Genomic DNA, 144179 nt, shown 5'->3' with positions numbered 1-144179 from the left:
TGCCAGTGCGAGAAAGGAGAAAGATCGACCCCCTTTCCTAGCAGTACGCACTCTCAAGGGAATAAGCAGTGCATCACGGCTGGATCTAAGAGTTCTGGGCGGCTGATACCAGCATAGTTTGCTATGTGCTACCCTGCACTACTGTGGATATCCTAAGCCACTCAGACCCACACAATGTGGCTTTGCATGTCTTAGTAAATATCACTCGCCTTGGGAGGGCTGAGTAAATATGGCCCCTTATCACTAACCCAGCTTCCACTCCTAAAAACTCCCTGCCCAAGAATGCCTTCCGGTTCTCCTAAACCCTCAATTTTATGTCATAAAAAATTAATGTGTTCTTTTGCGGGTCCATTCACCTGCTTCTGTCACCTGCCACCTTGGGACCAGGACTAAATCACTCCTCTGTCCTCCTCACTCGTCCCCTACTTCCTCAGTCCTCCCTTAATCCCTCGTCACAATCTCTCTGACTTTGCCCCCTCAAACGCCACATGAAGAACCCTTTCCTGAGGTGTCATATCTGTCCCCCTGCACCCATTCCTCTTTTTCACTGTGAGTGTTTCCAAATATAATTTCCTTCCTAGCCTGGAAAGGTGGACCCCATTCTACCGGTACAATGCTAATAACTCCTAGGCTCTCACCCTATATCCCATCACTCCATCAAATGCTGTTGGTTTTCTGGCTCTCTCCACACCGTTCTAGGCAGCAAGTGCGTCCAGCAGAACAAAGTCCCACCTCACCTATCCTTCAAATGCCCCAGGTCCTTCTGCATCATCCTAATCAACTGTAAACCTGTGGACTGAACCAGGTCCTCCTACCCGACGTGTAACCTCCTACCCGACGTGTAAGAGCACTGCTCCAGCCTGTGCCGCTCCTCAATGAGTTCCCATAGCGTGGACAGCTGCTAACCCCATCTCATTCCACCTAGGCCATACCACTGCAGTTTCACCCGTCAATCAACCAAACCGAGCTGTTTGCCCCAGACTTATTTCCCATCCTTTTGTTCCGGCCCACTTCACAGTCGAATGCCCACATACCCACCCTGCCTACCTTCTACCTGTAACCTCCGTCTTCACAGAGTCTACGCTAGCGCCATGAGACCCCCTTGGTGAAATGTGCGCTTAATAAGTTCCTCTGACTTGACTTGACCTGTGGCATGAAGGCACACCTATTATGCTTGCTGTACCCCCATCATATCTCCTCACACGCAGTCCCTCCAGCATCTCCCCAGACCTTTTATCCTGGTGGCTCTCCTCGCCAACTGGAAGTATTCCGGAGCTGTCCCAATCCAGAACAGATGGGTTCCAAGGTCCACCTCTTTGTACTCCACCTGCCTTAGGCACTTCCGTTGATCCTCAACATCTGGTTGGTCAATTCACGCATCTTCATGCCAAAACAACAGCTCATCCTCCCAGCTCTGCGCTCTCTGAAATTGGCCAAGCCAGTCAACAGGGCAAATACCTTTCTCTCCAGACCTTCTCCTTCACACCATGCTCCATTTCCCTCTTGGTCAGTCTTGCTCCTACTTTACTGAAGGTCCAGCGATAGGCATTCCGTGTTAAATATTCCACCCGTCCCCGCGCACCCATCTCCTCCAGTCCCTGCTACCTCAGAGGCTGAAAATGCCCTAAAAACATCATTCTGAACAGTGCCCGAACAGCACACCATCCCAGAGAGATGCAAACAAAACTCCCACCGGCACATCAGGTGTGCCAACACTTGTATATAGCACAGTTGCATTTTTGTCCAGATTGTCCCCTTTCCTCGGCACATCCTTCCAGAATCCACTTACCCAGTTCACCCCAGAAAGGACCCTACCCCACCACTTCCTGCCAAAGAATGAGATCGCAGCCATTTGTCCCCAATAATCACATTATATGATTTATCTATCACAATATGTAAATATTGTAGGAAAATGCCCCCAGGACCTGGCTCACCTGGGGGCCTAAAGTAAATGAAGCGTTGTAGCCCTTTTTGACATGGTCACCCCGGACATTTTGCCCTAGTACTGATGCTTTTTTGACTCAAAAATGCACCGCGTCCCTGCTCACCAGGCCCCCAGTGCCAGTGCTCTTCCCCTTAAAACAAGGAGAATGTCTAATTGTGACCCAGTTGGCAAGGATGTTAGCACCCTTGTAACTCCCTAGTAAATGGTACCCCTGGCACCCAGGGTTTGGGTACTAAAGAGGATCCAAAAGGGCTGCAGCATGTATTATGAAACCCTAAGGGACCCACACCCAAACAGCACACAGACTGTCATTGCAGGCTGCGTGGAATGGTGCAAACCATTCTGAAAACACAGCATGGCAAACTCCCTGTGTGCCATGCCAAGGTGCACTGCATATATTATATGTAAGTCACCCCGACAGCAGGCCTTAGAACCCTGAGGCAGGATGCATTTTATTATATGTGAGGGCACATTTGCATGGGAAGATAGCCCCCTGTGATGTCAAATTCCATTGCTAGATATTACAAGTGATTATGCGGCCATATTAGGGACATGTACTGGCCACTGGTCCTTAAGAGTAACCCAGCAACATAATGGCTTCACTGAAACCAGTGGCATTTGGTATCAAATACCTTGTCTTAATAAATCTGCTCTGATGCCAGTACCAGACTTATTATGACATCCACCCAAAGGGCACCTTAGAGGAGCCCCCTGGAAACTCCTCCAGTGTGCTAATTGACTTGTATCATCCAGCCTGCCACCACAGAAGAGTTTCCGACCCCCTGTAGATGAGAGCCAACACTCTCAAAGGTCAGAAACAAAGCCTGCTCTGGCAGAAAGTGATCACACCTCCTCCAGCAGGGCGGCTAGTGAAATAGCATGTGAAGGCAGGAGGCTTTAAAGTATCTTCTGCCTTTGATGTGCGACAACGGCTTACCCCCATACCTGAGGAAAGCTGCCCCCTGCCCGGAGGCTTGTTTTGCACAAGAGCAGGTGGGAAATTAGACAGTAAGTAGGAATGTTGCACTTTCAGGCTAGCCACACCCCTAAGGTGGGCTTCTTGAAGTGGACAGCCAAGTAAGAATTTCGCCATTTTGAATTTGGTGAAACTAGGTACTGTGAGTCAGGAATATGCCCAGGATGTGATCACATGGGGGTGTAGGAATCCCAGGGGTAAGAAGCCCATTGACGACTACCATACTCTCGTTTAAATGCCCCTAAATTCAGTATTTAGGGGTCCCCCTGACACTAGAACTTCCGATTCACTACTTGGGAACATTAGAAAGACAAAGACGAGCTGAAGACATGAGAACAGAAGTCCTGCACCGAAATTGGCACCAAACCCCGCCTGGCTGCGTGCACAACAACAATCACGGAGACTGACTCATCCAGAAGCTGAAAACTCTTCCCAAACCCTTGGAGGACTGTCCAGCGCTTCAACAACCAAGCAGCATCTGTTTAGGGGTGAAGGGGCCACTCCCCTGCATCTGCAGGCACTGATCGCACATGTCCGGTACTCCATTTTGCTAACCACCAGGACCACTGAGTGAGCATCTTGCCAGGATGGGGCATCAGGAGGTGTGCTGCAAAAAGTTGGGGCACAGTCAGTGCCCCCTAGTGAGGAGATCCCTAGACATCTCCCTGCCGGTGTGTGCAATGACTCCATTTTTGATGTATTCGTGACATCAGATAAAATCCATCAACAAAGCCAAATAAAACAACGACATATTTAAAATTATTCTATTCACTTATTAAAGGTATTCAAAAGAAAGGTCAGTACAACATAAATAATTATTCATTATAATACATCAACTATGAATGGATACGATTGATATATGAATTTGATGCCTTGCATACTTCTGCCTCAACTAATAATTCTCTGTAATTTACATCTCATATGTCAAGCCGATTCTAAACATTTCGAGACGGAAAATACGACCGGAAGGCTTGTGCCAGACGTACACATCCTAACCACTGCTTTGTGGCGTCTGATTTCCAACAAAAGACAGAGACGAATAATCCATCGTGATCTCTGAGTCACGGCACCCGCACACCCGCAGGGGATCTCTGCTCCCCTTCTGGAAGCAGGCTGGTACCACCTGCGCGGTGAAAGCGGGAGGTCTGCGTTCCTGTTTCACTAATGCCCTGCTCCGATGGCAACACATCTGGGGCTGCATTGTACAGTGCGGTGAATGTTCTTTGTTTGTGCGAGTGCACCCTTCAAAAGGTGCACCGGGCGCTAACAAGAGTGCGCCGTATTAGAATGCGCTGCCTCCAGGGCCGCTGCGAAGTGGCGCTGTCCTGGGGGCAGCGCATCCAAGTGAAATAAGGAGCTGCTTTGAAGGAGTCGCTCCGTGTTTCCCTGTGCAGGCAGCAACCTGCCTGCACTTGTAAGGGGAGTTAGGGATCCCCTTGTAGGTGGGTGCAGTGAGTGACGCCACCCATCTGCAAAGGGGTGCTTGGGGGGTTCGTGGGGCCCCCTTTTCCCGTCCAGAGAGATGGTATCAGGGGGCGCACTGACAGTGCACCCCTTGGCAGCTTCTTTCCTTCTGCGCCTGTGTCTATAGTCTATAATACAGCACGAGCAATCAATCAATCAATCACAGACATTTATATAGCGCACTACTTACCCGGGGGGTCTCAAGGCGCTTGGGGGGGGCGGGGGGGGGGGAGTGCTGCTACTGCTCGAATAGCCAGGTCTTGAGCTTCTTCCTGAAGGAGAGGTGGTCTTGGGTCAGGCGCAGGTCGGTCGGGAGGGAGTTCCAGGTCTTGCGCAGCGCAGAGGCAAAGGGATTCCTTCACACCCAATGCAAATGATGGAACACCCTCTGGTGATAGCACGGGCGCTGTATGTGAACCAGTGATATCTGTATTAAAGATAGGGCTGTACAAGCGTTTGTGACCCCTTCTGAAATACCAAAGTGCCCCGGGGCGCATGCCCATCGCGCCCCTCCCCGGGCATTTTCCATAATACAGTCACTCACTGCACCCTCCTGCAAGGTGATCTCTAATCCGTCTTAAAAGAGCAGACAGGTTGTTGTGTGCACTGTGAAAATACGGAGCGCCTGTTTCAAAGCCGCTATGTATTTCCGCTGAATGCGCTGCCCTCAGGTCAGCATGACTTTGTCGCTTCTCTGAGGGCATTGGTTTCTTCTTGTTTGGGCTCACTTTCTCTGTTTGCACCCTGCACACCTGTTTTAAAGCGCGCCATTGCGCAAGCAGAGAAAGTACGTCTTAGCTATAACTGGCCACTGGTGGCCTGAATATCTGAGGGTGAGGGACAAAGATGAACGAAACACAAGAACTTTATGGATTTAATTGTGGATCTGTCTGCAAAATTTTAGGCAGAACCCCTTAGTAGGTGCAGATTGAAAGACCCACAATTTAATACCTATCCCTGCCGGACTGGTTGATGTCTGCACATGATCCTACGTCATACATTGAGGCTAGCACGAGAGATCCCATCTGCTATTTATGTTTTCTGTCTCCTAAATCTGTCTTGAGCATGAACAATTGACAACACAATGAAAGAATCACTGTTAACGTGCCAACCGTCCTCCAATAATGAGGATATGCTGGGGAAAGCTGTCCTAAATGGCTATTCACTTATTGCAGTAAGTCAATCCTCTTTCAGAAGGACACATCAGTATTGCGATTACTCCCGTTTATGAGCCAAGCTTGGAGATGTGTCGTGCTGCAGAGGGCTGAACTACAAACTTATCCTTCCCGGTTCCAACAAATCAGCGGCCTCATTTATGAAAAGTGACGCATCGCTGCGTGAAAACAGCGATGCGTCACTTTTCATTGCGACCTCCTTGCGACACCAATGATGCGTCATATTTACAGCATGACGCATCATGTCGCAAGGAGTTACAGATACGTCAGTATTTCTGACGTATCTGTATGGCGCAAAAGTGACGCATTGCTGGAGTGTGTCACAAAAGTGACGCAACTCAAGCAATGTGTCCTTTCACATGGGGCAAGCCCCATGTGAAAGGGCCTGCGTCAAGCTTACGCTTGCTGTGAGGCAGGCGTAAGAAATTGACGCATTTGCGTCCTAGAAGTGGCGCAGTGAAATCTTATAGATTTCACTGCGTCACTTCTATGACCCTTTCTTGCGTCAGAACGCCACCCTGCATACATTATACCTGGCGCAGGTATAATGTAGCGCAGGGGTTTACAAAGTGACGCATCTACCTAGATGCGTCACTTTGTAAATATGGTGCAACAAGGTACATTTTTTATGCTGCTGGTGCGTCACAAAAAGTGACCCGCCGGCGGCGTAAAAGTGACGCACGGCCTCATAAATGAGGCCCCAGGTGCATAAAAAGAAGCTTTATTTCATAGCATAGCGTGGATAGGACTTCCCTGATAAACAATTTAGAGATTATTTTGACCCAAAAAAGTATATATTGGATGAGTTTGTCTTTAAAATGTGTTTCCGAGCATTTAGTTCCCATTTGAGCCAATGTCACCCCTTTCCTCTCAGCCCCTTGGAAGCCAAGCAGTATTCCGAGCTGCAGGCTTCCATTTAGTAAACATGGGTATTGAGTTCATATTGAGTCTAGGATTAGGCCGCCTGGTCTCCAACGCCTAGGGATGCTATTGGTACCAGGTCACCTGACAACCGGAGCGTTCCCTGCAACTTGAACAGTTTGTTGTTTAGGGCATCCAACATCCAGCTAAAGGATGACTGGTTGAGGTGCTGCTTGTTGGGCCTCTTAGAGCCTGGACGTGGGCCAGGGATTCTGCCTCTCTACCTCCAGAACGCCAGGTAATAATCCACTCAGCACCACATGAGATGTTTACTATTGAGCTCTAGGAGACTAGCACACCTGGGTGGCACCACTCAAAAACAACCCCAGGGTGAGGATTGCTGGTACTGAGCTCCAGGGAGCCATCACCCCTGGGCACGGCCCATCTACTGGGATTTAGGTGGTCCAAGCTACAGTCAACCTACTGTCTCTAGGCGCTTACCACCCTGGGTACAGTCCACCAGGGATGTATGACATTACAAAGTATGCTTTTACCACGCATGCCTTTACAACGCGGTATTTACAACGAAAACCTTTACAACGCATAGCGCTTTGGGGTGCTGGATAGTGAATAGTTTAATTTACTGTTCCAACTCCAGTCCCCGTGGACACTAGGGAAGGTGTTGGATAGTAAATTAAACTTATTCCCTATCCTAGAGCACCCCCCTAGCGCAATGCGTTGTGATGGTTTGCGTTGAAAAAATTGTGTCGTAAAGGCACTGCGTGGTAAAAGTTGCGTTGTAAAGGATGTTTCCCATCCACCAGTGGGTCAACCAGACAGGTAACTGCCCCAAATACAACTCACCTCCTATTCCGCAGGAAGAAGTAGTTAACCCTGGGACAGCAACCCTACCCTCAGGCAGCCGCACCAGGGTCTGCCCACAAGATGGAGGTCACTTACTCTAGCCCCTCCCCATCACAGTCTGTGTCTACATATGACATCACATGCCAGGTCACTGCCTGATCCTTCTTCCTCAAAAGGACACATATACAAAGAGGCAGATTTACAAGCCCCTTGCGTCATCTTTACGACACCAGTGCGTCACTTCTGTGACAAGCGGCATTGTAAACCACGCACCACTATGCAACAGATTTACAATGTGACGCATCTAGTAAGATGCATCAAGTTGTAAAACCCTGCGCTACATTATACCTGGGTCAGGTATATTGTATGCAGGGTGGCCGTTCAGTTGCAAGGACTCCCCGTAAAAGTGATGTAGTGAAATCTGAGTCACTTTAACTTCCATGCTGCGTCAAAACCTTACGCCTGCAGCAGGTGGAAGGAGTGATGCAGCATTACAAGTATAGGATGCCCCTGAGCAGTGCTGGAGCTGCGTCTTGCTTGCGACACGACTCCAGCACTGCGTCACCTATACGCTGACAAATGCATCATACATCTGCCTCTCCTTGTGCCAAGGTGTGCCGCATTGTAAATGCAACACATCCATGGTGGAGCAAGGGGTTCCTAACGTCACGCAAAATAACTGCCACATCCCTGCTGATCTACAGGGATGCACCAACTATTGTGAATCTGCCCCAATGTTTGAAAGGTCCTGTGGAACATTACTGACAACTGGAGGCTTATACACTGCCTACAGCAGCCCTCCTGCCCAACCACTCAATACCAACCAGAAAGCTTTGCAGAGACTGGTGAAGATTCATCCAGTGCTGGCAACCTTAGGACTCGGACATAGCTCCTCTGCAGACCCCAAACAGTCACATACCCTAAACATCAAGAAGGAGGTTTAGAACACGGTGCACCCTACAGACCCCAGTCACATACCCTGAACCCCAAGAAGTATGTTTACAACACAGCAGGCCCTGCAGACCCCAAACATTCACATACCCTGAACACCAAGAAGGATGTTTATAGCACAGTGCATCCCTCAGACCCCAAACAGTAACATACCCTGAACCCCAAAAAGGATGTTTACAGCACAGTGCAGCCTACAGACCCCAAAATATGACACAGCACACCCTGCAGAACCCAAACAGTCACATACCCTGAACTCCAAGAAGGCTGTTTATAGCACAGTGCACCCCTCAGACCCCAAAGAGTGCTATACCCTGAACCCCAAGAATGAAGTTTACAATACAGTGCAGCCTGCATACCACAAACAATAACACAGTGCACCCTGCAGACCCCAAACAGTCACATACCCTAAACACTAAGAAGGATTTTTACAACACAGTGCACCCTGCAGACCCCAAACAATAACACTGTGTACCCTGCAGACCCCAAACAATAACACAGCGCACCCTGCAGACCCCAAACAGTCACATACCCTGAACACCAAGAAGGATGTTTCTAACACAGTGCACCCTGCTGACCCCAAACAATAACACAGTGCACCCTGCAGACCCCCAAACAGTCACATACCCTGAACACCAAGAAGGATGTTTACAAAACAGTGCACCCTGCAGTCCCTGAACAGTCAGATACCCTGACCACTAAGAAGGATGTTTACAACACAGTTCGCCCTGCAGAACCCAAACAATAACACAGTGCACCCTGCAGAACCCCAAACAGTCCCATACCATGAACACCAAGAAGGAAGTTTACAACACAGAGCACCCAGCAGTCCCTGAACAGTCAGATACCCTGAACACCAAGAAGGATGTTTACAACACAGTTCACCCTGCAGACCCCAAACAATAACACAGTGCACCCTGCAGACCCCCAAACAGTCCCATACCATGAAGACCAAGAAGGATGTTTACAACACAGTTCACCATGCAGACCCCAAACAATAACACAGTGCACCCTGCAGACCCCCAAACAGTCACATACCCTGAACACCAAGAAGGATTTTTATAACACAGTGCACCGTGCAGTCCCTGAACAGTCACATACCCTGAAAACCAAGAAGGATGTGCATAACACAGTGCACCCTGTAGAACCCCAAACAGTCCCGTACCATGAACACCAAGAAGGATGTTTACAACACAGTTCACCCTGCAGACGCCAAACAATAACACAGTGCACCCTGCAGTCCCTGAACAGTCGCATACCCTGAAAACCAAGAAGGATGTTTATAACACAGTGCACCCTGCAGTCCCTGAACAGTCACATACCCTGAAAACCAAGAAGGATGTTTATAAACCAGTGCACCCTGCAGACCCCAAACAATAACACAGTGCACCCTACAGTCCCTGAACAGTCACATACCCTGAAAACCAAGAAGGGTGTTTATAACACAGTGCACCCTGCAGTCCCTGAACAGTCACATACCCTGAAAACCAAAAAGGATGTTTATAACACAGTGCACCCTGCAGTTCCTGAACAGTCACATACCCTGAAAACCAAGAAGGATGTTTATAACACAGTGCACCCTGCAGTCCCTGAACAGTCACATACCCTGAACACCAAGAAGGATGTTTACAACACAGTGCACCCTGCAGACCCCAAACAATAACACAGTGCACCCTGCAGAACCCCAAACAGTCCCATACCATGAACACCAAGAAGGATGTTTACAACACAGTTCACGTTGCAGACCCCAAACAATAACACAGTGCACCCTGCAGACCCCCAAACAGTCCCATACCCTGAACACCAAGAAGGATGTTTACAACACAGTTCACCCTGCAGACCCCAAACAACCCTGAAAACCAAGAAGGATGTTTATAAACCAGTGCACCCTGTAGACCCCAAACAATAACACAGTGCACCCTACAGTCCCTGAACAGTCACATACCCTGAAAACCAAGAAGGGTGTTTATAACACAGTGCACCCTGCAGTCCCTGAACAGTCACATACCCTGAAAACCAAAAAGGATGTTTATAACACAGTGCACCGTGCAGTCCCTGAACAGTCACATACCCTGAAAACCAAGAAGGATATTTATAACACAGTGCACCCAACAGACCCAAAAACAATAACACAGTGCACCCTGCAGTCCCTGAACAGTCACATTCCCTGAAAACCAAGAAGGATGTTTACAACACAGTTCACCCTGCAGACCCCAAACAATAACACAGTGCACCCTGCAGACCCCCAAACAGTCCCATACCCTGAACTCCAAGAAGGATGTTTATAACACAGTGCACCATGCAGTCCCTGAAAAGTCACATACCCTCAAAACCAAGAAGGATGTTTATAACACAGTGCTCCGGGTGTCCCTGAACAGTCACATACCCTGAAAACCAAGAAGGATGTTTACAACATAGTTCACCCTGCAGACCCCAAACAATAACACAGTGCAACCTGCAGACGCCCAAACAGTCTCATTCCCTGAACACCAAGAAGGATGTTTATAACACAGTGCACAGTGCAGTCCCTGAACAGTCAAATACCCTGAAAACCAAGAAGGATGTTTATAACACAGTGCACCCTGCAGAACCCCAAACATTCCCATACCATGAACACCAAGAAGGATGTGAAGGACCGGGTTTTTAGAACCCAGCGGCGTCTGGGAGAATGCCTGAAACCTTCGAGTTCCCCTGTCTTGGCAAACAGAGACACGGGATACTTCTTGATGACGTCAAAGACCAAAGTTTATTGGCTGCAACCAGGAACAGAGATCTACGAAGCACACACGGGTGGTTCGTCAGAGACTGCACAAATTCAATAAGCGGAGCATGGTCTTTTATGCCAAAAATCAAGCCCCAGGCAACATTTCAAATTAGCATTCGGTGCATAAAAACTGACCAATGACAGTGTAACATTTTGAAAGTAGCGAATGACGACAATCTCGGACAATCCCATTTTCTGTTGTCCAGCCCACCAGAAGTAACCACGCACATTCCCAAGTTTCCTGTTCGATCAGGCCGGACAAACCCATCACAAAGCCTTCAACCCAAATCAATGATTATGTCGTAAAGGAAAGGCAGAAACAGATTGGAAAGGAGATAGAAAGGTGGGAGCAGTGTACCATAAACTCGGGCACGTCCTGCTCTTTGATCTTTATAAGACCAGCTGCTGAACAAGGAACTGGCTCAACGAGGTCGGCCTCGGGCAAGGAGTCAGTTCGGCCAGGTCACCCAGAAGTCAGCTAAGGCATACGTGTCTCAAGGACTCGTTAGGCCACAGTCATCGGACCTATGTTAGGGCAACCACACAAAATGGCTGCCGTATACAAAATGGAACCCGGAGGTTCAAACTAAATCCTCAAATACAGAGTGTTCTCCTATATCGATTCATACGAAAACACTCAGACACGCTACACTCGCCATTTGCGGTCTGCTGACACAAAAATCGTCCATTTCCGACAATCTTTAGTGTACGGGTTCGGAACCATTGAACCCAATTCGCGAACCACGGAACCACATATGTTTAATACATAGTTCACCCTGCAGACCCCAAACAATAACACAGTGCACCCTGCAGACCCCCAAACAGTCCCATACCATGAACACCAAGAATGAGGTTTACAACACAGTGCACCCTGCAGACCCCCAAACAGTCCCATACCCTGAACACCAAGTAGGATGTTTATAACACAGTGCAGCGTGCAGTCCCTGAACAGTCACATACCCTGAAAACCAAGAAGGATATTTATAACACAGTGCACCCTGCAGTCCCTGAACAGTCACATACCCTGAAAACCAAAAAGGATGTTTATAAAACAGTGCACCGTGCAGACCCCAAACAATAACACAGTGCACCCTACAGTCCCTGAACAGTCACATACCCTGAAAACCAAGAAGGGTGTTTATAACACAGTGCACCCTGCAGTCCCTGAACAGTCACATACCCTGAAAACCAAAAAGGATGTTTATAACACAGTGCCCCCTGCAGTCCCTGAACAGTCACATACCCTGAAAACCAAGAAGGATGTTTATAACACAGTGCACCCTGCAGTCCCTGAACAGTCACAAACCCTGAACACCAAGAAGGATGTTTACAACACAGCTCACCCTGCAGACCCCAAACAATAACACAGCGCACACTGCAGACCCCCAAACAGTCCCATACCCTGAACACCAAGAAGGATGTTTACAACACAGTGCACCCTGCAGACCCCAAACAATAACACAGTTCACCCCGCAGAACCCCAAACAGTCCCCTACCATGAACACCAAGAAGGATATTTACAACACAGTTCAACCTGAATACCCCAAACAATAACACCGTGCACCCTGCAGACCCCCAAACAGTCCCATACCCTGAACACCAAGAAGGATGTTTATAACACAGTGCACCGTGCAGTCCCTGAACAGTCACATACCCTGAAAACCAAGAAGGATGTGTATAACACAGTGCACCCTGCAGTCCCTGAACAGTCACATACCCTGAAAACAAGGAAGGATGTTTATAACACAGTGCACCCTGCAGACCCCACACAATAACACAATGCACCCTGCAGTCCCTGAACAGTCACATACCCTGAAATCCAAGAAGGATGTTTACAACACAGTTCACCCTGCAGACCCCAAACAATAACACAGTGCACCCTGCAGACCCCCAAACAGTCCCATACCCTGAACTCCAAGAAGAATGTTTATAACACAGTGCACCGTGCAGTCCCTGAAAAGTCACATACCCTGAAAACCAAGAAGGATGTTTATAACACAGTGCAACCTGCAGACCCCAAACAATAACACAGTGCACCCTGCACTCCCTGAACAGTCACATACCCTGAAAACAAGGAAGGATGTTTATAACACAGTGCACCCAACAGACCCCCAAAAAAAACACAATGCACCCTGCAGTCCCTGAACAGTCACATACCCTGAAATCCAAGAAGGAAGTTTACAACACAGTTCACCCTGCAGACCCCAAACAATAACACAGCGCACCCTGCAGACCCCCAAACAGTCCCATACCCTGAAAACCAAGAAGAATGATTATAACACAGTGCATCCTGCCGTCCCTGAACAGTCACATACCCTGAAAACCAAGAAGGATGTTTATAACACAGTGCAACCTGCAGACCCCAAACAATAACACAGTGAATCCCTGCAGTCCCTGAACAGTCACATACCCTGAAAACCAAGAAGGATGTTTATAACACAGTGCACCCTGCAGTCCCTGAACAGTCACAAACCCTGAACACCAAGAAGGATGTTTACAACACAGCTCACCCTGCAGACCCCAAACAATAATACAGCGCACACTGCAGACCCCCAAACAGTCCCATACCCTGAACACCAAGAAGGATGTTTACAACACAGTGCACCCTGCAGACCCCAAACAATAACACAGTTCACCCCGCAGAACCCCAAACAGTCCCCTACCATGAACACCAAGAAGGATATTTACAACACAGTTCAACCTGAAGACCCCAAACAATAACACAGTGCACCCTGCAGACCCCCAAACAGTCCCATACCCTGAACACCAAGAAGGATGTTTATAACACAGTGCACCGTGCAGTCCCTGAACAGTCACATACCCTGAAAACCAAGAAGGATGTGTATAACACAGTGCACCCTGCAGTCCCTGAACAGTCACATACCCTGAAAACAAGGAAGGATGTTTATAACACAGTGCACCCTGCAGACCCCAAACAATAACACAATGCACCCTGCAGTCCCTGAACAGTCACATACCCTGAAATCCAAGAAGGATGTTTACAACACAGTTCACCCTGCAGACCCCAAACAATAACACAGTGCACCCTGCAGACCCCCAAACAGTCCCATACCCTGAACTCCAAGAAGAATGTTTATAACACAGTGCACCGTGCAGTCCCTGAAAAGTCACATACCCTGAAAACCAAGAAGGATGTTTATAACACAGTGCAACCTGCAGACCCCAAACAATAACACAGTGCACCCTGCACTCCCTGAACAGTCACATACCCTGAAAACAAGGAAGGATGTTTATAACACAGTGCACCCAACAGACCCCAAAAAAATAACACAATGCACCCTGCAGTCCCTGAACAGTCACATACCCTGAAATCCAAGAAGGATGTTTACAACACAGTTCACCCTGCAGACCCCAAACAATAACACAGTGCACCCTGCAGACCCCCAAACAGTCCCATACCCTGAAAACCAAGAAGGATGATTATAACACAGTGCATCCTGCCGTCCCTGAACAGTCACATACCCTGAAAACCAAGAAGGATGTTTATAACACAGTGCAACCTGCAGACCCCAAACAATAACACAGTGAATCCCTGCAGTCCCTGAACAGTCACATACCCTGAAAACCAAGAAGGATGTTTATAACATAGTACACCCTGCAGTCCCTGAACAGACATATACCCTGAAAACCAAAAAGGATGTTTATAACACAGTTCACTCTGCAGACCCCAAACAATACCACAATGCACCCTGCAGACCCCCAAACAGTCCCATACCCTGAACTCCAAGAAGGATGTTTATAACACAATGCACAGTGCAGTCCCTGAAAAGTCACATACCCTCAAAACCAAGAAGGATGTTTATAACACAGTGCACCGGGTGTCCCTGAACAGTCACATACCATGAACACCAAGAAGGATGTTTACAGCAAGTTCACCCTGCAGACCCCAAACAATAACACAGTTCACCCTGCAGACCCCAAACAATAACACAATGCACCCTGCAGACCCCCAAACAGTCCCATACCCTGAACTCCAAGAAGGATGTTTATAACACAGTGCACCGTGCAGTCCCTGAAAAGTCACATACCCTTAAAACCAAGAAGGATGTTTATAACACAGTGCACCCTGCAGTCCCTGAACAGTCACATACCATGAACACCAAGAAGGATGTTTACAACAAGTTCACCCTGCAGACCCCAAACAATAACACAGTGCACCCTGCAGAACCCCAAATAGTCCCATACCATGAACACCAAGAAGGATGTTTACAACGCAGTTCACCCTGCAGACCCCAAACAAGAACACAGTGCACCCTGCAGACCCCCAAACAGTCCCATACCCTGAACTCCAAGAAGGATGTTTATAACACAGTGCACCGTGCAGTCCCTGAAACGTCATATACCCTTAAAACCAAGAAGGATGTTTATAACACAGTGCACCCTGCAGTCCCTGAACAGTCACATACCATGAACACCAAGAAGGATTTACAACAAGTTCACCCTGCAGACCCCAAACAATAACACAGTGCACCCTGCAGAACCCCAAATAGTCCCATACCATGAACACCAAGAAGGATGTTTACAACACAGTGCACCCTGCAGTCCCTGAACGGTCAGATACCCTGAACACCAAGAAGGATGTTTACAACACAGTTTACCCTGCAGACCCCCAAACAGTCCCATACCATGAACACCAAGAAGGATGTTTACAACACAGTTCACCGTGCAGACCCCAAACAATAACACTGTGCACCCTGCAGACCCCCAAACAGTCCTATACCCTGAACACTAAGAAGGATGTTTATAACACAGTGCACCGTGCAGTCCCTGAACAGTCACATACCCTGAAAACCAAGAAGGATGATTATCACACAGTGCACCCTGCCGTCCCTGAACAGTCACATACCCTGAAAACCAAAAAGTATGTTTACAACACAGTACACCCTGCAGTCCCTGAACAGACACATACCCTGAAAACCAAAAAGGATGTTTATAACACAGTGCACCCTGCAGTCCCTGAACAGTCACATACCCTGAAAACCAAGAAGGATGTTTATAACCCGGTGCACCCTGCAGTCCATGAACAGTCACATACCCTGAACACCAAGAAGGATGTTTACAACACAGTTCACCCTGCAGACCCCAAACAATAACACAGTGCACCCTGCAGACCCCCAAACAGTCCCATACCCTGAACACTAAGAAGGATGTTTACAACACAGTGCACCCTGCAGACCCCAAACAATAACACAGTGCACTCTGTAGAACCCCAAACAGTCCCATACCATGAACTCCAAGAAGGATGTTTAAAACACAGTTCACCCTGCAGAACCCAAACAATAACACAGTGCACCCTGCAGCCCCCCAAACAATCCCATACAATGAACACCAAGAAGGATGTTTATAACACAGTGCACCCTGCAGTCCCTGAACAGTCACATACACTGAAAACCTAGAAAGATGTTTATAACACAGTGCACCCTGCAGACCCCAAACAATAACACAGTGCACCCTGCAGTCCCTGAACATTCAGATACCCTGAACACCAAGAAGAATGTTTACAACACAGTTCACCCTGCAGACCCCAAACAATAACACAGTGCAACTTGCAAACCCCCAAACAGTCCCATACCATAAACACCAAGAATGATGTTTACAACACAGTTCATCCTGCAGACCCCAAACAATAACACAGTGCACCCTGCAGACCCACAAATAGTCTCATACCCTGAACACCAAGAATTATGTTTATAACACAGTGCACCGTGCATTCCCTGAACAGTCACATACCCTGAAAACCAAGAAGTATGTTTATAACACAGTGCACCCTGCAGAACCCCAAACAGTCCCATACCATGAACACCAAGAAGGATGTTTACAACATAGTTCACCCTTCAGACCCCAAACAATAACACAGTACACCCTGCAGACCCCCAAACAGTCCCATACAATGAACACCAAGAAGGATGTTTACAACACAGTTCACCCTGCAGACCCCAAACAATAACACAGTGCACCATGCAGACCCCCAAACAGTCCCATACCCTGAACACCAAGAAGGATGTTTATAACACAGTGCACCGTGCAGTCCCTGAACAGTTACATACCCCGAAAACCAAGAAGGATGTTTATAACACAGTGCAACCTGCAGACCCCAAACAATAACACAGTGAATCCCTGCAGTCCCTGAACAGTCACATACCCTGAAAACCAAGAAGGATGTTTATAACACAGTGCACCCTGCAGTCCCTGAACAGTCACAAACCCTGAACACCAAGAAGGATGTTTACAACACAGCTCACCCTGCAGACCCCAAACAATAATACAGCGCACACTGCAGACCCCCAAACAGTCCCATACCCTGAACACCAAGAAGGATGTTTACAACACAGTGCACCCTGCAGACCCCAAACAATAACACAGTTCACCCCGCAGAACCCCAAACAGTCCCCTACCATGAACACCAAGAAGGATATTTACAACACAGTTCAACCTGAAGACCCCAAACAATAACACAGTGCACCCTGCAGACCCCCAAACAGTCCCATACCCTGAACACCAAGAAGGATGTTTATAACACAGTGCACCGTGCAGTCCCTGAACAGTCACATACCCTGAAAACCAAGAAGGATGTGTATAACACAGTGCACCCTGCAGTCCCTGAACAGTCACATACCCTGAAAACAAGGAAGGATGTTTATAACACAGTGCACCCTGCAGACCCCAAACAATAACACAATGCACCCTGCAGTCCCTTAACAGTCACATACCCTGAAATCCAAGAAGGATGTTTACAACACAGTTCACCCTGCAGACCCCAAACAATAACACAGTGCACCCTGCAGACCCCCAAACAGTCCCATACCCTGAACTCCAAGAAGAATGTTTATAACACAGTGCACCGTGCAGTCCCTGAAAAGTCACATACCCTGAAAACCAAGAAGGATGTTTATAACACAGTGCAACCTGCAGACCCCAAACAATAACACAGTGCACCCTGCACTCCCTGAACAGTCACATACCCTGAAAACAAGGAAGGATGTTTATAACACAGTGCACCCAACAGACCCCAAAAAAATAACACAATGCACCCTGCAGTCCCTGAACAGTCACATACCCTGAAATCCAAGAAGGATGTTTACAACACAGTTCACCCTGCAGACCCCAAACAATAACACAGTGCACCCTGCAGACCCCCAAACAGTCCCATACCCTGAAAACCAAGAAGGATGATTATAACACAGTGCATCCTGCCGTCCCTGAACAGTCACATACCCTGAAAACCAAGAAGGATGTTTATAACACAGTGCAACCTGCAGACCCCAAACAATAACACAGTGAATCCCTGCAGTCCCTGAACAGTCACATACCCTGAAAACCAAGAAGGATGTTTATAACACAGTACACCCTGCAGTCCCTGAACAGACATATACCCTGAAAACCAAAAAGGATGTTTATAACACAGTTCACTCTGCAGACCCCAAACAATACCACAATGCACCCTGCAGACCCCCAAACAGTCCCATACCCTGAACTCCAAGAAGGATGTTTATAACACAATGCACAGTGCAGTCCCTGAAAAGTCACATACCCTCAAAACCAAGAAGGATGTTTATAACACAGTGCACCGGGTGTCCCTGAACAGTCACATACCATGAACACCAAGAAGGATGTTTACAGCAAGTTCACCCTGCAGACCCCAAACAATAACACAGTTCACCCTGCAGACCCCAAACAATAACACAATGCACCCTGCAGACCCCCAAACAGTCCCATACCCTGAACTCCAAGAAGGATGTTTATAACACAGTGCACCGTGCAGTCCCTGAAAAGTCACATACCCTTAAAACCAAGAAGGATGTTTATAACACAGTGCACCCTGCAGTCCCTGAACAGTCACATACCATGAACACCAAGAAGGATGTTTACAACAAGTTCACCCTGCAGACCCCAAACAATAACACAGTGCACCCTGCAGAACCCCAAATAGTCCCATACCATGAACACCAAGAAGGATGTTTACAACGCAGTTCACCCTGCAGACCCCAAACAAGAACACAGTGCACCCTGCAGACCCCCAAACAGTCCCATACCCTGAACTCCAAGAAGGATGTTTATAACACAGTGCACCGTGCAGTCCCTGAAACGTCATATACCCTTAAAACCAAGAAGGATGTTTATAACACAGTGCACCCTGCAGTCCCTGAACAGTCACATACCATGAACACCAAGAAGGATTTACAACAAGTTCACCCTGCAGACCCCAAACAATAACACAGTGCACCCTGCAGAACCCCAAATAGTCCCATACCATGAACACCAAGAAGGATGTTTACAACACAGTGCACCCTGCAGTCCCTGAACGGTCAGATACCCTGAACACCAAGAAGGATGTTTACAACACAGTTTACCCTGCAGACCCCCAAACAGTCCCATACCATGAACACCAAGAAGGATGTTTACAACACAGTTCACCGTGCAGACCCCAAACAATAACACTGTGCACCCTGCAGACCCCCAAACAGTCCTATACCCTGAACACTAAGAAGGATGTTTATAACACAGTGCACCGTGCAGTCCCTGAACAGTCACATACCCTGAAAACCAAGAAGGATGATTATCACACAGTGCACCCTGCCGTCCCTGAACAGTCACATACCCTGAAAACCAAAAAGTATGTTTACAACACAGTACACCCTGCAGTCCCTGAACAGACACATACCCTGAAAACCAAAAAGGATGTTTATAACACAGTGCACCCTGCAGTCCCTGAACAGTCACATACCCTGAAAACCAAGAAGGATGTTTATAACCCGGTGCACCCTGCAGTCCATGAACAGTCACATACCCTGAACACCAAGAAGGATGTTTACAACACAGTTCACCCTGCAGACCCCAAACAATAACACAGTGCACCCTGCAGACCCCCAAACAGTCCCATACCCTGAACACTAAGAAGGATGTTTACAACACAGTGCACCCTGCAGACCCCAAACAATAACACAGTGCACCCTGTAGAACCCCAAACAGTCCCATACCATGAACTCCAAGAAGGATGTTTAAAACACAGTTCACCCTGCAGAACCCAAACAATAACACAGTGCACCCTGCAGCCCCCCAAACAATCCCATACAATGAACACCAAGAAGGATGTTTATAACACAGTGCACCCTGCAGTCCCTGAACAGTCACATACACTGAAAACCTAGAAAGATGTTTATAACACAGTGCACCCTGCAGACCCCAAACAATAACACAGTGCACCCTGCAGTCCCTGAACATTCAGATACCCTGAACACCAAGAAGAATGTTTACAACACAGTTCACCCTGCAGACCCCAAACAATAACACAGTGCAACTTGCAAACCCCCAAACAGTCCCATACCATAAACACCAAGAATGATGTTTACAACACAGTTCATCCTGCAGACCCCAAACAATAACACAGTGCACCCTGCAGACCCACAAATAGTCTCATACCCTGAACACCAAGAATTATGTTTATAACACAGTGCACCGTGCATTCCCTGAACAGTCACATACCCTGAAAACCAAGAAGTATGTTTATAACACAGTGCACCCTGCAGAACCCCAAACAGTCCCATACCATGAACACCAAGAAGGATGTTTACAACATAGTTCACCCTTCAGACCCCAAACAATAACACAGTACACCCTGCAGACCCCCAAACAGTCCCATACAATGAACACCAAGAAGGATGTTTACAACACAGTTCACCCTGCAGACCCCAAACAATAACACAGTGCACCATGCAGACCCCCAAACAGTCCCATACCCTGAACACCAAGAAGGATGTTTATAACACAGTGCACCGTGCAGTCCCTGAACAGTTACATACCCCGAAAACCAAGAAGGATGTTTATAACACAGTGCACCCTGCAGTCCCTGAACAGTCACATGCCCTGAAAACCAAGAAGGTTGTTTATAACACAGTGCACCCTGCAGTCCCTGAAGAGTCACATACCCTGAACACCAAGAAGGATGTTTACAACACAGATCAGAGAAGAGGCTCCCCCGCCTAGGAGGAGAACACCCCTGAGCGCAACATGAAGTTGACCGGATGGTCTGATTCAATAGACGTGAAGTAGTCAATAGTTGATAATCAAATTGGAAATGTTCATCTTTCCATTTTTATTCTGAACAAATATCTCTTTAGAAGCAAGTAACGAGGCATGTAATCCACATCAGGTTCAATGGATTAAAGTATATTCATTTTTACACATCCCAATGCATTTCGGGCGGAGCCCGTCGTCAGGGGATTACTCTACAAAAAAGCAAAAACCAAACTGTAATGGCATTGAAATACAATCATGCGCCAATTAATATCAAGATCGTGTTCACAAAGCATCTACGAAGAACATAGAGGAAAAATGAAAATAAGGTTGAAACCCCAAAGCGGGGGTGACGGAGGGTACCACGTGTGTAATGGTAGGTTCGGGAAAGCAAAGTAAAAAGGCGGACACACGCCAGGTGCGTGCTTGGAAAATCAAATCAAAATATGCGTGGGCGGATAATCAGAAGGGTGACAGAGTGTAAACCGCGGTGCATACCCAGATCAGAACGCAGAATGAACATGCAGGTAAAGGCAGTGATGGTGTCCCGAGTAGGGTACTTACGCGTGCAAAAGCTGCGTAGGGACTCCGCGGAGTTCCGTGATGATCAATAACGGGGTGGAAGAAAGACTGGACTGAAGTAGCCGCAAGTGGGTGCTAAACAACAAGGAAGGACTAAACGTCCCGGAGAGAGGTCTCTAGACCCAAAGAAAAGTGTAAGCGCCATATTGGAGAGTGCAAAGGCTAAACGGGGATATGACAAACGTGAAGAAAAAGGAACAAAAATGAAATAAAAACATGCTGAGTGAAGTGTCAAAAAATACAGTTACAAATAACAAAGAAACTCAATGCGATCATTAAGTCCGAAAGGGGCCATCGTGGAGAGGTAACGGATCCAAAAGTTCTCGCGTTTAAGCAAGTAGTTCTTGTTGTTCGTGGTAATCGGAACTTGTTCCAATATTTGGTATTTCAGTTGGGCCACTGAATGTCTATTTTCCATAAAGTGCGTGGCAACGGTAGACTTAAGGTTTTGAGTGCGGATATTGCTCTTATGTTCTAAGATCCTCACGCGGATCTTTCTTTCGGTATGGCCAACATAACATTTGCCACAAGGGCATTTTAAGACGTACACAACATTTCTGCTGTTGCAAGTGGCGTTTACTTTGAGTTTTATAGCATTACCCTTCATAGGATGGTTGATGATATTGCCAAGGATACAATTGTTGCAGTTGCTGCAATTGTGACAGGGTTTAAGACCCGTGTAGGTGACGTTGATTTTGGGTCCACTGGTGTGACTCAGGATTTCCTTGAGGTTCTTGCCCCTGGTGAATGCAAATATAGGAAGCTCATTAAACAAACCCTTGAAGTCCGGTTCCAGAGTTAAGATGGGCCAATGTTTACGAATGATTTTTTGGAATTGATTGGAAGTTTTAGAGTATTTGGAGACAACCACCAAACGTTCAGAAGGTGTCTTCAATTTGGGTTGTAATAAAGCAGCTCTAGTACATTTCTGGCTCCTCTGGGTTGCTAAGTCTAATATCGGGTTAGGATATCCCTGAACACGATCTTGATATTAATTGGCGCATGATTGTATTTCAATGCCATTGCAGTTTGGTTTTTTGCTTTTTTGTAGAGTAATCCCCTGACGACGTGCTCCGCCCGAAATGCATTGGGATGTGTAAAAATGAATATGCTTTAATCCATTGAACCTGATGTGGATTACATGCCTCGTTACTTGCTTCTAAAGAGATATTTGTACAGAATAAAAATGGAAAGATGAACATTTCCAATTTGATTATCAACTATTGACTACTTCACGTCTATTGAATCAGACCATCCGGTCAACTTCATGTTGTGCTCAGGGGTGTTCTCCTCCTAGGCGGGGGAGCCTCTTCTCTGTTATTCACTTCACACTGCCTGGCCAGACAGTGTTTTCCCCGTGCAGCACACAACAATCCATTACAATCCTTTCACTTTGAACATAACTGCTGTGCGAGATCCTCCTTCCTTACAACACAGATCACCCTGCAGACCCCAAACTATAACACAGTGCACCCTGAAGACCCCCAAAGAGTCCCATACCCTGAACACCAAGAAGGATGTTTACAACACAGTGCACCCTGCAGACCCCAAACAATAACACAGTTCACCTTGCAGAACCCCAAGCAGTCCCATACCATGAACACCAAGAAGGATGTTTACAACACAGTTCACCCTGCAGACCCCAAACAATAACACAGTGCACCCTGCAGATCCCCAAACAGTCCCATACCCTGAACACCAAGAAGGATGTTTATAACACAGTGCACCGTGCAGTCCCTGAACAGTCACATGCCCTGAAAACCAAGAAGGATGTTTATAACACAGTGCACCCTGCCGTCCCTGAACAGTCACATACCCTGAAAACCAAGAAGGATGTTTATAACACAGTGCAACATGCTGACCCCAAACAATAACACAGTGAATCCCTGCAGTCCCTGAACAGTCACATACCCTGAAAACCAAGAAGGATGTTTATAACACAGTACACCCTGCAGTCCCTGAACAGACATATACCCTGAAAACCAAAAAGGATGTTTATAACACAGTTCACCCTGCAGACCGCAAACAATACCACAATGCACCCTGCAGACCCCCAAACAGTCCCATACCCTGAACTCCAAGAAGGATGTTTATAACACAGTGCACCGTGCAGTCCCTGAAAAGTCACATACCCTCAAAACCAAGAAGGATGTTTATAACACAGTGCACCGGGTGTCCCTGAACAGTCACATACCATGAACACCAAGAAGGATGTTTACAACACAGTTCACCCTGCAGACCCCAAACAATAACACAATGCACCCTGCAGACCCCCAAACAGTCCCATACCCTGAACTCCAAGAAGGATGTTTATAACACAGTGCACCGTGCAGTCCCTGAAAAGTCACATACCCTTAAAACCAAGAAGGATTTTTATAAAACAGTGCACCCTGCAGTCCCTGAACAGTCACATACCATGAACACCAAGAAGGATGTTTACAACAAGTTCACCCTGCAGAACCCAATCAATAACACAGTGCACCCTGCAGAACCCCAAATAGTCCCATACCATGAACACCAAGAAGGATGTTTACAACACAGTTCACCCTGCAGACCCCAAACAAGAACACAGTGCACCCTGCAGAACCCCAAACAGTCCCATACCATGAACACCAAGAATGATGTTTACAACACAGTGCACCCTGCAGTCCCTGAACAGTCAGATACCCTGAACACCAAGAAGGATGTTTACAACACAGTTTACCCTGCAGACCCCCAAACAGTCCCATACCATGAACACCAAGAAGGATGTTTACAACACAGTTCACCCTGCAGACCCCAAACAATAACACTGTGCACCCTGCAGACCCCCAAACAGTCCTATACCCTGAACACTAACAAGGATGTTTATAACACAGTACACCGTGCAGTCCCTGAACAGTCACATACCCTGAAAACCAAGAAGGACGATTATAACACAGTGCACCCTGCCGTCCCTGAACAGTCACATACCCTGAAAACCAAGAAGGATGTTTATTACACAGTACACCCTGCAGTCCCTGAACAGACACATACCCTGAAAACCAAAAAGGATGTTTATAACACAGTGCACCCTGCAGTCCCTGAACAGTCACATACCCTGAAAACCAAGAAGGATGTTTATAACACAGTGCACCCTGCAGTCCATGAACAGTCACATACCCTGAACACCAAGAAGGATGTCTACAACACAGTTCACCCTGCAGACCCCAAACAATAACACAGTGCACCCTGCAGACCCCCAAACAGTCCCATACCCTGAACACTAAGAAGGATGTTTACAACACAGTGCACCCTGCAGACCCCAAACATTTACACAGTGCACCCTGTAGAACCCCAAACAGTCCCATACCATGAACTCCAAGAAGGATGTTTAAAACACAGTTCACCCTGCAGACCCCAAACAATAACACAGTGCACCCTGCAGACCCCCAAACAGTCCCATACCCTGAACACCAAGAAGGATGTTTATAACACAGTGCACCCTGCAGTCCCTGAACAGTCACATACCCTGAAAACCAAGAAGGATGTTTATAACACAGTGCACCCTGCAGACCCCAAACAATAACACAGTGCACCCTGCAGTCCCTGAACATTCAGATACCCTGAACACCAAGAAGAATGTTTACAACACAGTTCCCCCTGCATACCCCAAACAATAACACAGTGCAACCTGCAAACCCCCAAACAGTCCCATACCATAAACACCAAGAATGATGTTTACAACACAGTTCACCCTGCAGACCCCAAACAATAACACAGTGCACCCTGCAGACCCACAAATAGTCTCATACCCTGAACACCAAGAAGGATGTTTATAGCACAGTGCACCGTGCATTCCCTGAACAGTCACATACCCTGAAAACCAAGAAGGATGTTTATAACACAGTGCACCCTGCAGAACCCCAAACAGTCCCATACCATGAACACCAAGAAGGATGTTTACAACATAGTTCACCCTTCAGACCCCAAACAATAACACAGTACACCCTGCAGACCCCCACACAGTGCCATACAATGAACACCAAGAAGGATGTTTACAACACAGTTCACCCTGCAGACCCCAAACAATAACACAGTGCACCATGCAGACCCCCAAACAGTCCCATACCCTGAACACCAAGAAGGATGTTTATAACACAGTGCACCGTGCAGTCCCTGAACAGTTACATACCCCGAAAACCAAGAAGGATGTTTATAACACAGTGCACCCTGCAGTCCCTGAACAGTCACATGCCCTGAAAACCAAGAAGGTTGTTTATAACACAGTGCACCCTGCAGTCCCTGAAGAGTCACATACCCTGAACACGAAGAAGGATGTTTACAACACAGATCACCCTGCAGACCCCAAACAATAACACAGTGCACCCTGCAGAACCCCAAGCAGTCCCATACCATGAACACCAAGAAGGATGTTTACAACACAGTTCACCCTGCAGACCCCAAACAATAACACAGTGCACCCTGCAGACCCCCAAACAGTCCCATACCCTGAACACCAAAAAGGATGTTTATAACACAGTGCACCGTGCAGTCCCTGAACAGTCACATGCCCTGAAAACCAAGAAGGATGTTTATAACACAGTGCACCCTGCAGTCCTTGGAGAGTCACATACCCTGAACATAAAGAAGGATGTTTATAACACAGTGCATCCTGCAGACCCCAAACAATAACAAAGTGCACCCTGCAGTCCCTGAACTGTCACACACCCTGAAAACCAAGAAGGATGTTTATAACACAGTGCACCCTGCAGTCCCTGAACAGTCACATACCCTGAAAACCAAGAAGGATGTTTATAACACAGTGCACCCTGCAGTCCATGAACAGTCACATACCCTGAACACCAAGAAGGATGTTTACAACACAGTTCACCCTGCAGACCCCAAACAATAACACAGTGCACCCTGCAGACCCCCAAACAGTCCCATACCCTGAACACTAAGAAGGATGTTTACAACACAGTGCACCCTGCAGACCCCAAACATTTACACAGTGCACCCTGTAGAACCCCAAACAGTCCCATACCATGAACTCCAAGAAGGATGTTTAAAACACAGTTCACCCTGCAGACCCAAAACAATAACACAGTGCACCCTGCAGACCCCCAAACAGTCCCATACCCTGAACACCAAGAAGGATGTTTATAACACAGTGCACCCTGCAGTCCCTGAACAGTCACATACACTGAAAACCAAGAAGGATGTTTATAACACAGTGCACCCTAGAGTCCCTGAACAGTCACATACCCTGAAAACCAAGAAGGATGTTTATAACACATTGCACCCTGCAGACCCCAAACAATAACACAGTGCACCCTGCAGTCCCTGAACATTCAGATACCCTGAACACCAAGAAGAATGTTTACAACACAGTTCCCCCTGCAGACCCCAAACAATAACACAGTGCAACCTGCAAACCCCCAAACAGTCCCATACCATAAACACCAAGAATGATGTTTACAACACAGTTCACCCTGCAGACCCCAAACAATAACACAGTGCACCCTGCAGACCCACAAATAGTCTCATACCCTGAACACCAAGAAGGATGTTTATAGCACAGTGCACCGTGCATTCCCTGAACAGTCACATACCCTGAAAACCAAGAAGGATGTTTATAACACAGTGCACCCTGCAGAACCCCAAACAGTCCCATACCATGAACACCAAGAAGGATGTTTACAACATAGTTCACCCTTCAGACCCCAAACAATAACACAGTACACCCTGCAGACCCCCACACAGTCCCATACAATGAACACCAAGAAGGATGTTTACAACACAGTTCACCCTGCAGACCCCAAACAATAACACAGTGCACCATGCAGACCCCCAAACAGTCCCATACCCTGAACACCAAGAAGGATGTTTATAACACAGTGCACCGTGCAGTCCCTGAACAGTTACATACCCCAACAACCAAGAAGGATGTTTATAACACAGTGCACCCTGCAGTCCCTGAACAGTCACATGCCCTGAAAACCAAGAAGGTTGTTTATAACACAGTGCACCCTGCAGTCCCTGAAGAGTCACATACCCTGAACACGAAGAAGGATGTTTACAACACAGATCACCCTGCAGACCCCAAACAATAACACAGTGCACCCTGAAGACCCCCAAACAGTCCCATACCCTGAACACCAAGAAGGATGTTTACAACACAGTGCACCCTGCAGACCCCAAACAATAACACAGTTCACCCTGCAGAACCCCAAGCAGTCCCATACCATGAACACCAAGAAGGATGTTTACAACACAGTTCACTCTGCAGACCCCAAACAATAACACAGTGCACCCTGCAGACCCCCAAACAGTCCCATACCCTGAACACCAAGAAGGATGTTTATAACACAGTGCACCGTGCAGTCCCTGAACAGTCACATGCCCTGAAAACCAAGAAGGATGTTTATAACACAGTGCACCCTGCAGTCCTTGGAGAGTCACATACCCTGAACATCAAGAAGGATGTTTATAACACAGTGCATCCTGCAGACCCCAAACAATAACAAAGTGCACCCTGCAGTCCCTGAACTGTCACACACCCTGAAAACCAAGAAGGATGTTTATAACACAGTGCACCCTGCAGTCCCTGAACAGTCACATACCCTGAAAACCAAGAAGGATGTTTATAACACAGTGCACCCTGCAGTACCTGAACAGTCACATACCCTGAAAACCAAGAAGGATGTTTACAGCACAGTTCACCCTGCAGACCCCAAACAATAACACAGTGCACCCTGCAATCCCCCAAACAGTCCCATACCCTGAACTCCAAGAAGGATGTTTACAACACAGTGCACCATGCAGAACCCCAAACAGTCACATACCATGAACACCAAGAATGATGTTTACAACACAGTGCACCCTGCAGAACCCCAAACAGTCCCATACCATGAACACCAAGAAGGATGTTTACAACACAGTGCACCATGCAGAACCCCAAACAGTCCTATACCATGAACACCAAGAATGATGTTTACAACACAGTGCACCCTGCAGAACCCCAAACAGTCCCATGCCATGAACACCAAGAAGGATGTTTACAACACAGTGAATATTAGAACAGTTTGTTAACTGATCTTTTGCAATGGCAATCATATGAAGGAAAACTGTAACTGCCAATCCAGGTGCTTTGCAGTTTTTACACACTCCTTCTCCACACCTGTTACCTCCCCAGAGCCATATGTTCACAGACAGGACAACCTCCCGACACAACCAGCATAAGCAATAGGATTCACAACATTCAGAAACATTACCAGCACAAGCAAGGGACCCGCAGAGGTAATAACTGCTTTCGGCATGCCACAAACTACAAAAAGTTCACACTTCCTCATCTATCACAGTGCCAAGTGCCACGCCCCCTAGCAAGATACCACAAACTCTAAAAATGTCACACTTCCTCATCTATCACACGACCAAGCGCCAAGCCCCCTAACAAGATACCACAAACTCTAAAAATGTCACACTTCCTCATCTATCACACTACCAAGAGCACACGCCCCCTAACAAGATAACCACACGCCACAAACTCTAAATATTCACACTTCCACATCCATTGCATGGCCAAGTGCCACACCCCTAACAAGATAACCGCAACTCAGTGCTCATCGGTGGAGGTAAGGAGGGGAGTAATCAGGGAAACGATTGTGGAAAAATGGGGGAAATAAATAGGGCGAGAAAAAAAACTGGATTGAGCTGCAAATTCTGTTTACAATCAATGATACCCCTACGCTCACATTGCAGTTTCAAGAAACGTTGCTGTTTATCCGAGACTGGATAAACAGCAATCATCTGAAGATAAACTCTGATAAAACAGAGATAGTAATCACTAAAAACAGGCCCAAACTCTGGAACCCTTCTATCCGGCCTTGTGAGATGGTCTTCCTCCTGCCCCTTCCCACCTAAAAAGTGGATAAAGAGCCTTGTCTTTATCACTGATGAGGAGCTATCTCTTTCACAGCAGATTGGCGCTGTGACCTCCTCTAGCTTTATTCAACTTCATTGCATTAAGAAGGTAAAGACATTTCTCACCACAGACATCTTGGATCAAGTCATCATGGCTATAATCGTAACAAGAATTGACTACGCCAACTCCCTCAATCTCTGCATCCCTACATACCCCGCTGATTCAAAACCAGGCCGTCCGGCTGATGTAACGCCTGCCCAAACACTGCCACATTTCTCTGGCGACCAAGAGCGCCTCTGACTCCCAGTTGCACAGAGATTCACGTTCAAAATATGCCATCTTCAAGGCCTTGTACATGGACAGTCCAGCCTTCATCAAATCTCGTATTATTAAATATTACCCCACCAGAGGTAAAGTCATCTACACTATTTAGCTGTCCCTCACGTTAGGAGGAAGGGGACAGGCGGCACTAGGTTCTCAGTCACTTGCCCCGGTGCATGGAACTTGCTGACTGTGGTACTTCGGACCACCATTAACCATGCTGAATTCCGACAGCTGCTGTAGACCTGGCTCTTTAAGAAAGCCTACCAATAAAATTCTCGAGCCGTGCTGACTCAGTTATCTAGCACCAACAGACCGTTTGGTTAAAACTGTTGGCTAGAAATTGCGGTAACATAACCATGTGGAGGAAACTTAGAGCAAAGTAAGAAAGATGCAGAAAGGAAGGCATGGAAAGTGGAAATAGATGGAGAGAGTGAAAAGGGAGTAAGAAAATTAGAAGAAACTGAGTGTAGAGACAGAAAGGTAGTGAAGGTCCAAAGAGGATGTGAAGGAGCTCCACTGGCTCCCCATTCACAAACGAGCACAATTCAAACTCCTCACCCACACTTTCAAGGCACACAGAACACTGGCCCAGCACACCTCAACGACCGCATCTGCTTTCACAAACCTCCCAGGCACCTATGCTTACTGGGACGCCTACTTGCATGAATACCACACATATGGATGGCCAGATGTGGCCTTCTGGCCTTCTGTGACATCACTCCTAAAGAGTGGAATGACCTGCTGCTACACATAAGAGCCTCCTCCTCACTTCTTGAATTCTGCAAGATGCTGAAGACCCGGCTTTTTGAGTGGCCCTAGGTGTGGCTAGACCCACCTGTTCAGGTTCAGGATCTGGCCTGTCAGTTCAGGCTTGACTGGTCCCATTAAGAACTTGGTCAAGATTGCTTTGCATATGACGGAGTGCAAACTGAGGGGGCGTGGTGAGCAAAAGAAAAATGGGTTGGAGTGCTACCCAGAGCGATTGCTAGTGAGTTGACATATTGCAAACAGCCTATTATCACCTTTTGTATGTTTCATGGCTAGACTCACACCTGCTCAGTGCCAGGATACCCTCACCAGTGATAGTATGCCCTGCCCAGACTCACACCTGCTCAGCGCCAGGATACCCTCACCGGTGATAGTACACCCTGCCTAGACTCACACCTGCTCAGCGCCAGGATACCCTCACCGGTGATAGTACACCCTGCCTAGACTCACACCTGCTCAGCGCCAGGATACCCTCACCGGTGATAGTACACCCTGCCTAGACTCACACCTGCTCAGCGCCAGGATACCCTCACCGGTGATAGTACACCCTGCCTAGACTCACACCTGCTCAGCGCCAGGATACCCTCACCGGTGATAGTACACCCTGCCTAGACTCACACCTGCTCAGCGCCAGGATACCCTCACCGGTGATAGTACACCCTGCCTAGACTCACACCTGCTCAGCGCCAGGATACCCTCACCGGTGATAGTACACCCTGCCTAGACTCACACCTGCTCAGCGCCAGGATACCCTCACCTGTGATAGTACACCCTGCCTAGACTCACACCTGCTCAGTGCCAGGATACCCTCACCAGTGATAGTATGCCCTGCCCAGACTCACACCTGCTCAGCGCCAGGATACCCTCACCGGTGATAGTACACCCTGCCTAGACTCACACCTGCTCAGCGCCAGGATACCCTCACCGGTGATAGTACACCCTGCCCAGACTCTCACCTGCTCAGCGCCAGGATACCCTCACCGGTGATAGTACGCCCTGCCTAGACTCACACCTGCTCAGTGCCAGGATACCCTCACCGGTGATAGTACACCCTGCCTAGACTCACACCTGCTCAGCGCCAGGATACCCTCACCTGTGATAGTACACCCTGCCTAGACTCACACCTGCTCAGCGCCAGGATACCCTCACCGGTGATAGTACACCCTGCCTAGACTCACACCTGCTCAGTGCCAGGATACCCTCACCAGTGATAGTACACCCTGCCTAGACTCACACCTGCTCAGCGCCAGGATACCCTCACCGGTGATAGTACACCCTGCCTAGACTCACACCTGCTCAGCGCCAGGATACCCTCACCGGTGATAGTACACCCTGCCTAGACTCACACCTGCTCAGCGCCAGGATACTCTCACCGGTGATAGTACACCCTGCCTAGACTCACACCTGCTCAGCGCCAGGATACCCTCACCGGTGATAGTACACCCTGCCTAGACTCACACCTGGTCAGCGCCAGGATACCCTCAGCGGTGATAGTACGCCCTGCCTAGACTCACACCTGCTCAGTGCCAGGATACCCTCACCGGTGATAGCATGCCCTGCCTAGACTCACACCTGCTCAGCGCCAGGATACCCTCACCGGTGATAGTACACCCTGCCTAGACTCACACCTGCTCAGCGCCAGGATACCCTCACCGGTGATAGTACACCCTGCCTAGACTCACACCTGCTCAGCGCCAGGATACCCTCACCGGTGATAGCATGCCCTGCCTAGACTCACACCTGCTCAGTGCCAGGATACCCTCACCGGTGATAGTACACCCTGCCTAGACTCACACCTGCTCAGCGCCAGGATACCCTCACCGGTGATAGTATGCCCTGCCTAGACTCACACCTGCTCAGTGCCAGGATACCCTCACCGGTGATAGTATGCCCTGCCTAGACTCACACCTGCTCAGCGCCAGGATACCCTCACCGGTGATAGTACACCCTGCCTAGACTCACACCTGCTCAGCGCCAGGATACCCTCACCGGTGATAGTACACCCTGCCTAGACTCTCACCTGCTCAGCGCCAGGATACCCTCACCGGTGATAGTACGCCCTGCCTAGACTCACACCTGCTCAGCGCCAGGATACCCTCACCGGTGATAGCACGCCCTGCCTAGACTCACACCTGCTCACTGCCAGGATACCCTCACCGGTGATAGTACACCCTGCCTAGACTCACACCTGCTCAGCGCCAGGATACCCTCACCGGTGATAGTACACCCTGCCTAGACTCACACCTGCTCAGCGCCAGGATACCCTCACCGGTGATAGTACACCCTGCCTAGACTCACACCTGCTCAGCGCCAGGATACCCTCACCGGTGATAGTACACCCTGCCTAGACTCACACCTGCTCAGCTCCAGGATACCCTCACCGGTGATAGTACACCCTGCCTAGACTCACACCTGCTCAGCGCCAGGATACCCTCACCGGTGATAGTACACCCTGCCTAGACTCACACCTGCTCAGCGCCAGGATACCCTCACCGGTGATAGTACACCCTGCCTAGACTCACACCTGCTCAGCGCCAGGATACCCTCACCGGTGATAGTACACCCTGCCTAGACTCTCACCTGCTCAGCGCCAGGATACCCTCACCGGTGATAGTATGCCCTGCCTAGACTCACACCTGCTCAGCGCCAGGATACCCTCACCGGTGATAGTACACCCTGCCTAGACTCACACCTGCTCAGCGCCAGGATACCCTCACCGGTGATAGTACACCCTGCCTAGACTCACACCTGCTCAGTGCCAGGATACCCTCACCAGTGATAGTACACCCTGCCTAGACTCACACCTGCTCAGCGCCAGGATACCCTCACCGGTGATAGTACACCCTGCCTAGACTCACACCTGCTCAGCACCAGGATACCCTCACCGGTGATAGTACACCCTGCCTAGACTCACACCTGCTCAGCGCCAGGATACCCTCACCGGTGATAGTACACCCTGCCTAGACTCACACCTGCTCAGCGCCAGGATACCCTCACCGGTAATAGTACACCCTGCCTAGACTCACACCTGGTCAGCGCCAGGATACCCTCACCGGTGATAGTACGCCCTGCCTAGACTCACACCTGCTCAGTGCCAGGATACCCTCACCGGTGATAGCATGCCCTGCCTAGACTCACACCTGCTCAGTGCCAGGATACCCTCACCGGTGATAGTACGCCCTGCCTAGACTCACACCTGCTCAGCGCCAGGATACCCTCACCGGTGATAGTACACCCTGCCTAGACTCACACCTGCTCAGCGCCAGGATACCCTCACCGGTGATAGCATGCCCTGCCTAGACTCACACCTGCTCAGTGCCAGGATACCCTCACCGGTGATAGTACACCCTGCCTAGACTCACACCTGCTCAGCGCCAGGATACCCTCACCGGTGATAGTATGCCCTGCCTAGACTCACACCTGCTCAGTGCCAGGATACCCTCACCGGTGATAGTATGCCCTGCCTAGACTCACACCTGCTCAGCGCCAGGATACCCTCACCGGTGATAGTACACCCTGCCTAGACTCACACCTGCTCAGCGCCAGGATACCCTCACCGGTGATAGTACACCCTGCCTAGACTCTCACCTGCTCAGCGCCAGGATACCCTCACCGGTGATAGTACGCCCTGCCTAGACTCACACCTGCTCAGCGCCAGGATACCCTCACCGGTGATAGCATGCCCTGCCTAGACTCACACCTGCTCACTGCCAGGATACCCTCACCGGTGATAGTACACCCTGCCTAGACTCACACCTGCTCAGCGCCAGGATACCCTCACCGGTGATAGTACACCCTGCCTAGACTCACACCTGCTCAGCGCCAGGATACCCTCACCGGTGATAGTACACCCTGCCTAGACTCACACCTGCTCAGCGCCAGGATACCCTCACCGGTGATAGTACACCCTGCCTAGACTCACACCTGCTCAGCGCCAGGATACCCTCACCGGTGATAGTACACCCTGCCTAGACTCACACCTGCTCAGCGCCAGGATACCCTCACCGGTGTTAGTACACCCTGCCTAGACTCACACCTGCTCAGCGCCAGGATATCCTCACCGGTGATAGTACACCCTGCCTAGACTCACACATGCTCAGCGCCAGGATACCCTCACCGGTGATAGTACACCCTGCCTAGACTCACACCTGCTCAGCGCCAGGATACCCTCACCGGTGATAGTACACCCTGCCTAGACTCACACCTGCTCAGCGCCAGGATACCCCCACCGGTGATAGTACACCCTGCCTAGACTCACACCTGCTCAGTGCCAGGATACCCTCACCGGTGATAGTACGCCCTGCCTAGACTCACACCTGCTCAGCGCCAGGATACCCTCACCGGTGATAGTATGCCCTGCCTAGACTCACACCGGCTCAGTGCCAGGATACCCTCACCGGTGATAGTACGCCCTGCCTAGACTCACACCTGCTCAGCGCCAGGATACCCTCACCGGTGATAGTACACCCTGCCTAGACTCACACCTGCTCAGCGCCAGGATACCCTCACCTGTGATAGTACACCCTGCCTAGACTCACACCTGCTCAGCGCCAGGATACCCTCACCGGTGATAGTACGCCCTGCCTAGACTCACACCTGCTCAGCGCCAGGATACCCTCACCGGTGATAGCATGCCCTGCCTAGACTCACACCTGCTCACTGCCAGGATACCCTCACCGGTGATAGTACACCCTGCCTAGACTCACACCTGCTCAGCGCCAGGATACCCTCACCGGTGATAGTACACCCTGCCTAGACTCACACCTGCTCAGCGCCAGGATACCCTCACCGGTGATAGTACACCCTGCCTAGACTCACACCTGCTCAGCGCCAGGATACCCTCACCGGTGATAGTACACCCTGCCTAGACTCACACCTGCTCAGCTCCAGGATACCCTCACCGGTGATAGTACACCCTGCCTAGACTCACACCTGCTCAGCGCCAGGATACCCTCACCGGTGATAGTACACCCTGCCTAGACTCACACCTGCTCAGCGCCAGGATACCCTCACCGGTGATAGTACACCCTGCCTAGACTCACACCTGCTCAGCGCCAGGATACCCTCACCGGTGATAGTACACCCTGCCTAGACTCTCACCTGCTCAGCGCCAGGATACCCTCACCGGTGATAGTATGCCCTGCCTAGACTCACACCTGCTCAGTGCCAGGATACCCTCACCGGTGATAGTACACCCTGCCTAGACTCACACCTGCTCAGCGCCAGGATACCCTCACCTGTGATAGTACACCCTGCCTAGACTCACACCTGCTCAGCGCCAGGATACCCTCACCGGTGATAGTACACCCTGCCTAGACTCACACCTGCTCAGCGCCAGGATACCCTCACCGGTGATAGTACACCCTGCCTAGACTCACACCTGCTCAGCGCCAGGATACCCTCACCGGTGATAGTACACCCTGCCTAGACTCACACCTGCTCAGTGCCAGGATACCCTCACCAGTGATAGTACACCCTGCCTAGACTCACACCTGCTCAGCGCCAGGATACCCTCACCGGTGATAGTACACCCTGCCTAGACTCACACCTGCTCAGCGCCAGGATACCCTCACCGGTGATAGTACACCCTGCCTAGACTCACACCTGCTCAGCGCCAGGATACCCTCACCGGTGATAGTACACCCTGCCTAGACTCACACCTGCTCAGCGCCAGGATACCCTCACCGGTAATAGTACACCCTGCCTAGACTCACACCTGGTCAGCGCCAGGATACCCTCACCGGTGATAGTACGCCCTGCCTAGACTCACACCTGCTCAGTGCCAGGATACCCTCACCGGTGATAGCACGCCCTGCCTAGACTCACACCTGCTCAGTGCCAGGATACCCTCACCGGTGATAGTACACCCTGCCTAGACTCACACCTGCTCAGCGCCAGGATACCCTCACCGGTGATAGTACACCCTGCCTAGACTCACACCTGCTCAGTGCCAGGATACCCTCACCGGTGATAGTACGCCCTGCCTAGACTCACACCTGCTCAGCGCCAGGATACCCTCACCGGTGATAGTACACCCTGCCTAGACTCACACCTGCTCAGCGCCAGGATACCCTCACCGGTGATAGCATGCCCTGCCTAGACTCACACCTGCTCAGTGCCAGGATACCCTCACCGGTGATAGTACACCCTGCCTAGACTCACACCTGCTCAGCGCCAGGATACCCTCACCGGTGATAGTATGCCCTGCCTAGACTCACACCTGCTCAGTGCCAGGATACCCTCACCGGTGATAGTATGCCCTGCCTAGACTCACACCTGCTCAGCGCCAGGATACCCTCACCGGTGATAGTACACCCTGCCTAGACTCACACCTGCTCAGCGCCAGGATACCCTCACCGGTGATAGTACACCCTGCCTAGACTCTCACCTGCTCAGCGCCAGGATACCCTCACCGGTGATAGTACGCCCTGCCTAGACTCACACCTGCTCAGCGCCAGGATACCCTCACCGGTGATAGCATGCCCTGCCTAGACTCACACCTGCTCACTGCCAGGATACCCTCACCGGTGATAGTACACCCTGCCTAGACTCACACCTGCTCAGCGCCAGGATACCCTCACCGGTGATAGTACACCCTGCCTAGACTCACACCTGCTCAGCGCCAGGATACCCTCACCGGTGATAGTACACCCTGCCTAGACTCACACCTGCTCAGCGCCAGGATACCCTCACCGGTGATAGTACACCCTGCCTAGACTCACACCTGCTCAGCTCCAGGATACCCTCACCGGTGATAGTACACCCTGCCTAGACTCACACCTGCTCAGCGCCAGGATACCCTCACCGGTGATAGTACACCCTGCCTAGACTCACACCTGCTCAGCGCCAGTATACCCTCACCGGTGATAGTACACCCTGCCTAGACTCACACCTGCTCAGCGCCAGGATACCCTCACCGGTGTTAGTACACCCTGCCTAGACTCACACCTGCTCAGCGCCTGGATATCCTCACCGGTGATAGTACACCCTGCCTAGACTCACACATGCTCAGCGCCAGGATACCCTCACCGGTGATAGTACACCCTGCCTAGACTCACACCTGCTCAGCGCCAGGATACCCTCACCGGTGATAGTACACCCTGCCTAGACTCACACCTGCTCAGCGCCAGGATACCCCCACCGGTGATAGTACACCCTGCCTAGACTCACACCTGCTCAGCGCCAGGATACCCTCACCGGTGATAGTACACCCTGCCTAGACTCACACCTGCTCAGCGCCAGGATACCCTCACAGGTGATAGTACACCCTGCCTAGACTCACACCTGCTCAGCGCCAGGATACCCTCACCGGTGATAGTACACCCTGCCTAGACTCACACCTGCTCAGCGCCAGGATACCCTCACCGGTGATAGCATGCCCTGCCTAGACTCACACCTGCTCAGTGCCAGGATACCCTCACCTGTGATAGTACACCCTGCCTAGACTCACACCTGCTCAGCGCCAGGATACCCTCACCGGTGATAGTACGCCCTGCCTAGACTCACACCTGCTCAGCGCCAGGATACCCTCACCGGTGATAGCATGCCCTGCCTAGACTCACACCTGCTCAGTGCCAGGATACCCTCACCGGTGATAGTACACCCTGCCTAGACTCACACCTGCTCAGCGCCAGGATACCCTCACCGGTGATAGTACACCCTGCCTAGACTCACACCTGCTCAGCGCCAGGATACCCTCACCGGTGATAGTACGCCCTGCCTAGACTCACCCCTGCTCAGCGCCAGGATACCCTCACCGGTGATAGTACGCCCTGCCTAGACTCACACCTGCTCAGCGCCAGGATACCCTCACCGGTGATAGTACGCCCTGCCTAGACTCACACCTGCTCAGCGCCAGGATACCCTCACCGGTGATAGTATGCCCTGCCTAGACTCACACCTGCTCAGCGCCAGGGTACTCTCACTGGTGATAGTATGCCCTGCCTAGACTCACACCTGCTCAGTGCCAGGATACCCTCACCGGTGATAGTATGCCCTGCCTAGACTCACACCTGCTCAGTGCCAGGATACCCTCACCGGTGATAGTATGCCCTGCCTAGACTCACACCTGCTCAGCGCCAGGATACCCTCACCGGTGATAGTACACCCTGCCTAGACTCACACCTGCTCAGCGCCAGGATACCCTCACCGGTGATAGTACGCCCTGCCTAGACTCTCACCTGCTCAGCGCCAGGATACCCTCACCGGTGATAGTACGCCCTGCCTAGACTCACACCTGCTCAGCGCCAAGATACCCTCACCGGTGATAGTACGCCCTGCCTAGACTCACACCTGCTCAGCGCCAGGATACCCTCACCGGTGATAGCATGCCCTGCCTAGACTCACACCTGCTCACTGCCAGGATACCCTCACCGGTGATAGTACACCCTGCCTAGACTCACACCTGCTCAGCGCCAGGATACCCTCACCGGTGATAGTACACCCTGCCTAGACTCACACCGGCTCAGCGCCAGTATACCCTCACCGGTGATAGTACACCCTGCCTAGACTCACACCTGCTCAGCGCCAGGATACCCTCACCGGTGATAGTACACCCTGCCTAGACTCACACCTGCTCAGCGCCAGGATACCCTCACCGGTGATAGTACACCCTGCCTAGATTCACACCTGCTCAGCGCCAGGATACCCTCACCGGTGATAGTACACCCTGCCTAGACTCACACCTGCTCAGCGCCAGGATATCCTCACCGGTGATAGTACACCCTGCCTAGACTCACACCTGCTCAGCGCCAGGATACCCTCACCGGTGATAGTACACCCTGCCTAGACTCACACCTGCTCAGCGCCAGGATACCCTCACCGGTGATAGTACACCCTGCCTAGACTCACTCCTGCTCAGCGCCAGGATACCCTCACCGGTGATAGTACACCCTGCCTAGACTCACACCTGCTCAGCGCCAGGATACCCTCACCGGTGATAGTACACCCTGCCTAGACTCACACCTGCTCAGTGCCAGGATACCCTCACCGGTGATAGTACACCCTGCCTAGACTCACACCTGCTCAGCGCCAGGATACCCTCACCGGTGATAGTACACCCTGCCTAGACTCACACCTGCTCAGTGCCAGGATACCCTCACCGGTGATAGTGCGCCCAACAAATTTGCATAACATAAAGTAGAAAGACAGAGGGCAGTAAGAGAGGAGAGAAGAAAAGGGTGGGAGTAGATAAAGAAAGAAAGATAATGAATGGACTGAGAAGATGGCAAGAGAAGAGGAGACAGAAGGTGGAGACGAAGGATAGCTTGCAGCAAATTACAAAGTTTTCTTTCAAATCATTAACATTTTATTCAGATTATTTTGGAAAATGTGGCACAAAATGCATTGTTTCGGCCCATAAATTTCAAAACGTTCCCAGCCAGAGGGATTCTCCCTTGCCCAAAACATTCTTGAGGATGAAGGGGTTGCTACTGTCACTGCAATCCACCTTTGGGCATTACCTATGCAGCAGCTGGTAGGACCACTGAGGGTCAGGGATGGAGCCAATGACAAAGGTGGGCATCTCCTTTAGTGCCAATGTGTGGCACCAGTACCTGACATACAAGGCAGCCTATAAAAAGGTTTGGCCACCTTAAAATATGTTATTTCACATTAAGCTCTGCCCCTGACTACCTGTTTGCTACTGCTCCCCACTTATAATATGGCATGCGCACAGGAGTAATGGTGTTTCTGCGTTTAATAGGGACAGCACACACATGTAAATGAGGGACCATCCCTCTGGAATTGCGCAGGTTAAAAAATCATGCTCCCATCATTCATATTGGGAGAGCAAGGGGATGCACAACTGACTGAGTTCCCTTGTGTTCCTTAACACAGGAATACCCCAGGGATTCAAAAAGGTGATCAAAGGTCAGATGCACCCCAGGGGCACTTTCTGTAATATGGCCCATTGTAGGCAGCATGGTCGCCAAAGAAAATTAAAAGGATTTATGGCATACAGAGACATGTTTGTGACTGATTCAATAGCTACTCACTTCCATTCTCACAGAATAAGCTAGTCAGATGTGCTGGAAGGGCATAGATGGGCATGTGTTGAGGAGTGCCCAGATGTCAGAGCTGACCCAAAGAGTCCTGGGCCCAGATTATAGAACCCGAACAGGGTCCTGGTGCACGAGGTGCAGAGTGGAGCTGTTTGCCCTATTGTCGTAAATGTGCCGCACCCATGGCAGCTACAAACTTGTGCCTGCAATGGGGTCAACAAATTCAATGAAAGAGGGGGTGGCTGCTTCAGGACATTGCATGTATACCAGTGCAGGCGGCAGCCACCAGCGGTTTAAAGAGGGCCAGGGATCCCTTTGCAGGTGACTGCACCTGCCAATTAGGGGCTATCTGGGTCTATGGAACCCCCTTTTGTCCCCTCCGGAGCTCTGCCCTCATGCGTCACACTAACAAAGTGCCACCTTTTTTTGTGTTGTACTGTCACTGTGCCTCCTGAAGCCCAATTTGCCACTGCACCTGAGTGGGTGGCGACGCCATGCAAATAAGGGAACAAGCTCTCCAGATAGTTTTGGCTCAACATGTGCACCAGCACTATCAGTATTACTGAAGCACCTGCAGCCCCTCCTGTGATACCTTAGTGCCCTGGCCATAGTGAAGTGCACAAGATGGATGCACATATGCACTTTGTGCCCCTGGGGCACTCATTAATACAGTCCCTGGAATCCAAACACCCTATCAATGCCCAGCTGTGAGCAGCTATCATGTGACTGCAATGGCGTTCTGGTCCCTGGTGCTCCTCCACATGAGTGAGGAGTTTCTCAAGCCATCCTTTCTTGAGGAGGAGGTGTGTGCGCTGAATCATCTGTTAGTTAAGTTTGTGTTCCCCTGACACTGCTCATTTCTAGCTGTGTCTGTTGCAGGAGGGGGCAGTGAGAAAGAGCTGCTGAGAGTTTCACTTCCTCTTTCACATCTTTCTCCTCCACCATCTGTTCTCTTGAAGCTCTCTCCCATCTCCAGCTTTCAGTAAATGAAATGGCTGAGGATATCACCTATGCAGACATCAGACTCCCGGGGGGACCGGGGCTACCCGCGGGAAAAGGTGGCTCCAACCAGCGCAGCTCGCAAACCCCAGGTGAGTGTTACTTACTAGCAGCACATATATTCATCAGTGTCTCTCTCCTCTTTCCTTCTTCTCTGCATCACCCAGTGTTCACTTCCAGACCACATTGGTTATCTCTCCCTCACATCTTTCCATCACCCAGTGTTCACTTCTGGACTGTGCTTGCGTTCTCTCCCTCATCTTCTCTGCATCACCCTGTGTTCACTTCTAGACCGCGCTTGTTGTCTCTTTCTCATCTTCTCTGCATCACCCAGTGTTCACTTCTAGACCGCGCTCATTGTCTGTCCCTCAAAACTCACAAGATGATGGATGTAATGTTGCACAATGGCAAAGCATTCACCTCCAGTCATAGATCTGGGTTAGATCCGTTGTTATTTTGCTCACCAAGCCACCCCAGTTCAGACATGGCCATATTCAAATCAGTCTTGACCCTGTGCCACATGAGAACAGTCCAGCCTGAACTGCCAAGCCATGTCTTCCCTGGACCGGAACCAAGCATCCTATAACCGGTATCTGGCTATCAGCCATCTTCAGCCAGGTTAGCTTGATTCCAGTGGCTTAGTGAGCAAGGGACCAACGTCTGGGCATACCCTTCCCACTTAGGGTGAACAGCAAAACACACAATATGATGGACGGAATGTTGCACAATGGCGAAACATTCACCCTCAGTCACAGATCTGGGTTGAATCCATTGTTATTTTGCTCACCAAACCACCTCAGTTCAGACATGGCCATATGCAAATCAGTCTTGACCCTGTGCCTGTCCCTCATCTTCTCTGCATCACCTAGTGATCACTTCTAGACCGTGCTTGTTGTCTCTCCCTCATCTTCTCTCCATCACCCAGTCTTCACTTCTGGACCACGCTTTTTGTCTCTCCCTCATCTTCTCTCCATCATCCAGTGTTCACTTCTAGACAGCGCTCATTGTCTCCCCCTCATCTTCTCTGTATCACCCAGTGTTCACTTCTGGACCGCACTTGTTGTCTCTCCCTCATTTTCTCTGCATCTCCCAGTGTTCACTTCTAAACTGCGCTCATTATCTGTCCCTCATCTGCTCTGCATTACCTAGTGTTCACTTCTAGACCTCGCTTGTTGTCTCTCCCTTATCTTCTCTGCATCAAGTAGTGTTCACTTCGAGACCATGCTTGTTGTCTCTCCCTCATCTTCTCTGTATCAGCCAGTGTTCACGTCTAGACCACACTCGTTGTCTCTGCTTCATCTTCTCTGCATCACCCAGTGTTCACTTCTAGATCGCCCTGATTGTCTCTCCCTCATCTTCTCCCCATCACCCAGTGTTCACTTCTAGAGAGCGCTCATTGTCTTACCCTCATCTTCTCTGTATCACCCAGTGTCCACTTCTGGACCACTCATTTTGTCTCTTTCTAATCTACTCTGCATCACCCAGTGTTCACTTCTAGACCGCGCTTGTTGTCTCTCCCTCTTCTCTGCATCACCCAGTGTTCACTTCTAGACCACGCTTGTTGTATCTCCTTCATCTTCTCTGTATCACTCAGTGTTCACTTCTAGACCACGCTTGTTATCTCTCCCTCATCTTCTTTGCATCACCCAGCATTCATTTCTAGACCACGCTTGTTGTCTCTCCCTCAATGTCTCTGCATCACCCAGTGTTCACTTCCAGACCACGCTCATACTCTCTCCCTCATCTTCTCTGCATCACCCAGTTTTCCCTTCTGGGCCACCCTTGTTTTCAATCAATCAATCAAACATTTATAAAGTGCACTACTCACCCATGAGGGTCTCAAGGCGCTAGCAGGGGAAAAAGAAGCAGCTACTGGTCGAACAGCCAGGTCTTGGGAAATTTCCTGAAGGTCAGCAGGTCCTGGGTTTGTCGCAGTTGGGTGGGGAGGGTGTTCCATGTCTTGGCGGCGAGGTGGCATAATGATCTGCCGCTGGTGGTCGTTAGGCAAATGCGTGGGGCGGTGGGAAGGGCAAGGTCCACGGATCGAAACTGGCAGTTTGGAGTGTAGAAGGTAAATCATTCTTAGAGGTATGCTGCTCCGGCGTTGTAGAGTGCTTTTTGAGCGTGGGTGAGGAGCTTTTAGGTGGTCTTTTCATATTGACCGGGAGCCAGTGGAGGTCTCTCAGGTGGGTGGTGATGTGGCTGTGACGAGGGATCCCAAGGATGAGGCATGCAGAGGCGTTTTGTATGCGTTGAAGTCTTTTCTGGAGTTCAGCTGTGGTTCTCACATAGAAGGTGTTGCCATAGTCCAGCCTGCTGCTGATGAGGGCTTGGGTGACTGTCCTTCTGGTTTTGGTGGGGATCCATCTGTAGATCTTGCGGAGCATGCGGAGGGTGATGAAGCAGGCGGAGGAGACCACGTTGACTTGCTCGGTCATAGAGAGCGTTGAGTCCAGGATGAACCCTAGGTTGCGAGCTTGGTCGATGGATGTTGGGGTCGTTCCCAGCATGGCCTGCCACCAAAAGTCATCCCATGCAGACGGGGTGGAGTCGAGGATGACGACCTACGTCTTGTCCGAGTTCAGTTTCAGGCGGCTGGTCTTCATCCACTCTGCGATGGCCTTCATTCCCCCGTGGAGGTTGGATTTGGTGGTGGCCGGTTCCTTGGTGAGGGAGAGGATCAGCTGTGTGTCGATGGCGTACGAGATGATGTTGAGATGGTCCGCTCGGACGATGTTTGCAAGAGGTGCCATGTAGATGTTGAAAAGGGTTGGGCTGAGGGATGATCCTTGTGGTATACCGCAGGTAATTGTGGAGGCTTAGGATCGGAATTGGGGAGGCAGACTCTCTGGGTTCTGCCGGTGAGGAAGGAGGTGATCCAGTTCAGAGTTTTGTCGGCGATCCCTGCGTCATGGAGGCGTGTGTGCATGGTGTGGTGGCAGACAGTGTCGAAGGCGGCCGAGAGGTCCAGGAGGATGAGGCCTGCGTTTTTGCCATTGTCCAGCAGGGCCCTTATGTCGTCGGTGGCGGCGATGAGGGCGGTTTCAGTGCTGTGATTGCTTCGGAAGCCGGATTGGGAGGAGTTGAGGATGTTGTTCTCAAGGAAGTGGGTCAGTTGTCTGTTGGCGGTCTTCTCAATTACTTTTGCGGGGAATGGGAGAAGGGAGATAGGTCAAAAGTTCTTTAGGTCCTTTGGCTCCTCCTTGGGTTTCTTGAGTAGGGCGTTGATCTAAGCATTTTTCCAGCTCTCCGGGAAGGTAGCGGTCTCGAAGGAGCTGCTGATGATTTTCTGGAGTTGAGGTACGATGATGGAGCTTGCTTTGTTGAAGATGTGGTGAGGGCATGGGTCTGAAGGTGAGCCGGAGTGGATGGTGTTCATGATTTTGATGGTGTCTTCATCGTTGATTTTGTTCCAGGAGAGAAGGAGGTGTGTTTGTTTGGTGGGCGTTGAGTCAGGGGTGTCGGCCTCTGTCGTTGGTGTCTGGGTGTCAAAGTTGTTGTGGATGTCTGCCATCTTGCGGTGGAAGAAGGTGGCCAGAGAGTCACAGAGTTCTTGCGATGGCGGGATGTCATTGGAGCTGGAGCTGAGGGTGGCGAGTTCCTTCACGATGTTCATGAGCTCGTTGCTGTTGTGTGCTTTGTTGTCAATGCGCTCCTTCAAGGAGATCCTTTTGGCGGATCGGATGAGTTGGTGGTGCTTGTGTCTGGCAGTCTTGAGGACTGCGTGGTTGTCCGGTGTCTGGTCATGGCGCCACTGCTTCTTGAGTCTTTGGCAGGCTTGCTTGTAAGCCTGGAGGTCGACGTTGAACCTGATGGCGTGCTCGTGTTGGTGCGCCTGTTTGAGGGTTTCCTTATTGGGTCAGGGTGTTGGCGCAGTCGTCGATCCATTGTCTGAAGTTGTGGGCCGCTGCGTTGGTGTCTGAGGGCTCAGATGGAGGGACTCGGGTGATGGTGGAGATAAGCTGGTCTTCGGTGACTTTGTTCCAGCTGCGGTGTGGGATTCATTGCAGTTCGTTTTGCGCGTTGTGTTTCTCGAAGGAGAGGTGGATGCAGTGGAGGTCGGTCCAGTGGAGTTCGCTGGTGTGGCGGAAGGTGACGTGGTTGCTGGCATTAAAGATGGGGTTGAGGGTGTGTCTGGCGGAGTGGGTGGGTGTCATGACGAGCTGTTTGAGTCCGAGGTTGTCATGGTTGTCGATCAAGGTTGTGGAGTTGCTGTCATTTGCGTTCTCGTGGTGGAAGTTCAGGTCTCCAAGGAGAATGTAGTCTGTGGAGGCAAAGGCATGTGTGCCGATGAGGTCAGTGATGGAGTCGCTGAACTGCCGTCGGGGTCCCGGGGGTATGTAGATGAGGGTTCCTCTGAGGGTGGTGTTGTGATTGACGATTGACGATTGTGATTGTGTCTCACCCTCATCTTCTCTGCATCACCCAGTGTTCACATCTAGCCCGCGATGGTTGTCTCTTACTCATCTTCTCTCTAACACTCAGTGTTCACTTCTGGTTTGAACCAGGTTTGCTGTCCCACTCATTCTACCAGAGTGAAACTACCTCGGGAGACATTTCTCAACAATGACAGCTGTTTGAATTTCCAACCCTTGTATAAAGTAACCTCCCCTTTGCTGCCTTTACCCGGTTAGTTTTCAGGGGCAGCAACAACTAAAGTCATTGGGGGCTTTTAGGGGCAGATTTGAAGAATTAAATAGCAGTATCGGAGTAGGACTATTTTGTACAATTAATATTAGTTCAACTATTCAGACAATTGATACTACAACAACTTTGGAAACAGTGCTACACCGTATCAGCCATACAAGCGCTCTGTCGCAGCACCGAGGGTAAAACAACTCCCAATTAATTAAGAGTTAGTAGATATTATCCAGAGGGCGCCCAATATTACGGGGATCATATTTCCCACACATTGTGTTTGTCTTATTATGAAAGTGCAAAGTGCTTAGACCCTTTAGATTTCATAAGCCATACATATGACTTTCCTGTACTATACAAAGAGAGTTCATAACAGGGCACTAAAAACAATTTCTACAGGGCTTTAAGTGGGATGGAAACATTGGGGGTGGGGGGTCTCTTAAAGGGACGTGGCCAATGTAATTAATGGCGTGGTTGAAAACAACAGGTAAGCTAAACATCTGTGCTTAGCATAGGGTGCCGCCCGACTTGTATTTTACTGTTTCTGTCATTGCATCCAGATATGTGAGACAAGTAACATCTTACCTACAAGAAGTCAGGGCTATTGGCTTTGTCAATGGTTGTTAGTTGCATAAGATAAATAAGCAGCAACAATGGCTTGTACATAATATTGAAAAAACTTCTACTTAAAGCCCTGGTGACACCACGACAATGTTTCTGCTCCTGAGTTTCAAAGCGAAGGGAAATGCAGAGAGAAAATGACTCTCTTTAAAGGATTTTCCTTCCTCTCCAACGCTCACCTGGAATGACGTCATGCCGTAACTTCTCCACTAATTAGAAGTGAGCAGCGCACATCCATGTGCGGTCACTACAGCCCGCCTCTGCCAGGGCACAAAACAGAGCCTGATAGAGACCTGTGCCAGTGCTCAGACCCGGTGAGACCCGGCCCACTTAAAGGTCTGCCTTCTACAAAACAACTGAATACAACTTGGAGCCGCTGTTCGTGGTCCCCGTGGGCGCAGACTGCTTCCGAGTCCTTATCGCATTTACAATGATGCCGGTTACAACAAAACACATTTTTCTGAGACGAGCTGTTACATAACCAATAACGCCGGTGTCCTACAGATAGTCCTAAATCCCGCCGTAGAGGAAAGAGATGCAGTTTTTTGGGCAGAGCATAAAATGTCCTAAACCCGGCGGCGTCAGTGTGCTGTGAACATTGCAGTTGTCAGCATGAGCATGCACTCTGAGAGCCTCTAAACATGTCAACGAGTGGGCCACCTGGGTCCTTCTTGGGCCATTTCTTGTGAATAGAGGCCAAAAAAGACAGCGGTCCCGATTCAGAAAGGTTTTGCTGTGAGCAGCTGTGAGATACTGTACTCCAAGCTTACTCCAGGTTGTCAGGAGTACTCCTGGATTACTTCTAGAACCCAATTCACAAAAGTAAACCATTCAATTAGATTAAAATATATATATACTAATGATAGTCTTGAATTGCTTTTCCACCCTACCTTGTGGCGAACAAGGGAATCCTAGGGGTGACTTATTACCATTTGAAAGCAGTGTTTCTTGAAGAGATCTCTGCGCACAAGGGTTTATGCACACGACGAGGCAAATATCTGTGCCTAGAAGCAATTCACTAAGGGGAATGTTATCAAGGAACGGCGGTAAAATTATCGCCGGTTTAGCGGCAGGAAACTGCAGCTAAAGCGGCGATAATGGGCTTGATAATACGCCGTAGAGAATTCCCATAGAAGCCCAGGTTCCCACCAGAACCTGGGCTCCTATTGGAATTCTCAAGGGCGTATTATCAAGCCCATTATCGCCGCTTTAGCAGCAGTTTCCTGCCGCTAAAGCTGCGATAATTTTAATGCCGTTCCTTGATAACACGCCCCTCTCTTCAGGGGGAGATTTACACTGGTTGTCGAAGATTTCCACACATCTCCTCACGTTTCTCCACATCCCTTGAGCGAAGTGGACAACTCAAAATACTCAAAAACGTTATCATTGTTTTTTTGGGGAACATCACCAACAAGTGCATAGAGACACACCCCCGGCTCTCACCTTTCCAAATGTGCTGGGAGATGCAGTTACATTAATTAATATCCTTTTTGTAATTTTCTCTGTATGCATATATCCTATGTTTATGTTTTTGAATTATAATTTTTGTAGGTGTCAGCAGTGGTTACAGTTATATGGCTATTTTTATTGGTATTTTTTTATTGTTTTCTAATGTGTGGAAGTTGATGTTTCTGTGATGTCTAATTCATTAACCTTATTATTTTTTTTATTGTATACACTGTGGTGTACTTGGGTATCTGCAATGTCTTAAGTAATAACACCGTTTTTCATTTTGTTTTTTGTTGTTGGGCTTTGTGTTAATAGTGTGATTCCTTACTTCCAGAGATTTGTATATTATTCCTTTCCCAAACCTGCATTACGTGTGAGTGGCTGTGTGTGATCTGACCTTGTGGCTTGGCTGGAGTAGATCTGAGCCTCTCTGGGCTGCAGTACTAAGGGTGCATATGTGGCTTGTAGCAACTGATGAAGGTAATCCTGAGAATGTGAAGAAGAACCAATTAGTAACACTTCACCTACTCCTGCCTTACTCGCAGGAATGATTAGCTCTTTTACTGTAAGTCTTTGTGAATCATGTGAATTGGGCCCATGCGAGAGGACAGGTGTTAGCAAAAACCCTGCCTGCACCTTAGTTAATTGCATTTAGTAGGACATGAAGTGCACTACTTGAGTAAATGTAAATGTAAATGTACCGGAATTTATATAGCGCAAATTACCAAGCGGTTTCTAAGCACTTGCTTAGGGAACCCGTCCTGGTATTCCCCTGTGAGATAACCCCAGCAGGGTATCCGCAAGGTGAAAGCCAGGCATCCCGCCGCGAGGGGCAGTTGTGGAGATTAAGCAAGCTATTGCCCAGAGTCGCAGAGTGTGAACCCATGAATCGCGTAGGCACCAGAGCAAGAATTGTCGAGTCCATGGACATTTTTTTTTAGGACTCAAGACCCCGCTGAGCCGGGAATTGAACCCTGGTCCCGGGCTGACCTCTGCTTCCAGGTCTGCCTCCTCAAACCAGTGAGCCACACTTCTCCAGTAATAATTCTCATGATCAAAAGTACCTTTGTCAATTGGGCCCAGAGCTTCACTCCGCAGGAGTTTACTTTAGCTGAGGTTTCGCTGTGCTACAACGGATTGAACCCTCATGTGAAGGAGACATCTGGTGAAAGATGTCATAACATCTCAAACCCCAGCTGACATCACCAAACAAGAGACTTCCCATGATGCTTATTGTTGGTGATTGTTAGAGATTCAGGTCTGGAAATGAGAGCGGGTTTCCTTTACACTGGATCACTCCTGTAGAGATGAAGAAGAAACCCATCCTGGAGGTTCCACTACCTGACTGACTGATTTTTCCCAAGATTCCCAAGATGGAGGATAACTAATGAGATCATTGGTCTGGGCCTGCTCACTCTCTCTTGCAGGATGGCTGGTTCAGCCGTCAGAGCAGGGTCCTTCAAAATATATGGGGTGAAATCCTGGCTTTCTACATTGATCGATCAGCTGTAGAGCACCAATAAGTTACATGTATGGACTATACATTTTAATATTTTAAATATTTGTCGCACTTGTCCTGGCGACGCATACAAATTCAACTTTATGTTGTGCTTTTACCAATGATCACACAACTGAATGTAAAAAACAAACTCCCTCAATTTAAGATCAACTATTGAAAGATTACTTAAGAATACCATTACCTTCCGTAAACATTTGAAAACCTTCCTATTTCACCCAGTCTAACTAACTTCCACTCTCTCCCCTGAGTTCCTCATGGTCGGATTCACGGTATTCCTAGCGCTTGGACGCCCTCGGGCAGCAATTCGCGCTCTACAAATTCACATCCTATCCTATACTATCCTATTCAAGTGTGCACTTGTATTGTGTTTTATGTATATATATATCTATGGCAAATGTACACATATACTACATAAGAAGAGACAGAGCTTGTCGGTTTTGCGAGTCGTTGAGTGGGAGTGGCATACAACCCTCATGCACTGGTAAATGGAGTTTAGCTTTCTCACCGACTAATGCAATATTTGTTGTTTCCAAAGATGAGCCGCAGGTGCTTCTAGCTACAAAGCATTTTTAAAACAGAGACTACTTTTGTGGTTTCTTACTCTAATTGGGCTCTGATTGGTCAGATTGTTTAGTCTCTCCTTTTCAACTTCCTTCTTCTCCACCAGTCCCTTCAGGCAGGTCCGGCTCTTGGGCGGTGCGACCTGTGTCACCGCACTGGCAATATAGAATGTCACAACGCATGCGATTGTATCGCATGCCGTTACAATGCGTCATTACAATGACTGTGTTATTAGTACGCAATGCCTTTACATCGGATGTCATTACAACAACTTGCTGTAGGGGGCGTGCTAGACTTAGGAATAGTATTATTTACTATTCCTACTCCAGTTTGCACTACAGTAGGGAAGGTGTTGGAATTAATTTCCAATACCTTTGTGCCCCCTACAGCAAGTTGTTGTAATGAATTGTGATGTAAAGTTATTGCATACTAACAACACGGTGGTTGTAATGACCACATTGTAATAGCTTTGCATTTGTTTCCCCCACACCAGGCGCCGACTTCACGTGGGGGTGCTGATTTTGCAAGTGTATTATGGTTTTAGAAGCACCTGCTGGCGTGTTCCTGGCCTCCAGCAATTTTCAGGCAGCAATAAAGAGGCCAAGATAACTCTGGTGATTAATTCTCTTCCAAGAGAAACGTTGGAGTTTCGTCTAATAGAAGTTTTAAATCATCATAAAGTAACACAGAGGGTTAATATGCCTACTGCAAATCACGTGTGCCACACCGATCAGAGAAGAGCATATAATGTAAATAGGTCAGTGGGTTACTGCTTTTGTCACAGAGATCTTTTTGTTACTTGCAGTTTATAAGTTAAAGTCCTGCTCTCAGCAGAAGCGGCCGCTCCACACGCTGCTCCCAGCCTCCTCAACCGGTATCGTTACCTATTGAGAGCCTATCTCGCACTCTGCCTTAGCCTGCATAGTCAAAGATTCATCTAGCTAGTTCGTAGCGCTAGATTGCCCCACCCGCTGCGCATTACTGTTTAAATCTGCCGAGGCCATTTAGGTCGTTACGCTCGACTGCCAAGGTGCGCTTGTGCCACAGCAGTTCTTGTGCTGTGCTGCCTGAAATTTTATTTGTGCCTGTAATTGTAAATTGTATTTGCGCCTCCGCCATTCACATTGCGCTAGCTTACATTGTGCCCCAGTGTTGTTTGGATATTGCCTGCTTGCTACCATTTGGTTTGTTGTTGTCCTGCCTCCTTCCCCTGATCTCCACCCCGCCTCCCAGCTGACCCTCCCTCGCCCCTCCCCTTCCACTATCGGCATATGACAGATGCATTTTCGCGCAGCATTCACGCGCAGCGGTCGCGCCCCGTGCACGCCAAAGGTGCGCCAAAGGTAAGCCCGTCTGCGCCCGTCCGCGCCTGGACAGCGCCCAGCGCCAGACCCCCTGTCCCCCGCAAACCGCACTCCTCCCACATAACGTTTGACGCCGCCACCCTCCTAGCCCTTAACCCCGGACTCACACCACAATGCTACTAAGCTGCCCCAGGACGTACCCACGGTCCCTTCACCTTCCACTCCTGCAAGTTCACCTGCATCAAGACCCACACCAAATCCATGACCTCCAAACACAGCTCCGACTCTAACCACCTGAAATGCATCCTGCTAAACACCCGCTCGATCCACAAACACGCCACAGAACTCTGGGACCTACTCGATACTGCGTCACCAGACATCGCCTTCCTTACAGAAACCTGGATGAACGCATCATCAGCACCAGACATCGCCATAGCCACCCCGGACGCTTACAAGATCATCTGAAAAGACCGTACCAACCAAACAGGAGGCGGCATCGCCATCGCCCTTAAGAACACCATCAGATTCACCACCAGCTTCGACGACTACCTCCACTTCCAGATCCACACCGACCCCAGCACCACACTTAGAGGCATACTTATCTACAGACCACCAGGAACCCGTAAACAATTCAGCGAAGACATCACTGACTTCATCAGCCCACATGCCCTCCCCTTCGAGAACTACATTCTACTGGGAGACTTCTACTTCCACCTAGAAAAGAAAAACGACTGCAACACCACCACCCTTCTGGACAACCTGGCCAATCTCGGACTCAAACAACTTGTTGACACCCCCGCCCACTTAGCGGGACACACGCTCAACCCTATCTTCACCTCCAGCAAACACATCTCCTTCAATCATACCACAGCTCTCCATTGAACGGACCACAGCTGTGTCCACTTCAGCTACAAAACTACCACGACTCACAACCCCCCACAACCTGCTCCTCGAAGAAACTGGAACAAAATCACCACCGACCAACTCCTCACATCGCTCAACCAAAACCCTCCAGCCCTCTCATCTGACCCAAACAAACCTGCCACCAAACTCAAACAATGGATCACTCGCAGCGCTGATGAATTAGCCCCCCTAAAAAACCACCAGATCAAACAAGGTAGCAAAAAAGCCCCCTGGTTCAACGATGACCTTAAGAATTCCAAGAAACTATGCCGCACTTTTGAAAAAACATGGAGAAAAAACCCAACCACTGACAACCTGACCACCTTCAAGGCAGCCACCCGCAAACACCACCAATTGATCCGATCCACCAAGAAATCAGCATTCAAGGATCGAATCGACAACAACGCCGACAACAGCAAGGAACTATTCAACATCGTCAAAGAATTTACCAACCCCACCGCAGCCTCATACGACATTACTCCCTCCCAAGACCTCTGCGACTCATTATCCTCTTTCTTCTACAACAAAATCGCCGACATACATAACACCTTTGTGAACATTCCGAAAGAACACCCTACCCCACCCACTCCCAAACCCGAACCACTCTCTAACAACCTTAGCGCCTGGAACCCAATCACCACTGAAGACACCATCCGCCTAATGAACTCCATCCATTCAGGTTCGCCAACCGACCCCTGTCCCCACCACATCTTCAACAAAGCAGACTCCACCATCGCACCCCATCTCCGTGATGTCATCAACTGCTCCTTCAACTCCGCCACCTTCCCAGAAAGCTGGAAACACGCCGAACTCAGTGCCCTCCTGAAGAAACCCACAGCTGACTCCTCTGAACTTAAGAACTACCGCCCCATTTCCCTCCTCCCTTTCCCTGCCAAAGTCATTGAGAAAGCCGTTAATAGCCAGCTCGCCGCCTTCCTTGAATCCAACAACTCCCTCGACCCCTCACAGTCCGGCTTTAGAGCCAAACACAGCACCGAAACTGCCCTCATTGCAGCAACAGATGACATCCGAACGCTTCTGGACAACAGAGAAAAAGTTGCCCAAATCCTACTCCACCTCTCCGCCGCCTTTGACACAGTCTGTCACAGCACCCTCATACAACGCCTCAGCAACGTCGGAATACAAGGAAAAGCCTTGGACTGGATCATCTCGTTCCTCGCCGGGAGAACCCAGAGAGTCCGACTCCCCCCATTCAAATCAGAGGCCACCGAAGTCATCTGCGGAGTCCCACAAGGATCATCACTCAGTCCCACCCTCTTCAACGTTTACATGAGTCCCCTCGCATCCATCGCGCGACAACACAACCTCAACATCATCTCCTACGCTGACGACACCCAACTGATCCTTTCCCTCACCAAAGACCCTAACACCGCCAAAACCAATCTTCATGAAGGCATGAAAGAAGTAGCCGAATGGATGTAAGACAGCCACCTAAAACTTAACTCAGACAAAACGGAAGTTCTCATCCTAGGATCCTCACCCTCTGCCTGGGACGACTCTTGGTGGCCATCGGCCCTGTGCACAGCACCCATGCCTACAGACCACGCACGCAACCTGGGCTTCATCCTAGACTCCTCCCTCTTGATGACCAGACAAGTTAACGCCGTCTCATCCTCTTGCTTCAACGTACTCCGCATGCTCAAAAAAATCTTCCGTTGGATCCCCAACAAAACAAGAAAGACAGTCAACCACGCACTGGTCACTAGCCGACTGGACTATGGAAACACCCTCTACACCGGAACCACAACCAAATTACAGAAAAAACTCCAACGCATCCAAAATGCATCTGCCAGACTTATATTGGACATCCCTCGCCAAGCTCACATTACCGGCCACCTGAAAGACCTCCACTGGCTTTCCGTCAACAAGAGAATAACATTCCGTCTCCTCACCCACGCTCACAAGGCCCTCTACAAACTAGGACCCGAATGCCTCAACACACAACTGTCCTTCTACACACCCACTCGCCAACTAAGATCCTCCAACCAAGCGCTTGCCGCAGTTCCGCGCATCCACAGATCCAACATGGGAGGAAGATCCTTCTCCTACCTGGAGGCCAAGACCTGGAACTCTCTCCCCACTCACCTCCGCCTCACACAGAACCACATTTCCTTCAGAAAGGAACTTAAAACCTGGCTATTCGATAAATAATACACCCCCTCACACAAGCGCCTTGAGACCCTATGGGTGAGTAGTGCGCTATACACATTTCTGAACTTGAACTTGAACTTGTCATCAAAAAGCTGCATGCAAACTTTAAAGTTTAGGTTAGAGCGTTTTGATTTTCCCCTAGTCTTTAATTAGTCCAAAATCGGGTTATTTTTTTATTTTACAGAGTTTTATATAGGGCGAACTTGACCTGAATCGGGCATCAGAGAGCCAGCTGCATTACATGAGAGCACATTCATTTTTGTTAGGCACAGGGAGATAAAGTGATTTGCCCAGAATCACAGGATGTTCAGCGTCATTGCAGAGACTCAAACCCAGTTCCCCAGATTCGAGGTTGACCGCCATAGCCAATAGGCCAACTCCTCTCTTATTAGTAAAGTCATACCCCTACCATAGTGCTATGTTTTAAATTATGAGTTTGTGCTTCCCCAAACCAATAACTCTTAACCTATACTGCCTGCCAGTATGGATGATGTCACTCTTACACCTTGGAGTGTTCTGGTTTATGCAACATTTTGTATACACTGAATTACAAATGTATGATTGATTGTCTCTGTATAATGTGTGTGATGTAAAGTGTCATGACACCCTTCACTCGTATGAGTGGCGCTATAAAACTAATTAGATGCATCTGAGAGCATCTCTAACTGGTGGTGTAATGACTACCTCGTACTTCCGGTTTCTTTGTTAAGGCTTCTCATAATTAATCCTTCGTGGGAATGGACATTTCGTATCTTAGCGAGCGCGGCTTTGGAGAGTTGAGAGGCACGGTTAAAGGGTGGCATGAGGAAATCCATGGCTGAGGTGGTCACTGGTGGGACTCCACCAAGCATTGTCGCGCCGGGAGCCATCAGCGCTAAACTTGCCTTCAGGTTAATAACTCTGACATGCAGCTCTATACAAACAAACAACTTGGCATAATGTCTCTGTTGGTCTGTGTGCAGGCCATACTGAGTGTCTGATGGCCTATGTCCAAGGTTGCTAGCGTGTCTCCTGGTTGTGTGTGTTGGTGTATGTGTGCACAGATTTCTGTAGTTATGTTGCTGTGTCTACATATGGCATGCCTTTATCATCCATGCCAGTCCATTCATGGATGCTGTGTGTCTGTGCATGCATCATACATAATTCATATCTTTAGGTGGGTGCATATTTGTGATTTGTCTGAGTCTGGTTTACAGGTGGCTGCATTCAGAGGTTCTTCAGATTGCATGCTACATCCCGTGGAGGATGTGCCCTGGGAAGGTCCTCTAGGCACCATCCCTACAGTGCTGATGGATTCCCATAAACAGAGATCAGAGGATTTCTCTTACCGCCCAACTCTAAATCAGGCCGGTAAGCACTGCTCCTTCTCTGTTACAGGTCGGCGTCGCCTGCACTGCTCCCCTCTTTTGGCGTCCCTGCTGGTGGCGGCTGGTCTGATCCTTGGATTCACGGTTGGCATCGGTACCCACAGTGAGTACTAGAGTGACAGCGGAGGATATTACCAGGCTGTTTTATCTTTGTGTGTTATTTGAACATATCTCGCAGTGCTTACTGAAAATCCCTAACCAGGGGTCTAGTAAAGACTGGTTACCACTATGTGGGGCCTTGATTAAAGGGTGAGGCTAAGAAGTTAAATCTTAACTTTGCAATTAGTGAGTGTGTCAACTGGTCTGGTGTAACCCCAGACATTTACAGGAAAAAAGGATTGCTTTGAAAAGAAATGTCAGAGCACTGATACTTATCAGGTCGAAGGGTGACCATTCCCTACCCACAATCCTCCTCATCACTCCCTTGTAGGTGTTCAGGTATGGTCTAGTTGTACGCTTTGACGAGTCACTGCATGAGTGTTGTCATCACTATCAAAGAAGGACTTATGAAGTATCAAGCTGGAATGGCACCAACAAAGATGGCTGCTCCCATACACACAAGTCTTAACCCCTGGGCTGCGGGGCATATTCCCCTGCTGTGCCTGGGGCAAGGGAGGTGCGCACAGCGCCCCGGTGCTCATGAGGAGCTCAGCTTATCATCAGCCACGGTGGTTTTGTTCTCATGATGAGCTGAGCTCGTCATGACCACACACCCGTTTCTTTATAACGCTCGCAAAGCAGGGGAATTTGCCCAGCATGCGAGCGTTCTAACGGTCATGACGAGCTCAGATCGTCATGAGCACACGAGAACCGTGGCTCATGACGAGCTGAGCTCGTCATGAGCATGGGAGGGGTTAATATAGTCTGAAATCATAAAAGTGGACATCGAAAATGTTTGAGATCAATGATTTACTGAGGACTTTAAAACCACTGTCCTGGCTGCCATGTGGATCTGGCTGCTTATAATATCATTGCATCCAACATGGCAAACTAGAAGAACTTTATTCATCACATTGACATCATATCTGCTGCCATGGCACAACAATTACTTGAAGTCCTACCTTCTCTTCACCAAGAGTTTCTCATGTTACCCACATAACTGGACATGCTTTTGATTTCATAATTTCCATTTTTAATTACCTTTGTTGCAAAACTCCCATACCACTAATCTGGACTATACCATTGTGGGTTCCAATTCCATTGAATGATAATGATTGCAATAAGCCAGCCACCACTAGTAGACCACTGCATCTGGTCAACAAAAGTGTCCAACGTGGTCCTAGGCGCCAAGCGTCCACTGATGATAACAGCAGTAGAGGCTGATACCACTTCTTACCAAGAGCGGATCACTCTCGCCTATAACAAACCTGTCCCCTGGTTAAACATAGGAATTCCTCTTGCATCGTTTCTGTAGTGCAGTTAGTATATATCCCAATAGCCTCTGTGCTTGGGAATAATATATACTATAGATTTGACGTAGGACTTAAGTCAATAGGTCTCTATCAAATATACTAAACTTAATTCTGTGTGCTAGCTAGCTCAGAGGTCACTAGAAACTTTCTCGAATTCACAAGAAGAGATTAGTTTCTGACAACCACATAAACATCACAAATTTGTTTCACAAGAATAAGAATATATCTCTCAGAGTCGCGGAAACAGTAGATACGTTTTTTCATCAGTCAATCGTGCATGCTGGTGAACCTTGCAGGTGGCAGGATAAGTTGTTAGAGGAACCATTGCAGGCCCCATGTAAATTAATACCCTGCTAAAGGATCGAACCGCTTAGTGCGTTTTCACAATTTTTATCACTAAGTAACACTTCTTTCCCCCACTCCAACATTTGTGTGTGTATGGTAATTCCCAGAATGTCTTGATGTATTCTTTATGTAAGCTTTCATATATGCCTGCTTGTATATGTTTTAAGCAATACTGAAAATGGAAAATTGTAACAGTCAGAGTTATTGTTCGGTGCATAATCCATTCTGTGGCTGGCTTTTCAGTGACAATTAATCAATCAATCAATCAATCAAATAATTTGTAAATCGCACTACTTAACTGCAAGGGTTTCAAGGCGCTGAGGGTGGGGAGAGGGGGGTGCTGTTGCTACTGGTCGAACAGCTAGGTCTTGAGGTATCTCCTGAAAGTTAGAAGGTCTTCGGTTTGTCGTAGGTTGAGGGGGAGGGTGTTCCAGGTCTTGGCGGCGCGGTGGGAGAAGGATCTGCCTCCGGCTGTGGTTCTACGGATGCATTAGACGGTGGCCAAGGAGAGGTCTGCGGAGCGGAGATTCCTGTTGGGTACGTAGAAGGAGAGTCGATTTTTGAGATAGGCTGGGTCGGCCTTGTGGAGTGCCTTGTGTAAGTAGATCAGGAGCTTTAAGGAGATTCTTTTGTTGACGGGGAGCTAGTGCAGGTTCCTCAGGTAGGGGGTGATGTGGTTGGGGCGCGGGACGTCGTGGATCAGGCGTGCAGAGGCATTCTGGATTCTTTGGAGTCTGCTGATGAGCTTGGTCAGGTCTCCGGCGTAGAGGGCGTTTCCGTAGTTGAGTCTGCTGCTGACTAGGGCCTGGGTGACTGTTTTCCTTGTGGCTGTTGGGATCCATCTGTAGATCTTGTGGAGCATACATAGGGTGTTGAGGCAGATGGAGGAGACAAGGTTGACTTGTTTGATCATGGTGAGTTTCGAGTCGTGGATAACTCCCAGGTTGCGTGCGTGGTTAGTAGGTGCAGGGGCTGTCCCCAGCAATGCGGGCCACCAGGAGTCATCCCATGCTGAAAGGTTGGGCCCGAGGATGAGGATCTCCGTCTTGTCTGTGTTCAGCTTAAGGCGGCTAAATTCCATCCAGTCGGCGATGGCCTTCATTCCCTGGTGGAGGTTGGATTTGGCGGAGAGGGGGTCCTTGGCGAGGGAGAGGATCAGTTGCGTGTCGTCGGCGTGGGAGATTATGTTGAGGTTATGATGTCAGGTGATGCGTGTGAGAGGTGCCATGTAGATGTTGAACAGCGTCAGGCTGAGGGAGGATCCTTGCGGAACACCGCAGATGATCTTGGAGGCTTTGGATCGGAATGGGGGAGGCTGACTCTCTGGGTTCTTCCGGAGAGGAAGGAGGAGGTTCACTCTAGGGCATTGTCTTGGATCCCTGCGTCGTGGCGTTGTGTGCGTACTGTGTGGTGGCAGACGGTGTTGAATGCAGCGGAGAGGTCGAGAAGGATGAGGGATGCTGTCTCGCCGTTGTCCAGTAGGATCCTGATGTCGTCTGTGGCGGTGATGAGGGCGGTCTCGGTGCTGTGGCAATCTTTCTAGTTTTTCAATGCTCAGCGCCATATAGTCTGCTCCCATCTGTTAAAGTTTCATCTGTTTATCAGTGAGATTGAATTCTGAAAACAGTGACATAGTATTGATTAAACGCTAAGGCACATAGCCGGAACGTAGGTTTTGTAACTTCCAGCCTAATAGCATGATAGAACATAATTGCGTCTGACCATATTGCAACATGACCAAACCCTGTTCCATGATGTCTATGGCAGAGGATACTATGCTGTCCAAAGAATATATCATGGATGACAGAGTCGTTAACCCATTGTCAACTACAGAGTGAGATTTCTCGAAGTTAATACGATCAATTTCTCGTATTCGTTCTGCAGTCTCTGCTTGCGTAATCTTCCATGCTTCATTATACATTGCATAGATACCGGCGTGTATAAAACGTTTATGATGCGGTGTTCTTGGTCGTAGCAAAAATTCCCTAAGATCAGTTTCATCTTTAAGTAAAGATAAGTGTTGTTTAACATCCCTAAGTGTAGATCTTTGTAGCCACTCAAGGCATAGTTTCCCTACACTGTATGTTGTTACTATTCCTGGATGCTGTCTCTGAACATATCTTGGATCTGGCCAAGTGAATGTGAACCCCCGTGTTTTATTCAGGAATCTATCTTGACAGGTGTTTGTGTCTGTGGGCCAGATTAACCATTTTGTCCAATCTGGATCTGGTCTGTTGTGATGCAAAATAGTATGTACGTTGACCTCACCCTCTGAAGTGTTACTGCTATCAGGTGTAGGTGTAGGTATAGACGGATTATTTAAATCTTTTATCTTGGCTAACCCAAGGCAAGATGTCTGTTGGACAGTGTCATTCAAAAACATAATTTGCTCTGGGATGCTGCAAGCTCTAAATAAAGCTTCTATCACCTGCACTTGTGTCAGGGCTCCAAGCATACCTGATATGTAATCGCCTTGACTTGTACTTGCGCAGTAGCAGAGATGATTTAGGCTCAGGAACTAGATGCCAGTACCCGAATCCCAAGAGACGATGCCGGCAGGTCTATAAGAACCTCCCTACATCATCCTCCGGGAAGGGGGTGTGGATAAAATAACAAACAGAGAAGAGACTGGTCCGGAAAGTTTCCTCAGACTACTTCCTTCAGGGTGTCTGCGTATTGGAAACCTGTAAGAGGAGCACACCATTAGTTTTTCCTTCCTACGCTACTCTGACTCTAATGTTCTCGGGTTTAATCTTAACTCACTTAATATTTTCCGGACCTTGCTTCTCTTCTATGGAATGTGGTTTTTCTCGTCTAGTTAGTCGTTGCTGCAGGGAAGACAAGGGCGAGTGAGTTAATTCCTTACACATGCTATTCTATGGTCACCCCTGATACTGTCTTCTTCTAGACATACTTACTTGACTAACTACTCGAGGACGCTGCTTTGGGGGTTCTGTAAAGTTGTTCTGAATTGGGAAAACGTGGAACAGGACTTTACTTATAGATAGTCTTTACACTAGCAAGGACTCAAGGAGGAATGTTCTGGCAATCCTTATTTTCCGCCTTTTTCACACCAAGTTCAGGAAATGTTTTCTCTTTTCCCTTGCCGCTCAATGTTCAAGGAAAAAAGACTTCTCGTTTCTCTTTTCGCTCAAGGTTCAAATAAGGGTTTCTCGATTCTCTTTTACTCAATGTTCAAGAAAAGGTTTCTCGTTTCTCTTGGTCACATGGGATTTAGAAGTTCGGGATATGCACTTGACAATGTTAACTACGACACTATGAATATCTTCAGTTTGGCCAAACACTAGTTATTCGACACTTAGCTTTCTGTTGCTGACTGACTCTCTTGCTCGCTGAAATCTTCTTCTCCACAGGAATTCACCTTTGCTCAGTATACTCTTCGACGATTCTTCGGAGGTTCACTTTACCGCTGGAAACTTGGACTTGGGAAAGGGCTGGTTATTACGCGTTTGAATTAGTACGCCGTAATAACGTTTCCTCGACACTCGCGCTAAACGCAAATGGAGTACTACAACCAGGATACTTTAAACTAAGGATTCGAGGTATTCACCGGAGTACGCACACAGGTTCTTCTTCGCTAACGGTTCAGGTGAAGTGCGTAGTTTCTAGAACTTGCGTCCCGCTCATACTCTCCGCACCAAAACGAGGCTTAAACGACTAGAGCGTCAACCTCACAGCACCACGGCACCGCGGCAGCCATTTTGTCTCTCCAGAGTCGGACCCTCTCCGACCATGATAACTCTGTGTACCTTCGGGCTTCGCTTTGGGTCGAGGTTGAACCACACATCAGCGTATCCACATGACGGGTTCTGACAGTACCCCCCAACAAGGCAGGCTCCTTCCTTCTGGGCTTGGAGGGGTAGCGTTGGTGGAAGGAATGAACCAATCTGGGAGCGTGAACATCTTCTTCCAGTTCCCACGATCGCTCTTCAGGCCCATAACCCTTCCAGTCGATGAGGTAATACAGTTTCCCTTTGGAGAACTTGGAATCCAGAATGTCTTTTACCTCAAACTCCGTTCCCGTCTCCAGGTGAATTGGCTTAGGGGGTGCTTGCATTCTCAGGTCTGCAGAAGTTCTCTTTAGCAATGAAACATGGAAGACAGCATGAATCTTTAGCCTAGGAGGAAGTGTCAATTGATAGGTGACGGGATTGATTTGTTTCTCCACTGGGTAAGGACCAATAAAGCGGGGTTGAAATTTTCGATTTCCCTTTAGTCTCAGATGCTTTGTGTTCAACCACACCTTCTCCCCCACGGACAGTGAAGGACCAGCACGCCGCTTCCTATCCGCATAAATCTTATACTTCTCCTTAGCCTTTTGCAGATTGTCTGTTGCCTGTTGCTGGATGTGACCCATCTGGGACACCAGGTCCTCGACAGCTGGGACTGCCGTTTCCATTTGTCGAATTGATGCGTTTGGATGTCGTCCATAATTCAAGAAGAAGGGGGAGAAACCAGTGGAACTGTTTCTCGCATTGTTATGGGCGAATTCCGCCGACCACAAGTAATCGGCCCACTGAATTTCTTCCTTCAGAAGGAATAGTCGAAGATACTGCTCCAGCTCTTGATTCACCCTCTCTGTTTGCCCATCTGTCTCTTAGTGATAGCTCGTGGAAAACCTAACTTCTGTACCTAGACCTTTCATGAATGCCTTCCAAAAATGAGATACGAACTGAGTACCCCTATCCGAAATGACCACCTTGGGTATGCCATGGATCCTGACTATTTGGGAGTTAAAATGATCTGCTACTTGTTTAGCTGACGGGGTTCCTTTTAATGCTATGAAGTGGGCCATTTTTGAGAAGGCGTCTACTACCACTAGAATGGTGTCATAACCTCTGCTCAAGGGTAAATCGGTAATGAGTTCAAGAGTCACTGTGTGCCAAGGATAAGGAGGGGTGGGTAAGGGTTGCAGGAGCCCCTTAGGGGCTTGTCGTTCAGATTTTCCCTGAGCGCAGATCTCACAAGCCTTAACATATCTCTCAATATCTGTTGACATCCCAGGCCACCAATAGTGTCTCTTTATCAACTCTTCGGTTTTGTTCTCTCCCTTGTGTCCTGCCAGCTTATCATCATGATACTCACGCATCACCTGTTGCTGCAATTCTGTTGTAGGCACATACAAGGCCTCCCCTTGATATGGCAACTGACGAACGATCTTCCTGCCAGGATCTTCTTTAACCCAAGTTTGCTTATCCTCCGAACTCATGCTTTCTGCTATGGCCTCTTGGACATTGATCAAAACTGTGGCCCCAATAAACTTGTTCTCAGGGATGATCGGTTGAACCTCTATGGCCGTTCTCTGAGGGTCGGTATCCAGTCTGGAAAGTGCGTCGGCCTTCCCGTTTTGTGCTCCTGGACGAAAGGTAATTACGAAGACGTAATCCGCAAAGTACAGGGACCATCTGAGTTGCCTTGGTGTGAGCGTTCTGGCGGACTTCAAGAACTTCAGGTTTCGATGATCTGTGAATACTGTGACTTGATGCTGTGTCCCCATCAGATAATGCCGCCACTCCTTGAAGGCATCTTTGATAGCCAGCAATTCCTTCTCGGTGATAGTGTAGTTAATTTCCGCCGGGGTCAGCTTCCTAGATCGGTAAGCTACTGGATGCAGTTGACCTGTGCTCTTGTGACGCTGCGACAGGACTCCCCCCAACGCCTGGTCTGACGCATCGGTCTCGACATAAAACGGTTCCGATGGATCAGCATGAAGTAGGACTGGTGCAGTAGTAAAGGCTTCTTTTAAGGCTTGAAAGGCCTCCTCGGCCTCTTCCGACCACTCGAACTTCGTTCCTTTCTTTAACAGCCTGGTAAGGGGTAGAATTCTTCCGGAAAACTCTCTGATGAATCGTCTGTAGAAGTTGGCAAACCCAATGAAACTTTGGACCTCTTTCACACTCGTTGGAGATTTCCAGGTGGTTACTGCCTCTATCTTCCGCGGATCCATTAAGATGCCAGACGGGGAAAGGACAAATCCCAAAAATTCGACCTGGGAGACGTCGAAGGCACACTTCTCCAGTTTTACAAACAGCTTGTTCTCTTGTAGTTTTCTCAAAACTCCTTTCACCTGCTCGTGGTGTTTCGTCACATCAGAGGAATAAATCAAGATGTCATCAATGTATACAATGGCACACTGGTCGATGAACTCCTTCAGGACATCATTAATAAAATGCTGGAAGGCAGCTGGGGCATTACATAGCCCATAGGGCATCACTTGGTACTCGAATAGGCCGAATCTAGTCCGAAAGGCCGTCTTCCACTCGTCACCTTCTCGCATTCTGACTAGGTGGTAGGCCCCTCGCAGGTCTAATTTTGTGTAGACTTGAGCTCCTTTGACTTGGTCCAATAACTCCGATATCAAGGGCAGGGGGTATCTGTTCTTCTTTGTTATCCTATTGATTGCTCGGTAATCGATGCATGTTCTTAAGTCCCCTTCCTTCTTTGGCACGAAAAATAGGGGCGATGAGACAGGCGACTGTGAGGGTCGGATGAAACCATTCGCCAGATACTTGTCCAGGTATTCTTTCAGATGTTGGTGTTCTTTCTCGGTTAACGCGTACAGTCGACTGCATGGCAAGTTGGCTCCAGGTTCTAGATCAATCTTGCAGTCGTAGGCTCTGTGTGGGGGTAAAAGCTCGGCTTCCACTTCGTTGAACACACCTTCGAACTCCTTATACACCTCCGGGACCTGGCGGGTGTCTATGGCGCACACGGAGTGCTCTACAAGACTCAAGGCATGAGCTGGGTTTATTTCGTCTCCACTATCCCTTGGAACAAAACAGTTCTCACAACAGTAGTTTGAGTCCATGTGAACGGTTCTGGAGTTCCAGTCAATCGTGGGGTTATGCTCCGTGAGCCATGGTAGTCCAAGAATTAACTGAAACTGTGGAGCATCAATCAGGTTGAACTGGATCAGTTCACGATGGCCATCTGCGGTGATCAGCTCCATCACCTCTGTGTGGCTCACAATGGGTCCCGAAGATAGGTTAGTTCCGTCCACGGCGCGGACTGGCTCACTTTTCTCTTTCCTTATGGCTCTGATTCCCACCTTGTCCGCAAAACGCAAGTCACAGAAATTTCCCGTCGCTCCAGAGTCTACCATGACGGAGACTTCGGTCAGGACCGTCGATCGGAACATCACTCTCATAGACAGAATCAGATGCGGAGCCGCCGCTTGTAGGGTATTAGCCACATGGTGTTCTTTTGGAGTCTCTTCAGTAATCGCACCCACCCGTTCAACTCCAGCCACAGGTGGCGCCGCTAGTTTTCCTTCGGCTTAAATGTTCCTTTGGGCTTCTTCGGACAGTTTCGGACAAAATGCCCACTCGAACCACAATATATGCACAGGTTATTTGTTCTCCTTCTCTCTCTTTCTTCTTTCGTTAGGGGCCCTCTGATGGTTCCCATCTGCATTGGTTCTACTCCGGAGTTTCCTTCTGAGGTTCGTGTTCCCTCTGGACGCGCCCTGTCGAATCTGGGAACGACCGCCCGGAAATCTTTCTTCTTTTCCCCTCGCCGCTCTCCTTGACGAAAATCTATTTCTAGAACTAAATCGATGAGGGCCGATATCTCCGTTGGGCGATTTGGAATTTGAGCCAACACGTCCTTCAGCTCGTCTCTCAACCCACGGTAAAACACTGCTGCTCGCTTGCTTTCTGGCCAATCCGTCTCCACCACCAACTTGTTAAACTGCGCCAGATATGCTATTAAATCTCGATTGCCCTGTCGCAAATCTAGTAATTCGTTGTCCACAACTTGGGAGATCCTCCTGCGATCAAATATTCGAAGAAATTCTTGTTTGAAATTTTCGAAGTTCCTCAACAGCGGGTCTTCTCTGGTGACTAGAGGCATGGACCAGGCCGCCGCGTCCCCGCTCAAATACGAGAGAATGAAGGCTACTTTGGACTGCGCATCAGGGAAAATCGATGGGCGGCACAGGAAATGTAAGGAGCATTGCGAGAGAAATATCTGTGCCTTCTGTGGATCCCCACTAAACCTTTCAGGGGCGGCTAGAGGAATAACTGGAGACAGGGAGTGTATGACTTGTGTAGTTGACCTGTTTGTCGCATCTAACACTGGATTCATGGCCTCCCGCTCTAAACTACTAGTTCTGTGTAACCTCAGGGCTAACTCGGCTGTTTCCTTTCGGGCGTTCACTACCTCTTGTTTTAAATTCTGATTCTCTTCCCTTACTGCCCCCAGTTCCTTGTGGATTGCGTCTAGGATCGTCCCTAACGATTGTACATCTATTCCTTCGGCCATCTCTGCTCAGGTGCAAAAAATACTTGGGCACTTCACTCTGTCAGGGCTCCAAGCATACCTGATATGTAATCGCCTTGACTTGTACTTGCGCGGGAGCAGAGATGATTTAGGCTCAGGAACTAGATGCCAGTACCCGAATCCCAAGAGACGATGCCGGCAGGTCTATAAGAACCTCCCTACATCATCCTCCGGGAAGGGGGTGTGGATAAAATAACAAACAGAGAAGAGACTGGTCCGGAAAGTTTCCTCAGACTACTTCCTTCAGGGTGTCTGCGTATTGGAAACCTGTAAGAGGAGCACACCATTAGTTTTTCCTTCCTACGCTACTCTGACTCTAATGTTCTCGGGTTTAATCTTAACTCACTTAATATTTTCCGGACCTTGCTTCTCTTCTATGGAATGTGGTTTTTCTCGTCTAGTTAGTCGTTGCTGCAGGGAAGACAAGGGCGAGTGAGTTAATTCCTTACACATGCTATTCTATGGTCACCCCTGATACTGTCTTCTTCTAGACATACTTACTTGACTAACTACTCGAGGACGCTGCTTTGGGGGTTCTGTAAAGTTGTTCTGAATTGGGAAAACGTGGAACAGGACTTTACTTATAGATAGTCTTTACACTAGCAACGACTCAAGGAGGAATGTTCTGGCAATCCTTATTTTCCGCCTTTTTCACACCAAGTTCAGGAAATGTTTTCTCTTTTCCCTTGCCGCTCAATGTTCAAGGAAAAAAGACTTCTCGTTTCTCTTTTCGCTCAAGGTTCAAATAAGGGTTTCTCGATTCTCTTTTACTCAATGTTCAAGAAAAGGTTTCTCGTTTCGCTTGGTCACATGGGATTTAGAAGTTCGGGATATGCACTTGACAATGTTAACTACGACACTATGAATATCTTCAGTTTGGCCAAACACTAGTTATTCGACACTTAGCTTTCTGTTGCTGACTGACTCTCTTGCTCGCTGAAATCTTCTTCTCCACAGGAATTCACCTTTGCTCAGTATACTCTTCGACGATTCTTCGGAGGTTCACTTTACCGCTGGAAACTTGGACTTGGGAAAGGGCTGGTTATTACGCGTTTGAATTAGTACGCCGTAATAACGTTTCCTCGACACTCGCGCTAAACGCAAATGGAGTACTACAACCAGGATACTTTAAACTAAGGATTCGAGGTATTCACCAGAGTACGCACACAGGTTCTTCTTCGCTAACGGTTCAGGTGAAGTGCGTAGTTTCTAGAACTTGCGTCCCGCTCATACTCTCCGCACCAAAACGAGGCTTAAACGACTAGAGCGTCAACCTCACAGCACCACGGCACCGCGGCAGCCATTTTGTCTCTCCAGAGTCGGACCCTCTCCGACCATGATAACTCTGTGTACCTTCGGGCTTCGCTTTGGGTCGAGGTTGAACCACACATCAGCGTATCCACATGACGGGTTCTGACAACTTGCCAATCTTTTGTGCCCCAGACAGTTTTTGTCTCAATGCTGTCTTTCCAAAAGTCAAAACCTAATGTAGACAGCTGAGCATAAAAGGCTGCAGAATAAATTTGCTTGGTATTTGTCAACATACTTTTCATTCCTGTTTTATTTACATTTTTAAAGGAAAACGATTCTGGATTGGAAGTATTTAAACCTGAAAGTATGGAAATTTGCATAAAATGTTTTTGAGCTACCCTTTGGTGGCGTAGGACAATGTTACCATTGATTATACAGTAATACTTTTAAAGGATTTGCAGATTTGTGCAAGAAATGATGACCTTAGTGATTATAACAATACATTTGTTCATAATCTGACAAACCGTCTAAATATTCATGATTTGTAAATTTTGCAGACATTTCTAAGTCTGACATAATATTAGTAACAGTCTCGAAGTCCCAATCATCAGAAAAGTTACTAGATGAAACAAAGTCATTCAAGGAAATCTTGAACTGGTGTGGAATCTTTAACAGCACCACAGGGCCAAAAATGTCATAATCAGTTCTGTCCGATGCTATACCCCCAGGCATAGGAACGGCTGTGATGTTCACTGATGACAAGTCTCTTTGTTCACAATGAGATTATTTGTGTGGCTTGAGGAGTAAGTTGATGTTCTTACTTGCTGTATCCTTTTTATCATTTCTTCCATTTATCAGCATTCCCAAAGTTATCACTAGAGTCAACCAAAGTAAAAGAAAAAGCACACCCAGCGCAATCCAAAGTTCAATCCATGGTGAAACCAGATAAGTCTTTTCCAGGTGATGAAAAAGTTCTGCTGCTTGTTCTTTCAAAGTTCTTTTTGCTGGCGTTGTTTCAGGTTTGCTGGGATCCTCGAAAAATTTATCAAAGTTAATGAAATAGGCAGAGGCAGTTCTGTCAATTGTTGAGATTGCATCAGGATTCATTGAAGTTGCTGGAACCACTTGTTCACTTGTTACGTTTGTATAGTCAGATGCTATTTCATTGTAGACAGGCGTTTCTTGATGAACTGTTATTTGGGTTTCAAGAGGTTCAAATTCCATAGCTTTGTTGCTTAGTCCTTCATTTCGCACTGCAGATTCTTCAAAGGTGATAAGTCTCTCAGTTTGAACCTCTTGGATAGTGGCCAGATTCAGGCGTCTGCTACATCTTTAAAGTCCACTTGGCCTGCTGCTTATGATCAGCCACATGATGTGGTTTAACCAGGTCAATGGACACAAACCTGTTCTCCTTCTTTCCAGCAAGGGGCGTCAGACAAACTGTTCTTGATCCGTGGATGGCTAGGGCTGGTACTGGTTGTCTATAAGAAGGCCCAAATTCCTTCTTGTCCACTCTCTTTTCTCTGACTAGATTCCCAGTCTTTGGAATCCAGACAGGCCTTGCTGGGAAGGTCGGTTTCTCTTCAGTGGTTGTTGGCTTCAGGAACACGTTACTTTGTTTCGTTCTCATTTCATTTAATTCCTACAAAACAGCCGTAGGACACTTATTAGATGCTTAACCCACCTGTCACCCGAGCCTAATACCCTAGCTGTTATAGATTGCTTTATGTCCCATTTTTTTCTCTCCACTACCAAATTTCCCTAAGGATGGAATGGACTAGAGTACCGCAATACAACGCCCAATCTGGCCATGGCCTACTTGTAAGATCAAGAGCTAAACGCAGGACCCTGGTCAGAATGTAGCATGCCGACTGCGTATGTGCCGATAAAGACTCGCAAATCTTTTATAACAGTTCGAACGTCAGCCGAGCGCTGAGGCCACATCCAAATGAATCTTGTCTTAACAGTTATGGGACCGCATTTGTCCACAGGCACGGCTGCGTGTAGAAAGTCTAATGTTGTCTAACAATGGTGTCTGTACTGGGCTGACTATGCTATAGTCAGGTATCTGGTAGCGTTCTGTGCTGCGATCTCTATTGCAGTCTATGCAGTCAATCACAAACATGTGAATGTGAGCATTCAATCCTGCCCACCAGAAAAATCTCCTTAACAGTATATATTGTTTTTGAGATCCCTTGATGTATCAGACCCTCTCCCTAATGTGCTTCGTGTATCAAAGCTGCTCTACTCTTTCTGTTTGTAATCACTCTATCCCCCACTCCAAAGATTCGAGCAAAAGGAATGGAGGTTGCATCAATTATGTATGAGTATTTGAGTGGAAACTTATTAGGTAACGCTGCACCGCTGCCTTTGCTTGTAGCATTGACAGCTAGCATTATTTCTCCGTCTATTTTTGTTTTTTAACAAGTGATTGCAGCTATGGGAGCTGTTTGCACAGCAGCCTCGTGGCTTAATCAGCCAATGAATTCCCTGCAACGTGAACGCCATCACGTTGATGACTCAGCGGCGGTAATAAATCAGTATGGTGGCGGTGTCCAATGGACACTGCCTGCCATATTACAATGGCAATATGTAGGGGCCTTTCCGCGGTGGCAGGCGGCGATTGCTGCGGGGGCCCCCTGCGGGGCCCCCAGGTGATGGCAGAGGTGGAGGGGAACATGGGGGGAACCTATGGTACCCACCCCCACATTTGCATATGCAAGGCAGCAGGCACCGCGCGGTGCCTGCCGCTTTACATATGCAAATGCGTGCTGACATGTTTATCGTTGTGGCGGGCGGTGCTGAGTGCACCGCCCGCCACAATGATATATATGCAGGATGTGCCCCCTACTGTGGCGATTTACAAAAGGGGGTGGTGATGAACAGAGTGTCTGAATTGAGCAGAGCACTCTTACCCAGTCCAAAGATCAGGGCTTGATCCATCACCGTTATTTATCTCACTGCCCCATCCCAGCTCAGAACCTGGCTATATGCAAATCAGTCTGTCCCTGGCCCAGTGCATCATGGGAACAGGGCAGACTAAACTACCAAGCCAATTCTTTACCAGAAAGGAGACAAGCTACCGGGGACCGGTTTCTGGCATTTCAGCCGTCTTCGGCCCGGCTTGCTTGAATCCTGATGGAGCAGTGAGAAAGGGACTCATGTCTGAGTATACCCTGCCACACCTATAGTGGCCAAAATCGATTTACAAAAGGGGGTGGTGATGAACAGAGTGTCTGAATTGAGCAGACCACTCTTACCCAGTCCAAAGATCAGGGCTTGATCCATCACCGTTATTTATCTCACTGCCCCATCCCAGCTCAGAACCTGGCTATATGCAAATCAGTCTGTCCCTGGCCCAGTGCATCATGGGAACAGGGCAGACTAAACTACCAAGCCAATTCTTTACCAGAAAGGAGACAAGCTACCGGGGACCGGTTTCTGGCATTTCAGCCGTCTTCGGCCGGGCTTGCTTGAATCCTGATGGAGCAGTGAGAAAGGGACTCATGTCTGAGTATACCCTGCCACACCTATAGTGGCCAAAATCGATTTACAAAAGGGGGTGGTGATGAACAGAGTGTCTGAATTGAGCAGACCACTCTTACCCAGTCCAAAGATCAGGGCTTGATCCATCACCGTTATTTATCTCACTGCCCCATCCCAGCTCAGAACCTGGCTATATGCAAATCAGTCTGTCCCTGGCCCAGTGCATCATGGGAACAGGGCAGACTAAACTACCAAGCCAATTCTTTACCAGAAAGGAGACAAGCTACCGGGGACCGGTTTCTGGCATTTCAGCCGTCTTCGGCCCGGCTTGCTTGAATCCTGATGGAGCAGTGAGAAAGGGACTCATGTCTGAGTATACCCTGCCACACCTATAGTGGCCAAAATCGATTTACAAAAGGGGGTGGTGATGAACAGAGTGTCTGAATTGAGCAGACCACTCTTACCCAGTCCAAAGATCAGGGCTTGATCCATCACCGTTATTTATCTCACTGCCCCATCCCAGCTCAGAACCTGGCTATATGCAAATCAGTCTGTCCCTGGCCCAGTGCATCATGGGAACAGGGCAGACTAAACTACCAAGCCAATTCTTTACCAGAAAGGAGACAAGCTACCGGGGACCGGTTTCTGGCATTTCAGCCGTCTTCGGCCCGGCTTGCTTGAATCCTGATGGAGCAGTGAGAAAGGGACTCATGTCTGAGTATACCCTGCCACACCTATAGTGGCCAAAATCGATTTACAAAAGGGGGTGGTGATGAACAGAGTGTCTGAATTGAGCAGACCACTCTTACCCAGTCCAAAGATCAGGGCTTGATCCATCACCGTGGCGGGCACATCCTAATTCCCCCTACGGGACCCCCGCCCTTATGGCGGGCAGTCCCGATCTCCGTTAGGGTGCTGACCCCCCAAGTGTTTTAGTGTAGATTGCAGAAAAGACTGTACCCCAAGTGTCGCAGTCCTCCAGATGTGGTGCGATCCCTATTAGTAAACAGATTGATAAAATTCTGTGTTTCTCATGAGGGGTAGTATTAGGAAATACTTCCTCGATTTGAGTAATTACTTGAGCTATCCAGAATGGAATTTGTTCCTGTGTTGCAGGTAATTTACCAATAATTGAATGTAGAGTCTGTGGTGTAATTTTATTTGTGTTCCCCTGGTAAGGGGGATGTTGTGGAATCATTATTGCCGGTTGGTCTGTGAGAGTCCGCATAACATATTGAACCAATTATCTATAGATTTTTATTAGCTCTTTGAGTTGAGCTGATAGTTCTGCATCTGACATTTAATTGATTTCAGGATGTGGAGTATAGCTGGCCAAAACCGGCCATGTTGCTCCTAGTCTACCTATTGGACCGAGCCAGGTAATGTGATTTATATGTTTTAGGGCACCTTTAAACCAGAGCGCATGTTCTTTGTATGTTAGTGGAATTTTAATATCCTCGAATGGAATGTATTCCTCTGGTGGATCATCTTCTTTGTAGAAGTGAACATTTTTTCTTCCTCTGAGCTCCAGACCCTACCTGCGTATAAGTTCTTCACACTATCATCTACTATAAATACATGGGAAGAATAGGCTACTTGATAGACTCCAACCACAATCAATACGTGGTCGGTTTGCTTTGTCTACCACTTAACACCTACTTACCACATTACCAAGTACATATTAATTGTTATCTACTGTATTTGGACCAGCCGATAAGTTCTTGGCACTGTAACTTGATTGCCAATTACCCTGAGCTTCTTACCAACTCTGGCACAGTAACTTTCTTACCGGATTACAACTTTTTGTTAAATGATATATGTATGTTTTAAAAACTTCTCTCCACACACTGTACAAATGTGCGGAGCATCATGTACTGTACACTTTCTCTTCATCCCTTTTTCTCTCAAGGTCTCATAGACTACTCACTATAAAATATGCCCCTCACTCTCTCACATTGACTATTGTGATTCAAACAATTACGCATCCATTCTCGCCATCTGAACTCCCCTTTTAGACAATATGTCAGAATATACATTTGACTATAAATCTACGACTTATCACAGGCTCCTTCTCCACTTTGTTGCTAGAAACTAACTTTGCATGCATCGTTCTCTTTGGTAACAGAGATAGGGATACCTTGCAAACTCGGCATTTTTATATTCGTAAATCTATCTTTTTAACCCCCTTTTATATTTTGTGTGCCTGAGTCGTGGCCATTCTCTATTTTAGCTTATGCGCTTCTTAGAAACACCAACTGTATTCTATCACCATACACTGAGGATACTCCTCTATGCATCCTTCTTCAGTATTGGCTTTCGTATGCGCTACTACCAAATACACACTCTAGCCTTTTTTCTTTTTAATTAACCCGGAAGTGAGTATGATTATACTGAGGGTGTTCTACTGGCCAACCGGAAGCTACGGTTTGACTTCCGGTTCTCAGCTGGTATTTTACCCATGCTTTCAAAGCGCCCGGCCGTACTTTGAACCGACGACACTGGAAACGTAATGCACACCGGACACAGCACCATCTCCTGACTCGGACCAAACCACGTACATGTATTGAAGTGTGTGCCTTTGTTTTGTGCGCTTTTGGTTACTAATCTGTAACTGGCGTGGCGTTTAGAGACGGTCTTTTTAAATATCGACACACTCTCGATTCCTTGGGGATGTTTCTATAATAATCTCTGGACGTACCTCAGACATTTCAACAACTTGCTAACGTCACTTGGTAATTCCATTACCTCAAGTACTGTGCATCAGGCATACTTTTGAGCACGCTCAGTCTTTACGCTAGAACTGCATCGCCTTAAGCTAGGAACACTACTTAAATACTAATAAACGTAAATCACCTTTTTTTACTTAATGCTAAACCCCAATTATTGATCACTTCCAAGAGCTAAACGCTTGGGTTTATGCCCTCTGCAGATCACTTGCTTACATGCCAATTTCAACAATATGTCGGCCACAAAAGCATATTCAAATTCTGGTGCATTCCCGATTAAAAGGGACCGCGGCTGGTGAATTTAATATTCACACTTTTAGGAGAGGATCGTTCTCTAAGTGGTTTTAACTAATGTGTCGGCCATACCAGCATTTCAGAATGCGGGTTCCGTTTCATTTAAAGGGACCCCGGTCAGTGATTTGAACCATTACGCCTTAAAAGAGAGGATCGTTCTTAAGTGGTCCGCCCTGAGATTTCATAAATATTTAGCCGAATCTTCTGTGTTTTTCACAATGTTGAGGTTTTTCTCTAGAAGCTGTGCCAGTTGCTTCTCCCCAATTCTGTTTTTAGCTACATTCCTTTTCGTAAACATCAGACGGTTTCACGTGCTTTGTTACGCTAGATCGACTTTGTCTTGGCCATAGACATTCATACAGACTTCTTTTACTCTCCTCTAGGTCCCTTCACGTTCCTCAACGAGTATTTTTTGCTTATTTGGGATACTCTCGCCTCGGGACCAGGTATGTTGCCTTTTATTTAGGTCACATGTGATGTTTTGGGATAGTACTGGTTGCCCGATAAATATCCTCATCACTATTCTTTTCAGATTGGATTTTCAACGCGCGTCTCTGATGAATTTATCGATACATGCCCTTTCTACAACCATTACTGGTAAGCTAAGCTAGTGGTTACTAGTTGGGCTGTTTGTTCTAAACGGCATGGGTTACGCAGTATTCTATCACTTCGACACCTTTGTGTCACCTTACTATGGTATCCACGAGCACTTTGGTTCAAAATGTTTTTTAGGTGTGACTACCACGCTTTAGTTTAGATATCGCTCACTCACATAACATAAAACACTACTGTTTCTTCCTTTCCCACTTTCACCTTTGGGCATCCGTTCACGTTCCGCTTCACTTTTCAAGATTTCTAGTCCACTCATGTGCCCGTCCACAACACCTCAGGGCCATTGCGTCTTTACACGTTCCTTACTCACTCCTTTAGACACTGTACCCATTCTCACTGCCATCTCCCATCCACTACTATCTTCTCTTAACCTCTTGTGATCTTTCCCTAATGTGACACTCACTAAAGTATATTTGCAATTGTATCCTATTACAGCCCTGAAGAAGCCCTTTTTATGGGTGAAACGCGTTGGCTGTTATTGATCCTGTTCATACTGAACACATCTGGCAAATGAAAGAAAAGTATCAACACAAGAACTATTACATCAACTGAAATTTGTACAGTTAATTTGTCTTTGTATGTTGCCTCTCATCCACAAATTGTTGTTTCTGGTTTATGATCGACAAGCAGCAGATCATTTGAGGTGGGCAATATAGCTGAATAAGTTTGTGACTAAAAACTGGTTGTGCGGTCTTCTAGAACCCAGCTGCTGTCTCTATATAAACATTGAAACATTTTAGTTGCTGGATTTGCTTCAGAAAGATTATCCATGAATAGAATAACTCTGCATGGTGATATTCATGTGCCTCTACAAGAAACTACCCTATTTCCGCTTGATGATAGGCCATTTCGTATAAGTTTTATAGTGATGGCTTTTCTTAAATTTTCTGGAATGCTTATAGCATCCTCGTCTGCTTCATTGAAGCCTGTAAAGTTTAAAGCTAGTACGGCATTGTCGCCTGTAGCTCCACCGGCCTCGGTATTATTATCGAGGGACATTTTGTTGGCTGAAAGTTTGCGGAGAAAGTTTCAAGGAAACAACGATAAGGTGCACAATATTTTGGAACACTGTATCCATCAACGTTGAACAAACCAAAAACTAATACATAGGATTTTCGTCCTACTCAGCTATGGCGGATATTATCCCTTTACCCACTCCAGACGTCTATTAGAGTATTTTCTGGGAAAAAGGAATCTCTGAGAAAAGCACGACTGAGTTACTTTAGTATCTAGCATTAAATTAGTGCCTTACAAACGTTCGGCACCATGTAGTGTAGTTCCTATATTCCCGATAGGCTCTGCGCATTGGAATAATATATCCTATAGATTTGACGTAGGACTTAAGTCAATAGGTTTCTATTGAATATACTAAACTTAATTGTGTGTGCCAGCTAGCTCAGAGGTCACTAGAAACTTTCTCGAATTCACAAGAAGGGATTAGTTTCTGACAACCACATAAACATGACAACTTTGTTTCCCAAGAATAAGAATATATCTCTCAGAGTCGCAGAAACAATAGATAACTAATCGTGCATGCTTAGTTTCTACAGAGTTGCAGAGAAATAGTGAGACAGGAGCTTTCAATAAAAGGTTTATTGAACAGTCTTCTTTCTCATGCAAGTGAGGTGAACTGCTACAATCGTTAGACAGAATGCTAAGTATAATGCGTACAGTGCGAATAGATTATGAAATAATTCTGTAATAGCATTGTATGCTTTCTAAGCCATATAAAAATACATACATAAATACCATAGACTAAAATACTCTGTTATCTGTGTCTTTTTATGATTTTAAATAATTGAATAAAAGTGTTTTGACTGACTACTCAACTGGTGCTTCTAAAATACGCCTACCCCAATGTACCTAACCTAGGTCTAGTACAGGGGAAGAATTAAGTATTGTTTAGCATAGTTTTAAGTTCTTTGCCAAGAATCTACCAAAGGTTTCTCTAGGTTCTAATCAGCTCCATACCTTAGAACGAAGGAGGTCTGGACTCGATTTCCCAACACCCCGCATGGGGAGTCAGAAACACTGGAGCTGGATTTCTCAGCAGAGAAGGGCAGCTTCCTGATCAGTGAGTCAACTGGATGGTCTGCTTCCTTCGGCACTTGCTGTAGCGAGCTGCATCGGGCAATTAGGTCATCAAACTTCTCCGAACCACTGTAGTTTGCTAATCCTAAGTTAGGATTTTGTCTTAAGTCTGTCTTAAGACAAACTTAAGACAAAATCCTACCTTTTGTGAATACCAAAAGTAGTAAGTTTAGGATTTTGTCTTAAATTAGCTCTGTGAATCGGGACCACAGTTCTTGCAAGTGCAGACCAAAGTAGCTATCTTGCTGGTACTCTTCTGATGTCTGTGAACACCAACAATGTCCTAAGGTAAAAGCAGTTTAACATCCAAATAATCATTCGATAAAAGCTGTGTTTTAAATGTAATGAATGCTATTGCTGGGCAATATATTTTGTCATATCCCACGGTATCAACAAGCAGATTCCAATAAATTGCCTGAACTTGCTTTTGCCTAAAACAGAAGGAAAACAGGCTCCCAAACAAGAACTCACCTGTTCCACAGTTTAAAGCTTTGTTCTCACCAACAAAACCCAGTACTGTGAGAAGTGCATGAACTCCAAGAGGTGCCTTGATTTGTGGGCAGTCAGGACAGCTCTTGGGGTTCTGTCTAGACTTTATTTTGCCAGGAAGAACTCCAGTAACCGACGGAATAGCAACATGCGACCATTTATCAGGTTTGCCTGTGTGAACTATGTAATCAAAAAAAGTAAGAGGGTCAATGTGTAGCATCTGGGCTATCTAGTGAGTCTTCATAAGTATGAGCCCAAGCCAAATCAAATAAACATATGTGAGGCAATATTCAAAGTCAACCTCTTAAAGGTTTATTCAAAATTAAGATCATTACAGAAAGCAAAAAGTAGTTAGATAATTAACAATAACTCTCTGAGTGGTAAAATTCAAAATAATGTAAGAGGATTAACTTAAGAGTACTTAAAGGTAGTGAACAACTAGAACAAAATATAGTTAAACAAGAGGACTGACATAGGGTCTGCCTTCAAAGAGTGCGCCAAAAAGTCGTGAGTATAAATCAATAGATTGACAAGTGCAAAGTCTGCCTTCTAAGAAAGACATGAAAGAACTGGCTCACATCTCATAACAATCATCTTTTTTAGGATTTTAGAACGAAATGCCACAAACATTTAGTTACTTCTAATGTTCTGAAAGGTTTGGACTAGCAATGTTGCAAGACACAAACCAAAAATGATTATAGTACATAAGATACTTTCAATGAAATACGTCTACAAACACCTATTTTACTGCTTGCTCATTATCTCATGAGAAGTGTACAGGGAATGAAAGAAATTACAAGATAATTACATAATAAAGAAAAACAATAGAAATTTTAACCAATAAATAGTCCCTAAGAATAACTTGAGCAAAGGACCTTGAAAGCTGTAAAGACATGAACATCCTGAGCATGGCTTCTTGAAGAGAAACACACATTAATTCAATTAATTCATACGGAGATCATGGAATAGGCTTCTATTTCGAAGATTTTCTAAAAAAGCGAAAGCAACAGAGCTACAGAGCTATGCACGTGGAAAGGCTCATTCACATAAAAAAGGGCACTTCTGCTTCTGCAAATATGAATAGATTTCAATAAAAGCTTTTTAAGGCACAGTCAGGCTAACTTGACTACATCTAAGTTAACCATTAATTTCTAATTAGTAAAAATGCTTCTACACCTGTAGAGTAAAACTCTGCAGTCTTTGTAGCTAAAAAAGGGTAAATTACTTTGAATTCTTGTTCTGCAAAATCGTTTTACACATTCAATACTACTGATCATGAAAAGGAGACTGACCCGCATGCACACATAGGGTCTTGTACCCAGCAGAAGCCCAACACTGTGCTACCCTCCCTTTGAATGTCGGTTTCTCCATATCTATCTTCCAGCAGAAAAGAAGAGTCTGCTGTCACATGACAGAAACAAACCAAAAGAGTGACACTTTCCTAGACAATTCTGACTCAATTTCCTTCAATACAAAAAGTCCTAATGACCATCACTCCACTCCCTGGGAGGTAGTTTGACCAAAGCCAGCATATTCAATAACCTCTCAAGTCAAGTCAAGTCATAATTTATATAGCGCACTACATACCCAGAGGGTCTCAAGGCGCTTGAGGAAAGGGGGAGATTTACTGATCGAATATCCAAGTTTTTAGTTGTTTTCTGAAGGAGAGGTGGTTCTGTGTAAGGCGGAGGTGGGTGGGGAGAGAATTCCAGGTTTTGGCCGCTAAGTAGGAGAAGGATCTTCCCCCCATGGTGGCTCTGTGGATGCGCGGAACAGCGGCGAGGGCTTGATTGGACGATCGCAGCTGGCGGGTGGGGTTGTAAAAGGAAAGGCGCGTGTTGAGGCATTCGGGTCCTAGGTCATAGAGGGCTTTGTGTGCGTGGGTGAAGAGACAGAACGTTATCCTCTTGTTGACGGGGAGCCAGTGGAGGTCTTTCAGGTGACCGGAAATGTGATCTTTGCGGGGAATGTCTTGTATGAGTCTGGCTGAGGCGTTTTGGATGCGTTGGAGTTTTTTTCGGTTACGTGCGTGGTCCGTCCGTATGGGTGCGGTTCCCAGGGCCGGTGGCCACCATGAGTCGTCCCAGGCGGAGGGGGATGAACCTAAGATGAGGACTTCCGTTTTGTCCGAGTTTAATTTCAGACGGCTGATCTTCATCCACTCGGCTACTTCTTTCATCCCTTCGTGTAAGTTGGTTTTGGCGGTGTTTGGGTCTTTGGCGAGGGAAAGGATCAGCTGTGTGTCATCAGCGTAGAAGATGATGTTGAGGTTGTGTTGTCGCGCGATGGTAGCAAGGGGGCTCAAGTATACGTTGAAGAGGGTAGGACTGAGTGATGAACCTTGTGGTACGCCGCAAATGACTTTGGTAGCCTCTGATCTAAAAGGGGGAAGGCGGACTCTCTGGGTTCTACCGGCGAGGAACGAGATGATCCATTCCAAAGCTTTTCCTTGTATTCCCATGTTGCTGAGGCGTTGTATAAGGGTGCTATGACAGACTGTGTCGAAGGCTGCTGAGAGGTCAAGTAGGATGAGGGCGACTGTTTCTCCGTTGTCCCGTAGTGTTCGAATGTCGTCTGTTGCTGCGATGAGGGCAATTTCGGTGCTGTGTTTGGCTCGGAAGCCGGATTGTGAAGGGACGAGGGATTTGTTGGCTTCGAGGATGGCGGCGAGCTGACTGTTGACGGCTTTCTCAATGACTTTGGCAGGGAATGGGAGGAGCAGGATGGGGAGGTAATTTTTGAGTTCAGTGGGGTCTGCTGTGGGTTTCTTCAGAAGGGCGCTGAGTTCGGCATGTTTCCAGCTATCCGGGAAGGTAGCGGAGTTGAGGGAGCAGTTGATGACGTCTCGGAGATGGAGGACGATGATGGAGTCTGCTTTGTTGAAGATGTGGTGGGGACATGGGTCGGTTGGGGATCCTGAGTGGATGGAGTTCATCAGGCAGATGGTGTCTTTTGTGGTGATTGGGTTCCAGGCGCAGAGGTTGTTCGAGGGGGGTTTTGGTTCAGAGGTGGGTGGAGTGGACTGGTCTCCGGATTGGATGTCAAAGCTGTTGTGTATGTCGCGATTTTGTTGTGGAAGAATGAGGCTAGGGAGTCGCAGAGGATTTGGGAGGGAGTGATGTCATTGGTGTTGGCGGTGGGGTTGGTGAATTCTTTGACGATGTTGAATAGTTCCTTGCTGTTGTGGGCGTTGTTGTCGAGTCGATCTTTGAGTGCTGATTTCTTGGTTGATCGGATTAGTTGGTGGTGTTTGCGGGTGGCGTTTTTGAAGGTGGCCAGGGTGGTAGTGTTTGGGTAATTTTTCCAGGCTTTCTCAAGGGTACGACATAGCTTCTTGGATTTCTTAAGGTCATCATTGAAACATGGGGCTTTTTTGCTGCCTTGCTTGATTTGATGGTTTTTCAAGGGTGCTAATTCGTCGGCGCTGTAGGTGATCCAGTGTGTGAGGTTGGTGGCTGCTTGGTTTGGGTCCGTGGTATTGGCAGGAGGGTTTTGGAGAAGCGATGAGAAGAGCTGTTCGGTGGAGATTTTGTTCCAGTTTCTTCGGAGGGTTAGTTGAGGGTGGTTTTGGGTCGTGTTCTTTTTGTAGTTGAAGTGGACGCAGCTGTGGTCCGTCCAATGGAGAACTGTGGTGTGATTGAAGGAAATGTGCTTGCTGGAGGTGAAGATTGGGTCGAGCGTGTGCCCGGCATAGTGGGTGGGGGTGTCGACAAGTTGTTTGAGTCCGAGATTGGCGAGATTGTCCAGAAGGGTGGAAGTGTTGCTGTTGTTGCTCTTTTCCAGGTGGAAATTGAGGTCTCCCAGTAGAATGTATTCCTCGGAGGGGAGGGTGTGTGGGGTGATGAAGTCCGTGATGTCTTTGCTGAATTGTGTGCGGGGACCTGGTGGCCTGTAGAGGAGGGTGCCTCTGAGTGTGGTCTTGGGGTCGGTGTGGATCTGGAAGTGAAGGTGTTCAGCGACAGCGATGTTCTCGTCAGAACTGGTCGTGACGCGAATGGAGTTCTTAATGACGATGGCAATGCCTCCTCTTGTTTGGTTGATGCGGTCCTTTCGGATGATCTTGTAACCGTCCGGGATGGCTATGGTGATGTTTGGAGCTGATGAGGCGTTCATCTAAGTTTCTGTTAGGAAGGCGACGTCCGGAGATGTGGTGTTGAGTAGGTTCCAAAGGTGAATGGCGGGTTTGTGAACCGAGCGGGTGTTGAGTAGGATGCATTTTAGGTGGTTGGTGTTGGAGCTCTGTTTGGGGTTTGTGGATTTGGTGTGGGTCCTATGGCAGTCGAACTTGCAGGAGTGGCAGGAGAATGGTCCATGGGTGTGTCCTGGGGCGGCTTGGTGGCAGTTTGGTGGCCGGGGTTAAGGGCTGAGAGGGTAGCGGCGGTATATGTGATGCGGGGGGTGATGGGTTTGCGAGGACCAGGGAGTCTGGCGCTGGGCGCGGTCCAGGCGCGGACGGGCGTAGACGGGCTTACCTTTGGCACGCCTTCGGCGCGCATAGGGCGCAACCGCTGCGCGTGGATGCTGCACGTTGGTCCATCTGTCATAAATGGATAGTGGAGGAGGCGGAGCGTGGGAGGGGCAGCTGGGAGGCGGTAGCGGGCTGGTGAGTGGGGGAGGGATTGCTTAGGAGATGCTGTAGGGGATGGGGGTGGGGCTGTGGGGGAGCCGTGGCAGGGACGGGCAGAGAGGCACAACAACAAAATGGAACCACAATAGTAATGCAGCCGAGATCGGGGCACAGTCAGGAGGTCATATACAGCAAATACAGATGGAAGCACAGATTCAGGGGTGCGGAAACAGGCGGATGAAATTAGTCCTAATATTAACCATGCAATGCTAATCTGGGCGCAGGGGTACGATACCAGGCAGCCGGCACTAATAATTAATTCAGGCAGATCAATGCAGTGCTATTCTGGGCGCAGGGGAACGATACCAGGCAGCCGGCACAAATAATTAATTCAGGCAGATCAATGCAGTGCTATTCTGGGTGCAGGGGTACGATACCAGGCAGCCGGCACTAATAATTAATTCAGGCAGATCAATGCAGTGCTATTCTGGGCGCAGGGGTAGGATACCAGGCAGCCGGCACTAATAATTAACTCAGGCAGATCAATGCTGTGCTATTCTGGGCGCAGGGGTATGATACCAGGCAGCCGGCACTAATAATTAATTCAGGCAGATCAATGCAGTGCTATTCTGGGCGCAGGGGAACGATACCAGGCAGCCGGCACAAATAATTATTTCAGGCAGATCAATGCAGTGCTATTCTGGGTGCAGGGGTACGATACCAGGCAGCCCGCACTAATAATTAATTCAGGCAGATCAATGCAGTGCTATTCTGGGCGCAGGGGTAGGATACCAGGCAGCCGGCACTAATAATAAATTCAGGCAGATCAATGCAGTGCTATTCTGGGCGCAGGGGTATGATACCAGGCAGCCGTCACTAATAATTAATTCAGGCAGATCAATGCAGTGCTATTCTGGGCGCAGGAGTACGATACCAGGCAGCCGGCACTAATAATTAATTCAGGCAGATCAATGCAGTGCTATTCTGGGCGCAGGGGTACGATACCAGGCAGGAATTAGGCAGTCCAAGCAGATGTAAGTCGAGGATGGCAGGCAAAAGGATCTCAGGTACAGCGAGGAGCAGGAGGAGTGTCCGGTTCTGACCAGGTCAGGACCAACCTCTCTGATTCTCACCCTGCGTATACAACTCCACCCTACCGCCACCAGCCTACAGCTTCTACAGCTCATGAATAACTCACTATGGTTCTTTCCAAATGTAGATTTGTGGAGAATTGACGCGCACAGCGTGGAGATGAGGAGCCTAGAAGAGACCCTGGAACACCTCCAACAACAACTACAGGGCAGTGAGGCGGCAGTGCAGAGGATCAACGTCACCGTGAACGACTGGGACTCGCTGCTGTCAGGTAGCCATTGAAAAGTCAGGCTGAATGTATGGGGACAAAAAGGGCGCCATTGTACTGCTTTATCAGCATTATCTGTGTTCAAATCAGGCTAAAACTCAGAATGAGAAAACTTCTTATCTAGCAGCTAACTATGGCGAGATTTGTAGGTTTTACACTTTTTAAACTTGTAAAGTTTTGAACTATGCTTCCAACTACACTTCTGGTGAAGTTTTCATTCGAAATCTTTTTGTAGGAAGGTTCTAACTCAAACGTGATACACACATGCATTCATTATTGCACACATACATAGATACACTCATACATACATACATGCATGCATACACACATACATACACTCATACACACATACATACATGCATGCATACACACAAACATACACTCATGCATACATAAATGCAAGCATACATATATGCATGCATACACACATACATACATGCAAATCTTTTTGTAGGAAGGTTCTACCTCAAACGTCATACATACATTCATGCATTATTGCACACATACACACATACATACATGCAAGCATACATATGTACATACATACATACATATATACTGTTAGCTTTCACCTGGCCTCGCTGAAGTCTGCCCTTCCCCTCGCCTCTGGGTTGTTTCAAGTAACAAACTGCACAAACACAACACATCACTTTAGCGCCACAAACTCTTGGTGGGTGAGATTGAAGCCGGGAACCTTTACAAACGTTTCTGCATTGTTCACAAATAGTGGGGTTCCTGTAGTGCAGAGAAAAGGGTAATCTCAGGTGGTATTCACTTCCCGAGAAGGCCTCACTCCTCCTATTTGAAATGCCTTCCTTCAATATAAATGGATTTAAAAATGCCCTCATTGAAGAGTGCACTCAAAACATTTATTCCTATTCCAGTAGCGAGCAGGATGGTTTTGTTCATCAAAAATGTCAAGAGAGGCTTGAACGCCCTGAGATTGCATCCCACGTTCTTTCTCAGAAAGCCAAAAGCTGGAGAGCGTGCACAAAGCGGGTTCATATGGCCAGGTCAGGGGTAGGTATCCTGGTCTCCAGCCCATCTTCAACAGCCTCAAGGAGCAGAGAAGACGGGGAGGGAGCCATGCCCAGTGGGCTGTCAAAGGACCACGCGCTGCAGGTCATCACTTATGAGGTCTCCAGTTCTAATTGGGAGTCGAGGTCGGTCAGACCCAAGATTAAGAACTCCTGACCATGGATTGGGCGAAGCACGAGACTAAGGAGATTGCTCATCCTAGATGGAAATTAAGTCACAGTGATACACCTGGTGGACCCTCACACAGGCTGATGTGTCTGCTGCCTCTCGCCATTACCTTTAACCCCCAGCAAATGCTCATGATACTTCTGGGTTACCGCTAGGGTGGAATGATCTACCCGTAGGCATAGCAAGAAGGAGGACCACACTGCCCTGTGAGCATCTAGGACCAGAATGAGGGCAAGGGTTTACAATGGATAATTGGGTGAAATGGCTGCTCCACGCTGCTGCGGCAATGCAGGTGACTGAAGTCTAATGCGAATCCACCTTTGCAGTATGGACCATATGGAGCTACACATTCCTGATCACTGCAATGAGGTAAATGTGGTAAGGTTCCTCCCGAGACCCTGATTCTCAGGTGGGCTCAAAAGACTTTACGGGAAAACATTTTCATGGTGCGTATGGGGATTACACGCATCCCTACACACAGAAAGTGGTTCACCCCTGCACAGGTTAACAACACAAGCCAGAGACGCTGTCTATGGGGTTGGTATCCGCGAGATGGGAACTCAGGCTGCTTCACTGTGCGAGGAGTGGTGCAGCAATGGGTGCTCTGCTCCAGGGTGGGTTGTCAGTATCTGTCAGCCATGTGTTTAATGTCCAAACCATCACACTACCAGCTCAAACCTCTGAAACACATCTCTAACTAGAGCCAGCCCATGGTCATGAGCAGCCTTGTCAACCCTTTCCTTGACTATGACTCTTTCAACCTGTCTTAATTCCACACTCCACATCTCTTCCTGGTCTTTGGACAGACACTCACCACACAATTCATTGATCTCCACAGATTCCAAGTCAAACCAGAACCCTGTCCCTAACCTTCCTCCAGGACAGGTGTTGCCACCAGATGTGGAAGTGGACCTAGTGGCAAAGAGATGGCAGCGACTTCCGTGCTGGACTCAGCTATGCATCTGCAATCAATGAGTTGACGCATGCTTCCTTTGTTGCACACCTCCTGGCACATTGTGGATGCTGTCTTAATGGTAGGGAGAGGACCTTGGTGACCCTAGTGTGCTGTGATCTCCCAACTGGTGGATTCAACTCTTACCTCAAAGGTTGTCTGGAAGGCTTCCATACCGTCCACATGGTTTCTGAGGGCTCAAAAGATCACCTTTAGCCGGCATCTCAGCACTAGGTGCAGGGCCGTTCTAAGGAGTGGACCCCAGTGGTGTGCTAGTACAACAAGCTCTGTGGAATGTGTGACGTTACAACACATACATATACAATGCATGCCTTTACAACACAGTTTTTACACCGCAACATCCTTTACGATGCATTTTTTTACATAGCATACTATTACATCGCGTTTTCAGAACCTACCTTCACAACGCATTCCATTACATCGCATTATACCTTTACAATGCATTCCATTACAATGAATACCATTACATTGAATTTAAGGTAAGTGTTGGATGGAATAGGGGTAATAACTACTATTCTAACTCCAGTGAGCGCAACAGTGGGGTAAGTGTTGGATAGTGTAAGGGTACTATGCGCGTTGTAATGTTAGACGTTAGTAATGACTTGCGATGTAATGCCTGTGTTGTAGTAACATGCATTGTAATGACATGCATTGTAGTGACATGCAATGTAATGGCTGTGTTGTAATGGCTTGCGATGTAAAGGTAGTGCGATGCAATGACTGTATTGTAAAGGTTGTTTCCTGCTCTGTAATCAGTAAAAACCTCTGGGGGTTGCAATGCACAGACATCCCTTGAGCATATCACTTCCTTGTGAGATTCTAATGTACTTGAGATTCGTGCATTGCCATATGTGAATCTTTTGCTTTATGATCCCATTTTTGGTGCCTGTGAGGTGCTATGGAATGCAGTTAGCTTGATTGATTAACTGATGGAATTAATCGCAATATTTATTTCGTAGCACCCACTGCTCTGGCCCTAGCTTTTAACAGCCATTTTGTTTTCTGTGCATTTTGTGTTTATGACAGAAAAGCTCCAGTGCTGTATGGATGGCTGGCAAATAATGAAAGGAAAGTGCTATTTCTTCTCAACATCTGAAAAGACATGGGAAAGAAGCAAAGACGATTGTAACAGCAAAGGAGCAACACTGGCAATGATCAAGGACAATGACACCATGGTAAGACCTGCCTTTGTGACAAAGAATGAGGAAAAAGGTGACCTGCAATCTTCTCCATCTGTGCAAGCAACCTTCACCTTAGCTCTGCTCTTCTCTTAAGTACATCCCGCATCCTTCCACCTTGATCTTGACTCTGCTCTTCTCCTAAACACATCCTTCCACCTTGATCTTGACTCTGCTCTACCCTTAAACACATCCTTCCACCTTGATCTTGACTCTGCTCTACTCTTAAACACATCCTGCATCCTTCCACATTGATCTTGACTCTGCTCTTCTCTTAAACACATACTTCCACATTAATCTTGACTCTGCTCTTCTCTTAAACACATCCTCTATACTTCCACATTGATCTTGACTCTGCTCTTCTCTTAAACACATCCTTCCACCTTGAACTTGACAATGCTCTACTCTTAAACACATCCTTCCAGCTTGATCTTGACTCTGCTCTTCTCTTAAACACATCCTTCCACCTTTATCTTGACTCTGCTCTTCTCTTAAACACATCCTTCCACCTTGATCTTGACTCTGCTCTACTCTTAAACACATCCTGCATCCTTCCACATTGATCTTGACTCTGCTCTTCTCTTAAACACATCCTTCAACATTGATCTTGACTCTACTCTTCTCTTAAACACATCTTGGCATTCTTTATTCCATTCATAAACAACTCCTTTCATTAACATTCGCAAGAGAGGTCTCAGTCTGCATGCAAAATCCGGCACAAAACAAGAGTAAAACTCACATATGCCAAGAAAAGATTTAAGAATTGTCTTTTCTGATGGAGCTTTAGATTTAACAATTGAGTCTACTAAACTCAACTTTGGGAAAATACCATTTTCATTCACCAAATGTCCCAGGTACTCAACCTCTTTAACCCTGAAAACGCACTTGTCTCTTTGTAACACAACACCATTCTCTTAAAATCACAACATTTCATTTAAAATCTTGCCATGTGTTGCATTGTCAGGAGCAAAGATAAGCACATCATCCTGAAATACAGAAAGACCTTTGATGCCCTTCGGCATCTCTGACATTAGGCGTTGGAATTCAGAGGCTGCCGAAGAGAGACCAAAGGTCATGCGTACATACTGAAATGTTCCAAACTGTGAAACAAGAGCTGTGAGATTTCTTGAATGTGGAGCAAGTTCAACCTGGTGGTAGGCTGAAGCCAAATCTAATTTTGTAAAGATCTTAGCATCCTTAAGTGTGGCCAACATTTCATTAATGTTCGGGAGAGGATGAGAATCTATCCATATCTCCTTATTCAGGCAAAGAAGGTCAACACAGACTCTCAACTCACCATTTTGTTTCCAAGCCACTACTAAGGGGGACAACCATAAAGAGAACTCCACCGGTTCAATTATTCCTTTAGTACACAAAGATTCTAATTCTTTTTCGAAGTCTTGTCTTATACTAAAAGGGACATTCCTTAGTTTATGCTTAACCGGGGAGGCACCTTCTTTTACAATAATTTCATGTTGGAACCCTTTTATCTTGCCTAATTCCCCAAAGAATACATGTGGATACTGGCTTACAAGATCTTCTAGATCAGGATGGTCTCTTATATCCTGGTCTAAGTACCATTCCAAATAAGCCTTGGTGGAACCAGCCCAAAATATTCAAGCCTTTATGAACTACATACATTTTTCCAGCTATCCTTCGCCCCTTAAACTCAAGGATATCTTCAATGTACCCTGATAGGTTGATTTCATTACCTTCATAGTTTATTGCTTTTCTATACGGAGTTAACAAAGATCTATTAGGCCAGAATGTTTTGAATAATTCTAAAGTAATCATTGTAACACGTGCCCCAAATGTTTGACATACTTTAGCAAAATTGCCTAACTTATTACAATTTTTACACACAACTGACTTTGGCGGACACCTTGCACCACCAAAATGTTGTTTAAAACCACATCTAAAGCAAATATTGGTTCTTGAAAAAAATGGGTTAGTATTGTTCCATGAATTCTGTCTATCAAAACTTCTGTTTTCCAATGTTTTAGTGTCTTGAATTTTACTGTCTTTTGTTTTAACTATAGAAACTGGTTCTTTCTTCTCTTCCTCCAACTCTTTCGTTGATAACTGAGATGTCTCGATACTCTTAGCCACTTTTATAGATTCTTCTAATGTTGGATTTCCAAGTGACAAAAGTTTCTGTTTGATGTTTTTATCAACACAATGACAAATAAATTGGTCCCTAACTAACTGATCAGTAAAATTTTCGAATTGACATTCAGAAATCAACCTCATAAGTGCTGTGATATAAGTGTCTACATTTACTCCAGTTTGTTGTTTGCGTTTGAAAAATTTGTGTCGGAGCATAACTATACTGGGTTGTACATCAAACCTTGATTCTAGTTTTTTTAATGTCTCTTGGTATTCATCCAACGGATTATTTTCATCAACAGTAATAGCTGGAAGATATTTAAGAATTTCTCTACCTTCATACCCTAATGAGTACAATAGCAAATATTTCCTTCTTTCTGGTCTGAACCTTGACGCACCAATTGCACCCAAATAAGTTTCAAATCCGTCATACCACTGTTTCCACTTTATAGGTGGATCACCCGGTGTTTCTAAAAATGGTGAATGTGGTGCTACACTCTGCATTTTTACTATATGAAGTAGTGTGGCTCACTGGTTAGAGGCGGCAGACCCGAGAGCAGAGGACGGCCCGGGACCAGGGTTCGATTCCCGGCGCGGCAGGTTTCTGGACCAGGGTCAGCGGACTCGATAATTCTCTCGCCTCGGTGCCCACTCTGATCAGCGATCACACTCGGCAACTCTGGGCATTAGCTTGCCTCATCTTCACTAACGGCCCCACCAGACCGCCGGGGATGCCTGGTCTCACCCTGGAGATACCCATTAAGGGACCATCTCTCAGGGAAGCCAGGAAGGGTTTCGCAGCGGTCGAAGCGCCTTGGGACCCTACGGGTAAGTAGTGCGCTATATAAATGCCAATACATACATATATGTATAAAAACAACTTGGTAAGAACTAGTGTATTAAAAATTGTAAAAGTACTACCAAAAAGATCCACTAGATGTCAGTGTAGAATTAAATATAAGTAGATTTTGTAGTTCCAAACTATAAACAGAATATGCTGTGTGTATCAGCGTTGTTGCAGCAATTATCTATTAAATTGATACTCCCAAATGTGTAAAAACGCTGTAGAAATAACGTTCCTAAAATTCAATACAATTGAGAATTATGGCCGTGCACATCAGTGTGCAACTTCACTTATCATCAAAATGTGCAATGCTGTGCACATCAGCGTGTTGTTAATAGATGCAATTCAATGCTGTGCACATCAGCGTAATATTGTTGGAGGATATGTGCAATGCTGTGCACATCAGCGCTTTTATTTAATCCACTTGACAATCGTGCCCAATAAGTGAACTCAATATAAATCAAGTCAATTGAAGTACTATACAAGTACAATTTTCCGCTCCCTTTGTGACACAAGAATTTTCGTGCAATGCCGCTCCCTTTGTGACACGTTTGGAATTTTAGTGCACAAACCATCTAAACTTCAAGAGACACAGTCAATTATGACATCATTAAAATGGAGATGCGTCTCACTTGTGGAATGCAAAAGGACGCCAGTGCCGAGATGACCTCATCGCGCTTCCATCCTTAAACGTAGAGTTCGTTACAGTGAAACGCATACGCTAGGATACGTTCGAGCATGCGTTCCTGCTCCCGTTTTTCCTTTCCTTTACTTTTAATTATGCTTCCACCCTGCTCCCATTTCATCTAAAGACGTCCGCAAGTATAAAAAATTTCTTTCTTACTTTATTCATCGTCAGTTGTGCTCCGTTGATTGTACGATTTACCTCTTTTTTGGAATAAGATTCTTAAACAAACCTAAGCTACTACATGGGTCTTCCTTTATAATAAATAAGACTCTAAAACAAACCTAAGCAACTACACTCTTCTCTTAAACACATCCTTCCACCTTGATCTTGATTCTGCTCTTCTCTTAAACACATCCTTCCACCTTGATCTTGATTCTGCTCTTCTCTTAAACACATCCTTCCACCTTGATCTTAACTCGGCTCTTCTCTTAAACACATTTTTCCCCCTTGATCGTGACTCTGCTCTACTCTTAAACCCATCCTTCCACCTCGATCTTGACTCTGCTCTTCTCTTTAACACATCCTTCCCCCTTGATCGTGACTCTGCTCTACTCTTAAACCCATCCTTCCACCTCGATCTTGACTCTGCTCTTCTCTTTAACACATCCTTCCCCCTTGATCGTGACTCTGCTCTACTCTTAAACCCATCCTTCCACGTCGATCTTGACTCTGCTCTTCTCTTTAACACATCCTTCCCCCTTGATCGTGACTCTGCTCTACTCTTAAACACATCCTTCCACCTCGATCTTGACTCTGCTCTTCTCTTTAACACATCCTTCCCCCTTGATCGTGACTCTGCTCTACTCTTAAACACATCCTTCCAGCTTGATCTTGACTCTGCTCTTCTCTTTAACACATCCTTCCCCCTTGATCGTGACTCTGCTCTACTCTTAAACACATCCTTCCAGCTTGATCTTGACTCTGCTCTTCTCTTTAACACATCCTTCCCCCTTGATCTTGACTCTGCTCTTCTCTTTAACACATCCTTCCACCTTGATCTTGACTCTGCTCTTCTCTTAAACCCATCCTTCCACATTGATCTTGACTCTGCTCTTCTCTTTAACACATCCTTCCACCTTGATCTTGACTCTGCTCTTCTCTTTAACACATCCTTCCACCTTGATCTTGACTCTGCTCTTCTCTTTAACACATCCTTCCACCTTGATCTTGACTCTGCTCTTCTCTTTAACACATCCTTCCCCCTTGATCGTGACTCTGCTCTACTCTTAAACCCATCCTTCCACCTCGATCTTGACTCTGCTCTTCTCTTTAACACATCCTTCCCCCTTGATCGTGACTCTGCTCTACTCTTAAACACATCCTTCCAGCTTGATCTTGACTCTGCTCTTCTCTTTAACACATCCTTCCCCCTTGATCGTGACTCTGCTCTACTCTTAAACACATCCTTCCAGCTTGATCTTGACTCTGCTCTTCTCTTTAACACATCCTTCCCCCTTGATCTTGACTCTGCTCTTCTCTTTAACACATCCTTCCCCCTTGATCTTGACTCTGCTCTTCTCTTTAACACATCCTTCCCCCTTGATCGTGACTCTGCTCTACTCTTAAACACATCCTTCCAGCTTGATCTTGACTCTGCTCTACTCTTAAACACATCCTTCCAGCTTGATCTTGACTCTGCTCTTCTCTTTAACACATCCTTCCCCCTTGATCTTGACTCTGCTCTTCTCTTTAACACATCCTTCCCCCTTGATCTTGACTCTGCTCTTCTCTTTAACACATCCTTCCACCTTGATCTTGACTCTGCTCTACTCTTAAACACATCCTCCCACATTGATCTTGACTCTGCTCTTCTCTTAAACACATCCTTCCACCTCGATCTTGACTCTGCTCTACTCTTAAACACATCCTCCCACATTGATCTTGACTCTGCTCATCCCTTAAACACATTCTTCCATGTTGAACTTAACTCTGCTCTTCACTTAAACACATTCTTCAATATTGAACTTGACACTAGTCTTCTGTTAAGTAAATCCCGCATCCTTCCACATTGATCTTGAGCCTGTATAAGAGTTTATTTTTACAGTTCTGTCTGCAAACATGAGAGTTTGTAGGCTGCAGGGGGCCAGGCCTGAGAGGGGGATTGTGTCATAATTACATGGCCACAAAGTGATAGCCTAATACAGAGGTCTTTAAACTTTTTTAGATTATGCCCCCCCCCCCCAGCTGAATTTATTGAGATGACGGGGCCCCCCCACTACCTGACAGAAATTTCTAGAATCTGGTACAGTACTTTATCGACTGCCATCCGCATATCTAAGGCCATATCCGGCGAATAATGGGAAACAGAGTAAGAGTGTTTAGTAAACTGCAGGTTTGTGAGTAGGTGTAGTTAAATGACAGAGGCTTATTAACCAGTCCAAATAAAAGTTTTCCAGGATAAATTGTGCGCAAATCATTTTTACTGGGGATTTACGTATGCAGTTGAGTCATAATGGGACACTGTTATTTGGAGCAGCCCATTCACCTCCAAAGTAATTACCCTCAAGACAGGTAAATACCTTTTCTTTCCATAGCAAGCAAGGAAGGAAAGGATAGTACCTCTATTTAACAAGCATTGGCATAGCCAATAGGCCTTGCCTTTGGGACCTTGTAAGTAAAAAAAAAATTACGTTTAAGACTTTACGTTTACATTTACTTCGTATTTAGGATGCAGTAAATGTAAACGTGAACTCTTACACTTCCTTTATTTCTTTTTTTACTTACAAGGTCCCAAAGGCGAGACCTATTGGCTATGGCAATGCTTATTTTTCCTTTTGATTGGTTAACTTGCATACCTCCAGATGTTCCATGGTTTTGCAATGTCTCAAATTCTTCGCTTTCAAAATGACAGTCATACCCTGTGACTACAGCACAGAACAGGTTATAGATCTCGGCTCAGGAGTGTCTGGAGCTCTAATGGTAGATATTTGTGATCTTGGTGCCCAGTTGTTAGTGTAACTGTCACCATGCTTAAAAACCAATCGATCAGGGAGATAAAGGCAGAAATAAGAAAGCAGCCACTGTACTTCAAAGGAGACACAATGTATTAACTTTCCATTTGCACATACCCTTCCACCTTACCTAACATTGCCCAAGCTGATTTGAAACAACCTAGTGTTGTCCACACCACGGCCCTGTTATATAAGCAGTGCCGCTGGAATTAAGTGGCTGAGGCCCTGCTGGGGGAGAAAGCTGTGGGCCCGTTTGGCAGCTGACGGGAGGAGAGCTCATGACTACTTGAGGAGGCTGCCTAGATGAGATGGCCCAGCGCAACTGAACACGAACAGCGGAGGTGCCCGGAGAATTGCGGAGGGGAGATAATAGTGGTGGACGGGGCCCAGAGTGCGGCGAAACCAGTAGCACAGAAGTGCGCGCATGCTGCAGTGTCGTCAGAGGGGAGAGGACCACGCGGCCGGTACTTGTCGCAGGGCAGTGCACTGGCCCTGGATGACTGAGCTTGGCCTGGCGCTGCAGGAGGGGCAAAGAAGGAGTGGGGCCGTGCGTGGAGTGACAATAACACATTGGTTTCCGGAGGAGGCTGGGTCGCGGCTCATCTGCTGGCGCTGTGGTGGCCAGGGGGCGGGGCGCACCATAGCCGATTGGGCTCTTATGAAGCCTGGATTTTGTCGACACCACTGGACATCTGATTGCGGAAGGGGGCTGTTGGCCTAGGTGCCGTGACGCTGGGGCACTGATACCTACCTACCTGATAAACGAGACACCTGCCCTCCTCTTGGGAAGAAGCGGAGGCTGGTGCTACTCTGGGACCCCGGGGTTCCGAGGTGAACACACTTGCACCTGCCCAGTGGCAGGCAGTCTGAACCATGGGGAAACCAAGAGGAAAGCAGGGGGGAGGGACCCAGCCACCGGATGGTGACTTGCAATCCCAGGCCGAATTGGACGGAGCGGAGGAGGCCCAGGACCCCCAGTTGCAAAAACAGTTTGACCGTGTACTTGAGGCGATTACTGAGTCGCGCACAGCCCTGCAACAAGACATTGCACAAGTAGCGACAGGGCTGAGGCTGGGGCTGCTGAGGGCAGATCACTCTAAGTTGGTGGATTGGGTGAAGCAGGCGGAGGTAACACTACAGGATGTAGCGCCGGCCCAAAAAGTGCTGGAGTGCAAGATGGTGGAGGTGATGGATCGTGCCCAGGCATTGGAGAAGCGTGCGGAGGATGCGGAAAGCCGGAATAGGCGAAACAACATTCGCGTGGTGGCCCTAACTGAAAAAGTGGAGGGATCGGATATGGTGCAGTTCCTGGAGCATTGGTTGAGGACCGTGGTGGCGGCAGAGGGCTCATCTCCTTTCTTCACATTGGAACGGGAGCACAGAGTGCATGCTAGGCCGCCGCAACCTGGGCGCCCCCGCGCCCGGTGGTAGCCAGGCTCCTGCACTATAAGGACCGAGACCTCCTACTCCAGAAGGCACGGACAGGATGGGCCATATCAAGTCGATAATGGTAGAGTGACTATATTCCCGGATTACACATTGGAGATCCAGCGCCGTCGCACTTCATTCCTGGCAGTTAAAAGAGAGTTGAGAATGGAGGGCCTTCAGTACTCGTTGCTATTTCCAGCGAAACTGAAAATTATGCTGGATGGTGGCCCTCATTTCCATGACACCCCAGAAGACGCGTGGGCATGGCTGGAAACTTACAGGGCGGGAACGGATCACCAGGGGTGACGCTTACGGGAGCCCTCTGCAGGACTGCCCCAGCGCAAATCGCAACGCCTTCGACGCAGGCGGCAGGGTGTGCAGAAGCCGTCGCAGTCCCAAACAGAGTAGGAAAGACAGGACACGTTGGAGGCGGTGACGGCATTGTCCAGTAGCCAGGTATTGCAATCGCCAGGGAGCACGGACACAGAGCAGGATAAACCTCAATCGGACACTGAGACCTTGGACGTTGGGAGTGTTCGGTTGCCATAGATCACGCCGGCCACGGCGGATGGACTCCTGGATGAGTGATGGATCGAACTTCCAAGGCCGGGGGGTGCCAGGCTGCCGGAAGAGCTGTAATCAAACCATGGACTATCCTGCAGTTGTGAGCTATTGGCGCAAAAGTGTATTGAGTGGATATTTTGAGAAGGCCGTGCTGGGGCGGGACAGCACCTCAATGCAATGTGATTTATTGAATTACTGACCGGTTCACAGGTGGGAGAAGTTGGCTGTGTTTTGTTTTCTTTTTTGGGGGGATCGCTGCAGGACTACTGCAAGAGTGAGGGCGGTCACCCGTTGGCACTAAGACCCCCCCATTGCCCTTAAGGCATGCCCGCGGTGGCTACTGCTGGGCTTAGGTGTGCGGTCTGTGTTGGAATTGGTTTGGATGGGGACTAACAGTTTTGTTTTAGGACCTGTTCCTGGGTGGGTGGGGGGGAGGGGGAGTTGGGGGATTGGTTGGGGTAGGGGATTCACTGGTGTGTTCATTTCTGCACGAGAAGGGGAAACAAGGGTGACATGTGATGATGGGGGCAGTACCTGATTTGCAATTCATCACTTGGAATGTACGGGGGCTACACATGATGACAAGGCGCCACAGAGTTCAAGAATTTTGGTCAGGAGAGGGGTACATATAGCACTGTTCAAGAAACGCACCTCACTAAGTCGTAGGGGCTGGCGCTGCAGCGTAGATGGAGGGGACAGGTCTTTAGAACATCTTATTCGGCGTTTGCGAGGGGGGCTTTGGTCTGGGTCAGGGCAGGTGTCCCCTTTCAGGCAACTAAGCAAATGATAGACAGTGAAGGAAGATTTTTTGCAGTTGAGGGGCGCTTGTATGGCAGGGAGGTAACGCTTTGTAGTATATATGCCCCGTATGTGGATCAAGCAAGATTCCTGGATCGAATGTCCCTGTACTTTGGCACATTACCTAGTAGGCCCGATAATACTGGGGGGGGATGTTAACTCCATAGCTGATACGGTCATGGACAGGTCTCACCTCCCCTTACCGGTGTCCCCAGTTCGCAGATTGTCAAAGTACAGACTTGAGTGGCAGACTAAATGGAGTTTGGTGGATGTATGGAGGACACATCAACTGCAAGAAAGAGACTATTCTTATTTTTCGGCGATGCACAAGCTTCATTTTTGGCTTGACGCTATACTGTGTTTTCCGCTTCGGTGGTGCCGTCCATAACCCATTCTGAGTACCTCACCAGGACTCTGTCTGATCACAACCCGCTGCTGGCTAACCTACATTGGGCAAGGGAAAAGGCCGAAATCCCTATATGGAGATTGCGACCTGAGACGTTGGATGACCTGGAGTTCTGGACTTTTTGGTTCCGTCCAGAGGTGTCAGGGAACAACACCCAAAGACCCCGGAGTTCCACCTGTCTTGGTGCGCAAATGAACAGAAACACGGGCTTCTCGGTGGTGGCGTCAAAGACCAAAGGTTTATTACTGCAGGGACACAGAAGTCACAGAAACCACACATGGGCAGATTCTAGGAGCCTGTTCAATTTGTACAAAGAGGGTTGCTCCTTATATACTAAATTTTAAGCTGGGGGCGAATTCTTTACATGTAATACATTCTCAAAACCTTTGTGTCTAAAACAATAAATATTTGGCGTTACACAGGAACCATCGATAATATCTGATGCCAAACATTACGAAGAGGGGTTCCCACTAGTTCATCACAATCCCTTGTCAATATTGCATTCAAGAGCCGGACCGCCTCATTGTAAATTTCGTTGCCTCCCCCTAATAAAGATTCAGAAAGAAAGGAACGGAGCCAGGTGTGGAAGATAGAAAAGTGGGATAAGGGATGTTTGTGGGTTGTAAATGGGCAAGGCTACCGGCTTCGGCCGCCTAATCATGATCGGGACAATGGACACGAGAACCAGTTCAGTTGGGCTGGCCTCGGGCAGAGGAGGCAGCCTTTGTCGAGTCATGCAGCTACAGCGTGATCTGGTTTAAGGTGCACGTGTCATGAAAGAGGTGAATCTTCGGCTAAGGCTACGTGTCCTTATTTGAAATGAAGTGATCAGAGGTTATTGCGTATGTGAGGGCAAGAAACACAAAATGGCTGCCATGATCTAAGATGGATGCCGTGGGTAGATCAGAAATGTGTTCATAACAGGAGTGCTCTTGCTCGTAGCATAGCGAAAACACCAGGATATGCTAAATGGATCATTTGCGGTTCGCTGATACCAATATTATGTATTTCCGACAACATTGAAAACACGGGTTCAAATCGTCACGGAACCTCAGACCCTCCTTTTGCCCTTACATAGGCAATTACTCAGTCTATGTCAGAATCTAGTTCTATGCTCATCAGGTCAGTGACATGCTGTTGTATCATCATCCTTTCTCGTGCCTTTTCTCCAAACGCAGGTGGTTTCCTAAAACAGGTTGCAGCACAAAGGCTACACAGAGCTGGACCACACTGGATAATCAGGCAGCATGAGAAGAGGAATACTAAGATGACACCAATGACCATTAGAACCTTCCATCCCCACGCTGATATCAGAGTCCAAAACCACTCCATGAAGGACCAGTTTCCCTTGTCTACATGAATAGAGTCGGAAATCTTGTGTAGCTTAGAGATCGCCTCGTAGACTGTTGGAGCATTATTAGGAATAAAGACACAGCAGCTCGATTGGATCATTCTGCATACCCCACCTCGATCTGCAAGTATAACGTCTAGAACCATACGGTTCTGCAATGTCATGAGTCTATCCGCCTGAAGCTCAGCTGTCAAATTGCTAAGGGCACCAGCAGTTTCGGTAATAGTAGATTCAACTACCCGTGTTAGCTGACGTATGTTTCTACTATTGGCCATAGGCCCCCAGAACGGAAGGAAGCCTTTGAAGAAGTCTCCAGCTTCCTGACCAGCGGTATCTTCCTTGCTGAAGACACCTCTCGCTACTCTGGTCCTGTGGTAGTCAGATGAAGCAGTGTATGTTGGAGGCAACAATCGAGCAATATAACATGAACCTGAAAAGTCAGCAGGTAACCATGTATATGCTCGGTCTCGACAGATGAAGTAGGTACCCCTAGCAGTAAGGAAGGCAGGGGAAGAGTTAGCCGGAAACACATAAGTCTCTACGCACTCACTCCTCCCTAGCTGAGCTCTCGGATTTCTCCCATTACCTTGCAAACAGACCTGACCTCGGTGAGGTACGACCCAGATTGGAGTTGAGCTTTTACGCTTGCTTTCTCCCAAACTAAGGCGATACTCTGAAGAATTCCAACTTAAATATACTCGCAATTCGTCTCTAGGGTAAGATGGAGTATTATTGACGTCCTTGATCATGTCAATAATTCCCTGAACTAAGGCTTTGTTGGCAGAGTTATATTTAGTGGAACGTGGTGGACGCGGAGGATAGGTTTCAAGGGCATAAGCAAAGATGGTTTGAAGGGCCTGAAATGATCCATTGTAGCTGAAAGGCAAAACCAGATAGGGAATGCCTTTATCCATAGTGTGGGGTATCAAGCCACACACCCAGCAATCTGTAGTGTTAACTACCAGTTGGTGTTGGTGCAAGAGCTGTATAAAAGTGTTGTTAATGAATTCTGAGCGTCGAGCGTGCTCGTGTTCAGGAAACGAGTGAAAAGAGTGTATAGAGGAAATAGTAGAAGTAGCAGGATTAAGGGGAGGTACTGTAGTTACTGGCACAAAAATCAAACTCATACCGAAAACGATTCCACCCACCAACGTTATCAAAACAATCGAAAATGTAATGGCACATTGTATTAAAAAGCATTTGCCGTGAAGAATTCTGTAAAGTCTGTTTCTGCGAACATAAATCACATTTTCTCGTTGCAGCGCAGGAAGCTCCATCTTCTACAATCCGCTCGCGACCACTGATGATGTGTACGTAGATGAAAATGCCTCTATCAGCCCTGGGAGTTCCCAGAACCAACAGAAAGATCGACCTTGTGTCAGACCCCCGCAGATTCAACTAAGCACACAGCCACGACCCTACGGCTACCCAGACGGCAAGGCAATTTTAAAAACAATAAAACAATAGCAAACTTCCTGGCTGAAGGCAAAAGTTCAAAATATCAAAATATCACAATAGGCAGTTGCCTGCTTTATTTGTCCATTTTACGAGGTCGTAAATTGTATCTTTGCTTTGCAGGTACTGTTTGATCGGCAAATAGCGTATCACTGGTAGCTGTTGCAGTGTTCAGGTTCGCAGGTGATAGAGGTTTTTCTGATGCAGGGGACAAATGTTCAGAGTTCAAAGGAGTCTTTTCAGGAGGAGAGTCAGATTTCGGAGTGTCAGTAATCAATTCGGCATCGCTGAAAGGGATGAACTTTGGTGTGCGTTCAAATTCGCCGGCACCAATTCCCTTCTTCACCCAGTCGTCGTAAGGAAGTGGCAAAGGTACACGCTTAATATGAGATGCGTGTACCCAATGCTTGCGACCAGCTACACGAACTGCTGTTCTCGTTGCAAGCAGGACCTGGAAAGGGCCGACGTATCTGGGCTGAAGATTCTTCGTCCTCGCGAAGTTCCGGATTACAACTTGGTCGCCGGGTTTCAGCTGATGCCCTGGACTCTCCGGAGGCTTTGGCAATGTATCGAAAACCTGTTGGTGAATAAGACTCAATTTAGCAGTCAAGTCGTAAAGGTAGTCGATCAACATAGGATATTCTAGAGAACAAAACTCTTTAGGTCTTGGCACACCCCAAATATTTGCCGGGCGGCCAAAAACGATCTCATACGGGCTAAGCCCCACTCTAGAATGTACAGTTGCTCTCGTTGATAATAAAGCCAAAGGAAGTGCGTCTGGCCAGGACAAACCTGTGGAAGCTTGAATTTTGGCTAGTTTTAGTTTGAGGGTGCCATTGTAACCCTCAACTAAACCAGCAGACTGGGGATGGTTTGCACTGTGGAACTTCTGTTTTATGCCTAGGCCGGCACACACACTCTGCATAACTTTCCCTATGAACTCACTTCCGTTATCTGACCATACAATCCGTGGCATACCATATCTAGGGAAATATTCTTTGAGAAGAATTTTGGCAGTTGATAGGGCAGTATTGTCCTTTAGTGGGTATGCTTCGATCCATCTGGAAAAAGCACAAACTACCACCAGGACGTATTTCAGATTATTACAGCGATCCATGTGAATGAAGTCTAACTGAATCACTTCAAAAGGACAGGAAGGCGGAGCGAAGTGACCAGCAGGAGTTGGAGTTCCCTTGCCAGGATTATGCATCAGGCATACCATGCAATTTTTCACCACTCTCTCTGCACACTTACTGATCCCATCATTCTTCCAGACTGGAGCCAACATCTTACAGATTCCTTTAGAACTTATATGCGCTACTCCATGCGCCATCGTCACCACTGCAAGCACATACGCATCAGGCAACATCCAACGCTGCTGTTCTGTCAAATCAATCCAACACCCATTCGAATCCAACTTGCCCGTACTCTCTCTCCATACACGTTTTTCCTCCTCAGTTGCCTCTTTCTGAATCTCTTTCACACTTTCCATTGTATCCTCACACATTCCAGATTCAGCAATCCACCTTGCGGACGTAGCAACATACATTCTACTCATCATGTCTCTAGCTGTCTGTTTAGCGGTCTCATCAGCAAAAGCATTCCCACGACCAACATCATCCGTGATTGCTTTATGAGCACTGCACTTCACAATCGCAACTTCAGTCGGCAAGGTTAGAGATTCCAACAAGTCGTTAACTAGCTGACCATGTTGAATCTTAGTCCCATGGGACGTAATGAAACCTCTTTCTTTCCACAACCGGCCAAAACTATGGGCCACGCCAAATGCGTACTGACTATCTGTAAAAACATTCACTCTCTTTCCCTTAGCTAAAACACACGCTCTGGTTAAAGCTATTAATTCTGCAGCTTGGGCAGAATTCTGACTCACTCTTGCAGTCTCCACAATCGTCTTCAAAGTCGTTACTGCGTAAGCAGCAGTCACATCACCATTCTCCAATTTAAAACATGACCCATCCACATACAACGTGCCATCTGGATCTGATAATGGAGTGTCCTTTAAGTCAATACGTCCTTTTGTCTCTTCCTCCGTTCTAAAACAACAATCATGTGGCTCGGAATCACTCGACTCTTGATTAGCCGGCAACAGCGTTGCTGGATTCAATACATTACATCTTTTGATCTGAATATGACTCGCTAGTAATGTCAGCTCGTAACCAGATAGTCTCGCACTGGTAAGGTGTTGTGTCTTGGTTCGGTTCATGAGTGTATCCACCGCATGAGGAACCATGACCACTAGCATGTTGTTCATCACCAAACCAGCAGATTGTCGAATGGAAGCCGCAGCTGCCGCTGTAGCTCTCAAACAACTAGGTAACGCTCTAGCTGCCGGATCCAATGTTGATGAGAAATACGCACAAGGGCGTTGTTTATCACCAAATGTCTGTGTCAGAACACTCAACGCGCAACCTTCTCTCTCGTGAACGTAGAGCGTGAATGGCTTACTGTAATCGGGTGTACCCAATACAGGAGCTGAACACAATGCTTTTTGTAACTCAGAAAAACTCTCCTGACATTCGGCAGACCATGGCACCGGACTCGGAACATTTTTCCCAGTCAAAGCTACCAATGGTTTCGCTAAAAGAGAAAAATTTGGGATCCACTGCCTACAGTAAGAGGTAATACCTAGAAAGACACGTACTTCTCTCTGTGTGCGGGGAACACTCATCTGCGTAATTGCTTTTATTCTCTCTGGGGTCAACTTCCTTCCCTCCTTTGACAAGAGATGACCTAGGTAGGTCACTTCTTGGCAGCAGTATTGCATTTTTGAAGGTGATACCTTGTGATTCAAATTGGACAAATGATGCAATAACGAAACCGTAGCTGCTTTGCAAGTTTCCTTGTCATCGGCAGCCACTAGAAGATCATCTACATACTGCACTAGAGCAGAACCTGGAGGAAGGACAAAGGAATCTAACTGACTTTTTAGTGCTTGACTGTAAATAGATGGGCTTTCACAATAGCCTTGTGGAGCGCGTTTAAATCTGAAACTTCGACCTCCTAGACAGAAGCCAAAAATATCTCTGCTTTCTTCGGCTATCGGAATGCTGAAAAAGGCATTCTTCAAGTCGATGACTGAAAACCAAGTAGCTGTAGCAGGGATCAATGTTAACAAGGCAGTAATGTCTGGAACCACAGGAAACTGCGGGACCACAATCTTATTGACTTCTCTGAGGTCGATGACAAACCTATACACTGGAGGCTTTGTAGGATCAGTTTGTTTCAAAATTGGTAATACAGGACTATTACAAACATTTCCTCTAGTTTCTTCAACCACACCTTTCTTAATTAAATCTTGCACAATCAATAAAAGTGCACGCTCACCTTCACTAGATATTTTGTATTGAGGAATTCTTGGAAATTTCACATTTGCTTTCAAAGTTACTACATATGGTGGTATTTCTAAAAGGCCTACATCATTAGGACCAGTCGCCCAAAGAGAATCAGGGAGTGAACGCAGCTCTGGCGGGAGTGCATCCATTGACAAGTACATCGGAGAGGTGATTCTTTTACCCAATGTAAGCTGTACCCCTTCCGGAGAACAGTACAATGTCGCATATAGGCGTTTTAACAAGTCTAAACCAAGCAGATTTTCATTACAACCTGTCGTCAAAATCAGTGGTGCTTTTAATTGGCACGGTCCAACAGAAATAGACAAAGGACCAGATATGGGGTTGTAAACAGGGGCGCCTGAAAAACCTACAGAAACATTTGTTGAGCCGGACAAAGGTGCGCCAGGGAGTTTCGCATGAATGATAGAACTTTTTGCGGCACCAGTATCCAACAGAAACGGTTCGACTACACCTGATGTTGCTACTGCGACATAAGGCCCACTCTGATCCACTGGAACTGATACTACTCCCTCTCTCTGTCCATGGCTGTCCTAGTACCCATTTTGCTGAAATCCCTCATCCGCTTCACAATAGTCTTCAACAAGATATTGTTGAGATCTATTTTGCTGGGCAGACTGTCCATTTCGTTGATCAAAGTGATTGGAAGGACGATCATTCGTCTGTGGAGGCATAGCACCTCGCCCTCGACCTCTAGAATTCTGCACAAAACCACCACGACCTCTTTGAGCTGCTGCTGGATTATTTTGCGCTAAGATCGGACACTCATTCTTGTAGTGACCCTCTTTCTTACAGTACGCACACTGGTTCCACTGATTTTGAGGTCTAGGTGAACTATAATCTGTCCTTTGATACGAACCTTGCTGCGTGTACGTCTGATTCATGCGAGGCGGATACGCCTGTTGCAAAAGAACTTTAGTCTTTAAATCTTTCGTTTTCTTGTCTGATTTCTCTTTTTCCTCTTTATCCCTATTTTCATAATACTGTGCAGTTGCAAGTATTTGCGCAGTTGTAGAAACAGCCCACGCACTCTCTGAATCCTTTAATTTATTGCATAACTCAGGTAACAAATTATGCACGAATTTATCGACAAACAGTCTCTGTCCTCCTTCTGTGCTCATATCCTGACCACTATGATCTACAAAAGTCTCTTCGAACCTCGTGAAGAAGTCGGAGACACTTTCGTCTTTCTTCTGCCTGCATGCGGATAACTTGTCCCAATTAACACGCAATGCGGGCATCAGAGTCTTCATTAAGTCTATTATCCTACCTGGAAGATTAGCAATTAGGGGTTCGGGTTTTGCACCACCTGTTTGCTGACCATCCGTTGCAATGATAGCTGCCCAATCACCACCTAGGGCAACTGGATGATTCTCTCTACGAATTTTAGCCCAAATTGGTTGCGGAACTACATTTCCAAATAACATATCGATGTCTGCTAAGTTCATTATACAAGCCTCAACTGTTTGCGTCAGTTCTTTATAGTATCCAGCAGGGTTCTTACGCGGGTCTGGCAAGGCCTGCTTCACTGCTAGCACTTCGGCTCGCTTCCACGGAATGTGTATCCACACCCTTTGGAATTGCGCCGGAGCAGCTACAATACCATTAACATTGTCAGCTTGCACAGCTTCGCGCCCAATTGGAGGAACCTCCGTCATTGGATATTGGCGACTTAGCTTCGTCTTACCTTTCTCTAAATCTCTTGGTGAACGAAGAGATGGATCATTTCTAAAACTTAAGATCAGTTCCATCGCTTCTTCTATATTTTGACCTACTATCATTCCTGCAGCAAATTCTTTCTGAACCTTAATTAAGTCTTCTAAATTCGATTCAACATCATCTTCTTCTATCTCCTCACGTAACAGCGAGCACATCTCATCAAAGACATACCGTTGCGTTGGTTCCTTCCACTGCATAAATGTATCTAGCACATCTCTCGTACTATATCTCCTACTCTTCGAAATCCATCTGAGAGCCGTGGAATCTAAAATTCCCCGTTCCTCAGTGCTTGGATGCTGACTGCGTCTCTGAACAGAGTCAGAAGTAGGAGTCTTAATTAAAGTTTTATAGAAAGGAGACAGAATGTTAGAAACAGAATCAGTGATTCTTCGACGAACGGAAAGTGGAGTCAACACACTCGCAGACGTAGAGAACACAGTAGAGGTAGGAACAGATAGCGGAACAGTAGGAGTATCGAGGAAGATACTTTGTAGAACAGTAGGTGTAAGCGAGACAGATACAGGTATAGAAGTCGGCAACCCAGGAGGAGGAACCGTAGGAATATTCACATTAACCACAGAAGGTACAGGAGCTTGATTCTGAGGGGCAGGAGCAGGAATACCAGGTTGTCCAGCAACCGGCAATTGAACATTCGGTAAAGGTGGAGCCGTAGCACCATGTGCATACGGTGGAGGTGACCGTAACAGATAAGACAACAGAGGATCGTTTTCGGGGTCCTCTAGTATCTTAGCTGTTTTCGATGGCAAGGCAGGATAGCACTTGTCAATCGCCAAATTATGCTCTCTAATGGCCACCTCTATGGCCTTCTCACACTCATTATCTTGCAGCTGCTTAGCCGCTTGCTCCAGAGTCAACTCTTCTTGCTCTTTCTGTTCTTTCTTTAACCTCTTTATTTCTCTCTGTTTGGATTCTTTTCGCTAGTAACGGAAAGAATCAAACATTGCCGGCCGGGCTTTCTTCCTAAACAATTTCGCTTCTAAATTATCAAGAATTTCGGGGTCAAAACTACCATGCAGTGGCCAACTAAGGACACCATCTTTCTCAGTGTATCGGACCCACACCTCATTATAAGATATAGGACCCACACCATGTTTACAGTACAAGTCACATAAGGGAGTCCCAATCGGAGGAACCAGACATGAGTCCTCCAATCGTGAGTCACTGTTGCAACCAAAACAAGACAACATACAGTTTCTCCGACTTACCATTTTCAGTCCGGAACAAAAAAACAAACAAAACAAGAAACAGATATGTACACCTGAACCAAGAACTTAGGCCTACCAAAACGAACTGATGTATCGATACCCAAACTAAACCAAATAGATTATCGTAACCAGAACAACCAGTGATAATCTTACGAAACCAAACCAAACCAAGAACCAAAAAGCATTTTAACAACCCTCACGAAGTAACCAACTAGCAATCACTAAATACTTAACTGAGGCACTGAAGACGTCACCAAGGAGAAACCCGTCACGTTTCGCTGTACTAAGGGCTGCACCTCGGGTCCAAGACAGGGCGACGGTCAAGGCAACGGCCCACTGCAGCCGTCCTGAACGGGAACCCTCGTGGAAGAGAACTTCGGGCCACTTTTGCGATATGCCGGGATCGATGAAGTGGGGCGCCTCCCTCAGGAATCTTCACACGAAGCTTCTCGAACTCTTCAGGCTTTTGGACCGGTACCGAATGACGTCGCCCAACGTTGGGCGCCAATTGGAGTTCTGGACTTTTTGGTTCCGTCCAGAGGTGTCAGGGAACAACACCCAAAGACCCCGGAGTTCCACCTGTCTTGGTGCGCAAATGAACAGAAACACGGGCTTCTCGGTGGTGGCGTCAAAGACCAAAGGTTTATTACTGCAGGGACACAGAAGTCACAGAAACCACACATGGGCAGATTCTAGGAGCCTGTTCAATTTGTACAAAGAGGGTTGCTCCTTATATACTAAATTTTAAGCTGGGGGCGAATTCTTTACATGTAATACATTCTCAAAACCTTTGTGTCTAAAACAATAAATATTTGGCGTTACACAGGAACCATCGATAATATCTGATGCCAAACATTACGAAGAGGGGTTCCCACTAGTTCATCACAATCCCTTGTCAATATTGCATTCAAGAGCCGGACCGCCTCATCGTAAATTTCGTTGCCTCCCCCTAATAAAGATTCAGAAAGAAAGGAACGGAGCCAGGTGTGGAAGATAGAAAAGTGGGATAAGGGATGTTTGTGGGTTGTAAATGGGCAAGGCTACCGGCTTCGGCCGCCTAATCATGATCGGGACAATGGACACGAGAACCAGTTCAGTTGGGCTGGCCTCGGGCAGAGGAGGCAGCCTTTGTCGAGTCATGCAGCTACAGCGTGATCTGGTTTAAGGTGCACGTGTCATGAAAGAGGTGAATCTTCGGCTAAGGCTACGTGTCCTTATTTGAAATGAAGTGATCAGAGGTTATTGCGTATGTGAGGGCAAGAAACACAAAATGGCTGCCATGATCTAAGATGGATGCCGTGGGTAGATCAGAAATGTGTTCATAACAGGAGTGCTCTTGCTCGTAGCATAGCGAAAACACCAGGATATGCTAAATGGATCATTTGCGGTTCGCTGATACCAATATTATGTATTTCCGACAACATTGAAAACACGGGTTCAAATCGTCACGGAACCTCGGACCCAGTGTTCCATAGGGAGGTGGGTGAGGGGATACCAAACTACTTTAATGAGAACGCAGGCACCGCTTCTACTAGGGCAGTGGAATGGGTCGCCTTTAAGGTGGTGGTAAGAGGGCTATGCATAAGTAAGTATGCTGGAGTAAGGAAGGCCCTATTGCAGGACGTTGAAAAAGCTGAACAGAGGCTGCAGTTGGCAGAACAGGCGAGACTGGAACACCCGGAGAATCAAAAGGAGGTAATAGAGGCTAAAGAGACGCTGGCTACAGAGGTAGAGAGGTTGCCCTGTTTTGATTACAAAAAATAAGTTGAGAAGGTTCATGCGGAAGGTGATAAGGCTTGGACTCTGCTGGCATGGCTGGCTAACCCAATACCGTGGGGCTCCCCGATCTTGGCACTAGGGGCGGAGGTGAATAATATGATCTATACTCAAAGTGGGATCATGAATAGGTTACGGGACTATTATGAGAAGCTCTACGAGAGTGCATTAGAAGCGGGTGAGGTAGATATTGAGTCCTTTCTAGAGTGTGTGACTCTTCCGCAGTTGGACGATGTACAGGTGAAGCAGCTGGACCGGGACATTACACTCAAGGAGATTAGGTGTGCAATTAAGCAGATGGCGCGGAATAAGACCCCGGGAGTGGATGGCTTGCCCGGTAAATTTTACATGCGCTACGTGGACTTGCTGCCGCCAAGGCTGCTGGAGGTCTATGGAGAGGCCCGGGAATTGGGACTGCTCCCGATGACGATGCGAGAAGCCCTCATAGTTCCATTACTAAAGCCAGGTCGGGATGGCACGGACACAGCAGCGTATCGCCCTTTATCGATGCTATCCACAGATTATAAGATCTTAAGTCGGATCTTGGTATTGTGCCTGCTACAGCATATGACTAGCCTGGTACATAAGGAGCAGGCTGGGGTTATCCCAACCAGGAATACTGCTACCAATGTGAGGAGATTGGTGAGGGTTTTGGGAGAGGCCTGCGAAGGCTCCCCCATGGCTGCAATCCTATCAGTGGACATAGAAAAGGCCTTTGATAGCCTAGATGCCTGATGCTCCTCCTTTAGTCCCCGTCTCATGCCCGATCTCCTAAAATTAATTATTCTCCCATGCAGCACCCCAATTCAACGCCAAACCTGTCCTGAAGAGGATCCCGAATCATAGAGGATCGAAACGCCGTCGACAACAACAGCGCGATTTCACGGCGCACTACCAATAGGCTTATCACCATGTCAAATTGAACTTGTTTATTTGTATATATTCAATGTGAAAGCCTTTAACTGATTGTTTCCATCACTTTGCGCCAACCACGCTGTCCTTCACCTTCACTTGCGTCGTCACTGTCACTGCGTCATCACATTGTCACCAAGTTTTATTTGGGTTGCTTCATGATTGCTTTTCATGTACAGTGCTGCTTTTTAACTGTGCTTCCCATGTTTAATGTAATTGGTGATTAATAACCTTCTTACACAATGTACTGAGACTCCTTGGTGTTCCTTGTCTGCAATACGTACTGTATGCAATAGTTTAAATTGTCTCTGTCATTGATACCCAGTGGGACATTGTTTTTCTATAATCCCTCCCGCATTACATCAGCCTTACCACCAGCTAACACGCTCCTCGTCCCATCTGCACTTTCATGACACTCCAATCTATTCTCCTCCCCCATACTTCTTCCCATCACCCCCCTCTTTAGTCCACCTCTCCACCAACACTCTCCCCCAATTAACTTTCCCTATGCTCCCCTTGGCCCTCCTTCCATCCCTCCTCTCCACCCCTTCATCCCCTCGTCATTCACCCCGTTTTTGCCACATTCCCACTGCATCTCTCTCCTCCCTCCTATTCCTCCAGTACTGCCGCACTACCCCCTTTCCACTCCTAGGAACACCTTCCATCTCCCTCACTCGGGCCCAGCAGAACCACTTCCCCTCCTCAACTTCCCTTTCTCTCAACCCCCCTCACTCTGCCAGATGACCGTTCCCTCAGTGCTACCTCTCCTAACTGACAGGACCTCCGCAACCAATGCACCTCTTTTCCTCCCAAACCTCCTTCACTCCCATGACGCCACACAGGCCTCCCCCCTCCTACTTCCCTACCAACGTGTTCCGCACCTTTCTCCCTCTAAATTTGTCCTTAATTCCTCTCCCTCTTGCAACACCAACAATGACAACTCTCCCTTAACCCCCAATTCACTTACTCCTGCTCCCAACCTCCACCTTTCCCCACCTGTGAACCCCACCCCCCAACACACCTCCTGTCCCCCCACTTCTCCCTGCCGTCCACCACCAATTCCACCCCCCCTTATTTCAATCGAGCCACCCAACCTTCCGTGCTCTGCCTCTTTCTCACTGGAAAATACGCTAGGCTCTCTGATCACCTCCATCTCTCAGCTTACAGCTGCCTATTCACTTTTATGCTCTAAGATCTTCACCCCTCCATGCACCTCTACTCCCTCCCAACTTCCCCAGAGATACACCTCGCCCCCTCACCCCAATACAGCCAAGCTCAACCTTTCGTCTGCAAACGTCGTTAACTCACACAAGCCCTTGAACGCCACCCTTCTTCAACAGGCATACCCTAGCAACCCCACTGTCTACACTATTCCGACCATCACCTCTGTCAGAACAAAGCGTCCACCTAAACCCTCCCGAGCACCCCCGCAAATGTACAATATCCTGATCACCCTTCAGAGCCCAAGTGCCCCCGTCACCAAAACAGTCTTGACAGAGCTGCGCTGTATGCTTCACAATTGCAGATCTGCAGTAAAACACAAACTTGAAATCTCCGACACAATCACCCTTCACAAACTTGACATGCTTTTCCTCACAGAGACCTGGTTCAAAGATACCTCTCACTCTATGTTTGATCTCCTAGTACCCACAGGTTATTCCATATTTAGGAATGACAGAACTGAAAACACGGGGGGAGGTGTTGCAGTCATCTTCAGAAATGCCCTCCAACTTAAGGCGTCTCCTAGCAGCTCCTCCCACACCTTTGAATGCCTTTCTCTTGAACTTCAATTGCAACACCGTTCACCGCTCAGATTCCATATCATTTACCGCCCGCCTCGTAGTAGTAGCTCTTCATTTATAGAAGATATCAAAGACTTCATCAGCGACCAATACTCTCAAAGTGACAATCAGACCATCGTGGGTGATTTCAATCTCCACTGGGGCGCACCGCAAGACTCCTCTGCGAACTCACTGGCCACCTTCCTCTCGGCAAATGATCTTATCCAACACTGCACTAAACCAACCCACTCTAAGGGCGCAATCCTGGACCTTGTTATTTCTAAAGCAGGCATGCTTTCTACTACTACCCCTATTTATGTAGATTGGTCTGACCACCACCTCATCCAATTCTCTCTTCAACTTTCACACTCTATAACTCTTGGCCAACCCAAGAGCGCCATCTCCTGGTTCCGTGATGCCAAAAACATTGATGTCGGTCCCCTCTGTGAATCAGCTTTGCTTTCACTTCCAAGGCTAGACCCGAACATTGCTGTTGACGATCTCACCTCCCAATGCCTCACAGTTCTTGCAGCTGAAATTAATAACGTTGCTCCACTTAAAAGCAAAAGGATAAGGCCCACTCCCTCAGCACCTTGGTTCAACAAATCCCTTTATGAGGAAAGGAAGCAGCTAAGAGTCCTGGAGAAGCAATGGAGGCAATTGCCTTCCACTGACAATTTAGCCTTGCTTTGCACAGCAAGATCCAAATACCACAAGCACATCTTCCTTGAGAAAGCGACGCACTTCAAAACCCTCCTTGATTCCGCCAAAAATAGACCCAAAAAACTATTCGATCTCATCAAGACTCCAAGCTGCTCTCCCCCAACCTCCAAGGAGGAGGGTTCTACAAAGAGAGAAGCGGATTTCGCTATTTTCTTCGATGGAAAGGTGAAATCACTTGTGGATCAGGTTGCTCATCCTACACCTCCAGAGGAGCGCAAATCCTTAGCCATTTGGCAGAGCTTTGACCCCATATCTGAAGATGCCCTTCTCAAGTGCATACACGAAACAAAGCCCTCCAACCATTCTCTTGACCCTATCCCCAGTGCCATTGCCTTTGACTTCTATACCCATTCCCTCTCCTATTGGACCACTCTGATCAACATCTCCCTCTGGCAAGGCTCCCTTCCTGTCTCCTTCAAAACTGGGCAGGTCACCCCTCTGCTGAAAAAGCCCACTGCTGATGCGAATGACCTCAACAACTTCCGCCCCATCACCAACCTTCCCTTTCTTGCGAAGATCACGGAAAGATGTGTAGCCAAACAACTCTCTCGTCATATCAAGGACAATGATCTTCTTGACAATTGTCAGTCCGGCTTCATCCAAAACTGCAGCACTGAAACAGCCCTACTGCAAGTGGTTGATGATGCACTGAGGATACTCGACTCAGGGGGGTCCTGTCTGCTAATTCTCCTTGACCTTTCCGCAGCCTTCGACACTGTTAATCACAACACCCTCCTCAATATTCTTCAACAGAGAATGGGCTTGGAGGGCACTGTGCTTAAATGGTTTGCATCCTTCCTCTCTGACAGATCTCAAATGATCAAAATAGCAAACAGTCTTTCTTCTCCTGTGGCGGTGGGTCAAGGTGTTCCCCAAGGCTCTATACTTGCACCCACATTGTTCAATCTCTACTTAGAACCACTGGGAAACCTCCTAAGCAAATCCGGGATTCACTATAATCTCTATGCAGATGACACTCAACTCTACCTCAAGGTTGCCTCCACTCATGACCTCTCCATCCTAAGCTCCACTCTCGACTCCATTCAAAACTGGATGTCATCTCATCAATTGGTTCTGAATCCCTCCAAAACTGAATTCCTCCTCTTCTCCTCCTCACTCTCTCCTCCCCCGGTTCAATCATGGATGGATCAGATGAATCTACTCAACAATAAACCCATCATTGTCGACAGCGCAAAATCCATTGGTGTCATTCTAGACAAAAAACTCAATCTAACTCCCCACATCAATTCTATTGCAAAATCTGCTCGCTACCAACTGCGCCTTCTTTGGGGAATCCGTTGCTTCTTCCCGGAGCAGGACCTTATAACCCAGGTGCAAACGCTGGTCCTCTCCAGACTAGACTACTGCAATTCTCTTCTTACTGGCCTCCCCAAATCTCACCTGTCCCCACTTAAGTCTGTCTTCCATTCAGCAGCTCGTTTCATTTATGGGGCCAAAAGAAGCGATCACATCACACCGATGTTATCCACCCTCCGCTGGCTTCCCTTCGAGGCTAGAGCTATCTACAAGACCGCTTGTATCACCCACAAAGCCTTGCACTCCTCCTCTCCCCGCTACCTGGCGAATAAACTGAAATTCTCTGGAGGCTCTAGACCTTCACGCAATGCGGAGAATCTACTGCTTGAACCTCCAACTTTCAAGAAGGAAAGAACAATGGCCCAATCCTTTTCAGGCAACGCAGTGAGAATCTGGAACTCGTTTCCGCCTCAGCTCCGGACCACCGCCTCCTCCCAGGCCTTCAAAAGGGACCTCAAAGTTCTCCTCCTCCAGAGACACCTCCAAAAGTAATTCACGTCCTCTTGCTATTTGGAGGAAGACTTCCCACTACTGATATTTTCTACTTTCCATGACCATGGAAGTGCCTTCCCAGTGTTTGTCCTGTGGTTGGAGTGTCTGCCTTTTTGCAGTATTCTCCATGTACTTGTGTTCGGTGCTCTTTTGTAACATGCACACACCACTTTGCCCTTGTAACACACGGTTGCTACCTCTCACATGTTTTTACCTTTGATACTTGCACAAGTGCCACCTTGCCTACGTAACGCTTGTTCTTGTGCCTAGCACTTATTGCAGTATTATACCTCAAATTATACTCTGTTTTCTCTTATAACTACACACTTGTCACTTTTCCTCTTGTGCACTTTTGACTACCTCATGTATTTTTGGTTGCTCACAATTTTTACTACCTCAAGTATTTTGTTTGCTCACAATTATCACTATTACCTTTACTACCTCATGTATTTTTGGTTGCTCACAATTTTTACTACCTCAAGTATTTTGTTTGCTCACAATTGTCACTTTTACCTTTACTACCTCATGTATTTTTGGTTGCTCACAATTTTTACTACCTCATATATTTTGTTTGCTCACAATTGTCACTATTACCTTATGTAAGTAACGTACGCTTTTGTAATCTGCTCTTTTGTAATGTTTCTCATTATGTTTCATTTCTGTTCCTAATGTGAAGCGCTCTGATGCCTTCGGGTAAAGTCTGCGCTATATAAAAATGCATAAATAAATAAATAAATAAACGCAGAACATACCGGTGGTGGGGCGGGGGGTAGGGTGCTAAGGAGGGGGTGTTATCACTTGTTTCTTAGTTTAGGAATAATATGTCTGCAAATGTGGACTATCTGCAACAAGCATAAGGATTGCTGATACGATGAAATAATATTCCTGCAAGGTTATGTGAGCATGAGACTAACAGAGATTTGGCAGAATGATGATATGTATTGGGTCTCGCTGACAATTGTAAAATTGGGGTGGGTGGATGGTTGATAACTGCGGTGGTGATATTTAGTTGTCAGATGAAAATAAATAAAATATGTTTAAAAAAAATACAGTATCAGCAGATACATTGCCTTGACACTTTTGGTTTATCATTTTAAAAGGATTACTTCTTGACATGATCCACCTATTGTAAGGATGCTCTCTTACCCTTTGATTATAGGAGTGTGGTATAAAAAATATGAGAAACACCAACCCTGGACACATTAGTTTACTAAGCCACCAGACCTGGTAGTGCTTCCTATTTCTTCAAACCGAGATTGTGCTCACCTTGCAAATGATTGTATAGCACAATAACCATCATGCACTCAGTTTTATAGGACGTGGATTAATTTTGAACACAGCTTCGTATGATAAAAGTGAATTTTTTGTTGTATCTATAGAAAATGCTGTAAATTAATAATTTGTATGGGAGAGGAGCGTTTGACACAGAGGACATGATAAATCCTGTAGGAGCATCAGTGTGGTTCTCAATCTGAGGATGGGGACATACCAGGAACAGTGTAGCAGGGGCTCAAAATATAAAGTTCTAAGGGGCTAATCAAGGACCCCCTAAAAATGCTGCCCAGTGTGGGGTGTTTCCACATGAGGAATATTCTGTGGGTCTCCATGTTGGAGATCAGAGGGAGAAGTGCAGACCCAGCAAACACAGTGTAAATGAGAACCTTAAGGATTAACCTTGTGGTACCAGCTTGGCCTGGTGAAATATTGGCATTGAGGATGGGATAAGTCATCGAATGTATTCTAGAAGTTGAGGCTTTAAAGTTATACACCTCTTGAAACCAGTGCAAGGCACCAAGCCTACTCACTGAATACTCACTGAATATGTCATCTTTGTGGCTAGTTTTGGCACCTGATACTTGCATTGCTGCAGCTGGGGAATTCCTTGCAGTATGAACTAAAACCATTAGTCACAGACATGCCCCATAGCAGCTGAAGTTCCAGACACTGTTACATTACTATATAAATAACAACCACAAAGGGACCACAGAGAATTGCTTTGTTGTCCCCAAAGTCATCTATGTGTCAACGCCCTGAATAGAAGCTGATAACAAAGAATCCTCTACTGGACAATCAGACAAATGGGGCCCCTGGTTCTGGACCCCCTGAAAGACTTACAAGGAACAATGCAAGGTGTACACTGCAAAGCCACAAGTATTGGGCTCAGTGGAACAGTTGAAATCAAAAGCCAAAGCACGAACTAGCAGTTCCAGAGCCTACAGTTGATAATGGTGAGTCTGTAGCTTAACCTCAGAGGCAGGTAAAACATGTTATTTCAGCCCCATTTTTCCTTCTGTCCCCTCCGCCGTCCCTCCCCCATTTTTCCCACCGTTGCATCCCTGCGGCCCCGCCCCCTACGTGCCCATTTGCCACCCGCTCCCACCTCCCAGCTGCTCCTCCCTCCCACCTCCCCTTATAATGCGGTTGCTGTGCAGCAGCACCAAAGTCGCGACTAAGGCAAGCCAGTCTGCACCCGTCCACTCCAGGACCATGCCCAGCACCAGTACCACTGGCCCCCGCAACCAACACAACACCCGACACCGCTACAATGCCAGCACCCTCCACACACTCAACACCAGACGAGCACACACCTGCTTCCTGGCCACCCGAAGCGCGCCCAAGGACTCTTCTCCTGCCGGAACTGCAGCTTCACCAGCACCCGACCCGCCAACCTGCCCACCGGGAAAGAACCCAACTACTTCAGATGCATTCTTCTCAACACCCACTCCGCATGCAAACACGCCATCGAACTCTGGGACCTGCTCGGAACATCCTCCCCGGACATTGCCTGATGGAGACCTGGATGAACCCCTCCTCGGTACCCGACATCGCCATTGCCATCCTGGACGGCTACAAGATCACCTGCAGGGACCGTACCAACAGAGAAGGAGGAGGAATCGCCATCGTCCACAGGAACACTCACAAACTCTCGACCAACACCGAAGACACCTTCAGCACAGCTGAACACCTGCACTTCCAAATTCAAACCGACCCCAACACCACCCTCAGAGGAACCCTCGTCTGCAGAACCCTGGACCGCGACCACAGTTCAGCGACTCCATCGCTGACTTTGTCCGCACACACGCCCTTGCCTCCACGGACTACATCCTCCTCGGGGACCCGAACTTCCACCCCGAAAACAAGACCGACTCCAACTCCAACACCCTGATCGACAACCTCGCCAGCCTCGTACTCAGACAACTCATCACTACACCCACCCACTCCGCCTGCCACACACTTGACCCCATCTTCTCCGCAAGCCCCCACGTCTCCTTCAACCACACCACAAACTCCACTGGACCGACCATCACTGCATCCACTTCACCTTCCGGATACCCACCATGCAGCGCCGCACCCAACAGATCCCTCGTGGCTGCTGGAGCAAAGTCACCGAAGACCAGATAACCACCACTCTCACCTGGAGCCCACCCACCAACCCCACTGACCCCGACACCGCCGCCCGCAACCTCAGACAGTGGATCAACGACTGCGCCAATACACTTGCCCCCTTCAAGAAAAACCTCCAACAGCCACAACAACAAGGAAGTCAGCTGGTTTACAGAAGACCTCTAGGCCTCCAAGCAAACCTGCCGTAAGCTAGAGAAGAACTGGCACCGCAAACGAACACCAGACAGCCACACAGCCCACAAGAACGCCACCCGCAGACACCCTCACCTTAACAGATATGCCAAAAAGGCCTCCCTCAAAGACCGCCTAGACAACAATGCACACAACAGCAAAGAGCTCTTCAACATCGTGAAGGAACTCTCCAACCCCGGCTCCAACACCAATGACATCATACCTTCGCAAGACCTATGCGACTCGCTGGCAACCTTCTTCCATCACAAGAACGCAGACATCCACGACAGCTTCAACGCCACGACCGCCCCGACAACCACTTAGACCTCTGCCCCCATGACCACCATCCGCACTGACCGCCTGCTCTCCTGGACTAACATAAATGATGACAACACCATCAAAATCATGAAAAACATCCACTCTGGATCCCCGTCAGACCCATGCCCACACCACATCTTCAACAAAACCAACAGCACCATCGCACCCCATGTCTGGAAAGCCATCAATATCTCCTTCAAGACAGCAACCTTCCCGGAGAGCTAGAAGGACGCTGAGATCAACGCCCTACTCAAGAAACCCAAGGCAGACCCCAAGGATCTCAAGAACCTCCGGCCCATCTTCCTGCTGCCGGCAAAATTCATTGAGAAGGCCGTCAACAAAAACTGACCCGTTACCTCGAGGAGAACAGAATTCTGGACCCGTCCCAATCAAGGTTCCGCAGCAACCACTGCACTGAAACTGCCCTCATAGCCACCACCGATGACATCAGGGACCTGCTAGACAATGGAGAAACCATGGCCCTCATCCTCCTGAACCTGTCAGCCGCCTTCGACACGGTCTGTCACCGCACACTACGCACACCCCTCCACGACGCCGGGATCCAAGAGAAGGCCCTAGACTGGACCACCTTGTACTTCTCTGGCAGAACACAGAGTGTACGCCTCCCCCCTTCTGCTCCGAAGCCACCAAGATCATCTGCGGCGTACCTCAGGGCTCATCCCTCAGCCCAACACTGTTTAATATCTACATGGCACCGCTCGCCCACGTCGCCCGACTGCACGACCTCTACATCATCTCTTATGCTGATGACACCCAGCTGATCCTCTCCCTCACCAAGGATCCCCACACCGCTAAAACCAACCTCCACAAAGGAATGAAAGCCATCGCCGAGTGGATGAAGAACAGCCGACTGAAGCTGAACTCGGACAAGACAGAAGTCCTCATCCATGAATCCTCCCCCTCATCCTGGGATGACTCCTGGTGGCCGACCGCACTGGGAACAGCTCCAATACCCACCGACCACGCACGCAACCTAGGGGTCATCCTCAACTCAAGTCAAGTCAAGTCAAGTCAATAGATTTATATAGCGCGCTACATACCCAGAGGGTCTCAAGGCGCTTGAAGAAGGGTGGGGAGTTACTTGTCAAATATCCACGTTTTGAGTTGCTTTCTGACAAAGCAGTTCAATGCTGTCTCTTCTTCCTGCTTCAACACCCTCTGCATGCTCTGCAAGATCTACAAGTGGATCCCCACTGAAACGAGAAGAACGATCACCCAGGCCCTTGACAGCAGCAGGTTGTACTATGGAAACGCCCTCTACGCAGGAGCCTTGGCCAAACTCCTGAAACGACTCTAACGCATCCAGAATGCCTCGGCACGCCTGATCCTCAACATCCCTCACTGCACCACCACATCACAACCCACCTGAGAGACCTGCACTGGCTCCCAGTCAACAAGAGGATAACCTTCAAGCTCCTCACCCACGCACAAAAGGCACTCCACAACACCAGACCAGTGTACCTCAACAGACAACTCCGCTACTACACCCCCCACCCACCAGCTTCACCCCACCAACCTCACCTTCACCACAGTCCCCCACATCTGAAGAGCGACCTCTGGCGGCAGATCGTTCTCCCACCTGGCCGCCAAAACCTTGAACACCCTTCCCAACCACCTATGGCAGACCCAAGACCTGCTGACCGTCAGAAGACTCCTCAAGACCTGGTTCTTCGAGTAGTAGCAGCACTCCCCACCACCCCCGCGCCTTGAGACCCTCACGGGTAATGCTATGATTGATTGATTGAAGCAGCATACAATTTCGAAAGACGGTGCCCTATTCTCCACATTATAATTAGAAATGAAGTATTACATCTCAAGAACTCAGCAAGAGGGGGTTGGCAAGATCAGGAAACGTTGAGTTTCATGATTACCTATGGGTGAAGATGCCAAGACACTGTGCACCATTTCCTGGCATCTATAGTTTGGAGATGTCACCAAGCAGCATCTTTATAGGTCTCTGAAGTGGTTAGAAACCACAGAAGAGGTGAAGGAGTGAAGATGTCAGGATTGAGAGTCCTGGGAGAAAGGGTTTGAGAGGGAACAATCGCTGTTGACTTGAGAAGACTCATCTAAGAATGTCATGGGGATGACCCGTACATTCACACAGTGTTAAGTTAGCATGGGTTTATTAAGAAGTTTAAACTCCATTTCACTTCCCTGCTCTGCTTTGCACACAGCACACATTTGCGCTATTGTTTAGAGAAGGCCAAGTTTTTTGCTTCACATGAGAAACAAAGCTGTTTTTCTGCATTTCTAAACTGCCTCGTTAGTTTTATCTGTACAGTGAGCGCCTAGAAAGTCAAGGTTATCTTGGACACGGTGTCTGTTGTTCAAAATGATCAGCGCATGCTCTAGCCATAACACACATGCAGCTGTGGCCACCTCGGATATTGGCACGTTTAATAATGCACTGCGTAGGCAGGATCACACACACTTGGAGAACATTCATATGCTGAGCGCTTGTGCAGAATTCGATGTGATCCACTTCTGCTAAGTACCAGAGGTATGGGGCCGCCTAGCTAAGCCTATGAGACCTTCTATTAGTTATAAAATAACCACTAGCAAGGGAGGTGAAATATAGGTGTATATTTAACCTGTTTCCATTAGCATTGTAACATGCTTTTTCCCTTTGTATTTTATGGAATAGTAACTATGCTGACAGTATTGATTCTGATAATATGCTTGTATTTTCTAAGACGCTGCGTAAACATTTCAAACTTGCTCGTGTCTTTTTTACTCCCTGTTTTGGACTGATATGAGAGTGTAACGAAAGAGTGCTCTTGTTTTCCACATCACCTGAGGTATCCTAAATTTCATGTTCTGGGTTGACTAATCATTGGGGTTTTTGCTATAGGACGAAGAACCAATGAGTCACTGATGCTAGTCTGGTAAGGGATTTTGGGTACTAAGGTGAGTTTTGGCACAACCTAATTCACTGAGGTCCTAAGTCTCTAAGCACAGTTCTGTGTAGGAACATGATCCCTGCTACATGGCGCCCAACGTGGTTTGGTCGTATATACAAGACTCTTGAGTAGTGCTTGTATCAGTCCTTAACCCCCTCACTATTGTTTCCGGTTAACAGTGGTGAGGGACAAACCTACCTACAGATACATAGGTCTTTTTAAGCTTGAATCTTTTCAAACTGTTTTCTTTTGAATTACAACCCAGTTGTGCTACATAGTTTTACATTGTACCACATTCTTCCTGCATCGTTACAGCTGACGTAGATATACCGCAGCATGGTCGCATTGCGGTACGCAATCATTTGCAAACTTATAACGTCACCTTGGATGGCATGGCGGTCATCATGGTTGTGAGTGATGAGGTAGCTTACCCTTTTGAGATCTTTTACTCATGGGTGACTTTTCCTGCTGTGAACGCAGTTTCCGGTGTGTTTCATACTTATACTCACACAGCCGTGCCAGCGGAATATGTTCCGTATCGGACGCAGGAAGTTCCAATGAATGCTTGGCAGCATCGTCTTTGGTTTAATGGCGCCCTTCCCCACTCTTTGACAACGACTAGACTAGGTCTTTTGTCTATTCCAGGCGCTACATGGCCTGTTTTGGCTGGATTTACACCGCATCCTCTAGCAGGGGTGGTTCCCCAAGCTGATTTAAGGTGCCTACATACAACCGCAATTGCAGTTATTAGGGCCTTAGTACACTATATCACCCACAATGTCCAGGGCGGGGCCCCTGGTCTTGCAGTGCTTCCAGCCAGACCAAGCGGAATGAAGCTTAGTCCTGTAATGGTTAATGCAGTAATGGTCAAGCGTCCCCAATAAAAGGATGATATGCCTTTCTGGCTTGCCGAGAAAGTTGACCAACTGGAAGCAGTTTTTCTATATTCGACACCTGTGGAAAAACACAGGATTCTGACCATTAGCTTGCCCAAGGATTTGGTACCGGAAGCTGGTGAATGTGAGTCATGGGGTAGGATTTTTGCGGCAGTGTACACAGGTTCTTCGGCACACCATCAATGACTGTCCTTCCCTCGGTCATTAAGCGTGTTCAAGATGAGCAAGGACCTGAGGCACCGGTTGAATTGGTAATGAGGATTTGCGGCACGTTTTACGTAGTTTCCAATCTCGTCCTTGCTAATATTAAGGGAGCTGCGGTAAGCTTTCAGGTGTCTAATGCTTTGCAGGCCGTTCCCGATGCCGACAAACCCCGACAGTTACCGAGAATTATTACGGCGGCTTATAAGACCGTGGGCTGTAATAGTTTGGGTGTCAAGCCGTTCTCCACTAAGGAGAAGAAACAAACACAGGCTTCCAAATCTGATAACCCAGATCAGCCTAAATCTCAAAAGCAGAATTGGGGTAAGAACAAAAAACAGGGGCAACAACAAAAGAAACAGGAGTCGCGTCCTGCATCTCCAGTGCCTGCGTCTACTGATCGAGTATATGATTTGCACGACCGCACTACGATTAAGTCACCTGATAGATTTCAGGTTTCTGATCAACATTCTCCTTGATCTTTACAGGACACATCGGCCTCATCGACCAGTGGTGGAGGAGGAGGCGGCAGAGGTCGGGGTGGCCAGCAGAGTCGTGACCAGCCCCGCTCAGAAGACGGAAAAGGCAAGCAGGACGATTCTACACCGAAAAGACCCCAGTTTCAGAAAAAGAAAGTCGCCGCTTTAACAGCGCGATATGTGACAGATAGTGAGAACGCAGCTTCGGAATCATTTGTGGGCGCTGACGCTGCTGGACAGCGCAGCGGAGATTACCATTGTTTGAGAGGCACTCCGTCCACTATTGAAGGTGACAGCGACTGAGCAGTATGTTGTTGTTGAGACAGCTGACACTAGAGTAGCTCCCCCTGACAGGCTTTATGAGATTAAACTCCTAATTGAAGGTGACATACAACGTACCATAAAAGGGGTAATTTGGGAAAATTTGACTACAACGTATGACATTTTGTTAGCTGAGGCTGACTGGCCCCCACCTTTTGTTCTCGCTGCTCCGCGAGGGGAGGAGGTAATCCTCCCCAGTTTCACACACACAGTGTCAAAGGAAAATGCGCTGAATTTTGCAGAAGAGTGGGCTAAGGCCCTTGCACCGGCGTTGTACCGTACTCCTTGTGGTTGGGATAAATTCTCCCCCCGACATGAGATTCCCTTGCGGTCTATGCCGCAGCCTCAACCCCAATATCCCATGCGACGTAAAGCTAAGGCTTCCGTAGCAGAAATCCTTGAACAATTTGACTATCAAGGAGTAATTGAAACTTGTGTGTCTCCGATGAATAACCCACTTTTTACTGTGACCAAACCTGACGGTTCGTACCATTTGGTATTGGATTACCGGCATTTAAACTCGCATTGCCGTACCTGTGCAGTACAGAATACTCACGGCTCTGCCTTAGTGGATGGTCTTGTGCGAAAAAGGTTTAAAACCACACTTGACATTTCCAACGTTTTTTTTGCCCACAACTTGTCTGGTTTAAGACAGTTCCCAATGGACGAGTTTTACCAGTGGGGACAAACATCGCCAATTTAAACGCCTGGCTATGGGCTATAAGAATAGTCCAGGTGTGTTTGCTGCCCGTATCGTTTCTCTATTAGAGAGAGTCGACCCAGATGCGTGTTCGTATGTGGATGACATTTACCTCACAGACAACGAACTTTGGGTGCATCTGTGCCGCGTTGACCGCATCATTTGTTGCTTCGCGGACTTCGGTTACAAATTCAACTTTGCAAAGTCTCACATTGCAGAGTACACAGTGTTGTTCCTGGGCTACGAGCTCAACAATGAAGGTCGAGGATTGGCTCCTCACTTCTTGGAGAAATGCGCACAATTGGGCACTCCAACAACTCTGAAAAATTGCAATCTTTGCTGGGATTTTTGAATTTCGGGCATACTTACATTCCTGAATATGCCCAGCGTATCAAGCCACTGTATGCTTTGATACAACCAACTTTTACCAGATCGTGCTGGCTGCCTGAACACTCAGCCATTTTGCAATCTTTGCAGGCTGATCTTCTATAATATAAATTCTTGCAGACTCATGATAACCACACCAACCTGGTGATAGGAATCGTTCCTGGGGCGGTGGATTTCACATACATTACTTTTAACGAAGGAGACACAGTACCTATTACTTACAAGTCACACTTGTACACTTCGGCTGAAATGCGGTTTTCCACTGTGGAAAAAGTTTTGACAGCAGTGCAGATGGCGATTCTAAAGGAACGTGCCCCGTCGCAGGGAAAGCGCATGTTGGTTTTTACCCCGTTCCTGCCCTGGAAGCAGTGACAAAAGCCAGTGTACCAAATTCTAAAGCTTTGCACCCACGGTGGATACAATGGGCCACATCTTTGACGTCTCCGGATGTCATGTTTATTTTTGATGCCTCCTTGCAGTCGCAGGAGTACTTGCAGTATGAATTTGTTCATCCTGCTCCTTTGACTATGCGTCCATTGGAGGAGTTCCATTGTATCATTGACACTGATGGTTCTGAGCAAGTTGCGCATGGGTCTAAGCACGCATATAATTCAGCCTGCGCAATTGTGGTCGGTACCATGGTGGAAGGAGAATTCAAGTCCGATGTCATACATACACAGACATTAGGGGACTGTATCGCCCAATTGGCAGAGCTTCTTGTTCTACTGCTTGCATCGGAGTGCGAAGATCCTAGTGTGACTACTCTTATCGTGAGTGATTCTTACTCTGTGTCCAGTATTACAATGACAATCTGTTCTTTTCGACTCAAAATGAATATTGAGACTCCAAAGGTAGCACAATGAAACGTAAAATGATCTGGGTCCGAGTGGCTGAACTTAAAGAGCGACTGCCACTCGCATATGTAATTCACACTCTTGGTCATCAGCATTTGGGAGTTCACGCTGTTGGAAATAGTTTGGCCGACGAGGCCTCTAAATCAGCAGTATCAACATATTTAGTTGCAGCAGTTACACGCTCTAAAACTAAAATTGATGAGGACATCTTGGCAGCGATTGCCACGACTGAGAAGGCAAGTAAATGTCCTACGGGATTTCCTTTGAAGTATTCTTATCACTTAAGTCCCGATAAAGTTTCTTATGTGAAAATACCTGACATTGGTGAAAGATTGATTCCCAATGCGGACCGCAGACACACGCTGATTACAGCTGCCCACGAAGGTGTTGCATCCGCGCATGCGAGCGTTTCGGCTATTGTATCTCAGCTACAACAAAGATTCTGGTGGCGGGGCCTGTACATATGCGTGATTATGTCTTTCAATGTGGCATTTGCCAGCAGATCAAGCCTTCGTCTGCTACGCGTCTGCCACAGACTCATTTGTACATGTCTAATAAACCCCATGGGTGTGTTTATTTGGATCACTGCTGTCTATTTTCTTCTGATACTGCGTATAAGTAAATCTTAGTAGCAGTTGATTCTTGCACACTCTTAGTTTGGGTCTGGCCACAGCGCAGCGCTGATTTGCGAACTGTCATAAGAGACTTGCGTGTCTTTGTGGGAATTTTTGCCAGTGGCGTCTTCCATTCGGACCAGGGTCCAGCGTTTGCCTGTAAGGCGTACAAGGATACCATGTGTTCATTCGGGGTTCAAATCGAATTTTAGCCTCCATACCGACCTGAGGGTAATAGTGTTGTGGAGCAAACAAACTGTGATTTAAAGCAGTCTTTGACAGCTAGAGTTATAGGTGCTGGCAGGAACTGGCTAGCCCATCTCAATGGCGTACTGCGTGCACTTAATAATCTCCCTAGAAGGTCTCTGGTTGGGCGGACCCCGTACGAAATGTACTTTGGTATCAAAATGTTCGTTCCGGACCTTGACGGTCTAGACCGGGTGGCGGCTGCTGCCCCTTTTGACGTAGATGAACACAGTCATGTTTTACAGGATCTATAAAAGACAAGAGACAGTCTTGCCAAGGAACACTTGCCCTCCACAGCAGATGCTGCGTTGCAGATCCCGGTAGTTGGCTGGCTATCCCAAGTCGGAGAAGTGCTCCGAGAGAAGATCGAGAACAAGAAAGAATTTGGCCCCTCATATCGAGCTCCAGTTCCTGTGCTTGGCGTGCAGGGCACAAGCACAGTCATTTTACAACCACTACCAGGTCGTAAGAAAAAGAGGTACATCTACATAGACAATGTCACATTACACAGAGTGACCGATTCTTCTTAGTATGGCACCTGCGGTCTCTTGTCCGGCGCTACAGAGAAGTTCTGTTCTGGTTCCGGCTCCTAGGAACAGGCCTATAGATGTTGTTTTGGAAATGCCTGCAATTTTGAGTCCTTTATTGACCTCTTCACCAGAAGTTCACCATAATAAAACCGAATACACTTACCCCGCTGACTTATCGATGCCCGATTTACAGACATGTATGGCAAATGAGTCCAGATTTTCTTTTGACACTAACTCTTCCACATTAAAGTCTCCTTCAAATATGTCTGTTTTTGTTACTTGGTTTAAAAAACATTTTTTGATTCCCCCTTGGACATACATCTGGCTGATTCTTTTTTCTATATTTTTGTTCATGTCCATTGGATTTGTGGTGACTATTTTCCCCCTTGTGATTGGCCACTACGTTGAGGAAAGAACTGAGATTCGGCCACTTAATGGAACTTTGGCACCCCACTCTTCGTCCCACATCCACCGATTCTGGAGAGACTTGGCTTTTGTAAATATTACTGCTTGGCCCATCTTAGATGGGATTGTTTGGGATGCAGTGACATTTCAGATACATGGACCTACAGAGGTTATCCATGTACCGAATGTCTTAAGAGTTTCTATGGGAGATGTGATTAAACAGAACATTTGTTCTGATGATTGGGATGTTCAAGCCGTAGAGGCTTTTGTTTTCAAACTTGAAATACTATGCTGCCTTTGATACTGAAGATTTATATTTAGATTCTGAAAATTATGGTGATTTGTATTGTTACTAACATTTTGGCAATCACTACCTGCACAAGGCTAATACAAGGAGGAACATAGTTAACTACACCCAATGGGAACATTTTCCCGTGCCATTAGAAGGCAGTTTCAGTTCCTTTTTTAAAGAAATTCACATACTTTACTGATTTAAATCAGTCGAGTGCTAAATCATTTTATTTTAAGATGACAGAAAAGTCCTCTTCCAAAGTTAGACTTACCCACACCATATTATTGTATTCCGAGTCCTTTTTAGACCAGTTGGCTGTTGGGGGCTATGAACTGTGTAAGCATTTAAATTGAACTGCATTTACCAGGATGCAAAGGGGTGAACTGTGCTGGGAGGTGAAGCAGTGTGCTCTCATCCCCCTTCTGTTTGCAAAGGCTCCCTTGAGCCACTGAGTTCACGAGCTCTTGGATATGCACCTGTGCGCCAGGGGGAGCTACAGAGACCTGAGAGGATTGTGGCAGCTCTCTCAGCAAACCCCAGAAGAATTTCATTTTATCTCTGCTGCGAGCACCGTGGCGCTGTGCACGCCCCCCCCACCCCCCAGAACAGCGGGGCAATTACCCCCGCTGCAAAAGGGTTAATTAGGAAATTGATGCCGTTTGAGGCGATCAGGAGTGGTGAATAGACCTGTTTGTTTCAGTTCTATCCTGAAGCTTTGTATTTCAAAACACGACCTGAGGGCTGGGTGTGAGTCAATAGCTTCCTCTGGAATAATTTGAGCTAAATGCATGCTGTGATGACATCCTGGATATAAATATGTTGTAGCTTTTTGGAGCTACCAAGCGGTGCTACTTTGATGTATTAACCAAAAACAGATATAGTTAAGTCTAGCCGCTCTTGGACTGTCCACATCCAAACCTTTGCTAGCCACCAGGATGGATATGGGAAGTGACAAAAAATGGGAATATCAGAGTTGAACATTAATTTATTTTTAGATTGTTTAAAATATGAAATCACATTTTAAGTTGAGGTGTGTAAGTTTACATTGTTTACAACATTTCCAAAGTTCTATGAGAGTTTGCAACTTTTGAAGGTTGCAATCTTTAAGGAGGCTTTGCTACCTTTACGAGATCAACATACCTTTACCATTACACTTAGCAAAAAAGTAATTTCTCCCCCATGAGTCGATTGTTGGACAAAAGCGAAGCTGTACCAGAAAACTTTTCAAACTTGGGGCCTGATGTAGATTTTGCCAGACAGGTTACTCCATTACAATGGTGAGGGATATCCTGTCCGTTGAAATATAAATCCCATTGTGATGCAGTTACCCGTATGTCCAGATCTAAATCAGGCCTGTAGATTGAGGAGAAAAATAAGAACTTTTATTGTGCTTTTCCCCTTCTTGTTCATTTATATTTAATGTGACAACATTGTGTAACCAGATTTAGAGTCTAGGGGACACGTAACTATGTCACAAGATGGTATCCTGTCTGCTTTATTACAAATGCATTATGTCCTCATGGACTTGTAATAAAGCAGATAGGGTGTCTGTCATGTTGTGAAGTAGTTACCCGTCCATCAAGCTTTAAATCAGGCCCGAAGAAATTTTGGGATCTATTTGCATGGACTCCAGGATCAGTTGTAGCTCGAGAGTCACCGGGAGGAAATTTTTCCTGCTTGGAAAATGGCTAATGTCTTGAATATGTGAAATTCAGAGCTCATTGTGTACTTTTCTTTATCTTAGACATTCGTGAGGGAGCAGACCAAGGATGCAGGTTATCTGATTGGTCTCAGGAAAGAGAGCAAAACTTGGAAATGGCTGGACGGGTCACCACTAATAGGGTAAGGTTCAATGCTGCCTGTACTTCCAGGAAATTAAAAGCAGAGACAAAGATGTGAAGAGATGAATACCCTTAAAAGACACTGCTGGGCCAGAATGTAAGAGCTGATTTATACCTGGCCTCCCAAAGAATGCTTTAATTTCTAGAGAAAGTGCTCAATTTAGAGTGGAATCCACTGCTGCCATTCCGATGACCATCTTCAGCTGCCAATAATGATGAAAGCCAGCTAGAATAGCATGAAGGACCTCAGAACCCCTAACATTGTAAGTGGTGAGCAAGTGATTAGGCCTGTGTTTAATTCAAATTCGGAAGGCTGGGCTGTTGATGTGGTTCACTGAGTTAGCCCACCCATAAACGCCAATTTACTTGATTGGCCTTGAGAAGGAAATTTCACTGGTGACATTTTTGCCTCACAAAGCTTACCCTTATGGGTGGGGACTCCATTCTCCTCTTGCAGGATAGGAGGCTCTGTCTGCAGGCTGGCACCACCATCCTGCAGGGACCGGGCCTCCAATGTTTGGGGTTACGCCAGCTGTTCAGCCTGCAGGAGACCTAAACTCCTCCTCGTTCCTATCCCACCCTTGCCCAGGTAGGGAAGACGGTCCTGCTCTGTGCCTGTAGCCCTGGCCTCACACACCTGTCATGGGGGATTTCGGGAACTGTCCAGCCAGCGGCAGTCCCAGACTCCTTCCCAGTCCATTTCCACTCTGGCCTGGGTAGGGAAGGTGACCCTGTCTGGTGCCTGGAGTTCTTGCTTCCCAGGCAAAAGCCATGGCTGTACCTGCCTGTCATGATGGGATTATGGGAGCTGCCCAAACCTCCGGTGCCCCAGACTCCTCCCCTGTCTGAAGCCAACCGCCTATGGTAGGGAAGGTGGACCTAGCTTTTTTTCAGGGGGATTACAGGATCTGTCCAGCCAGCATTAGCCCCAGACTCCATCTTGTTCCAATGTTACCCTGACCCTGGTAGAAAGATGGCTCTGCCTTGGGCCTGGAGTAATGCCTTTGCTCACTTCTCATGTGGGGATAAGAGGAGCTTTTCATCGCTAAGGAGGCCTAGACTCCTCCCCGGTCTAACGCCACCCTGACCCAGGATGGGAAGGTGACCCTGCCCGGTGCATTGAGCTCTGATTTTGCCTGCTTTTCACAGGAGATGATATTGATAAATGGTTATCACAATACTAGTGTGCTCTAAGGGTACACAAGGTCCCAGAGGAGTACTGTGGGGGTAGCTTGGGGAGATGCCTGTCCACGGTGCGGAGGAACACACTTCTTACACTTGAGGTAGAGGACCAAACCAAGTATGTCTCCATGAAAGTCATTCTTCTGACCAGATTTGGACTGACTTCTAAGAAATACCAACAGAGGTTCAGGGACTTCCCTAAACCCCCAAACCAGTCCAGGGTGGACTACTTAGATTTTTTCAGAAAGGCACTGAAGGGCCGGGTGAGAGCAGGAAAGTGGATGGTAGATTCTAAGGAAGCACATGTTCAATACCTGCTCCACAGAGTGGTGCCAACACCTGGTAGCCAGCAAGTTGATCGACCCCAGGAAGCTTGCTGAGTAGGCAGACCTCTGGGTCAGCACCAGCGTGTCCAAGATGGCATCAGGGGGACTCCCAAAAGGGTGGTCAGGGTTCCCACCAGAAGGAGGGGAGGGATAAAAAGAAAGAGTTCTCTCAAGGCCCATAAAATAGTTCTCAAGGGAAGTAGTCCCAATCCCAATCAGACCACCAAATAAAGGATTTTTTAATAAGAACAATGGCAAGTCCGTCCCCCATGTCCTATGAGGATGAGCACACCAAGGGTGAACCCAATTGCCCCAAGCAGGTACAGCCTACCAGTGGAGGGCAACCCCCAATGTTGACTAGAGTAGTGCTTATGAAGGAGATGGCCCCAGTTAGTGTAAGGGAAATCAGTGAGGTTACCCTATTAACCCTGGGTGATGGTGCCCAAAACCCACATGCCTTCCAATATTTCCAAGTACCGGCACTGGGTTACAATGGGCAGAGGGTAGAGGCTCTGAGGGACACAGGAGCCAGTATGACTTCTGTAAGCTGTCATCTGGCTTTCTCAGAGCAATTGCTTCCCACGACATTTCACCAGGTTGTAGTAGCAGACATGTGGGGAAGCTTTACATTATAGGTGTGATTCCCTTTGAATGGGTGGGGGATCTCAGGTCTTCTAAAAGTTGCTGTGAGCCCTGCCATGCTTGTGGACTGTCTGTCTGTTAGCCAATGATCTACAGCACAATGCCTGGAAAGATGTGAAGCTCGGGTCAGACCTGGAAATGTTGGGGTTGCCTAAGTGGGTTTGTGTGGCCACCAGGTCCATGGCTGGTTAGATGGGAGTCAATAAATGAATGAATGAATGAAAATTGCACTTGTATAGCGCTAACTACCCGGAGGCCTCGCAGCGCTTGTGACTGATAGCTTAACGCGAGCTCAGGGTAGTTCAGCAGGTTTTAACATACAGGTGCGTTTTCAGAGTTTTCCTAAAGGACATGTGGTAACTGTTGCCTCGAAGAGATAGAGGGAGGGTGTTCCAGAGTTTAGCCGCAGTGTGGGAGAAGGAGCGGCCTCCCCAGCGGGCTTTCTTGACTTTGATGGAAGTAGCCAGCTGGAGGGTGCAGGAACGGAGGGAGCGGGACGGGACATAAGGAGTAGCCAAGGGATGTAGGATTGCGGGGCCTGTACGATGAAAGGATTTGTGTAGAATACACATGGCCTTGAATTGTACTCTTGCCACTACTGGGAGCCAGTGAAGCTAATTTAGGGCATTCCTTACTGACTGCCAGCGGGGGAGGTTATAAAGTAGGCGGGCCGCACTGTTTTGTGTGACTTGGAGCTTCTGGGTGACGGAAATCGGAGCTCCCATATAAAGAGCATTCCCGTAGTCCAGGCGGTAGAGTATAAGGGCCTGGACCAAGACCCTCCTTGCCTGGAATGGGAGCAGAGGGAGCACCTTCCGCAACATCCTCATAAGCCCAAAGCAGGTGGCGGCGGTCTTAGTAGCTTGGACCGAGAAGTCCAAAGCTTTGTCGAGCCAGATCCCGAGGCTCTTTATTTGGGACTTAGGGATGGGAGACGGGCCCAGACATGGTGGCCAGATGGATGCAAGGGCGGAGGGAGAAGGGTTGCCCAGTAGGATGATGTCTGTCTTCTCCCCATTGAGTTTCAGACAGGAAGATTGCATCCATCTAGGAACAGCCTCTAGACAGGGGCCTAAGGTGTGGGACGATCCCTCAGAGTGGTCTAAAGAGACCACCAGTTGGGTATCGTCCGCGTAGGTGACGATACGCACACTGAAGGGGTGGTCTATCCTGTCTAGGGGTTACATGTAGGCATTAAAAAGGGTGGGACTTAGGGAGGAGCCCTGGGGGACCCCACACCTGAGTGGGTGTTTGGGAGACACCGTCTCACCCTCAAAGACCTGGAAGAAACTTTCAGCCAGGAAGGATGTCAGCCATTCCAGGGCTGCGCCCGACACGCCCATGCCTGCCAGTCGTTGTAATAGCGTGGCATGGTTGACCGTGTCGAACGCGGCGCTGAGATCTAGTAAAATAATGGCGACTTTTCCACCCCGGTCCAACACGGCTCTCGCCTTTTCCATTACCGCTAAGAGGGCGGTTTCGGTCCCGTGCAGAGGGCGAAACCCTGTCTGAGAGGCACGCAGCAGGCTATTGGACTCCAAGTAGTCCACCAAGGTGTTATTTACGTGCCTCTCAAGCAGTTTGCTCAGCCATGGGAGTAAGGAGATGGGACAGTAGTTCGCCAAATTGTTCTGGTCAAGATTGGGCTTCTTCAATAGGGCCCTCACCATCGCACACTTCCATGGAGGTGGTACGGATTTGGAGGTGATGGAAGTATTGAGAACGTCCAACATGACCGGGCGAATAACGTCCATGACCTTAGTGAGGGTCTGAGGGGGTGCTGGATCATTGGGGGAGCCAGAGGTGATCTTGGGGATCAGTCTATCCAAGCCAGGGATGTCCAAGAGTGGAATTTTATCAAGCGTACAAGAAGTAAAGGGTTCAGAGGTTGTGGGCACGAGGGGTTCCGTACCATTCTTGGCGTCCCTGAATGAGGAGTATATGGCCTGGATCTTTTGGGAAAAGAAGACGGCCAAGTCATTGCAGCGATTTTGGGCCCCTTCAGCAGAGGGACGCTCAGCAGGGGGTGAGATAATGGATTTAACAATTAAAAAAATTTCCTTTGGGGCATTCGCGGCCGCGTTGATTTTCCCACCATAAAAAGAAGCTTGTGCCGCCATTCTCTCCTTTTTATAGAGCTTTATAGCAGCTCTGTACTCGACCTTTTTGAGTTGGGAGTGGTCCTGGAGCCTGTAAATATGGCTCACTCAGCTGTCAAGAGAAGGGAGTGTATGGGGCCTGGGAAACCAGCCCTCGAGTGTCCCAAAATACAAGGGGATGGGGCACAGGCGGAGGACGCCCCTCAGCCTCCTGGAAAGGACATTGCCTCCCTGGGATACTTATCGGTGCTTGCTGGATGGCAAGCAGAAGGGGGACCCACTAGGGAGGAGTTCTGTAAGGCAACAGAGGAAGTCCCAACCCCTGGAGGACATGTAGCAGCAAGATGAATCCCAGGAATCTAGTGATGACTGGAGATCTTCTCATATACTGGGAGAATGACCTGCTGTCTAGTGAGCCTAAGGCTCCTGTGCATGGGGCAATACATTTGTTGGTCATCCTCAAATGTTACAGGGCCTTCCTATTGGGACTGGCTCATTAAATACCCCTGTCGGATACATCTGGGGCAGGACAGGACCTTTGCCAAGCTTCTCTCCCACTTCTATTGGCCCTGGTTGAGGATCTAGTCAGATGTGTTCTGAAGGAATTGTCTAATCTATCAGGCCAGTGGGAAGACAGGGAGAAAGCTAAACGCTCCCCTGAATCCCTAAGCTGGCATTGGCACTCCCTTTGAAAGGGTGTAGGACCCTTGGACCTCAAGACAGCCTTAGGCAACCGATCTTGGTGGACCATGCCACTAAATGCCCAGAGGCCCCTGAGATAGGCTCTAAGGTAGCTCATCGGACAGGGTGCTGTGAAATTAAAAGGTTGTACATGTACTTTTAGGTTTTACATGTCCTAAACATAGAGATGCCTTATTACATGTAATAAGCTGTCATTTCCCATTTTGAGCAGGTAGCTATATCATGTTTGGTATCTATGACATTATAATGATAAACCCTGTTTCATTATAAAGTCGGATTTTTTATTACAATTTTAAAAATGCCACCTTTAGAAAGTTGGCATTTTCCTGCCCTTAGCCCTTTCTGCATGCAACCTGTCTTGAGTCACATGACTGGGTGTAGCCTACAGTCGGACTCTGTGAATTCCTCCAAGACAGTCATATAACAGAGGGATTAAGTGCGCCTCAATGGGCCATCTGCTGGCAGGATGGAAGGGGGGCAGAGCTAAGCACAGCCCACTTACAACTGAATAGTCTGTGCTCTGCCTTCACACAAAGGGCCCAAATATCCCACATTGTCACTGCAGCCAGCTTGGAGCCAGGGTAGAGGAGTGAGGAAATGCCATCCACTTCAAAGAACCTTTCCAGAAGCTTCTCCTACCTTTCAGAACAATGGCACCAGGGTGTTAAAATAGGACCTCAATAACCACTCTTCGGTGCACTTCTGGACCTGTCGGTACGCGCTAGGAAGAAGGACTAGTGTGCTTCTGTAAGGACTGCCACTCTGCTGGACTGCAGCGTTGAAAGGCTGCTGTGCTGCTGGATTGCTGGAATGATTGTCCTGCTGATCTGCTACCTTCTGCCTGGGACAAGGACTAGATCTTCAACTGTCCTAGGACCTCCAGAGTGACTCACAAGGGCTTGTTTGCTGGCCTCCTGTTCAGAGCCACTAGGACACAAAGACTTCCTCAGTCTAGAACCCGTACCTGGACCCAGCCTGAGTGAGTCCTGACTGTACAAGTTGTGCCCCTCCAGTCCTGGACTGTTGGAAGTGGTGCAAAAGCCACCCACATAGCCGAAATCCAAAAAGGGGACTTTGAAAATGTTTGGCTAAAAAGTGCTCTGAGACCAGGAGGAGACCAGGGCCAACCTACCCGCCTATCCGCCCAAGGTGTATTGCTGGCTGGATTGACTTTGTGGCTTCTCCCGCTACGTTCTTCTCCACAGCAGCAAATCCGTTTAAGAGGTCCTTCACCAAAGGGGTATCTGACCTTGTGGAACTGTCTTTGGCTACAGCGGGAAATAATCTTTAACAGACCGCAATGCCGTTACACGGTGGCCATTACAACAACAGCGTTGTCACAACGTGATGCCATTACCACGCAAGTCATTACATCAACTTGCAGTAGAAGGCGCTCTAACATAAGGAAAAGTATAACTCACTATACTGTGCCTCCTCATCTGGCAACACAATGCAGTCAATGCAAACTGTCCCAAGGCAACAACCATGCCTGGAGCAGGAGTTCCTGCTTTCCTTCCCTGTCTCGGCACACCCCATGAGAGGGGTGCAGAGGCAGTAAATCTCCTTCAGCCTACCGATTTAGGGGGCTGTAACACTCTCTACTAGAACACAGGGTCACATCCCAACTGAATCCTTCCTAGCCGGCCGAGAGCCTGTTGTGACACACCACTGCAAAGGAAATGCACACTGCGGGAGCCGGGTGCACCCAGGCAAGGATTCCACTGAGGGGCTTTGTTCTCCTCTGGCCATTAGCCTTCCCACCGTGTTGAATCATCCGGGGGAACTGCACGGACCCCTCCCATATACCTCTTGACAGTGTCACATCCTCTTGAACTCTCTCTTCAAAATTCTTTTTAACTTTTCCTTACTGTACTTGTTGGCTATCTGTGTTGCACTTGTATTAATTCTTAGATGGACTTTAGCACCTACTTTGAGCTACATTCCCAAGCAGGGATCAGGTCAACTCCTAGAAGACTTGATCCCAGAGCAATATGGGCCACTAATGGCCTAACACCATTCGATCAGAAGGGCTTGGGCCCCTCGAGTAACATCAGGCTGTCGGCCTTCTGTATGCCACATTTCGTGTACCCCACCAGAGTGGGGATTCGGTGCTGGGCTCTACACTCGCCGTTACTGAGGGAATACTTGTAATTTTATTTTCCTCTGCTTAGTGTTATGCCAAAACTCAGTGAGTTTCCATGTCTGATCTGAGTTTATCGTTGGGTGCCAAAGCATGGGGAGCCGGACCAATTACATGGGTGTCAGAAAAGGAGGGGACCCTCTTTTGCATGGGGGGGTCACAGCAGCACCTTCTTCCAGATCAGAGACCGAAGCTCGCAGGGGTCAGCATGGAACACCAGCAGGCAGGCATTGTACCATGCCAGCCTCCTGCAGAAATGGGTGCTCAAGGTGGTGCACATAGGCAGCGCACAGCCAGGTCCCGCAGGTTTTTAAGGCCTGGGCAGACCGGGCACCCACCCCATCAAGGCAGGCAAGACTAGGCACACCAGCAATGTACATCTGCAGGGGACTGGGGGATGTGCCCCTTTATGGGCCATCATGTGTCTGAAATTGGGAGAGGAAAGGAGCAAAGCCCCCTGCAACAGCGCCCTGTGAGTTCCTCAGTGCAAATGACATCCAGTATCCCTCAGACAGCTGTAGTCTGGGGAGAAATCCAGGACCGCAAGTGCGATCAAAGTGTCAGGGATCAATGTGTCCTAGAGTTCATACTAATTTTAGCAGCTAGCTGTGTTCTTCATTGATGTGTGAGTCAAGTGGTTCACCGCCAAACCTCACAGGCAAATTTTGCAACATTCGGCCACCCAAAGGTGTAGAGAGGCAGGAAGAAGGAAGTAGCAACCATCCACCGCCCACAATGTGAGACAGCCCATCACCCCATCACACTTTCCCCTCTGGAAGTCAGCCTCCACGATTTAAGAAAGTATTGCCAGGCATTCAGCCCAGGGACCCCACCCCACCGCCCCAGCAGGAAGGTGGGCAAGTGAGAAGCTCCCGCAGAAGTAGAGGCAAGAAGATCCACCACAAGCCTTGCCGCACAGGGCCATATGAGCTTTATAACCCAGCCTGGCCACACAGGACCAGTGAACCAGGTACCTGGCAATGAGAGGGTGTGAACCCTCCTGCACATCAGCCATCCTACCAGGGCCAGTGGGAACCAGCGTTCGATCTCCCCACATTGAGAGTCCCTAACTTAACCATGCCAGCGGGCTGGGTGGTCCCCCTTGTCCAGGTAGGAGACAGCAAGGGGTGAATAGCCAGTTACCTCCACACTGTCAAAGCAACTCAACCACTTCCAGTACATGCACGGAAGTTGGAGTGGCCCGGGGAAGCATCTCCTTCCACCCCTCAGAGCAGGTTACACTGGCTTTGAGGGGCGTGGTATCACCACCTTAAGAGGCTGATGTTTCCTAATGGCCCCAGCTCCTACTCATCCAGGCTGCGCTGCCATCCAAGACAGGCCATTCCTCAGTCGCTCTAAAACTGAAAGGAACAGGATTGGGCTTGAGAAGGGCCAGGTGGCAGGTCCTTCAGGGGGTCCTCAGCCTTGGGAGTCACTGCAATTCAGTTACCCCCAGGGGCGTGCTGGGTGAGCATGAGTTTCCTCTTCGTAGGGCTTTCCGTCATATGGTGCCCCTCACAGCGGGTCCATGGCATCACCCTCCTGAATCTCATCACATGTCAGTTGGGTTCTCCGAGGTAGAGGATACCACCCCGTGCCCTGTCCTCAACTAAGTGGCCAACAACTTATTCCTACGAAACAAAGGATGGTAGATTTTTAAAGTGCTTTTACTGTCAGCAATTCAGCCAAAAATGTTGCAGTGAAATCTGGTTTTTACAACGTGAGGCATCTAGGCAGATGCGTCACGTTGTAAAGCCCTGCGTCACATGAAACCTGCGTCAGGTTTCATGTGGGCGTTCCGTCACAGTAAAACTGACGCAGTGACATCTACCAGATGTCACTGAGTCAGTTTGACGACGCTGCTGCATCAAACCCTTACGCCTGCTTTAAGCAGACGTAAGGAGTGCCGCACCACGTTAAGTATAGGAGGCCCCTGTGACTTGCCCTTACACCATAAGATGCATCACGTATCTACTCATCCTTGCGCCATGGTGCGCAGCACTGTAAATGCGACGCATCCGTAGTGGCGCAAGGGAGGAATTGTGTGTCGCATCTGTTCTGGCACATCCCTGCTGATTTGCTGAAACGCGCCAGACATTGTAAATATGCCCCTTAGACTTTAGATCTAAACTTAGAGTTTTGGTCTAAGTTTATTTTTGTCAGTCGGGCACCATTTCGGGGGGTGGGGGCGCATTGTTGTAAACCCCCAACATTCAGTAATTGAAGTGGAATGCAGAAACAATTATTCAGAACAACTAATCCTGAAAGTCCTTTTTTCTGTTCCCAGATACTCTGTTGTTGCCAGACATACATACTCCAGCTGCGCCACAGTGTCATCTGGGCAGCTGTGTACGGAATCCTGCAGCACCGCCCATCCTTGGGTCTGTGAGAGGCCGGCATTCACCTTCCAGCTGGCGAGGGTGAACCCTGCTCCTGCAAGCCCTCGCCTCGACGATGTGACTTACTCCAGCCCGGGTCTCCAGTGACGTGTACAGAGTCATGTGTCCGTGTCAGATCTGAAGTGGAGAGACAGTCGCCAGAACTCCGCTGAGGCTTAACAAAAGGATATGTTCGCGGTTTACACGTCACTTTGGTGCCCTCTGCTGGCCATTAAGTAGAAGGGCGCCTGCTACAGCTTTCTGCTAGAACATTTCTGATCATTTCTGACCACATCAACGAAATGATCATAAACATGAACCAACATCAAAGGAGTAGCCAGAACATTAATATAGCCCCCACTATTAACCTTGACTCAAATAGCTCTGTGTAAGGTTTGGTATTGCTAACCTGTGCTTAGTTCTGCCTCAAGGGAACTTTCTTACTTAGGTCAAATAGCTCTGAGCAATCGGGTGAAGCAGGCACACCTGGAAGTAGTTCTGAGAACTGCTCCCTCTCAGGGGATTCTGACATACTCACATGTTCTTCCTTCCTGCCCCCCTTCTCCTTTCTGTTTTTTTCCCGACTCCATCTCATTTATTCTTCTCATCCTTTCTGCACTTTTAGCCATCCATGGTTCATCCTTCTTCTTGGTAGCCATCCACCCATCCATCCATCCACCGTTCCATCCATCCACTCATCCATCCACCCACCGTTCCCTCCATCCACTGATCCATCCATCCACCGTTCCATCCATCCACTCATCCATCATTCCACCGTTATTATTATATTATTATTATAGAGGCTTTTGTAGCGCGCTCTGTTACTAAAAAGATAGTATCCTGGCGCGAGAGAAGGGAAGAACAGATCAAATTATATCCAGATTAGAGAAACATCCGTTAAGCAGTGATGCTAAAGAAATGGGTTTTTAGGCCCTTCCTGAACGCCGTAATGGATGAGGATGTTCTCAAATGAAGAGGATGGGTATTCCAAGCTCTCGCCGCTCTGACAGAGATGGATTGGCCGCCGAGCCTGCTGTATTTAAACTTTGGCACATTCATTTGGTGGAGATTGGTTGACCTGAGAGGGCGGTTGGGGACATAAAGGGAAAATCTTTTCCTCAAGTAAGCTGGGCCCGTTTGATGGACTGCTCGGTATGCCAGCACGAGGATTTTAAATAAAATCCTTTGAGCAACTGGGAGCCAGTGAAGAGTTCTAAGAGGTTGACGGACACTAGAACTTCTGGGTATATTAAACAGCAGCCGAACCGCAGCATTTTGAATGACTTGGAGGCGATGAATCAGATAGGCCGGGAGTCCGCAGAAGAGGGCATTCGCATAATCCAGTCTGGATAATATGAGAGCGCGAATGACCGTCTCCTTGGCCTCTCTCGGAAGCAAAGGGAGAAATCTGCGCAGGGTTTTGAGTGTGGAGAAGCAGATCCCAGTAAGTTTTTGTCAGATGGTCCTCAAATCTGAGGTTGTTACTAAACCAGACTCTTAGGTTTTTTGCAGGTCCACCGATGGATTTGGGGCATGGGAGATCGGTGGGCCAGAGAGAGTCACTAAAGTTATCTGGAAAGGAACCATACAGCAGGATTTCAGATTTACTCTCATTACATTTAAGTTGGGCACAGGCCAGCCAGCGAAAGACCGATGATAAACAGAATTGAGCTCTCGACGTGTCCGAGTTGTTTTTAGGCCATGTGAACAAAAGCTGTGTATCATCGGCATAGGCCATAATTTTTGCTCCTAGCTGTTCCGCAAGATAAATGAGAGGGGTCATATATATATTAAAAAGCAGGGGGCTGAGGGTAGAGCCCTGTGGGACACCAGTTGAAAGTTTTTTGGGAGAGGAGGAAAAAGGCGGCATCCACACTTGCTGGGACCTGTTATCTAAAAAAGATGTCAGCCAGCCAAGAGCGGAGCCAGTTATGCCTATGGCCGTTCCATCCATCCACTCATCCATCCATCCACTGTTCCATCCATCCACTGTTCCATCCATCCACCCATTCACCCAGCCACCGTTCCATCCATCCTTCCTTCCATTCATTCTATCCTTTCTCGCGGTTCTTTCATCTGCATGTTCACCATTCCCTTTCATCCACCATCCATAATTCTTCAATGAACCCCTCTCTCCAACCATCTATCGCTCTCTTCGCCATCCCTTCTCTCTCCATCCTTCTCTCCATCCTGCCTTCCATCCACACCAAGCCCCGCCCTTTCTTCCACTGCAAGAGATCGCATTCATGAGCGTCTTGGAGACTGAAGTGTCCAATTCAATTCAAGTCATAAACAACGTGAATGTTTGAGACCTGCCAAGTGGCACCATCCCCGCTCAAGCTGCTAAAGTGGGGGTCTCCTCACATGGTTACCACCGTGAATGCTGACCCGGAAGTGACACCTGCAGTAGGGAGAGGGCAGATCCCGAGTTTGGCCAAAGGATGTAAGGAATATGAGAGACACATTGTAATAACCTTGTCCGAAGAAAGCTGCCGGAAGTGACGCATGCAGTCAGACAGATGGGGGCAGCAGGGAACCGGTCATATGGGGGTAGGGGAGACTCACATTGCTATGATAACCATGGCACAAGAATGCTGCTCCGGAAGTGACGAATGCAGTCGGAATGTGGACTCCCCTTAGGTAGGCAGCAGGACTGACCGCACAATAAAGATTCTGGTAGTTGGGTCGTGATGCCTTCAGAGAGGCGAAAACACAGGGTGAGGGACTAATGTCAGAGAAACTGAAGATGGGAACTGAGGGGGTTGGAGGGGGCGCGGGAAGGAGAGGGTGGGACAACTTGGGGAGGCTGGGAATGTGAGAGGGTGTAAGGAGGAATCTGAAATAAACTTTTTTAGGCCTGGCCAAAAAAACTTGTCTGTCAGGTCTTATGAAAATAATAAGACAATATCTGTATTTCTTTCACGTTCACCTAGAAGGGTATCTGGGAGCTGAATAACAGATTTTTATTGTTATCCAACTCAATGGTAATCGTACCTCAAAAGGATGAGTGGACGGAACGGGGTTTGAACCTGTGACCCTGAGGTCAAACACAGGTCCCTACAGCGGTTGCATTAGTGCACCACGCCACCAGAACTGGTATAAGGCATTATATATCTCACAGAGGTGAGGGTGGGACCGCCACCACCAGCCCTTGCTTGTCTCAAGTGCTCACTTCAGTGGTGAGCCCACATTACAGCCATTGGCTGTCGCAACTGTCAGTCATGACGTATGGAGTACTTCTTCCTTACTGTAGGGGCCTGTAAGGTAAAGAGTCCAGGATCACACCTCATGAAGTAAAGGGTTCTTGTAGCGCCAAAACCAGGTGGCGTTGCCTCCTCCTTCGGGGTCTCAAGAGCACACCCCAGTGTTCAGTGTGGCACAGAGGCCGGAGTGGAGTGCCTTGAAGCTGCTGCTGAGAGGGCATGGCAGCCGGGCACACAGCTCCGCACTGCCACCCTTGGGGATAATTCACTGGTTGCCACAGCAAGTGCCATCATTGTATCTGGCAATAGGTATGAACGCAGAGGCGTAGCTAGAGCTTGTGGCGCCCGGGGCCATCCCTCAGATTGCCGCCCCTTGGAGGGGAGGAAGGGGGCGGGTGCTGGGGAAAAAGGACGGTGAGCACTTGAAAGATGTCCAAGAGACACGTAGTATTCCCGCTAATAGTTACCTCGATCATGCAAGTTACATGCACATATATGACACGGTCAAAGGCTACACAGTTCAATACAACGGTGACTGGCAGTACAAAAGAGAACACACAGACTGCATGATCTATCTGGGGACTCAGAAAAACTGCATGTGACATCCATCAGAGAGCTGCGTGAACAATTACCTGGTAATCCCCTCAGCACAATGCAAACATGCACATACATGACACTGTTTAGGGATCCATCATCTACTGCTGACCATTAAATGACCATACATCATAGTCCCCCCATTAAAGCAGTGGGGACCTGCATAAACGTGATGTGCTCTGGGGACCCAAAACCAACTTAACAGTGTTGAAGCCTGTGATTCTTTATCTTTCAAAAACAGCAAATTAATTATTTACAGGGAATGACTCACTGTGTGCCCTTAGAACTTAACACAGCACAAAGGGGTCAGTCAGCTACACCTTGCCAACACAGACTGGATACACAGCCCACTCTGTTGGCCCAAAGGCAACAACCAGGGGTCACACCCTGTCATTACTTCTAAGCAGCAGCAACCAACTCCCTGGGAATGAAAAAACGTGTGTTCTTGGGACACAAAACCAGCTTGTAATAGTGCATCTCTCCTTCAGAGCAGCCTCAGCACACACATGGTGCACAGCCTGCCCGGGGGCCCAAAGCTAAAATACAGGGAGGGGTGACACATTATCATCACAAGCGACTAACGTATCTAATGCCTCTTGATTAAATAACAAACACGCTCACAGGCCACCCATGTCCCTCATAACTCTTCAATGAATGGCAAGGGTGCAGACAGGCCACTAGTGTCTCTCATACCTCTTCATTGAATAAAAAGGGTGTACATAGGCCACCCATGTACCTCATACCTCTTAAATGAATAACAAGGGCACACACCCAGGCCACCCATGTATTTCACTCATCTTCATTGAACAACAAGGGCCCCCACAGGCCCCCCCAAGTGCCTCATACCTCTTAATTGAATAACAAGGGCGCACACAGGCCCCCCAAGTGCCTCATACCTCTTCATTGAATAACAAGGGCGCACACAGGCCCCCCATGTGTCTCATACCTCTTCATTGAATAACAAGGGCACACACAGGCCCCTGAAGTGCCTCATACCTCTTAATTGAATAACAAGGGCGCACACAGGCCCCCCAAGTGCCTCATACCTCTTCATTGAATAACAAGGGCGCACACAGGCCACCCATGTGTCTCATACCTCTTCATTGAATAACAAGGGCGCACATAGGCCCCCCATGTGTCTCATATCTCTTGACTGAATAACAAGGGCGCACACAGGCCCCCCAAGTGCCTCATACCTCTTAATTGAATAACAAGGGCGCACACAGGCCCCCCAAGTGCCTCATACCTCTTCATTGAATAACAAGGGTGCACACAGGCCCCCCAAGTGCCTCATACCTCTTCATTGAATAACAAGGGCGCACACAGGCCCCCCATGTGTCTCATACCTCTTAATTGAATAACAAGTGCGCACACAGGCCCCCCATGTGTCTCATACCTCTTAATTGAATAACAAGGGCGCACACAGGCCCCCCAAGTGCCTCATACCTCTTAATTGAATAACAAGGGCGCACACAGGCCCCCCAAGTGCCTCATACCTCTTCATTGAATAACAAGGGCGCACACAGGCCCCCCAAGTGCCTCATACCTCTTCATTGAATAACAAGGGCGCACACAGGCCCCCCATGTGTCTCATACCTCTTCATTGAATAACAAGGGCACACACAGGCCCCTGAAGTGCCTCATACCTCTTAATTGAATAACAAGGGCGCACACAGGCCCCCCAAGTGCCTCATACCTCTTCATTGAATAACAAGGGCGCACACAGGCCACCCATGTGTCTCATACCTCTTCATTGAATAACAAGGGCGCACATAGGCCCCCCATGTGTCTCATATCTCTTGACTGAATAACAAGGGCGCACACAGGCCCCCCAAGTGCCTCATACCTCTTAATTGAATAACAAGGGCGCACACAGGCCCCCCAAGTGCCTCATACCTCTTCATTGAATAACAAGGGTGCACACAGGCCCCCCAAGTGCCTCATACCTCTTCATTGAATAACAAGGGCGCACACAGGCCCCCCATGTGTCTCATACCTCTTAATTGAATAACAAGTGCGCACACAGGCCCCCCATGTGTCTCATACCTCTTAATTGAATAACAAGGGCGCACACAGGCCCCCCAAGTGCCTCATACCTCTTAATTGAATAACAAGGGCGCACACAGGCCCCCCAAGTGCCTCATACCTCTTCATTGAATAACAAGGGCGCACACAGGCCCCCCAAGTGCCTCATACCTCTTCATTGAATAACAAGGGCGCACACAGGCCCCCCAAGTGCCTCATACCTCTTAATTGAATAACAAGGGCGCACACAGGCCCCCCAAGTGCCTCATACCTCTTAATTGAATAACAAGGGCGCACACAGGCCCCCCAAGTGCCTCATACCTCTTAATTGAATAACAAGGGCGCACACAGGCCCCCCAAGTGCCTCATACCTCTTCATTGAATAACAAGGGTGCACACAGGCCACCCATGTGTCTCATACCTCTTCACTGAATAACAAGGCTGCACACAGGCCAACCATCTATCTCATATCTCTTTACTGAATATCAAGGGTGCAGACAGGTCATCCATCTATCTCATATCTCTTGACTGAATAACAAGGGCACACACAGGCTGCCCAAGTGCCTCATACCTCTTAATTGAATAACAAGGGCGCACACAGGCCCCCCATGTGTCTCATACCTCTTCATTGAATAACAAGGGCGCACACAGGCCCCCCAAGTGCCTCATACCTCTTCATTGAATAACAAGGGCGCACACAGGCCACCCATGTGTCTCATACCTCTTCATTGAATAACAAGGGTGCACACAGGCCACCTATGTGTCTCATACCTCTTCACTGAATAACAAGGCTGCACACAGGCCAACCATCTATCTCATATGTCTTTACTGAATATCAAGGGTGCAGACAGGTCATCCATCTATCTCATATCTCTTGACTGAATAACAAGGGTGCACACAGGCCATCCATCTATCTCATATCTCTTGACTGAATAACAAGGGTGCACACAGGCTATCCATCTATCTCATATCTCTTGACTGAATAACAAGGGTGCACACAGGCCATCCATCTATCTCATATCTCTTGACTGAATAACAAGGGTGCACACAGGCCATCCATCTATCTCATATCTCTTGACTGAATAACAAGGGTGCAGACAGGCCATCCATCTATCTCATATCTCTTGACTGAATAACAAGGGTGCACACAGGCCATCCATCTATCTCATATCTCTTGACTGAATAACAAGGGTGCACACAGGCCATCCATCTATCTCATATCTCTTGACTGAATAACAAGGGTGCACACAGGCCATCCATCTATCTCATATCTCTTGACTGAATAACAAGGGTGCACACAGGCCATCCATCTATCTCATATCTCTTGACTGAATAACAAGGGTGCACACAGGCCATCCATCTATCTCATATCTCTTGACTGAATATCAAGGGTGCAGACAGGTCATCCATCTATCTCATATCTCTTGACTGAATAACAAGGGTGCACACAGGCCATCCATCTATCTCATATCTCTTGACTGAATAACAAGGGCGCACACAGGCCCCCCATGTGTCTCATACCTCGTCATTGAATAACAAGGGCGCACACAGGCCCCCCAAGTGCCTCATACCTCTTCATTGAATAACAAGGGCACACACAGGCCCCCAAAGTGCCTCATACCTCTTCACTGAATAACAAGGCTGCACACAGGCCAACCATCTATCTCATATCTCTTTACTGAATATCAAGGCTGCAGACAGGTCATCCATCTATCTCATATCTCTTGACTGAATAACAAGGGCGCACACAGGCCCCCCAAGTGCCTCATACCTCTTAATTGAATAACAAGGGCACACACAGGCCCCCGAAGTGCCTCATACCTCTTAATTGAATAACAAGGGCGCACACAGGCCCCCCAAGTGCCTCATACCTCTTCATTGAATAACAAGGGCACACACAGGCCCCCGAAGTGCCTCATACCTCTTAATTGAATAACAAGGGTGCACACAGGCCCCCCAAGTGCCTCATACCTCTTCACT

General features: G+C 47.9%; 1 protein-coding gene and 1 pseudogene across 1 annotated transcript; one reads left to right on the top strand and one right to left on the bottom strand.

Moving 5' to 3' along the window:
- The first annotated feature begins 41466 nt into the window (after positions 1-41466).
- LOC147665165 (killer cell lectin-like receptor subfamily B member 1B allele C) lies at positions 41467-137142 on the top strand. Its single transcript, XM_086949710.1, has 6 exons — positions 41467-41683; positions 56136-56228; positions 82919-83062; positions 86265-86413; positions 126812-126909; positions 136287-137142. The coding sequence occupies exons 1-6, from the start codon at positions 41584-41586 to the stop codon at positions 136483-136485; spliced, it is 783 nt and encodes a 260-aa protein (XP_086805836.1). The 5' UTR covers positions 41467-41583; the 3' UTR covers positions 136486-137142.
- Positions 134501-134653, bottom strand: LOC147665166 (5.8S ribosomal RNA; annotated as a pseudogene).
- Positions 137143-144179: the final 7037 nt, after the last annotated feature.

This window comes from Lissotriton vulgaris, unplaced genomic scaffold (genome assembly GCF_964263255.1).
Source record: "Lissotriton vulgaris unplaced genomic scaffold, aLisVul1.2 SCAFFOLD_3274, whole genome shotgun sequence".
NCBI lineage: Eukaryota > Metazoa > Chordata > Amphibia > Caudata > Salamandridae > Lissotriton > Lissotriton vulgaris.
Note: the sequence above shows the minus strand (reverse complement) of the source record. Positions and strands in the feature narration are given on the sequence as shown.

What these genes read in the sequence shown, in the direction of transcription:
- LOC147665165 (XM_086949710.1), top strand. Translation starts at nt 41,584, where the DNA reads ATGGCTGAGGATATCACCTATGCAGACATCAGACTCCCGGGGGGACCG. An exon ending in GCGCAGCTCGCAAACCCCAG is followed by an intron (nt 41,684 to 56,135) that starts GTGAGTGTTACT and finishes TCTCTGTTACAG; the next exon opens with GTCGGCGTCGCCTGCACTGC. An exon ending in GGTTGGCATCGGTACCCACA is followed by an intron (nt 56,229 to 82,918) that starts GTGAGTACTAGA and finishes TTCCAAATGTAG; the next exon opens with ATTTGTGGAGAATTGACGCG.